At 40.9% G+C, this 144,179-nt stretch overlaps 3 protein-coding genes across 7 annotated transcripts; 2 read left to right on the forward strand and 1 right to left on the reverse strand.

Annotated features, from left to right (window-relative positions):
• Nucleotides 1-16,010: 16,010 nt before the first annotated feature.
• On the forward strand, nucleotides 16,011-34,598 carry ADRA1B (adrenoceptor alpha 1B). Its single transcript, XM_009989716.2, has 2 exons — nucleotides 16,011-16,983; nucleotides 34,042-34,598. The coding sequence occupies exons 1-2, from the start codon at nucleotides 16,011-16,013 to the stop codon at nucleotides 34,596-34,598; spliced, it is 1,530 nt and encodes a 509-aa protein (XP_009988018.2).
• A 14,858-nt stretch (nucleotides 34,599-49,456) lies between these two features.
• On the forward strand, nucleotides 49,457-82,970 carry TTC1 (tetratricopeptide repeat domain 1). 4 transcript variants are annotated; one of them, XM_086621514.1, is made up of 8 exons: nucleotides 49,457-49,483; nucleotides 50,046-50,378; nucleotides 61,391-61,451; nucleotides 63,290-63,402; nucleotides 65,391-65,427; nucleotides 67,186-67,334; nucleotides 74,239-74,293; nucleotides 82,261-82,970. In XM_086621514.1, exons 2-8 carry the CDS (start codon nucleotides 50,055-50,057, stop codon nucleotides 82,392-82,394), a joined length of 873 nt encoding a protein of 290 aa, XP_086477640.1. In that variant the 5' UTR covers nucleotides 49,457-49,483; nucleotides 50,046-50,054; the 3' UTR covers nucleotides 82,395-82,970. The 4 variants fall into 4 exon arrangements, with proteins under 4 accessions (XP_086477640.1, XP_086477643.1, XP_086477641.1 ...); XM_086621517.1 differs by having other exon boundaries at nucleotides 49,462-49,483; nucleotides 50,049-50,378; XM_086621515.1 differs by lacking the exon at nucleotides 49,457-49,483 and adding an exon at nucleotides 49,768-49,889.
• A 27,926-nt stretch (nucleotides 82,971-110,896) lies between these two features.
• On the reverse strand, nucleotides 110,897-126,224 carry PWWP2A (PWWP domain containing 2A). Of its 2 annotated transcripts, XM_086621451.1 has the most exons (3): nucleotides 125,802-126,224; nucleotides 125,539-125,708; nucleotides 110,897-112,695 (listed from the first exon to the last, which is right to left on the reverse strand). In XM_086621451.1, the coding sequence occupies exons 1-3, from the start codon at nucleotides 126,222-126,224 to the stop codon at nucleotides 111,018-111,020; spliced, it is 2,271 nt and encodes a 756-aa protein (XP_086477577.1). In that variant the 3' UTR covers nucleotides 110,897-111,017. The 2 variants fall into 2 exon arrangements, with proteins under 2 accessions (XP_086477577.1, XP_086477576.1); XM_086621450.1 differs by having other exon boundaries at nucleotides 125,539-126,224.
• Nucleotides 126,225-144,179: the final 17,955 nt, after the last annotated feature.

Genomic DNA, 144,179 nt, shown 5'->3' on the forward strand with positions numbered 1-144,179 from the left:
ACTGCAGGAAGGGTGTCTGGGCCATCATTTAATCGTGATGAAAGATCACACTGGAGATATTAGAAGCACAGTTGTTAGACTTTCAGCAACAGCAAAACACATTAACTGTTCATCTGAATTTTCCCACCAGGGGAGTGAGGATTACTGTCAAACACCATCCAGCAAGGGGAGTTTCTAAGCCTCTCACCCAGCAGGCTTCACCCATTACAGTCTTCTTCCTCCCATTGCTTCCCCTCAATGCCCTCCACAGCTTTGCCTCACTTGTAGGCAGCAGCTCCTTCTCAGAATGCAGCAGACACACCAGGACAATCCTGGCAACATTATGGCAAACCTATCTGTGCGCTAGCAGTGACCTCCACTCCAGCACTTGTTATAATCACAGATCAGCAGCCTCCCCCATCTCTGGAAGCCCTTAACAGCTCCCTTCCAATACACACCTTCCCATATTCCTGGGGACATCTAGCTATTAACCAGGCTCTATCATTTCTTCAGTCTAAAAGCAAAAAAAAGTCCTAGTTTTCACCCTACTCCAGCTCCAGCTAAATGCTGAGCTACCCCTTATGCACTTGCCACTGCCACATTTATCCAGTCCTTCTGCAAGCATGCCAGAGAGTGTATCTACTAGCCAGGTACCCAGCTGAAAGCATTCAAAGAACAGTGCCAGCCAGGAACAGGCAGGCAAAAGGAGAAAACTGATGGAAGGAAAATCTCTTGACAACCATGGGAAAGAAGTGAAATATGAGAGCCATATGGGTGAGCAGTTGGATGCCTCACTGTGAGACAGGTAGAAGAGGAATTTGAATGCTGGCTTACCCATAATTCAGACGAATAACTTTGTCACAGAGTTATCTCATGATGGGCCTTTATCCCTCTGATACTGATGAGAACTTCTACCCTGCCACATAACAGTAAGTGAAACTTCAGCAGAATCTCCCTGTTCCTATGGAAAGTTTGGCTTACAAAGAATTTAAAAGAATGTGTAAAGATTTCAAAGAATTTGTGATGAAAACCTGTTTCACTGGAAAATTCTGATCAGCATTTCTAAAATGTCTGCTTACCAGAGACACAGTTTAAGTTTCAGACAGAGGGAAACCTCTTATGGCACAATCCAGCAATAAACAGTGAAAAAAATAGCCATTATCCCCTACTTGGGAGTTACCTTCATTTCTTCTAGTAGCAGTTTGCATTCATCATGCAGCTGCTGCACGCAAGAGTTGCAGTTTGAGACGCATCATATATTCGGCAGCACTGAGATCACAGTGACGTGCAAAGCAAGGCAAGAGAATCACCCCTCATCCGTTCCAAAAATACTCCTGTTTCAGCCAGCAAGAACACGCGCTGCAGCCGACTCACCCACCACCAAAAAGACCCAAGTTACAATTCTAATCGCTCCATTTTCCCAAGACTGAAGGACGTCACAGAGACAGGTACATCACTAAAGTTCTCAGTTGCTCATTTGTTTTTAAACATGGATGTTGTTTCTCTCTCAGTCACACGACAGACGAAGCAGGCACTCACCGTTAGTATGCGTAAAAGGCTACAGAGGCTCTGTGAAAAATTCACTCTAGCAGAAGAGACACAGGAATCATGACTGTAAGTATAAACAGAAGAAAATCACACCTGTATTAAAGTGGGTCTGAATATATATATACATGTGTGTATGTACGTATATATATGCATGTGGGAAGGGGGAAAGCTTGGGTGTTCACAGAACTGTATTTTCCTCCCAGCTAGGAATAGTATCTCTTTGATATATTGCTTTTCAGCTAACCAAAGGTATTTTACTTAAAAGATGGGCATCGCCATTTTCTTGTGAATGTTAGAGAAACTGAGGCACTGTGACAGTGCATGACTTGTCTAAATTCACTCAGCAACCCATTAGAAGAGCTCAGGCTGCAATTACCATCTCCTCATTCTCAGGCCACTGCCTGACCTAGTAGCAACATTGCTTCTCCACACCGGACTGGAGAAGCAGAGCGCATCAGAGAATCCGTCTGATGAGCAGAGATCGCAGCCTACAGGCTGAGAAACGGTGGTGTGACACGTGTGATAACGTACTGCTGTGAACCTGCCTTTCTGTTACGCGCACACAGGCAAGTCATTCACATGAAATCACACGGGTCTTTGTTTTCATTCAATAACATGCGTGACAGGAACCCTTCTCTCCTCCATCACCTCTCGAGAAGTCCAGGATCTATTCTCGGGCTTCAGTTACTTTATGATCACAGTCAATGTTATCATAAGATCAACAGGGACAGGTATGTTACACTGAGGCAGTCTGATTTTGTCCTTGCAATTGTAAACAGTTTTTTGTCCCTGAATATATTTTAATACATTTATGGTAACATCACACTCTGAGGTGGTAGGACTGAAGACAGACAGACACAAAAATAGAGGCAGGCCATAGTATTATTCCGAATATTCTCCAGATTTGTAGCTGTTTCTATTCTATGCTACCACACTGCTTAGACTGAGAAAAAGGCAACAAGTGAAATGCAATCTTTTCTCCAACATATATTCCAAAAAGTCTTACAGGGCTCCACCATCTTAGCTCTTTTGCAGTTTTACTACCATGACGTGCTCATTTAATTTGTGATGGAAATAGCATGTTCAAGTTATCATTATTCGTTACTTTAGCTTCTTCTACAGTTTCATTTGTCCTCCTGAAACTCTCTGTTGAGTTTGCTTAGGCTATAAATAAAGATCTCTTGGGATCCTGGATCTTGCCTTCTGAACAAAAATTTGAGTGACTCATTCTCATACATATTTTCTTCCATTATCTTCATCATGGGCAAACGTTCACGCTCATTCCAAAAGGTCAGAAGGAAAGAAGTTGTGATTAGCTTCCTGTCAGAAGTAGGTCAGAATGCTCTTTCCTTAGATGTCCTTAAACAAAGGTGAGTTATTTTTTAACCAGAGACTGTTGAAGTAGTTTCTGGTTACGACTACATCTCGTTAAGCCACAGAGATGTTGGGTGATTCCTACCCAAAAAAGGAAAGTTGCTAATCAGAAGAGTGGTGCCAGACTGACTGACAAGTCTAATGACTTCATCTGGCATCACTAACTTGTAAGCTAGTCGACGTCTTATTGAATTGTTTTTTCTAATGGATATGAACAGTGCTGGAGTCGAGAATGTCATTCTTAATTACAACAAATATTAACCTGAGTAACAGACTTGGAATGGACAAAGTCTGTAGAAGCACTGCCTGGTGGGGACAAAAATTATCCAAACGACCCTCATATATCAGCTCATCAACAGACTGTTTCTAAAGGATAATTTCCTATTTGTTTGAAACATGTATTTCGTATAATTAAAAGACTTAGAGACCAGAATCATCGGCAATATGTCGAAACACGATCTCTGAGGATGCTATCAAGTGTCTAGTCCTTTTTCATACATTGCAATGAACCGCACCCATTGGTGCATTCGGCTTTTCCAGAAGACTCCCATTGTATGTCCCTCCACACACTTCTGACAGACTCATGCAGACAGTTTCACTCACAGAGCTCTCAGGTATTTCTCTGATCTTTCCCCAGATGCAGTTACTTATAGTCCTCCTCTGTCATTTTGTTCTTTACACCAAACCCTTGCAAGATAATGAGATGTTCTCCAGGACAGGTGGTTATGGCTAGCTGTGGATCATGCATTGCCCGATGCTGGTGGGGGACAGCTTGTAGAATGATCTTGCGAAAACTCTCTGAAAGTGAAACTATTCCTGATGGGTCAAAACTGCTGCCTTTAGCTCACTTCTACTTCTGACTCACAATGACTTCTGACACTTTCAAGAATATCTCTTGCAATGAGCATGTAAAAAATGCAAATTCCATCAAAATCCTACTTATTACCTCAGTTAAGCAATAGCTTGAATCCAAGAGTAGATATTCATGCGGTTATAGGCCTTTTCAGGAAAAGGCCCTTATCTTGTATGCCTGGTGTTACAGCTACACTGTTGATGTAAGAAAATGACAAATCGATAACTGTGTTTACCTTTAATAAATTATTGATAGCTCTGTGAGGAACCTAAAGTAGAGTGCTACTGAACTACACAATCTCTGCTCTACACAGCTGCCAGTAAACCTCCAGGTTATAGTTAAGGTGCTGGTTACAGACTACAAAGATCTTAATAGCTTGAATTCCATCAGCTTTCCTTCCCTGTCCTGCTGTACAATCTGCATTTAACACCAGAATGCTTCAGGCAACTGTCCCATCACTGAAGTGATGAGACTTCAGAGGGTCTGCTGCTCACAGGAGCCAGCCCACCTGCCTGGAGCATTAGACAGAGTTGGCAATTGGAGCATTGCTCCTGCTTCTTGGTAATGATCAGATCATTCTTCTCCTATTGGAGAGTATTTCTTGGTGCTGCCTGGTTTTAGTTGCTGATGCTGAAAAGGATGATAGAGCATAAACTCCATGTAATGACGAATGCTTCCGACGAATGCTTCCGACTCCAAATTATGTGTAACAAACCTGGGCACTGCACTGGTAGGCACAACATACCTATGCAATCCACAATAAACATCTAGACTGCTTAGGCATCTGTCAAAGTAGTTAAATAATCAAAGTGAGACCTGCAAAGGTGGTTTGTGGATTTTCTTCTTTCCCTCCTTTGCAATACGGAGGGATCAGGTGATTTCCCTGGCTTGAACCCATTTATGCAACGATTCTAGAACCATCTGCACTCTCCTGATTTGCACTGCCACAGGACATGTGTGGATAAGCAGCAGCCAGATTTTGCATGTCCCTCTGTTCGACCACAGGAATATGAAAGCAGTAGAGATTATTTTAGTTCTACAAAATAAAGCCGTTCTCATTGTTCTCTCACTACCATCAGCTATTAGACAGTATGCAATGCAGTTCACTTTTATACCTAATGCACACTTAATTAGAATCAAATAGAACCAGGTCTTTCCCAGTTGCTTTAATAATAGGTATAATTATTCCAAATTTTGACAATGAAAAGACAAGAAACAGATGCTTCCTTTCACCTAATTTTTCTCTGAAGAAATGAAGAGTGGTTATAGATTTTTATGGCTTCACAAAGGAATAACATACGGAAAAAAGTAGCGAATTCATGAGCATTTAATATTAATTCAAAGAAGAGTTCATTGTTCAGAAAATACAAGCCGAACTAACTCTTTTCTTTGAAGTTCTCACGGTCCCACTTGTAATAAGTGTTCTAGCTACTGAGTGCTCCACTGCCACTGATGCACTGGGTAACACTGAAAAATTCATTTATTTCTCCTCTTACCCTCATCTCTAAAAGATGGAGCAGCATGTTTACTCTGCGTGGTGTGAAATCACTAGTGCATATTTTAAAGTATTATGAGATGTTCATATGCCTTCAAAATACTTCTGCGAAGGAAGAGAATCTGTAACACTTAAATACCTGTCTCACAAGCTGAGTCTTACTAAAGTACTATGGAAGAGGCAACGTCTTCAGTCACTACTTAAACAGTCTCTAATCGTCCTTGTAAGAAAAGACACAAAAGAGACAATTTCTCTCAGCAAGTTCCTGACTACAGAATGGTGCAAAATTTTCTTCCTCCTGCTTAGATTAACAGACTATTAGGAGTGGCACATTTGAAGATAAGAAAAAAGTCACTGTTCCAGTTATTTTCGCTACGTTTGCTAAAAAGTTCTCCTTTTTATTCCTTCCTTGTATAGTAAAGAGGTCCTCTTTGTCCTTTACTTCTTTATTATCTCAATTTTTTCAACGCTGGTCCAAAGAAGTTTTCAATGCATTTGCAATCCTTCTCCAAGCAATTCTTCCATTTAACATTATAGCTTTTATTGCAACGAGTTCATCAAAGTAAAGACTGGATAATTATTGCGATACGGAGGAAAAACAGAAGTTTCCAGGTTCTCTAGGATCTTTAGCTGGAGTGGGGAACCAATAAGGAAGGAAGCTTAAACTTGCTTCCTTTTCTCAGACATGCCCATATTTTAACAAAACTAGATCAAAAATACTTCAAGAATTAAAAAATGGCTTGGTTCCAATAAAGATATCCCAGAATACATCTAAATACTGATTTATGAAAAGGAACGGACCAAATTACATGATAAATTGACATCAGTTTCTTTGAATGAAGATCTAGGGTTCATATTTTAAGGTCTGTGTTACTGCACTCATAAAACTCGGTCATCGACTCTCCCAGGCATTTTCATCAAGGCAAAACATCAGAATGGGTTGGTGTTTCACCACAGCAAGATGAATTTCAGTGTTTATCAGCAGTGAGTCCCCATCCATTCACTGGCAATATGATATTTATGCTGCAAATTCTGAATGTCATAAAGATGTAATGAAGTACTGTGCACACCGTAATCAAAACTTAATGAAATGGACAGAGATGAATAATAAATTATTTTCTTTAAAAAAGGAAATATTGGTCTTTCACAAAAATGTCCCAACCTGCAGAATTCAAGTTTAGATTTCAAATGCCCCAGTGCTTTGGGACTCAAATTACTATGACCTGCTAGAGGCAGAATAATCCTTCTGGATATTTAAAAACAAAGGGAGGGCTATCATCAGGCTCAGAAGTAATCCTGGCTCTCGTGCACAGATCGGGGGAAGTTTTTGGAAGTTTCTAAGGGCCAATAAACTATTCTGGTGCTTAAAGATGAAGGTCAAAAATATCAAGACAGCACAATTCCCACTCAGTGCCACTACAGTGTTGAGCCAGCCTAGGTATCTTTGCAAAATCTCTTTCCCTGCCACATCTCTGTTCTGTTGAAAACATTACTCTAGGCTCAGCACCTGATTGTTAGAATGAAGAAACGTTTCAGAAGGCGGCACAGAAACGAGACTAATTACTTATGACATAATCTGCCAGTATGAGAAGCTTCTATCTAGCCTGAATTGACCTTCAAGTTTAGTTTTTGTGGCATGGAGATTTATAACAGTGCGGTCATTTTAGCTAGTTTACCAGTGATTGTTTCCTTAGCCACATAAATGTCTAATTTACTTCAAATCTTGCACAGCTCTTGGCACAACGTTATTTTATGACAGTCAATAACATGAGTTATGTGATGTGTTCAAAAAGTGGGTTTTTTTTAATTACGGTCCTTTTCATGTCACGTTAAATATTGTAAATGCAGACTAGTTTATTTAATGTAGATAAATACATCCAGCAATGTGCCTTTTTAAAAAAAGACTGTGCAATCTGTATTAATTTTAATTTTTATGATCTAGAACAGACTATAATACGGAGATAAAAACCTCAATTTCATTCCATTGGAATTCTATTCTAAAAGAGTCAGGTCATGAGATAGCTTAAACGCATAGGAAAGGAAAGGATTCTTTCAAGACAGCCTGGTATCCCCCTCCTGCCTCACCACTACAATTCAGCTGCTTTTGCTAGGAAGCCCAGGCCAGCATCCAGCAAGCCCTCTTGTTCACCTGTAAGACTTAATGAGAGGTGAAGGTGCTCAGAGCCTTACAGAACAGTTCAAATAAAACGCGGCAACTTTCTAAATAAATCATGATGGCATTTAACATGGTGACTTCTGGGCAGGCATGGACAGACTTGTATCGCTCCACTCATACTTGATCTTGACCAGGCTTTGGCCATATCTGGCCAGGAAGCCACATCGCCGTCTCCCAGAGGTCAGTGTCCAGGCTAAAAAGCCTTTCCGGGAGAAGCAGTGGCCCAGTTCGGCTATCACGGCTGTTCCACTGCTGGGCTGAGCAGGCAGTCAGCCCATGCAAAACACAGGCATTGAAACTCAACTGGTTCCCATAAATGTCCCCTTACTGGATTAAAATTCTGAAAGATTGCACATGTCAAAGACTTCATAAAGGTTTAGGACTCGTCTCCAGCTGGGATCAGGAAGAAATCCTCTTTCCTCAGTGCAGTTTAGCACAGCATTGTAAAGGATTTACACTTTCTTTGGGCAGCTTCTGTCCAAGTTATCATTGCAGATGGGATACAGGCCAACCATGACCAACTAGCACACTTTTGCCACAGTTCTATGTTATTACACTGACCAAAGACAAAATCATTCTTTTTATAATAACTTTCTCATAGAATACTTATTCTGTGTTCTGCTGTGTTTTGTTTAAAGTGTGAGTGCTTCAAACAGCCCAAGCTTTTCAGTCACTTGCATGCCAAGTGATGTCTGTCATGAGCTGGCTACTGACCCTGCCAGGGTTTCCTTCAGGCACCTGTGTCAGGCCAAACTTTGTGGCATGTAATGTTTAGAATGCCAGAGCTTAGATTCATTCTTAGCTTACAAATCGACAGGTTTATGAAAGAATCTAAGCACACTTTAAAAGGTCACAGCTAGGATTGGGGGAAAATCTGACTATTAATGAAGGATGAAAGACAAGAAGAGAAGGAAATAAAATAGGACTTCTGATCAGCCAAAGCATTAATATTATCAGAAATTCATTACAGGGAGCACTGTGTACCCTCAACTGCCAATTAGCCAGTATTTGCCATGGCAAGTTCACAGCCTTAAGCAAAGTTATTTAATTTATGCACCCAAAGTTTGATCCCTGTGAAAATGGCTCCTGAAGACTATGTTAAGTCACTTTCATCTCCCATTGCCCAGTCTAGAATTCTCAGACTATCTCAGTGGTTTGAGAAGGCAAATAATCTCCTAACTAACTGAGTCTCATGGAATTAGAGATTCTTGAATCTAATACACATTTTCCTTTCATCCCTTTTAATTTCAAGGCATAGTTAATAAATACTATGTTTTTTCTACAAGGCACGCATATTTCAAGCAACAGTTGAGACAGCACAAGAAAACCCTTAGAAAATTTCCCTTTCTCCTACTGCATTTATGGCTTTAATTATGTTGTTCTGGTTAGCCGCACTGCAGGGTAACAGCAAATAAGGGACCAAGTTTCTAGACAGAGAAGAGGAAACCAGTCAAGATGGCATATTGTACATCCAGAGCAGCAGCACACACAGTGCAGAGGCAGTTCTATCGCATCAGCTCACCGAGCACAGGGTTTTTTTGCAAGAACCTTTCCACTGATGTTCTGTGACAGATTTTCACTGTTTTGCATTCGCACAAAACTGAGTGCAACACTATAATCCTGCATGCGTCAAACACACTTCATGGCTTTTTCTTATTTTTAGTAAAGATATTGCATGCTTTATATGAGTAACTTAGTAAGATTTATTTTTTTACTGCATTATGGTTTTCAGAATATCTTGTCAGCTAATATTATCTTTCAATAGCTATGTGATCTCCACATAGTTTGCAATCAGCTCCAAGCCAGTGTGACTTCCTGGAAAAAGTCAAAGGAGACTCAATAAAATGAAGTTTTCTTCCACCACAAGAATTTCTTTTTATGCTCCCAGAAATGTGCTATTGTTCAATGCCAGTAGGTGGAAACGCTTAAGAAGAGACCTACAATTTATAAAAGAATAACATGAGTGACTGTTCCTGCAGAGATATTTTGATTTTTTTTTTTAAATACAGAATGTTACAGGATAGCACCATGTGTTTTGTTTCACTTATAGTCTCTGTGCAGCCACAAGCAGAAAATAAGTTGTCTGCATGAGTTGATAAGAGGGTCATAAATAATAAGAAAATTACATCTTGTATGCCAGCCTGCCAGCAAACCAAGAAGAAAATTCAGGATTCACAAGTTCTTACTTTCTTCCTCATCCTCTGGCGATATTTTTCTGATATTTATCTAACTCTGTGATAGTTACTTCTCCGGCAGTTTTAGTCCTCTCCTGAGAAGATGTCACTAATATTACCTTGCAGAAGAAAGAAGTGCTGAGGGTTTGGTATTTTTTTTGAAGATCAGCAACTCGATGATCAAGTTCAAGCAGCCTGAAGGAGCCTGTTTATAGCTGTTCATTGGTGCTACTGGCTAAGCAATGCTTTGGTTTTGTAGCAGGAGAGTGTGCAGGCTAGAGTTGCTAATGGAACCTCAGGAAGATGATGAGAAACCATCTTCTGAGTAACAGTGCTGTGCCCTCTCCTTTCTCCTAACTCCAGGGAGCAGAGGGCAGGTGGCAAAAGAGACCACGTGATCAAAACATGGAGGTAGATACATGGAAAAAATGCATAGTTTAGATAAAGCATAGAGAAAAGACAGAGAGACGCAAATGTAGCACCTTTTTACTCTTGTTTTCTCTTGTTTTGTGGAGGATGAAACAGCTTGCAGTCATCTGTGCTTCCTGGATGCTCTGGTGATACCATGTTGTGATACGCAGAGAAAGAAAAAGAGATGCTGGAGCCTGCTGAGATTAGCAGGTCCTACCCCTGCCTTTGCTCTCTGTGGGTCTGATCAGTGCAGGGTTTGGTTGCGAACTGCGTACTTTGTGAAAGACAGGTAAGAGTCTCAGAGCAGAAGACACAAAACAGTTATCTGTCCACCTAAAGCTCCTCCCTTCAGTGCACTTGCAGAACGATGGTAATGCAAGCCATTCGACAGGACAGCACCCGAGAGCAACCTGGACACCACGCTGGCCCCACAGTTTCTGCTAAAGTGAAGTTTGCCTTAAAAGAGCAGCATCCACCAGAACTGTCCCAGAGACCTGTAACACCTAGGTCTGTCTTTAGAGAGGATGTAATGCGCAGTACTATGAATTCCATGTTGGCATGTCTTTTTTTTTTTTCCAATTGCTCAGTGACATTTTTGAAAGACTGACAGCATTAAGTGAGTCCATCAGCTTCCCAAGAATTCTTAAGCTGAAAACTACACACACAGACGTGCATTCCTTCCTCCAGCTGCTGCAGAGAGAGAGGTTGTGTGATTTTCTCTCTCTTTAAGGCAGGGACATACCTTTTCCAGACTTCCAAATACTGATATTTTATCAGGCCTAACTACATAGACCATTACCCTCTGCCCAAAAAAGTTCAACTGACATCATCCCCATGAAGTCTGTTTCTGAGGTGGGGCATATATCAGTAACTGGTAATTTTTGGGGGTCTTCAGCACAGCTCTAGTAGAAATGAACAGCTAAAGGAGTGTGAGAAAAAACATGTTTTAGTGTGGGAAACGGGCCCACAAAACCTATATCTGGAAGAGGATTTAAGAGCCAGTGACATTAAAAGCACAGTATTTAAGTTAATTTCCTACATTTTACTTAGAAAATGCTCTTTAAATTCTATTTACATAAAAACAACAAGCATTGAATCACAGCAGAAAAAAAGATTATTCCAAATTGCAAATGTTTGCAATCTTCTTTTGGCAAGTTCAAGCTAACAACTTTAGCTTTTAATAGAATCCTATGATACATTTTTCTTACTCTGAAAATAAATCCATGAGTTTTTAAATATCATTACCAGACAACTGAAAATTAGCATTTTAAATGCATTTTTTCTCTACTCATTATGGAGATTGACCCTTTCCTGAGGTTCAGGGTGTCTGTACACACATTCAAAGGAAACTAGCTTCTGCTTAGTCATGAAATGTAAGGAAACTATAATCCTGTGTATTTCCAATGTCCGTGGAAACTGAAAGAAGACTTCAGGAAGAACACTTGTACCAAAAGAGCAGTAACATTTTGCACCATCTGTAATTAATAAAACAAGCAATACAACAAGTGTAGTTAGGGAACCAACACTGAAGTTCCTAACACAGACAGACAAGAGTTTCAACTTTTTAGCAATATATTTTTAATGACTGACACTATCTACAAAGAAACCACATTATGAAGAAAACAGTCTAGTGTCAAACAATCAGAGTCTTACACTTTCTCTGAGCTGCAGATACATTTTATGCATCACATGAGTCTACATACCGACTCAAAATAGAAAAAACCTTCCCCGAGCCCACTTCTGGGGAATGTTTTAGTATCAGAGACAGTGGCAGAGAAGTGAGATATTTCTACAGCTGCATCCAATGCCCTCCTCATTGCTTATTGCTTTTCATACATCATTGATGGGAGGAAGGCTTTCTGGTTTGTGCTGGTATGACAAGAACACCAGTATCAAATATGATAGCATGTTCACAATACTGTTCAAGTCAGTGAATGAGCTAAACTATTTCTGACACTATAACCTTGTTTTTCTTCAGTCATATCTATTTATTCATTTCTTTGAGTTATCAGGGTTTCTAATTAAATCAAAGAATTTAGAGGAATTATATAAAACTGTATGTAGATGTACTCATTTAAATTCTGTATCAGCTCATACCCTGTGCCAATTAGAAGCAGGCTGTATTGTTATTCACCTGTGATGCAAAAGTGCTTCTGCTGTGTTTCTGAAACCATATCCAAATGCCATATCAAAATTATTTTTAACATCACTTTTAGTGTAAAAGAATAAAATAAACACAGCTCTTTTCAAAACTGAGCCATGACAACAGGACTCCTTTTGCATCATTCATCTGATACAACAAAATACATCTTAAAAGTTCATCATATTTCAAATTTTGAATATGAAGATGTTCTCCATGTTGCCTCAGATGTATGCTCTGTATCCAGTCTTTGCTGTGTCAGCCAGCTCTCAGCAAAAGCACATTGAACTGCTAAAGGGCATCCTGTCTTGCTGTACTTCATTATCAAAATAATATAGAATCATAGAATCATAGAATGGTTAGGGCTGGAAGAGACCTTCAAAGGTCATCTAGTCCAACCCCCCTGCAACAAACAGGGATATCTCCAACTAGATCAGGTTGCTCAGGGCCTCGTCCAGCCTGGCCTTGAATGTCTCCAGGGATGGAGCATCCACCACCTCTCTGGGCAACCTGTTCCAGTGTTCTACAACTCTCATGGTAAAAAATTTTTTCCTAATATCCAACCTGAATCTACCTCCCTCTATTTTAAAACCATTACCCCTTGTCCTATCACAACAGGCCCTCCTGAACAGCCTCTCCCTATCTTTCTTGTAGGCCCCCTTGAGGTACTGGAAGACCGCTATCAGGTCACCCCGGAGCCTCCTCTTCTCCAGGCTGAACAGCCCCAACTCTTTCAGCATGTCCTCATAGGAAAGGTGCTCCAGTGTCCAGGCTACTAAATTTACTTTTTCATTGAAACCCCTGATTCATCTGAATGAAAGTAGCTCTGCAGTGACTATGATCTGCGTTTCTCTGATCAGATGTTTTTGATTGCACTAGCTTGAAGTGCTACCTTGAACTTGGCAGAAAAAGTAGCCTATTTTTCATGGTACCTGTTCTATCATTCATCCAAAAGTAGGTAAACAGTTAACGTTCATGTCTGGGTTTCAATATACTCTGCTTTATTATAGCACCTGCCACTGAAGATCTCAAAGCAATTTGTGAACATTAATCAGCTGAGCCCCATGACGATCCAGCCAGCATGTTATTACACAGACTGATAAACAGAGATGTGAAAACGCATCACGTTTCTCAGAAGGGCCGTAAGAGATGAGCAGTAGCTTTGTCTTCCTCTTTGTCCTCTAGAAAAGGACTTTTCTGGCTGTTGTTTCACCTAGAGGGGCACAGAGAGCCACACTAGCCAGGGAAGCAGACTGGTCCCAGTATTCCTGCCAGCAAAAGATACTGAACAAGAAACGTGTTTTAGTCCAGCCACTACCAGTTAGAATCCTTATTCCCTTTCCTTCTGCCTTTTGCTGTCACTGCTGTTGGCACAGCAAGCCGGAACCAGCAGACTCCTGGAAGTGGCTGTTGAAAGGCTATTGAAAGATCTGGTTCCTCAGGGCTACAAAATCTTAATGTGGTGTTGGGAGGAGTTGCAGGGCACTCTCTTATTCTTTGCAGGCTGGACATGTCCCACATGTTGCCAGCTAAACACCTGAAGTAGACCAGTTTACTCTCTCACTGATCATTTCTTTTCCAATCTCTTCACCTTTTGCAATGATCATATTTTCTTACATGACAGAGGCTGAAACATCGTTATGTCTGAACCTAATGATGTAATCAAACTAGCTTTAATCAATTTAGCTCAGGGACCAAGAGTGGGAAGATGCAGGCTTCACTGTAGGCTATGTAATCCCACCAGGACACCCAGGTAAGCAGCTACTCCTGCTGCCCTCTGCGCTACCAGAACTCCACTGAGAGTGGTCCTGAGTCAGATGCCCTGGCTGCGCACAGCTGTAATCACACCTCCCAACAGCTGTGCCTGCACCTTCACAACAGGAGATCTGCTCTAACATGAGGAATTCACAGTTTAAACAGACAAGGCAGAGAAACAAAATCAGAAATCACAAACAAAACTGAGCGTGGATACGTGGAGTCCAGCAAGAGTGGTAAGTGTGAGGGATGTATGTCCAAAATCAAAGACTGCTAACTGCTTTTATTAGCAATGAAAACTCTGCCTTGGATAGAGCAGAGGCAGAAAAGCTGAGGTTAAGCTCATAAATTGAGTGTTTGTTCCTCTTCCCTTCAGTGACTCCATGACATGTTATCATGTAATTCTTGTAAATGTTCCAAAGAAAAGTTTTTGAACGATAGTGCTTTGCTATAGTCCCTGCTGTTGGGAAGGGCTATACAAACATCTGCCATACTCTCCTCAAATAAAATTCAACCAGAGCTTTTGTTTACATGGTTTGTCCTTAAAACCAGCACTCAGCTGCAACTTTCAGCCATAGCTGCCTTATTAAAAATGAACCTTTTATTTTAAACACAGTACATTTTGTAACAGGAAAATCAATATACAGTAACCCAGAGTACTGCGGACAACAGCTGTAGGACATAATCGGATGACAGAAAGTTGAAAATAGTATTTTGGCAGTTATAAGTTCAGCTAATCTTTCACTTTTTGTTTTTAATGGCAACAAGCTATAAAGATCTGAGATTTCTCCCCACCTGGCCACCCAAAGCTACACAAAACAAAGAAACCAAGAAACTGCTGTTTTCAACATTAAAGGCTATTATCTAAAAAATAAAACAGTTGTTACCTATTTTACCTTCGTAGGATACTGTAGATCTTCCCAGAGCTACATTGAGTTAATAACTCCGTGATCTCACAGCTCTTAGCAAAGATACAGGAATATGCTTGAGCATAAAGAGTACTTTAAGCATAAAGACTACTAAACACTTTCCCTGCCTTCGCTTAGGCTGTGGGTAAGGGCGCTCAGCTCTGCTCAAGGCTGCGATTCACAACGCACCTTTGCTTAGAAAAGTTTTCTGAGTCAAAAAGAGGAGATGAAGCCACAGATGTGCCTGGTACACAGGAGGACAGAACAAAGACAAAGATCTTAATAGAGATTTTGATAATCTGGGGTTTTTTTTGTTGTTATTAACAGAAAGTTTACAAATAGAAACTAACTTCTCCATATCTGGTTTTATGCCATCATTAAATACTGAATCTATGAATAAACTAGGGATTTTTGGAACCTACCTATTTGTCCTTAGAAGGTGGGAGATGATTAGTTCTCTAAAACGACATGTAATTCACTTTGATTACAAAACAAATACATTTCCCTGGGGACCAAAAGGCAAAGGGCACTAGATCATTTTGTACCGAATTGCTTTTTTCACCACATCCCACCAAGCGTATTTTTCTCCGATAACGAAACTAGGTTTTCTAAAGGTTTCTGATGCTGATTTATGTGGCAAATGCTTTAATTAAGACTGATCTGTTCCATCGGTTCCGCTTCCAGACGTTGACACGGGAGCTCTCACTGGGACTGCATTGCCCTCTAGCGCTGTGACGGGGCCGCCCGCCGTGATGTCACCAGCCGGTTGGCGCGGAGCTGCCGGGACGCTGACAGCCCTTCTCGGAGCCGCGGTGGCAGCAGCTCCACGGGGCACCCTTCCAACGGAGCCACGGGCGCAGGGAGAGCTGTGAACCTGTCTTCTCTTTCAGGGGCGTCATGAGCGAAACAGCCACTTTGGAGCTACAGCCAGGACTTCTGCCTGCTCATTTCTGTTTAACGAGTTCTTAGGAGAAATTAAGCAAGTTGGAACAGCCTGTTATTTCTGACAGGCTTCGGAGGGCTCCACGCTGCACGAGCTTTATGTGCTCACGGCTGACAGCTTGCTGGGGACATGAGTTCTCCACGCAAAACCGGCCGGGGCTTTGCAGCAACTTCTTGGGTAGAGAGTTAATGTCCAGCTGAACTCAAACGATCTACGTGTTGTGCAAGGGATCCAACCATAACTTGCTATGGAGGATGATTTTTAAGATGAATACCTACCTTGGTGATAAATCCAATTTATCAATCCCTGGATACTTGAAAGCGTCTGCACTAAATAATGGCAATCTTTCTGCAAACAACTCCAACGAGACAGCAAGCAATGTGGATTCATCTGCCTTGGATATCAGCAGGGCGATAACTGTGGGGCTTATCCTAGGTGCCTTTATACTCTTTGCTATTATAGGTAACATCTTGGTCATTCTCTCTGTTGCTTGTAATAGACATTTAAGAATCCCTACAAACTACTTCATAATTAACCTGGCAATAGCAGACTTGTTGCTCAGTTTTACTGTCCTTCCATTCTCTGCTACACTGGAAATCCTTGGCTACTGGGTGTTGGGGAGGATATTTTGTGATATCTGGGCAGCAGTTGATGTGCTGTGCTGTACAGCTTCTATCTTAAGTCTATGTGCAATTTCTATAGATAGATATATAGGGGTACGCTATTCCCTCCAGTATCCAACTTTGGTAACAAGAAGAAGGGCAATTTTAGCTCTCCTAGGTGTTTGGGTCCTTTCCATGGTGATTTCTATTGGGCCTCTTCTGGGCTGGAAAGAGCCAGCACCCAAGGACGATAAAGAGTGTCGTATCACTGAAGAACCATTCTATGCCTTGTTTTCTTCCTTGGGCTCATTTTACATTCCTTTAATTGTCATCCTCGTGATGTACTGTCGGGTCTACATAGTGGCAAAGAGGACTACTAAAAACCTGGAAGCTGGAGTTATGAAAGAAATGTCCAACTCCAAGGAGCTGACTTTACGGATTCATCATAGGAACATTCATGAGGACACATTAAACAGCACCAAATCCAAGGGTCACAATCCCAGGAACTCCTTGGCTTTCAAACTTTTTAAATTCTCTAGAGAAAAGAAGGCAGCCAAGACATTGGGAATTGTGGTCGGCATGTTTATCTTGTGCTGGCTACCTTTCTTCATTGTTCTGCCACTAGGTAAGTCCATAAGGGATTGCAAGGGGAGGGGGAGGAAGAGGGTTAGTGGTTTTTACTACAAAAATATCGTAGAAAAAAATCAGATGAATGATAAGTAGGTATCATTTTGAGAACTGCAGTGAACAGATGAAAGAAAGGGAAGTGAAAGTAACTTACTTGTGATGTTGGCTTTTTCAAAGAGTCATGCTGAAACACTGTAAAATGTGCAGCCCGCAAAAGTCTGCTCATCTGGTCGTCCTTCTCAGTAACAGGGCAGATGTCAAATCAGAGGACAATATATTCAGAGTTTACATATTAAATCTCCCTTTATGGTCTTTGTTTGAATTGAATTAGGTTTCAGAAACATTTTTATAGGATGCTTTAAGAAAAATTCTAGATAAGAACACAGAAACAGTTTCAGCACTGAAATGTTCTTGTTTTAGTTTACTGTTAGATGTTCGGATTATGTGATAGATCTTCTGGCATTATTAGATGTCTTAAATGGAAATGAACCGGATCTAATGATGAGGTGCAAAACTCCCCTGAGCTTTGGGAAGCTGGAAAAGTCCTACTTCTCGGTTCAAACGTCACTGATCAAATCCCAAAAGCAAACACATGAAGCCCACTGATTCTCACAGAAAGGTTCTCCTTGGTTTCAGTAGGTCTTAGTCCAGACATTTCAGGAGATTGCCATGTGAGCTTTTGGCAGCCACTTTGTTCACTTTCAGCTTTAAAATATTATTAAAGCATTTGATGTAGCCTGAACACATTGCTCTGTGTTCCCAAGTCTTCGTGAAATTTGCTTGTATTGTCTTTAATACTAGCACTACCTCTGAAGTAGAATATCTCAAGACATGTAATCACTAAGCTCTCAAAAATATCTGTCTAAAATTCATTTCTCTGAGACACAGACAATCTGGCAGCCTAAATATGGAAAGAAGTGGAAAAAGAAAAGGGAGAAAAAGCCTTATTAATGTTCTGTATTCGTGTTTACTTAGTTACCCTACCAAAACATTTCTAATTGAGTGGTAAGCGAATATTTTTAGAGACTGTTGAAGAGAACTAAACTGAGTTCAGCAACCCGGTCCTGGTGAAGTGTTATAAAATTGTAATTTCAGGAAACGTGTAATATCATTTAGACTAGAATCCTTACTGCAAGACAGCTACTTAAGCTATTGCAAGGCAACTTTATAATCTCTAGTTTATTGTATCATAAACTTAAAAATCTTTATGATTCGAGATGTGCGTAAGGCTGATGTTAAGGATGTGAAAAATTCCAAACAGAAGGAAAAGTGTGAACAAAGATCTCTTTGGTTACTGAAGTTTAAATCCTTGTGCTGGCTCTTAAAGAAAGTTTATAACATGGAGCAAGTTTCCAACTATTGCTAAAACACATATCTGTGGAAAGAAATATATTTTCCCCATATGGTACCAGAAGTAGTACTATATATGTAGCTAGTAGGTCATGATCCTCTGATAAAGTAGATTCTCTCCTTGATTTTGAATTATTGAAGGAATTTTAGAGAAAACAAAAGCAAATGTGAATGCAGAGTGTATCCTTAGCTAGCAGAAGCCAGTATAGCTACTGACACGTCAATGAACGCAGGTGCAGATGAGTCCATTAAAAACATTTTTGTCACAGGGCAGAAGCAATGTGAGAAGCAATTAAGCTTCTTGAAAGAGTGTCAGTTTTCCCTTTGAGAAGTTACTTCAAAACTCCTGGTCTTTCCTGGGAGGTTAATGAGTCGTTGTTCAAGACACCTGAGTGGAGAATTTACTGCTTGTCACAATACGATTTTCTCTCTCATATAAATTGTGTCCAACGCATCAGTGAGGTGACAGGCTGAAAGCCTCCACCACAGCACACCGTGTTGCTGGCAGAGGTGCTGGGTGAGCTGAAGGGCTAAACCCAACGCTGTGGGTTCTGACCCAACACAGACTGCGTGCCTGTAACCCCCAACTCGCTCATTTCAGCACTGTGAGCATTTAGTGTCCCACAGGTTCGAAAACAGTTGCCATTGTGTCAGTCAGAAGAGTGAAAAAATCAGCATCTTGGCATTGCAATATAGACTGCTGTCTCCTGTCTAGAAATCCTTTCAGGGCCCAACTCTTAACTGACAGCCTTTAAGAAAGTGTGAAAAAAAGGTATAGATCGTATCTAATATAGTATCCAAATGCATTTAAATAGCAGGTACTTTCTCTTTGTTTGCTGACTAGGAATAGGGCTGATTTTGTTCCTTGTCCCTGATGTCTTTTTTTCATTCATTCAGCACACTCCAGAACCTTGTACTTTTCATCTCTGTGTATCGGTGCAAAATTAATTAATGATGTTAGGCATGACTAAAGTCGTGCTCACTAAAACACGTGGGGAAAAGACCATTCCCTGACATGCATAATGGAACTATTCTTAACTGGAGAGGAGGGTAGGACAGTGGAGAAAGACTTCTGAAGGAGCTTGCTATGTGCTGCATTCTTCACAACAAAATTCTTTTGCTTTGTGTCTTGAAGTCAAAAAATTAAATCAAATCCTATGAAGAACCCTTACAAAAAGCACACAATGGTATGAAATCCATTTCCGTTACAGGTAAACTATACGATCCAAAAGGTACTGATGATTCACAAAACTCTCCATAGGTGCCCTGGGCTGCTTGAATCACAACTCACTCGCTCATCAGCACAGGACTGCAAACTACAATACCTTTTCTGCTACTAAGCCCAGACTAGATACTTACTTCCACTACACTGAAAGTTCAGGCTTCTTCCCTGGCTTGTATTTTTCACATCTTATATTTGCACCATTAAGCCAAATCGTACCCTCACATCCACACCTTCACCGTCTTTATTTTGCTCCCTGTTGCACTTAGCAATGCCGTGACTCTGCAGAATGGCATTAGCAGAGCAGCTCTGGATTTCTGCGGATCCCACCACAAAACGTTTGACAAGTTGGTAAATGTTATTTACGTAACACCTCAAAACCATGTCTTAACAAATCTGCTTATATGTAGAGGAGTTCCTTCATGTTAACAGTGTTCTCAGCTCTTCTACTAGTTTCCCAGGCAAAATTATAATTATTCCACTCTGGCATTTCAATATACTCCACAGCCACCCATTTTGATATCTCAGACAAAGCATTATTGGATCAGGTGGCAGATATATACTGAGAACTGATGCGGTGCTGAAAGCAGGGATATTGCTTGAATAAATATTCCACAACAAAGGAAAAGCAATAACATTAACAATTACAGAGTGTTTTTTCAAGCAAGACTGAAAGGCTCTGCAGGGAAAGCTCTCTGACAGAGCTCTGTGTGCAGCTACAGAGAGGAATTGGAGCACTGACACCATGAGATGCTGAGTATCGTGAAATGATCAGCACAAAGAATGACCCACAATCTCCTTTTGTTGGTCTGAACCAGGCTGCCTTTAGTTTTAAGTTCCTGATGATGCAGCAAAACTGGTACCAAAGAGAATCATGTAGGAAATTTGGTTTTATTCCAGTAGCTACCAGATACTTTCCAGACAGCAATAGAGCCATAGAATATCTTTGTTGGGGACACTCATAAACACTCCATGGCTTTGTTAACAGTTGTCTTGCCACTCGAAATTATTTGTGGTAGAGCATAAAAAATAAAATGAAGACATATGTGGTTTTGAGACAACTTCTTGTGCCGCAAATTCAGTGACTCGGCTTCGAAGAGTAAATGTCTTGCTGCTTTAAAATAAAAGTTTCTTTTCTCCCTCTTTGTACAAATCCTTTCTTAGGCACCAGGGCTATATTAAATATGCATTGCTGACAAATGCTGAGTAAAACAGATTATTTTTATCTAGAGACTACATCCCTGCAGAAATAAGGTAACACTCATTAAAACTCCCTCCTTTAAGTAAAGGAATATCCAATTTTATGCCAATATCTTTATTTTAAAAATGAATCCAAAATGAAAGATCACATGTTTTCCCTGGCTACTAGGTGAAAGTTTAGTCTCATGAGATATCAGACTGAGCTTGCCAGTCTTCTGCCAGACTCAGACCTCACACACCACACACGTGCACACTTAGTGCAAAGGGAAAACACCACCTCCACTGCTTTAACCAACGCATATTAACATCCTCAGCCTATCGCTTAGCTGCAGTGGAGATAAGCAGAACATTATCCACTTACCAGTTCAGAGCTCCCAAAAAACCTGTGATCTTATCTACTAAAGTCAGAAACAAAATTCTTGTCAACTTAACTGGAAGTGGGATGAGGTCCCAAGAGCCTCATAATGAAGACACAACTGTTTTGACTATTCTTATATACTAAGCTTTTGAAACCTCTCAATAAAACAATAAAAAAGAACATAAAAATATTCTGCATGCTACAGGTCAGCCAATATAAAATGATTCTTAAAATAAAATGTTATTCAAGCACAGTATGTAGATTTATGTTACATCAGGCCAACCTCTGCATCTCTGCACCAAGAATACCAAATTAGGCCACTCAGTTTCCCATGGGAAACACTTCAAGCATTAGGTCTAGTGCTGTCAAAGCTACTGGGCTCTGCCTTCTGCAAGGTTTAGGCCTGGTTTGCCTTTCGTCTCATTTTGTCTTGCTGCCTCTTCCTCTCTCTGACTAGCTGAGCTCTCTAGATTTGATGCCCTCAAGTTAATAGTTATACAGAATTTGGACAAATTAATTATATATGTGGCAATCTTACTCTCTGCCCACTTGCAGGTCGATCTTTGGTACAATGTTCAATCACACAAGTGATAGCAGGAACCTGATCCTCCTATTTTCTAGCCAATTCCCGCAAAACTAAACACCATAAGGGCATTTCTTGACCAGTACAGCATGTTTTGTTGCACGTGGAGGACTAGATTATTTCAAGATGACTCATTTTACTACTAAAATAGCCTCCCTTAAGCCCTGGTTTAAGTCTTTTGGTTTGCAAAGTATGCCAATTACACCTCCTTACGGACTTTAGAACAAAGTTGTTTACTATCAAAGCAGATGAAATTGCACAAATTCTGGGGTACTTCCTTTTGATTTGCAGGTCAGAGGAGCAAAGGGAAATCTGAAAGTGTACAGTCTAACAAAAATGGATACGCAAAGCAATACAGAAAATATACAAAGAAAACAACTCATGTTGACTATTCAACATCAGGGCTGGCAGCAACTCCTATCTCAGGTGGTCAGAAAGCTCCGAGGGAAAAAAAAAATCTGGACTGAGCCACTGGGCAGCAATAGGAAATGTCAAAACTATTGAAATCAAAGACAGGAGAGAAGTGATAATTTTGGTGGAAACACTGCTTTCAGCATCCAGCAGGGCAGTGGATGCAGAGTCCTTATTACAAAGGCATTTGCAAACACATGTGCTGCCATCGCTTGGATTGTTAGTCAGGATAAAAGCCCTGCGTAAAGTTATACACGTGCACATGGTCCTAAAACATTGAGGCCATACCTCAGGAGCTCAGCTGCATGTTCTTTCATGTACCTGTCTCTGAAATACAGGCATGAACAGAAAGAGATGAGTTTTTTAGTATCTTCACTAAAGTCTTCCTCCATAGCCCACTGCAACATTCTGAGCTATGTGGATGGGCTTTCTAGTGATACCTAGAAACTGCAAAGCAATAACGGTCAGTCTGTAAGTAACAACAGAGCAGAGACATAATGGAAGTTCGCACAATAGCTTTGTAGCTGTGTTATTCCATTCCGTGCTCTAGTCCTGTTATTTACCAACAACGTCCAAGGCAGATTGCCTCAGTTATAAGTCAGAACTAAGAAGGAGAGAAAAAGACATCAAAGCATGCCCAGTAACTGAAGATATTTAAGTATAAATGAAATGTCAGCAGACTTAGATTAGCTTTTCTAGACTCCCTTAATCAGTGAATCCTTTGCAAAACAAGCATAGATTTGGCCTATATTCTTTCTAGTTAGCAAGCTGCAAAAGTCTGCAATGCTTTTGGACAAAATAATAATAACAGGAAAGCTGGAGAGGGAGCTTTTACAAGGGTGTGTAGTGATAGGACAAGGCGCAATGGATTTAAACTGGAAGAGGGGAGATTTAGATTGGATATAAGGAAGAAATTTTTCACTCAGAGGGTGGTGAGGCACTGGAACAGGTTGCCCAGAGAAGTTGTAGGTGCCCCATCCCTGGAAGTGTTCAAGGCCAGGTTGGATGAGGCTTTGGACAACCTGGTGTAGTGGAGGGTTTCCCTGCCTATGGCAGGGGAGTTGGAATTAGATGATCTTTGAGGTCCCTTCCAACCCAAACCATTCTATGATTCTATGATCCTATGATTCTATGTTTCTGTCCCTACCTACTGTCAGTTTTAGAGTACCAGACAAGATTCTTAATAAAATTGACTTTATCATTTGTGAGTGCAACACGATCTAAACACAAGTGAATTCTCTCCATGGTGTAAGCTACCACAGTTATTCCAGACGGAGAGGTGGCAGACTGGCATATACCAGGATACATAGGGTTTGCATCAAAAACATAAGTGCTTGTTGGAATTTCCATATCTTGTATCTCCATATTTTGGTATTCAAGATAAGCTCGTAATTTCTGCTAATGTGACAACTATGGATGAGGCATGAAAAACCTTAATCCTGTTGGGTTTTTTTAATGTTCTTTTTTAAACTGCAGCTTTTCTCTTTCTTTTTCTTTCTGAGCTAGGCAAATAAAGCTCTTATTTGTCTTTTCTATTGCTCTTCTAAATACCAACTTGCAAATGGTCTGTTGTATAAAAATAATTTTCAACTCCCGATGCTTTCTGCATCAACACCACCTTTTGCATGACACTGTAAGAAGGACAGTCATGGGCTGCAGACCAGAGCAGGATCTCTGGAAATGATAGATTATCTCTTAACTTCTGCCTGCCAGAGACAATCTCATCATGTCAGGACTGCCAATTTTAGTAGCTTGGTAGTTAAATACACGGGCATTGTCTCTTTAAAAAAGCAAATAGAGCTACTCTGCTTTGCAGTTGCTTGTAATATAGGCAGGTGTAGGGACTCCAGTTTTTAGTAAAAAGATCTGATTCTTATCTGTACTACAACTTTCATCAGCAAAGCTTCAAGGAAGGTAAAGTCTTTGTTTTATTTTGGCCGTTCTAGATAATGCTCTATTCTCAGAGCCTTTAAAAGGCTCTAAAATTCGAGCCGCTGAGAATGAAGTTCATGCAGGAATCATAGATGTGATGTGTTCATCTGAAATACAAGGCACCCCTTAGCAGAGATAGATAGTGTGGGTGATAAGAAATTGTGAATTTTAATTAGGATAAGAAAATAGAAGCAATAACCTTTCCCAGCCAATGAGACAGCAAGGAAGATGTTTTCCTTAGGCTTTGCTCTTACTTGTGAACACATCCATAGGAGGAGGCGATCTTTACAGTCAGACTCTACATTTGTGTATGTCTGTCTGCTACTTTCATTTGCCTGCTTAACAACTTGTCTACACAGGATCACACCTTAGATTGGTAGGAGTTACTGAGTTTAGTTAATACCAATAATGTATTAGTTTGCAGACATTTATTTCCTTGCTTGAACGGGATGGAGGGATGAGTATAAACCACTTTTACCCTGTCAGAACAGTTAAGAGAGATTTCTCTGTGTGTCTTCCTTAACTCAACCGGAAAAAAGGGAAATAAAAGACTTGAGGGCTGAGGACTGCTTGAATGGGACCTTCATCACCCCTCACAAGTCTTTGCTCGCTGTAGGGCCAGAAGTCTCCAGCAAAGAGAATCTCACAACTACTATATGCAGTCAGTTCTAGGACATAAACTCTTCACAACTGGGACACTTTTCTTAATATCTGGCCTAGATCCTTGGGCATATATGTAACGTACCTACGAACACAATGAGGAATGAGAACTGCTGCATTTGCAACAGCATCGTATTTCCATTTCTATTTCTCCCACGTCATCTTCTGCAATACAATTGTCTAGTCAGATATTGTACCTTTTTTGATACTTCTCCTTCCTTAACAGCAAAGTGCTCTCCCCCAACACACACACACAACTTACCCACAAACACGGGAGTGTGGCTCTGCAACCTTTTTGGTGACTGCAGGGTTAGTGTGATTCCCACAGTGTCCTCCAGCCTGGCAGCCTGGGCACCGCTGCGATATGCAGCCCAAGGCATCCCACAGAGACATCAACATGCTCGAAAACCACAAGTAAATGCTCGCCATCACTACTTTTTTGCAGTAGTTATAATTTAAGCATCTTTCATTTTCTTACTGAATTTTATTCTGTTGATTTTGGATGCTCTTCCTATTTCTCAAGATCTTTTTTCACTGCTATCCTAACCCCCTTCTCCAGAAGGCCTGCAATCCCTCTAGGCTTGATCAACTCTTAATTTTATAACCATACTTTCTATTTCATCCTCTACTGTTTGTAAACTGTGGGGTTTTTTTCTTATATTAAATAAGTCCAAGGGAATGTAAACAAACACTGAATGCTGGAAGGAAAGAAATCAGGAGCTTTAGAAATCCAATTAGCTTTAAAACCTTGGCATGCTGACTTGGCTAAGTATGTGGTAAAAAGGACCGCAGAAAGCTTAAATAAAAGACGAACACATCCTTTCCACGTTCTCTAAACTCATAACAACTCTGGTCAGAGGCAGCTTACTGCTTTACAGGGAGAATTTTACTAGCTATGCACATGTAGCATTTGAGCTTTCCCTGTTCGTTAAGAACAAGCTGAAACTCAGCCATTAGCAGCGACCAGCAGTTACAACTGCAGCAGGAATCACAGCGCAAACTTGCAGGGGAGAAGCGGAGTTTCCCAGACAGCATCCCATCAGCGGAGGTTCCCACCAGCAGCCATCTACTGCCCAGCACTGGGAAAGTCTCTTGCTGATCACATTACAGATTTGAACAATTCACTTTTCATAGGAAGGCTGAGTTCCATCATAAGACAAATTTATTACAAAACAATACTCACGTTTGCAACAGTTGTCTTCTTGAGAACAGATCGAGAGACAGGGTTTGATGTTGTCAAAGTTTCCTGGGTTTATTGTTTCAGAATTCATTTGTTATCATTTTGTATTTTGCAATGCTTTTCATCACTACAGTGATTTTTAAAACATTGGGATTTTCTCTTATGTGGAATGTTAAAAAGTTCAGATTTAATTCCAGTCGGGATATGTTTGCCTTCCAAGGTTAGCCTATCTATTTAAATTTGAGCAGACTCTATAGCAAAACTTCCAAATAATTATTACTAATTGTCTATTTCTATTTTATGGTATTCAAACAAGAAGGTGGTTTTCTCTCCAGAATACCCCCACTCAGCGTTTCAAGTTTTGAAACACTTCATTTTCTACTTCTTATGAATAAAGACAAGTAGTTTCAAATTTTATGGCTTTTCTTTAATCTTAAGACACCGACAAAAACCTGTGCAGCAAAGCTCTCCTTCTACCCCGTTATTGTTTCACGACATATTTTATTCTAGCTAGTTTGCCATTACTTGAATGTCAATAGACACAGAACGAAGAACTTAAACGACTCCAGACCATTTGTTTCAATAAAAACAAATGTTGTAATTGTTACAGTAAACAGGAACATACATTCACCCTAAGTTGGGTCTCATCTAAGCAAAACTGGATTTAGAAGATGTTTTGTAACAGGCAGAAAACAGCACTTGATAACCCAAAACTCATCCATAGAGATTTTTCTCCCTAAATCCAGGAAATTCACAGTATGTCTGCCCAGCTATTATCTAATCTTAAGTATTAAATACTTGATTCTGAACAAAACTGATGATTCTATGAGTAATTTAGATACTTAACTGATATCAAATACACAACTTATTAAAAATGGATGTTTAATGAATAGAACGTCAATTATCACAACATAAAATTATTAGAAAAGAGATTAGGAGTTGGAGTTAAAAACAATGTAAGATATAAGGAGAGTAGAAATAAATATTTAAAAATTAAGAGGAAGAAAGGAAATAAGTAACTGGAAAGTGAACATGCCTGGACAAAAAAAGAAAAAGCAGGGATATTGAAAAGAAGGCAGATAGTAAAGGAGAATGTTAATTCTAGATTAAAATATCATTAGTAGTTTAAGATTTTCCTCCCACTGGTACAAATAATAAATATATGGCATTCTTGAGAATGCACACACAGAGAATTCCCTTTCCCATGAAGACGACTCACACAAACATTGACAAAGGATGGAAAACCGTTCAAATGCCCCTGTCAGATCCAAGCTGCAGCATACGGGGCTGGGTAACATGAACAGAGCCAGCAGACAGAGCAAAGTGGTTACGCCCTTTTACTCACCACTCGTTAGTACTCATTAGTTAGACACACTTCTGTGCCTGCAGTACTGCAGCCATCCAGGGGAGGATAACAACAAACTGGAGAAGTTCAGTGGAGGCAACTGAAATGATCATAAGGCTGAAGCACATTATGTGAGGAGAGGGTGAAGGAATGGGGCTTCTTCAGCCCGGAGAAGAGAAGGCTTCAGAGGACCTGATGCAGTGTTGACCCTGCTTGGAGCAGGAGGCTGGACAAAAGGCCCCGTAACATCTCTTCCCACTGTAATAATTCTGTAATTCTATTAATTTCTTGGCTTTCAGTCCCAGTACGTGTAAACATAGAAATATTCCTTGCATGAAGGATGAAGGGAGGAACTACAACAACACAATGGAACCTAGTGCTATTTCACAAATTACTGTCATCACAAACAACTGTTGGTCACTTACATAGAGCTGTTTATTCCCTCTCTCTGGCAGGAAGCAGCACACCAAGCCATGTGGCACCGCTCTACCGAAGGCAATTTCAAAAGTTCTAGCTCATAAACCTTATCTTACATGTTATTTTTCAGATTTAAACTCCAGTGAATCGCTATAGTATCTAATCATCTTGCATATGCACACAGCTGGAGCAGCAAGTTTTCTCCCTTCTCCTGGAAGTAGTTTGGGGGGTTTTGTCTGGTCAGTTGGTTGCAGTGGCAAGTCTAATTTTGATGCTAAAGTTCTTTCTTCCGTAAAGTGGAAGTGGAAACTCAAACATGTCCTGCGAATTACACTTTTGTCAAGAAGCTCGCCAACTATTACATTAAGGATCCTTAAATAGAAGGTCTTAACTTTCCCATCCTCCTTTCTCTACAAATACTGCGGTCAGTTGTGAGACGTAGCAAAGGAGCAGATATTTAGATGGAAGAAAAACAACAGAGCAGGAAAAAATGTGACAGAGTTGTGTGAGTGTGTGTATGTGTCTGTTTCTCCTCTGCAGCGGGCTACATCAAAAACCCCTTCAGTGAAGAGTTTTCCTTAATTAAGGGTATTGGGATTAAGCCCGTCCAGATTATCCTGCTGCTCACCTGCTATTTTAAGGAATCTTCTGAAGTCCACTGAAGTCCTTATGAGCCTTTACAAAGGCTTTCAAAGACTCCCACTGACTCCAGTGGACTCTGAATTTTAATGTCTCAGTCATGTTCTGGCCACATACTCAGCAGAATATGTGAAGACAATTACTATGGCAAATTGTTTCCCACAGTGTTCCCCAATTTCATTATTACTTTCTGTGTAATAAAACGTTCATTATAAAGAATCAGTTAGACCTTAAATGAAATTAGTTTTTACTTAATAAAATATTTCTCAACTACTTTTTATGATATTTGCTGTTGCTCAATGTATTTCCAAACTGAACAGCTCTATCAAGTCTGATGAGCATGGTCAAAAACCAATCAAAACTGATCAAGTTGATGGACTTTCTGAAATATTTCCTGTTCTCCATCTGTGTTGGACACAGGCTTTGCAAAAATTTTATTGGTGTCAAAGGTACAATCAGAGGTAAGATTGTAATACCATGTTTAATAAATCACAGGGTTTAGAGCAGAAAAATAAAAGAGAAAACAAAATATACACTCCCTTAGAGTGGAGCTCTTAAACATGAAGCATCAGGAGAGTGATCAGTTTGAGTAGGGAAGTCACTCTGGCTACCCCCATCCCAAATAAATCACCGAGGAGATAATTGTATGCAAAATTTTCCAGCCATTTTGAAAAGCAACCTAAATCAGTACAGAGAAATATTTGTTCTGTTTATCAGACTGCGATGGGAACGTAGCTGGAGATTAGGGGAGGAAATATTAGTCTGATGTTTAGAGAGTGTGTCTAGTAGGCATAGCTTTATCATTTTCTCAAGGTACCAAAATAGCTCGCATTTGTTTGCTCCTGACAGGTTAATTATGAGGTAAAGCATGTGTGCTGCTAAATAAAAGGTATTGTTGTTAATTCCAAGAACAAGGTAGGGAAAAGGGTAATGTTAAAAATATACAAGCTAATCAAAATATTTTTCACATCTTTATATGGTGAAAGGCAGTGGAGCTTTGCATAATAGTTACCAAATTAAACTTTATTTAGAAGTACATGGCATGTATCGCAACATTCATCTAACCCACCTTCTGGATAATAAATAACAGCTTTTCTTCTCTCTCTGTGGAAAACTCAGGCTGAGATTCCACCCAGTGAAGAGAGACTGAACACAAAAACTCAGAAACTTTCCAAAGCCCTCAAGAGAATAAGTGCCCAAAAAAGTATCTGTCTTGGACATTCCATTTTTCTAACAGTTAATCCTCAACCTAAATAATGGATATATTTACCAAGGAGATCTAAGACTACAGTGTCAGTGAGATTCCAGTACTGCAAATGTAAAACTCTGCTGAGCTGCCAAAACTTAAGCCATAAAGTCTTCCTGATGAACACAGTTGTGTTTTGCAGAGTTAATCAGAGAAAGTAAGACTAGAAAGGATCTGAAGAGGTCATTCAGGGCATCCCCAACCCAAAGGTTGGATCAGCTACACGTAAATCAGTAGATGTGTGTCTGCTGTATTTTTAAGAGCCTCCAGGGTTGGATTTTTACACTCCTCTTAGGCAGTGCGTTCCAGAATTCTCCTGTCTTGAAAGACAGAAAGTATTTCCCAGTCCACAATCTCAGTTTGTCTTGCCACAATTCAAATCACTGTGGACATGGAAATATTTGCCACTGTGGACATAGAAAACAACTTTATTTCCTTCTTCTTTGCAGGTAACTTTTATGTTTTTAAAGACGAATTGTCATATCTCTCCTCAGTCCTCTTTCCTTCACCATGATGAAGACTGTAATACAAAACTACACTTCAGAGCATCTGTAGCTTTTGGTGGTGGAGAGTCCCTTCATTAGCCATAGATCTCTTCATAGGCGGAGTTTTTCTATGATCATGTAGTCATCGCATACAGCTTCTGCAGGGCCAGCGATGTATCTGATCCCATGCATCAACCAGATTCTGCTACTCTCAGAAAATATTCTTGAATTCTGCTTTTTGTTGGGTAGCAGGACTCACCAAACACTCTACCTGAATGTGCCTCACTACCCACTGTGAATTCTAGTGGTTAGGAGAGTCATGCCAGGTCTCTTGGTTCTCTTCCTGGCAAAACAAAAACTTTCCTACTGGCGAAAATTATATAGCACATGACCTTCAGCTGATTGCTTTTACTTTCCCCCAGCTCAGAATGCTCACTGGTAAAACCAGGAGGATGGCACGAAGTCAGGATGGCTGACAGATGAAAAGTGCTATCTGAGAGCAAATGAGTTGTGCTCCCATATAAGAACTTATTCTCACTGGGACTGCAGTGACCTCTCTTATTGCTAGGACCTTCTTGGAATAATTGTCTACCACCTGATTTTTGAAAAAAATAGAAAGTAATAGCACATTATACCATAGATAAAATTAATAGACTAAATCCATCCCCCTTGAGAGCAGTTGTGCATATATATATATATAACGAAGGGCAGAGGAGTTAAGAAGAATTCTATCCAGTTTTAATGTATCAGTCCGAAGTAAGAGCAATTAACATATCAGTCTATAAACCAATGGCTTATTTATCAAATTAATATTCCTTGTTTGAAAAAGCGTACTTCCTGACCTTCTTGTGAAAACTTAGTCTACTTGTTTGTGTATAATTTAAGAGTCAAGAAACACTTGCGTTGTTCTGTTTGCAGAATCAGGAAAAAGTGGAGAATGAAGTAGTGCTTAATGATAAATGTTTTCTTAACTCTTTAAGACTTATTCTTGAATGTCTCAGTTTCAAAACTTTTCCACTACTGTAATTAAATGCTGATCTTTATGTTTAATCACAACACTACATAGCTTTCCAACCTGACCTATTTCCAGGTTTTTTGAGAATGACCCAGTTAGGGTCATGACAGCTTTAAACGACTGATGAGGGCTCAGTGATTTTTCTAGAATTAGGCCTGAACACAAGGTGCCTCTGCCAGTCAGGGCTGCCATGAGGAAATTTCCTGTTCTTTTGTGTTGCTGCCCTTTAACATACAAGAGCTTTGAAAAAGCCGACTGCAGCTACTGAAAATGGCCTACTGTCATTTTTTTCAAATGGCATTTGAAAAATAGATTATCATGGAAGATAGGCATAAGCTACTTAACTTTTTTTCTTAAGGAACACGTATTTCTTGAAGCAGTTTACAAAGATTTGCCATTTTTCAGCACTCGGCTTTTTACCTTTCTCCCTACTTGGTCTCTTAGTCTTCACTGTATGTAGTTACATTTGGTTCACGTGCGATACAGATTATACAAGCACAACTCATTTATCTGGTCTCAGTTTTCTTCTCTATAGCTCAGCTCATTTTATTTGTCCTTAAGGAATTTCACAAAATTTGTCAGTAAACTTTCTTAACTATTTTTTTTTAATTGAGAGCTATAGCGTAGCATTTACTCTGTCTGTATGTAACCTGTCTAAAAATACTTAAATCTGGTAGAGGAACGTCCTGTAGATTTTCAGTTGTTACAGTACGAGAGAAAGGCAAACCAACTGATCTGGAAAAACTCACTACTGCTCATTCAACGTTCACATATAAGAAAAAATGGAAGCTATTAAGCCACTTCACAAGGTTTGCTGGGCTTTAAGAGCTAAAAATAATTCATATTTTAAAGGAGTTCAGAAAATAATTTAAGAAATTTATCAGTATGAACTCCAAAAACATCCTTGTTGTACATAATCACATTTTGTACTTGTTTTGTAAAGTCACAAAGCTTCTCTTTTCCCTAAACTGAAGGGAAAATATTCGCAGTAATTATTTACAAAATGAATCTTGAAAAGGTTTGCAACTGTGCATGTGGGAGGTTTTGGAGTATTTATAAAATAACCTTCCTCCTCTTGGCTACAGTTATAAATTTAGATTGACTTTTCCTAAAGCTTTATAAGAATTTGACACCCATTTAACAGCTTATTCCATAGAATCACATGAATTGACACTGAATCTTTCGTCAAAGAGTATGTAGCACTCACAAGACACAGTTTAAGTGTTTGCATTGATTTGATTTATCTGTTGGAAATTCATCAAATACAATTTGTAGTTTCTCTGATGTTAGACATGTTGTACTCTACTTTCTGCAGTATCAGTCAGGACAGATGCAGGCTCTCCATCAGATGGATAGAAGGGCATTTGTCAAGCCCTGCAAATCATTAGCAGCAACAAAGCAATAAGGGACATGGGTTCCACATTCAAGAGTCTTGCACATAGAGAAAAAGTGAGTAAAGTGCAGAAGTCACGAAGAAATTCTGTGAACCTTGTAATTTAAAACCTCCATTTTAACCTTAAAGGCTAGTATGTTGCTTAGCTCCGAGACAACAGGTAGAGCTAGTGCTTGCTGGCACCATCCCAAAACACTGCCTGGGAAAAAATGTATTATTTCGGATTCGTAGAATCTGTCCTGACTCCTGTTGCCCAAGTGAGGGGAAGGAAGAGTCTCTCCAGAGAGCCGATGCCTTCTGAGCCAGCTGAGGGACCAGCTGCCACACTGAGGAGGGCAGCGGATGTGTGAGGAATGCCACATGCTTACCTCCCTTTGGCTTTCCTGTGAGCTAAGGAGACTCAGACCCCTACAGTCAGCAGCGGGCCAGCACTGTCACCAGGATAAACAGCAGTATCTGCTGTGGCACGTGACAGCTATTTATCCAAGACACTAGGAAGTGCTTTTGCATACTTTTGAGGTCCAAGTCACGGCCTCTACATTGCGATGAGATGGGAAATATGCCTGGAATCATACTCCTCCCCACTAAGGCATCCTGACAGTCACAACTGACTCAGCTGCTTTCACAGCCCAGGGAATTTGAAACCACTCTGGTGTAAAAGGTCACTCTTCTCAGAAATGTGACATTCGGGCTTGAGTGTCACCTGCCATTTGAAAAACTCTTCAAATCTAACTCCAGTTCTTAAAATGACAATTCTCTCCTGAATCCCTGCTCTTTGATTACTTTAGCCAGACACAAAGGTGTTTTCCCAGCTGGATAACTGTTGAATACCTGTTTTGCTCAAAAAATGTCATACATCCTTTTATAAAGCCCCATTTGCCAAATTTAGCTGATCAATTGCATGTTTTTAATACTAAAAGTACATGAAATGGATTTCCAAGTATGAGTTTTTCATTTGGGCAGCCTCTTTAGGGAAATTATTTGGTTGTGAAGAGAAGAGGAAGTATTCATAAAATAACCTTTTGTTTGGATTACACCATTTTATGAATGCCTGGGATATGGGAAGTACCGCAATTAACTTCAGTTTTCAAGAGGTTTGCACTATGATAATAATTTATATAAAATGGGGTGGCGTTTAGGATCTGCCAGAGAACGTATTAGAAATTATCAGGTATGTCTGAACACACTCCTTCTGGGAAGCCTGGGAACAGTTAGATCTTTTTCTTCAAAAATGACACTTGAAAGCTCTTTGAAGATGGCATAAACTTATTCCACATGTGCATTGTGCAACAGCTTGGACCATGGAGGTTTGACCTTTCATTGAGATCAATAGATGTTAGTGCAACATGTGTGTCCATGTAAACACAAGGACTGCTTTTTAATTTTTAATTCTACATTAATTATGTGCTCCTTTAGCTTTCAGATGGTGGAAAGCATTTCCTTATTAGTTTTAAAAATAACAAAAATAACATTTTATTACCAAAAGACCAAAAATGAAAGCAACATGCAGTAAGGGTTTTTAATAAATAGTTTCGAACAGTGATCTGATGGGACATTTATCCTTCCTAAAGGCAGACAAACCAATTACCTCAAATATTGTCTCTGCTTGTTTCTTCGCAGGATCTCTGTTTTCGGCTCTGAAGCCCCCTGAAACGATCTTCAAGGTGATTTTTTGGCTTGGCTACTTTAACAGCTGCTTGAATCCAATCATCTACCCTTGCTCAAGCAAAGAGTTCAAGAGGGCTTTTATACAGATCCTAAAATGCCAGTGCCACCGTCGAAAGCAGTCAGGGTGGTGGGCCTACAGCTACAGAAACTGGAATCGGTGCTCCTTTGAACACCCTAGGAAGGACTCTCTGGAAGACAGTGGGAGTTTCCTAAGCGGCAGTCAGAGGACATTATCTTCAGCATCTCCCAGCCCCGGCTACCTGAGCAAAATCACCCACCCACATATGGAGATGTGCACATTCCAGGAATGGAAAAACTCCAGCTCGTTCCTGAGCCCCTTACAGGATCGAAGCCAACAAAAGGACCCATGCCAGTTCTTTACTTTCAATCTCTTAACAGAGCACAATGGACACATTCCTGCTGGCAGCCAAGCTTTCAGCAACAGGGACCATGAGGCCATCTGCGACACACTGAACGGCAAAACTGATGCTGGAATGAACAGATTCTAAACAGTCTGTTCTCTTTGTACACTAACCTGCTTGACGTTTTGCCCAGGTGAAGAAACAGACCTTTGCACAGTTTCTCAGCATAGCACTAGAAGGAAGCCAGCAAGGAACAGGCAGATTTATGTCACAAGAGTGGCAAGGTGTAGGGGTTAACCATATTCCCAGTCAATTTCCAGAGATGCTACTGAAGTAAGACGAGAACGCAGGGAAGGTGCCGCATAAACCCAGGGAAGTACACATGCAATTATTTGGGAAGTACACATGCAATTATTTGGCTGTCGTGGAAGTGCTGTGCAACTGCCAAACACATATGTATATAGAGAGAATGTACAAATATGGGGGTGGGCACGGGAAATGCGTATGAATGCATGTGCACATGTGTGCCAGCCGCACGCACGGACGCCTGGGAGTGGAAGAGGGCAATGCTGTGCTGTCTGTACCTCTCCAGGGTACTGGCTGCTGCCGATTTTGCCTGTAAATTCGTATTGTTGTTGTACTTCACTGTACATTAGCACTTTAGAAGAGGAAAACAATGTCAAGGATTAAAGTAATTTCGCAACAATTTAAACACTTGCACCTATTACTGTCGGACTGGAATTCAGCCAAGTTCCCTTATCATGATTTTCACTTCAAAATAAAACACTCATAGCGGTTAAGTTTGCCACTGTAACTCCTGGGACGCTCTTGAATCTCTCTGTGGTTGCTTCCCTTCCATGATTCCCTTATCACCAACACATGTAACTCCTCTAGCCTTCGCTATGTTCTTTTTTCAAAGTTTGAAAACACCAACAATGATGAGAGCTCACAATCTACATTTCAGCACATTAGTAAGTGTCCTGTAAACATACACACTACCAGAGGATCTGATTTCTAAAAGCAACACTCGTAAATCACTCCAAATGCCTCATAAACAGTGTCGTGCACACAGCACAAAAGAGCACTGACCGCTGGAGTGCCCCAAACCCTGCCTTAGGGCAAATGCTCTGAGCCTCTGGCCCGTTCAGCACGCTTCGAAAACAGTAGTGCACATTTAGAGGCTTCTACTTTGCACTCAGACAGGAAGAGAAAAAGCCAAAACAATGGAGTAGTGTAAGTTTTGCTGTCATTAATATTTTTCAGGTCAATAATACAGTAATAGAATTTCTGACAATATCTTCTAGAACATTTCAGGTCATGTCTGGAAGTTATTTTCATCTCCTGCGATTAAGTGTGAATCATGAAACTAATGACTGATTTTTTTACACGAAGCGGTACAAACCATGAAAATTGGTATTTACTCCTTCCTCCAACAGAGACTTTCCTTATTAGGAATTTTAGTGACTTTTTTTAAAACTTGAACAGAGAATGAACCACAAACAGATGTACTAAAACCACTTAGGGACGATTTAACAATGCTAGGTCCCAAGGGAGAGCCATTTCCTTTTGTTTCCTTGAATGCGTATTCTCTCATTAAGTTGACAGGGATGGATGTGGCTTGCGGTCGGATGAAATATCCCCCAGCTCAGTGAGCAACAATAGAAAAGTCATGTTCCAAGGTCTTCCCATGGTCATATGTTACAGTAAGAACCATATAAGTATATTTTGAGCTTTATCCTGATTGAAGTTATGGCCAATCTCCTAATTTATAATTCCATCTTGATTGTGGGGAAGGCCATAATTTCCTCTTGAAAGAACAATGCTTATAAAATTTAAAAGTATTATAAAACAGGTAAACAAACCCTTGTTGCTCATATATTGAGGTGGCCATAAAGAACATTCTATCAAGCTGTTATATTCTAGTATGAAGCCATCCTCTTTGGGCCTTTAAATGGCAGAGAACTATATTTCTAACCTGTTGTTGCAATTTTTGGAGGGAACTTACAACAGCCTGTCAAACACTTTGGGGTATTGTAAAGCTTCTTCAAAATTACTATTCATTGGAAAGAAATTTGTTTCATCTAACCAGCTAACAGCACACTTCAGCTAAATTTCAAGTCACTCATGACTTGTATAGTATGAAGCAAATCCAAGTAATGTTACCCATATTTGAGAACTTCTAAGTGATATGCAAACTTTCAGAATAAATAGCATTCCATTACTCTAAAGCCTTTAACTATGGAGCTCTCAGAGACAGATCATTCTTCTAATTAGTTTCTAGTCCCAACAAAGGCTGTGTGATCTCTGATTATCATTTAAGCTCCTTAAACAATGACATAATTCTCTAATTACCTATGAAATCAGATAGGCTTTTCTCCCATACTGAAGCGACATATGAGTGCTTATCGTCTTTGTACATTTTTACACGTTCTATTACAAAAACTGCAAGGAAAGTTCCCTTGCTGCTTTTTTTAAAAACTATAAAAAGAATTTCAGTCATTTTAGTACTGAAAAAACAGCTTTCTCTAAGCACTGTAACTGATTAGGAGGAGATAGGCATTAACATCATGTCAGTCCATGCCATTTAGAATATCCAGTGCCTTTAACCTTATGAACCGTACGCCAAAATCCTGAGAGCCAAAAACCCCAGTAAGACATGTCCCATAGACTTAAAGGGTGGAGAAGAGAAGGCATTCCACAGGCAGACAGTAATAGTTTTCCCCAAGAATTACACTGCTCTTCTGTAAGTTGGAGCTGGGAAGGCTGCTGGACTCTGCAGGGACAGCAACACAGACTCACCCACCCCTGCTAGCTTGTTTTCTCACAGCCAGCCCCCAGCACTGCTGCTCTTCCCGTGTCCTGCCTGACGTGAGAGGCACATTTAAGCTGCGTGCAAAACGTGTGGCTCAAGAACCACAGGGTTTCTACCTTGTAGAGCTTCCCTTCCTCAAGCCCAAGTCCTGCAAGTATGTGAAGGGCAAACTCCCTGGGGACATCACTGTGTTACACTGCCTTGCCAAGAAAACAGGAAACTAAGAGAAGCTCTGCTGCAGGATTCCTGATACTAGGGAAAACAAGGGGAAAAAAGCTTATTCACCATGTTGAAGTTGGAAAACAAGAAGTTGGAAATAATCACAGACATTTGTATCAGGCCCATTTTTCCTAGCATATTCATTAGGTCCCATCCTAAGGGATCATCTCATACAACCCCTAGCATCAGACAGAAGAAGGAATAAGAAATTGTAGGATCCAGCACAGCAATCAGGGATAATAGAAAGAAGCGAGAACAAGTTTAGGCAATACCTGATCCATACTTCGGATAAATACCATTTTAACAAACTGTGTCTCATTCTTAATCACTACTCAATTAAATTTTAAGACTGGAAAGCCTACAACTCTTAACTGTAACAAATATAAGATGGATGGATTCCTAATATTTCTCCAAAATACATTTCTCTTCTCCAAGCTGTTTTCTAGGTCATGTTCATACCTTGCCATGCCAGGCTCTCCACAGCCTTGTATGATATTACACAACTTTACAAAACCAAATAGATGACTGCTCTTCTTCTAAGCTTTTTATTTTTCATCTCACGGTTCTCATTTGTGTAGGGTCACATGCAGCCTGTTCTCATACTAAGCAACACTGTACTAGCGGGGACCCATCCATGTAAATATGCTAAACTATGTAAGACTTCAAAATCGCCATGTCACATCTTATAAGCTGCCAACACATCTCGAGCCACAGCTTCAAGGAAGGTACAGGCAACAAAACTGATTGTAAAAATGGAAAAAAATACACGGATCTGAAGGAGGAACCACAAAGATTACAGAGGAGAAAGTCCGGTATGCCACCTTAAAATATGAAACCCTTGCAAGGCCACCCGACTTCTTTAGAACAAATCTATTCTAAATGTCTTTATTTTTACCACTGGAGTCTTCTATGACCTCCACCAGGCAAAGCCAGCCCAAATGAGGCCACACAAATCACCATCTTCCCTTTGTTAGTTCTTCATTTCTTGCAATGTTTTCCTTTAAAGGAAAACCTATTTGGGTCAGGGCATCATCATCAAACCTTGTGGGACAAGTCCATATTAGCCCATTTTTGTAGTACAGCCAAAATTAATTTGACAAGCAGAACATCCACAACCTAATGAAATGGCAATCAGCACACAATGGTGGTCTATCAGATGCAACTATACTCCATCATGCATATTTTTCATGCGTATTACCAGACCTTCTGATGAACCCATTTTGTGGGCAATAGATTTGCCTCCGAAGAGGAGCTGCTGCTATTTAGCGCAGAAGGTGTTCGTAAACCACTGTGAATTTCTCCAGGTTAAGTTGCTGTGTGGAGCTTAATCATTAACAAGAGGCTTGTACACAGCCAGTCAGTCAAGAGGCACAGCTGGAATGGCTCACAGAGCATTGTTACAGCCCAGCTGCACACAAATTAAACCCATTAGGCTTCAATGTACTCAGCTATCACAAAAGTGCTTCTTATTTTTGAGAAGAGTTATGGTAAAATCGATCCAACTGAATGAGACTGAAACTCTAGTGCATCCTACATTCTTTGCTCTTTGGAAATGCAGTTTTCTGTTATCCTTCCAAATGTGACAGGGAGAGAAGAGGGGACATTAATATTATAAAGTGCAATTCTAGTCTGGAAAATGTAAAAATAGCAACTTTCTATTCAACAGATGTTCTCTCTGCTCTCAGTTTCTGTGCTTGACTTTCACCTGATACAAATGAGCATAAAATCCCACATCACAGGACAGGATAACTTGCAGCAGCTAAGGTATGAAAGCACTGGTACGCTAACAACTGCTTATTCCTCTTAGTGGCCGCAAACTAACTGGCTCATTCCCGTGAGAATAAACCAGATTCTTTTTTGATATGCTCAACAACAGGTATGCTTACCTTTTATCCAAACCACGCTGGCAATGCTATGGCTCACACACTTCATGGGGCAGAACATGGTATCGTGGGCATGATGCATCAGACAAAGAAACACCACTTTCATCCTGAAGTAGTCAAAAGGAAATACTTCAGAATATGAAGACACATCATGGTAGTTTAAGTCACTTTTACAGAACCAAAAACTATTTCCACTCATTGAGACTTTTTTGGGATGGGAAGGGGTACTAGTTACCTTCGTCCTGAAAGGTTTCCCCCAGCAAAAGATGTCATGATTCCCGAGATCAGTTAAAACACCTGAAACGGTAACCTAGTGGTGAGGGCACTAGCCTAGGAAAATTCCAGTCTCTGCCTTAATGACTCTTTTCATGTTTCACCTCCAGGCTCCATAACGTGCACAGACAGTGCAAGGAGCAGAGAACCGTACTGCTCCCTTTCAGACGGCTGTGCACAGCCCTGTGGCAGGACATTCCCTCCCTCTTGCACAATGCATCTTGAGGTCCCAGCTCCACAGTGGAATGGCTTCTACAGGAAACATCCCCCAAAACTTTTCCCTAGGGTTTAAGGCAGTCCCTAGAGTGAAGAGAAAATTGAACCCACAAGTCCCTCTTACAGAATGACTGCTATGCCAATTGCCATTCTGTAACTGTTGAGCCTCCTCTGACAGTTTTTTTAAAGAGAGTGAGCTTTACACTTTCCTCCAAAGAGCAGTTGAAAGTGCTTACTCTCAGCAGATACATCTAGACTGTGGATCCCAAGTGTTTGGAGATACCTTCCTGCAGCATACAGCAAGGCTCTTGGACAAAGCAGAGACACCTTCTGTCCTCCCAGCAATGTCCTAGTACATGCCAACAGGCAGCTTTCAGCTTAGGATCTCTCAGGTAGTCTGTATTTGATCCCATTGCCAAACACCTAACTCTCTCCACACATTGCACACGATCCATAGACAACAGCACACTGTTGTCTTTTGTTATCATCCTAGACAACCTTTATTTATGCAGGCGTATTTTTTCTTTTATCAAATATTTTTCCATATACTTGTTTTACAAGAGTTTAATACTTTCTAGCAGACCTATGTATAGCATTCAGCAAATCGTTAACTACGAAAAAAACAAACTCCAAAGGCTCACAGAAGAAAGAGAAAGAGCTATTTTACATATAAGTGGCTCATTGGAGCCATCTGCTCAGCTGACATCACAAGCAGACAGAAATTATATATCTTCTTAAGCTCTCTCTATCCATTACCTACTATTTTAGGTTTATATATTTATAGATGCAAACAAGTCTAAACTCCCTTATTATTCTCTTGGGATGTGTAATTATTGTTTGTCTGTGAAATGGGAGAGGAATTTATCTCTGAACACATAGTAATCAAAGCATCATAAACCATGCTTTCTGTGGAAAAGTCTACAGAATTTTTTTACTCCATTCTCCTGCTTGTGTAGAGAGATTTGTGGCAGCCAGCTGAGAACAAGCACAACCTTTGAAAGGCATCAACAAAGTTCATATATATTGGACAGTGTGTAACATTTTCTGAGAAAGAGAGGATGAAATCCAGATAGAAAAATAGATACGGTTTAGCCTATTCATAGAAAATTCTGGATTGAGGAACAGAGACCTTATTCCAACATATTATGCAAAGCTGCTTTCACTTTTAATTGTAGATGACTATAAGGACATATATAAAAGTCTGCAAGGAACATATTGCTCAACTTGCATAAATCTTTACCCTGGTATTGTAAAGAAATGAAGCTCACATAGTTATTTCGTCTGTCCATCCATCAACTTCTTTTCTCATCCTCTTCTTAGGAGCCTTTGAACCTCTTCATTGATTTCTACCAAAATGAACAAGAAATTAAATTAAGAAAGGTAATCAATTCTGTATTACGAAAATCTGTGGCTGCATAGAGGGAAGGGACCCATATTAGTGCCTCATGTCACGAGAAGACCTTTGTAAGTCTGCCCCTTGACCAATTTCAAAGCCTGTTGGCTACTAAGCTTGTACATGCTGACCAGCTAGTCAGCATACACATAGCCCAGAAGCAGCTAAGCCACGTGCTCCCATTTGCCCAATAAGACAGGAAAATGTGGAACAGGGCATGTGGGAGGACAACAGGGAAGACAAACGAGAGTGCTGAAAATACCAAGTGAAAGGGAGAAGTGTTAAGAGATAAAGGTTGCAAATCCATAAATTGGCCTTTATTCATCCTACCGTTCACAGGACAACTTGTTATACCATGTTTACCTGATCAGTTTATAGCTAAAATGAGGAGATAAGCAAAGTCTCCCTGTAGAGAAAAGTAATGCTATTATGTTAATTTATGTCACTACAACATGGACAGATGCACCTGCACTCCTCTGCTCTCTTGTAAAAGTTAGGTTCAATTTACAGTCAGTTGTAATCTCTAGTTTACCTTTTCCCTAGAATATCCATAATTTTAGGAATACCACATTCCAATTTGAGTACACAGTTCTAATAAGACTAATCTGAAACAATTTTTTCTGCTTTTGTCATTCACAATGATACGCCCATTGCTGATTTTAATCAAGCACTGGCTTTCTGTTCAAGTTGCATTTTGTATTTATTCCTGGAACCAGTGAACTCCACGGAGATTACAAACGTGTCTCAGTTACTTCACTTCTCCATTAGCATCGTTGAGGGCATAAGTCTGCAACCAGTGTAAGATGCAGCATGCCCCAAACGAAGTCGCTGGGAGGGCAGGCAATCCCACCAGACAAAGCAGTGACTTCACTATGCCAAATCCTGCTTTAGACACTCTAATGATGAGAATTGGCACAGTTTTGAGCTCAAATGAGACAAATCCATTTACGTGGCTGAACAATGACCATCTTACCTCGACTAAACATGCAAACAGTGACAAAGGCAAAGAATAGTCTTAATTAACAGGTTGGACTTCTATTTTATACCCTGTGAACTTGTGTCAAACTGATGAAAACAATGGAAGGCTTGAAAAAATACTGGGATGGGGTCATTCAGATAAGTGGAAGGTGACAGGGAAAAGAAATCTGGTGTTGTTACTGGAAATTTCTTACGTCAAAATATATTAGCTTGACCAACGAAGAACATGCTCCCTATCTAGCAATTCTCATAATTTTAATAGGACTCCAGCCAAGACATGGAGAAAAACAGAATGGATGTTCAAAATTAATATGAATCCTTCACAGTTTCTTTAATAAGTCAACCTAAAAAGCAGATGCAGTAAAACTTTAATTTACAGCTGTGATTAAAATGCCTTTAATTGCCTATTTCACAACTTCCTTTAAAATGTTCTTTGGGAAGCACAATCGTTTCATTCCACTGAGACTTGTGTGCAAATGTTTAATTCTAGCAAAGAACCTGAACTTTACATGGCCTCTGGAAAATGGTAATTATTTTTTCTTTGCTTGATTTGTTGAGCTTTCCTTTCTTCCCTGTGAAGATAAAAAAAGCTGCCCCAAAAAGTAAATTTAGCATAGGCTCTGGAGCCTGAGGTAATTATAGAACGGTTCATCCCTCTTCTTCTAGTTCGCTTAGAGTCCAGTCCTGCACTGCTTTAAGGCAGAGGAGCTTCAGACCCGATTGCAGTTAAGAACTGGATCAGTTTTACCAGGAAAGGAATGCGGATCTGGCTTAGAAAATCCAACATCGCCATCTATTGGTTTTCTATTCCAGGTGATATTCGCAAATATTCTAATCCAGCTAAGTGTTCTCTGGATTTTACACACTCCAAATTCAGCCTCTTTAACAGTAAATCAGGAAGACATTTTCTTAAGGAAGCAGCAGAACTTAGACATCCTATCTTCAATATCAATTAAGTCTCTTCCAGAAGTGATGAGTTCCCAAAGCTCAGTTTGTTTTGTCAAAATGTTTCTTTTTTATATTAAAATCCAGGAGGTAAAGCTGATTGGCAAGTTTACAGAAAAAGAAGTCAACTAACTAAATTCTGCAGATGTCTTTAAAAATTCTTTCTTTAAACTTTAAGTACATAAAGTGTGATTTGGTTTCCATAGAAATTCATGTATCGTGAAGATGTATTCTTTTTTTATTTTTAAAAAGAGACAGTGCTGTTCAGGCAACTTATGAAAAAAGAAAAGCTGTGAAAAGCACTGCTGCCTTTGACTGAAAGCTTCCAGATGTAACATGCATTCTTTTAGTAGAAACTCTTTCATTCAGTCTTCATTTCTAAAATAATTCACCTCTCATGTAAAACATCAGTTTACTATAATAATTAAAAAAAAAATGAGAGAAGCTATTTTCCGGAACGGTGAGTTTTAGCAGTAGAAATTGTACTCAGCTACAGCACACACCAGTGGGCCCCTCTGCACCCTCACAGGAAGTGCAGTAATTCGTCTGTGTCTTCGCAGTGCTGGCACTGTACCAGTATGGCATCCACTGTGGCCTGAAGCACCTTCACATCCTTGTTAACAAACTCTCCTGGTATGCCTGCTCATTGACATTATTCCTGCCTCAAGCAGCACAAGCCTGATTTTTTCTCAAGGAATGCACATTTTTAAAGCACATCAGGAGTTACCTGCAGCAGACATTATAAGCTTGGTGTAAATTAGCCACCTTCACCCAACAACAAAGGCTCCTGCTTCCATGACTGAGTCCAGCCTTGGGATCCTAGTGCACCACTTAACCGAGAGGAGCTGCACCCAGGTGGGGGGCAGAGTAAGCAGAGAAAAGATCCTTTGAATATGCAGAATCCATAACCCAAATTTGCTCTAGTCCTGCTGTGCTCCTCCCGCACAGCTTGGGCATTCTGTGAAAAACAAGAAGCACGCATGTACATTGCTCAGGTCGTGGGCCTCACCTTGGTTCTACCTTCTGAATCTTCTGCTGCAAATATCAATATTTAAGAATGTCCAAAGACTGCCACATTCAAATGCGTATCCTCGTAGTCTCCGGCTGTTTGAATCCAGGGTTTTGGTTCTGTCCACTGGCAAAATTTCAACCATCTTTCGGGCTCAGATTTGAAATACCTTAACACTTTAATATTGTATGAAACCAGAAGAGTATGTGGGACTAAACAAGTTTAGGATCATCATGACATGAGAAAATCCACACATTCCTGAGATGCATAAACATGGAATGTTCATCAGGAGAGCTCAGAACTGGAATAACTCACAGGAAAAATTTAGAAAAACAATGCAACTTTCTGGAATGAAACATTAGAAAATCCTTGTCCACAAAGACAAATTAAATATGTGGGTATCACAAGTCTGCATGGTGGGAGTGCAAGCCCTAACAGGCAGAAAGCTGCTTTTATTTATCACAAGACCCAGAATGTTTTATGGATGATTTTTTCAAAATGCAGGTATATGTGTTTTGCGTATGCTCAGCTTTCTTGCTTTTTCATCTAAATCAAGCAAATGAGCAAACACATGAAATTCAGCAGTAAAGAGTCACCCAATGTGTCCCTGAAATCACTGTAATTATGCAAACAGATTAGATGCCTAATTGTGTGCAGAGCCATCTTGGAAATGTGACCGTAAATACTGGAGCTACAATCTCCCAGTGAGGGATTTAGCCGTCAGGTGTTGTTCTCAGGAGCTTGTTCAGCGTAAAATCGGCTGGTCTGTAACATTTAAACTAATGTATGTCCATTGCCACATTTTATGAATATTTTACCCTTGGAAATATGATAAATTCTCATTGTCTTCTTTCTTCTTAGAAGGTGTTTTAGTGAACTCAAGGATATTAGGCTATGAATTCCCATAACTTTATGAAAAGAGCAGTCATTTCACCAACTGCTGATTCGGCATTGCTGCAAAATAGGGAGTAACTATTAAGAATTTTTAAAATATGTTTTTGACAATCTGAACAAAACACTCTACACTTCTCAGGTGCCCTCGTCTTCTATAACAGTATTAATAGTTATAAAAGGTAGGCAAAATCTAAGTTTATCCTGAAAGTAGTAAGAAAGAGTATTTGTACAGAATCTAGTAGAAAACTTTCATGTCAGAAACAAAAGAATATGAATCTTCTTTCACACTGGTCCCCTCTCTATTTCTCTCAGCATTACTGAGAAACCTAGAGTCAACAACATTCTTCACTTCCTCCAGCTTTTCTTTTGGCACACAACATTGTACTTGAGTCCATTGTTCATGCCAGATACCATCATCATCATCATGCGGTGGGTTTCGGAATAAACAGGAAAAAATTTGGAAATTCTTGCTGGAGGAAAATATTAAGACATAGACTCTTTCTCTGACTTAACCTCTTCAACTTATGCATGGCTAAGTAAAAGTGTTGAGGGTATCCGAGGCAGTCAGTGGCCCTGGATTCCGCTGCATGCTCACATGAACGCGTGCCACATCCAAACAGGGAGTAAATCTCAGGAATACAAGCCAAGGATTCCATCGCTGAACTCCTATCCAAACATATCTTCTTTTTCAGGATAATATGTTCTTAATTTTTTCAACAGGTGTTCACTTAAACAAACATCAATGCTCTGAAAAATCCCTTAGCACCAAGGAGATGAAACAAACGGTACGCAGTTTTCATTTTCTGTATATAGATAATCTCAGCTATTCACACAGCTCCACTTAGGGCGACGAACCAGAGGTTCTAAAAGACTGACTGAAGTAGTAACGTGTTCTGTGTTTGAACAAGTAAGATTTAGTGCTAAAAACCACAACCCTACAACTGCCCTACAACCTCCACGGTGTTTCTTACTAAAATGTGTATGTTTGAAAAAACTGTAAGACAACATGTTCTTGTGTTTTCCAAACATAAAGTTACTTACGAACACGACACTCCTGTATGGAAAGTTACACTGCAAAGAAGAAAAAGTGAGACACAGAGACAGTAAGTGAGATTTGGGAATCTCAAAGACAGAAGTCACGCATTGACTACCTCGATAGCTAACAAGGGGTTAGAAAGTCTCTGCCCCTTCATTTGCCAGCTGGAGGATTGGTCCTCTGATGGTGGGCAGAGAGCCTTCGGTTCTCCTGGGGGGTTTCTACTCCCTTTCTATACCAGTGAAGCTTTTGGGATTTTACTTCATAGTGGCATCGAGGAGCAGTTCCACAGGAGAGAGATTCAGAGATGTTCACTGAGCTGCAGCTTGCTCAGGGCTAACCCCAGAGGGACCCAACAATCCTGAACAGCAGTCATGATGCTCAAAGATCATTCTGCTAAAAAGGACTCCTGGGGACATCCCCATCTTTATTAAAGGAGGACAATGGGAAAGCTTGCCCTTCTTGCTATATCTAGGGTAAAAATTCATAAAGACGTATCACCCCTAAACAACAGCAGGGAACTGGGGCTCTGGGGAGCTGCGTCTTTTCCTCTGTGTTGTGTTCGGAAAAACAAAATGCTGAAGAGGTTCAAGTTCTAAAGTTCAGGGAGCCCCAAAGTGTCTCCAGATCAGAGTAGATCCAGGTAGAAAAATTTATATGGTAAAATTTGCTAATTTTTATCACCAAGTCAGTAAGATGGTATGTTTCATCAAAGTTGAGGAACTCTATCTACAAATGTGATAATAAGGAAAAAATGTCAGTTATTTTGGAATAGTAACCCCATGGGATAGGAGCCAAAGGTGGCAGACAGATTTTGGATGGTGTGCAACGGAGCTGGCCAGTAGAACTGGGAACCTTGGCATTCCCAAAAAGCAAATGTTCCTAGTTCTGGCTCCCACTAATTTCAGAGCTGTGCAGAAGCTAGAAACTCTTGCCTCACATGGAGTCAAGGTAGTATCTTGCCACTGATCAGCAGCAGCTCCAAACTTCTAAGCAGGTCCAATTCCCATGGAGTTTTTGCTAGCAGACAAACTCTCTTTTGGAAACGTTAAAATAAAGGCTAGCACACCACCCTGGTTGGGTTGCTGACCCTTGATGTCCAGTATTATTCTTACCAGTTCAAATCCTTCTGGGGATGAAACACCATAACTTATTCAAACTCCTGTGCTCTTTGCACAGCCAGAGGAGATTTAAACAGCATTTCAGCAAATTCAGAACTGCCTAAGATTTTGTACCACAGCTGTAATTTTCTTCCCCCTTTTCAAATGACATGATGCTTAACAGGACAGTGTGAAGGTTCAGAAATATTTTCTTTAAGTCAGAACCAATTACACAGTGGTAGCAGAACAGCAGAAAGGCACATTTTTGTGGGCTAAATCATCGCAGCTGGGACATTGCAGAATGCTGAATCTACTTTTTTATCCAGAGAGAGAGGGGGAAAAATCAGCCATAGAGCTCCTGTTTGCTTTCATTGTAACTAACCATGCTCTTGCCAACTTACTGCAAGTGTTCCAATCTCTTTGTTAATACTCACATCCATCACTGGCACCAACAGACTCAGTCATCAGAAATGTTCGTTTAGAAGCAGTGATCAAACAAATTAAGACCAAAAATAAATCTGGCATCCTAATCTTCAATTTCTACCCCAACTTTGAAACGCTAAACATCCCACAGGCCCTTCAGGCTTGAATCAAAGCCTGGTGATGCCAGTTAGAAGTTCAGAAGTCAGGACGCATCTTCTAAAGATGCATCTCCTCCTCAGCACCCCCATTTGGGACAGATACACTTCAGCGGACTAATGGAGTTCTGCCAGATTTAATACTTTCTTGGTATTTTAACCACGGTGGCTGGTAACTCCAAAAAGATCTGATATGGCTTTAATGGTCAGCATATTTCCCCACAGTGTGAGGGCAAAGAAGACAGAGAATCACCCTCTCAATGAAAGATTGATTACCTTCTGTTTTTAAGAACCCATGTTCTCTGAGGATAATCCTTAACCATGTCCTACTGATTAGAGCAGATTCTACCTAACCAGAATCTGGAACAGCCTATTTAGTGCAGGGGCTTTTTGGTTGTTGTTGTTTTTTGATACTGGGTTTTTTTTTTTCTTAAATTAGTGCTTTTAAGAACTTCTTTAGAGGAACATTTTAAATTTTATCTTTCATCAGAACTTGCTTACTGAAAAGCTGTTCAGAGCAAGGAAAACCTCATAAGCATATGCTTTAACTGCCTCATGGCTTGGCAGAGTGATTTTCAATAGGAAGGCATTGCTTCACATGCCTTTGACTTCGAAACTTGCGAAAATTCAGTTTTGTCTCAAAATTTGGGGATTAACGTTTGCAGGGTACACAAGGAATGCATGCAAAACAAGATGAAAGGGAGCTTTATTCCAGTGCTTGATTACACAGAACTCAGTTTTCACATGTCACTGGAACAGAAAAAACAAACCTGAAGTCTGCACTGGAAACAACCGGTTCACGGTACCTTAGAGGGGATACAGCTACCACGTGCCTGCTGAAGTCACCCACGAGACAAAGGAACCGGCAGGCTAAAGCGGTGCAGGCAACAGAACCTGAGCCAACATCACCAACCTGCTGCTGTAGATACATGCGATCCTTCATTTTGTCCATCTACCAAGACTTTCCTCTTAGTATCTTTTTTTTCCTCTTAGTATTTTTTTTTTTTTTCATCTGATCACGTTTCCACCCTGATGCATCTTTTCAAGACGGGTAGTACTTCCCAAGCCCACACCTCTCCCACTCTCCCCCCGCACCACCCCTAGCTGTGCCCTGCGCTTCATTTACCACACGCACCCCATCCCTCCACCGCTTCCCGGTGAGCCTGAGCCGCGCCTTTCCCGCGGATGAAGGCAGCTGGAGAAGGGCTCTACCATCCCAGGGATTTCCCCGAGCTTTCACTGCGCGCGATCCCTTGAGCAGCTTCCTCGCGTCCCCGGAGCTCCGAGCACGCAGCCCGACAGGGGCGCGCCCCAAGTCTACCACAGGGGCACTTTCAGGGCACAATGTCTGACCTGGCAGTGAGCGCTCCCAGGTGCGCCAAAGGGCTGTGCCAGCGGCCCGCCCTAATAAAAACCGTGCGCCTGACAGGGCTCTCCTCAGAGCGCACAGCCCTCCGCTCCGCTCCTCAGCTCCGCCCGCCGCCTGAGGAGAGCCCGCGCGCCACCGACGCGAGACGCCCCAGCCGCGTGGCTGACCGGCGCCCGCGCGCCTCGCGCCTCCGCGAGACTGCAAATCCCGACAGCGCGCGCGCGCGCGCAGCCACCTCCCCCGCCCTGGCCGGCGCCGGCAGGAAGCGACTCGCGGGGCGGAAGGGGCGGAGCGGGCGGCGCGCGGCGGCCGGAAGGGAAGGCGCAGGTCTCTGCCTGGGGCCGGGAGGGCGGCCCGGGGTGGGCCCGGCCTGGCCGGGGGGAGGCGGCGGCGGCGTCATGGGGGGCGCTGGCCGCAGCTCAGCCCCTTACCTCAGGGGGCGGCGCAGGGCTGAGATGACAGAGCCGGGAGCGGCTGCCTGCAGCCCGGCTCCGGGGGGCCGTGACGGGCTGGCGGGCAGCGCGGTGCGGCGGGGCCGGGGGCGGCGGCGGCGGCGGGGGCTCGCTGCGCGCGGGCCGCGGTGGGCACGTGCGTGTGACTGCAGTCCCGCTGCGGAGGGAAGGCCGTGGCAGTGCTCGGCCCGGCCGGTCCCGGGACCGGAGCTTGGGGATTCGCTGCTCTGTGGGAACCGCGCTGCCCCCGGGTCGCTGTACAGCGCGTGGAAGAAGCGTGTGTAAGTTGCTCCCTCCCCGGGGGGATAATAGTTTCCCTCAGGTGACGTCAGGAGTATTTTTAAGTACTTCAGAGATTAATTTGCTGACGACACATTTATATTAGGCTTATCGAGGGTTATTTCTTTCTTATTTCTAAAAACCTTAACTCCTCCAAGAAGTTCGACATGGAAGAGTTTAAAGATGCAAGTCCACCTGAAGAATTACTTGATCACTTAAAGCTTTCCGATCAGAAGTCTCCAGAGACTGGCCCCAGAGATGCACAGAATCCCAAAAACATTGAAAGTGGATACACACCATCTTCAGCCAAAGATCCCACAACAGCAGATGAGTGTTTCCATGACTGTCATGACTCCTTTGAGGCAAAAGAACCTATGTTGGATGATGAAGGGAATTTACAGAATGATGAGAGTAGCTCAAGGAAGCAGACAGAACTAGATGAAGAGTACTTACTAGAGCTAGAAAAAGATATGCCAGAGGAAGAAAAACAGGTAAAGCGAAGTACTAGTGTTGAATATAAAGAGATGTTTTCAGTGTCATGTTTCTGAATGGTCTGTGGCTGGCATGAAAATGGACCTTTAAAACTCTTATGTGTCTAATTTTACTGTTCTTAATATCTTCTTTTAGGTAACAAATATTTTTGTTAGCTTTCCTTGCTGTTCTTAGTCGTCACATTCCGTTGCAGATTTTCATCTGCTTTCACCACTGAGTAAAGTTACTGCGGCTCAGATTATAAGAAACAAAAATCTCCCTGTTTCATGTTATATAGCTTGTGTGCATTCTTTTCACCTGATCAGCTACAAGGTGCTTTTCCAAAACTCAGCAGGTTTCAGGATAATTTTTGTATCTGAAAGACTAGTATATGTAATACAATTAATTGGGATTAAAACTGAAAGTATCCTTATAGATAATTCGAGCTTTAAACAAACAAAACATATTAAATATGTGGGTTTGTTTACTTTCAGTGCAGTTACATTGGACAAAATGTTTTGGTAACAACTGGATAATGTGGGAAGTAACGAAATAGGTCTTGGGGGAAGTCCAGCAGCCTCTGTAATCACATTTACTCCCTTGTAAGTCTGTGTGAATGGGGTTTTTGACCCTCAGTCAGTGGTGTTACTCAAGAACAGTTAGTTTTCAGGGTTCTAAGACATTATGGTCCTCAGGTAGTTGGAAAAAAAAAGAACTTCTTGTATTTGTAACTTTTTTGAGAAAACTTGTTAAATCGCTTTCAGGATTAGACTCAGTTCACTTTAGTAGTGCAGTGAATTTCTGCTGGTAATTATCTTCTTGTGGAAAATAGTGGAAGGCTTTTTACTGATTTATGGATTAGTTTTTTTCTGATTTTTTTCAACTTTAGTTTGCAAGTGGTGGGGGATTAAAGATGCTAACCTAAAATCTATGTCCCAACATACAACTCTTTTTAAAATTCTTTTTTTGAGCACTCTGTTTTTGACAGGTTGTATAGTTTGACCTCTTGAGCAGATCATTTTTCAAAGAGCTGATCCAGACTCTTAATCTGATTGTATTACCCAAACGAGCAGCTACTTGTACTGAAAATTGAAATAATGACAAAAAATACTATAGTATTATTTGGCAGTTGGGAAGAAGATGGAATTCTGGCATGTTGTAACTTATGTGAAGGGAAGACTTCAGCAAACTTTATTTTATAGTCCTGTAGGCATGAATTCGATTTTATTTTAATAAAGGAAGTAGAGACCTTACTGGAAGGTTAGCTGCACAGTTTGGATCACAGGTAACACTGAGTAACTGATTATGATGAAGGAAGGAGAGAGTGGAGTAAGAAATGGCAACTGACAAGAGAAGGTAGGCAGCATCTTAGGAAAGCATTACTTCCTAGGGGGAATCAGTGTGTTGTGTAGCTGTATAGTTTTTGTTCTGGAAACTCCCAAATCACCAAGAGCAATAGAAGAAGTTACTACTGTAATGGACAAGTACTACTAAAATGAGGCATTTGATGAAAAAGAAAAAATGGTCATATCAAATTTTTTTTTTCAAAGTGCTTAAAATATTATGAATGTGTCAGTGAATTATAGGGGCTTATTGCTCTTTTGTACAGGCAGGCTGATCATCTCTAATTCATCTGCCTTGGTAAAGCTGGACCACACTTACCTTAACTGTTGGCTAACCCTGTCTGTGTTCTATAAGTAAATAAATGCTGGCTGTACGTCCCCCAGAAGAGTTGGAAAGAGGGATGGGCTTGGCAGTAACTTGACTATGCCATGATCTTACTGTCAGCTCCTGTAAACAGAGAATGAGGGGCAGAAATATGCAGAGCTAAGATGGCAAAAGCAATGAAACACCTAAATCATTTGTTACAAACGAGTATACAGAAATTTAATCAAGTTGTAGCTCAAATAGTTTCCCTGCTGGTAGGGTGGGATTTCTGACCAAAATACATCAGTGAAAACAAAAAGGTAGTTTTTCATCTGTAGTACAGATCGTTATGGCAATGTAGAAGTATCCTGAGGTAGAAAAGCAGTATGGGATTAGTGGGGAAGGGGAACGTGGAATATAATCTCCTTGAAGTAGGAATGGACTAAATGTAACTCTTGTCTGCTGCTTCACCTTGTGGAAATCACTTTGTATCTCTCTCTCTCTGTTCCTAAATTTTGACATCTGTAAAACGGGTATAATGATGCTTGCCAGTTGTAATACTTTGAGATGTAATAAGGAATAACAGGGCGGGGGAAGAATCTCAAGAGGTTATCTGATGTGTTCCTTGCCCCAAAAGGGCCTCTGGAGAGGTCATCTAGTGCAACTTCCTGCTCAAAGTTAGATAAAATAGCCACCTTTTCCTAAGGCTGAACAAACCCAGTTCTAGGCTGTCTGCTTAGGTCACGATCTCCAGTGTCCTGACCATCTTGAGGGTCCTCTGCTGGACTCCCTTTGCAAAGTCAGTGTCTGTTTTGGGGTTCTTTTGCATGAAGGGGGCACCAAAACTGGGCACTCTCTAAAGACATTCTCTCAGGTGCTGAAGAGAGGACAATAATGACTCTCCTCGACCTACTCACTACATGGAAAAACCATTATCATGTTGCCCTTGTGTCTTTTCCAGTTTAGACTAAACAGTCCTTTTTTTCTACTTGTATTTATTGCTTGTACGACAAGGAACACTGTCATCATGAGTCAGGATGAGGCTTCTGCAGCAGCAGAAGGCAGCTTGAGAGTTTCACAGGCAAAATGTTAATAGCTGGGGGAAAATCGTGTCATAGAATTAAACTCTAGAAAGACCAGCAGGCCTGGAAATTAGATGTCTTAGTTTTCGTGCTGCTCTTGTTTCTGTTGTATTGTTAGGTAGTCGTTTAATTTTGCACATCAATTTTTGCCTCCTGTAAAATGAGCAGAAGAATCATAAATACTTGGATTTAGCTTTGTGTAACTATTGAAAGGTGCTGTGGGAGTACAAAATAACTGTTTAAAGCTGGAACGATTTCCTTAGAGAAAGTCTTGAGACAGCTGCAATTCTCATCTTTCTGAAGGTTTATTTCCAGTGGTATTAAGCATTTGTGCCTTTCAGCTTGATTTATAATTATACCTAATGAGGTATGTATCGTACCTCATAGTCCTTGGAATTTATGGCTACAAATTTTATTTTGTTTTTATTTTTAAAAGTGAAATGCTGTATATATTTTGACTGTGAAAATAATCTGTTAAATGATGCAGCTTTTAAGAAAAAATACTGCAGTTATGGTCTGAAAACAGCTGCTGTACATCCATTTATTCAGAGTTTTTCGAATATTTTAAGCCTCCTTCCAGTTACTCAAAAGATCATTCTTAAGAAGGGCAAAATTATTTTTTTTTATTATTTTCTTTTGCAGCTGAAGAAAATGAGGCAGAAATATTCAGAACTTGTTTATTGGACTGTTTGGGTTGTGACCAGACTGAGCAGCAGCGCTGTTTGCTGCTCAGGCAGCCCTTGATGGGTCATTGTCAGCCCCCTGCTGCCTCCTGCGTTGTGCCAGCACACCTCTCTGTGCCAATGTGCGGTGAACCAGTTATGGGAGTGATTCAGAGGAAAAATAATGCCGTATTTTTGGATCAAGGGCAATGCTGGTAAAAGTAGACATCATATGGCAGTCCCTTGATGGTATACAAGGGTAGATGGATTTTCTTCAGGCTACTTGCCTAAATAAACTCCTATGAACTGTGGTTGCAGCACCAACCATTAACTCTGTACTCAAGTCATAAGGAGAGGTGGATGTTAGCCGTGCTCGAATCACATTTATGGAGCTACACCTTGATAGTATTTTTTTTTAGACTAAGCCCATTATTATGTTTTAGCAGCTTTTAATAAATCAGTTCTTTTGAGCAATGTTCTCCAATAACCAAGCTGTAGAAAAAAAAAAAAGTCTAATTTATTCCAGAGATGCAAAGACAAATTCTAGTCCTTGTTCTGTGTATTTGTGCGTATCCTATGTGCAAGCTTTCATGGTAGCAGCTCTGAGTAGAAATTCTCACCCATGCAGAAGCTGCTGCAGAGATCAAAGTGAAGGAGCAAGTGTTTGTGTATTTTCTCTCAATTATATTTCAAGAGCCCTGTGCAGTGAGACTTATAATTTTAAGCAACAGAAATTACTTCCAGGGAAACAGTACCAATACCATAAGAAGTCTCCTCTGCACAAATAAGCAAAGTAAGAACTCAGAGATGAAGACACAAACCTGCAAGAAGTATTCTTAAAACCAGATGTAGCATAGAGGCTGATAACTTGCCTGGACTTGCAACTCTGAGTTTTTTAAGAATTAAGCAGCCTGAAACAAAATTCACTTTTATAAGATTGTGGTGGTGTTTTTGTTTCAGAAGCATGCTGATTGCTGCCTCAGCAGAGGCACTGGGCAGTAAATTGCTTTTGATGTGTTACAAACAGATTTTTCTGGCTAGTTGTCATTGACAGTGATGGCTTTGACGTTGGTCTAGTCTGCAGAATTAATCAGAAGACACCCAGCAGCTGTTAGGTGGTAATTGTTTCAGTCTGACCCAGTCTTCTTCTGGAGGGACACCCGTTAATTATGAGTTTATCCAGCAGCAAGATTCTGAATCCCTCATGCTCTTCCATCGTGACAGATGTTGTCTTGTTCTTTGGGCCTTGTCTGGCGAAGACTTAAGCACCTGGCCTAGTAAGCTCTTATTTTGGATATAGAACACTCCTTTCTAGCTGCTGTAAGATCCTGGAACAAATATCTAATATTTCTCAAAAGCTGTTCCCTTCTTTGGGCTGTGGCACGTATATTAGAGCTACACCTGGCTGTAATCATGCTCAACTTCCATGTGAACACTAGGAAATGTGTCAGCAAGACAAGGAACACAGCTCTAGTAGGGGAGATTTTTGATTAGTGTCTTGTTAGCAACTCTGTAAGAATTAAGTGGAACTGATCTTTTAGTTTCTTTCATTTACACCTGAGATTTTTTGAGTTCTGGGCTAAATAGTAAAGCTTCCTCCTTTCCTACCCGCACCCCCCCCCCCCCCCCATTTTCTCCAGAAGTTCTAGGATGTGTTAGAGAACATTGTCTTAAGAAGTTTCCTTTAAACTGCTCCCCTCCTCACCCTTTCTTCCTCATGCTTCAGGTTGATCCCATTGTTCTTCCATAAATTATAACTTCTGTATGGCATTTGTTTTTCCAGGGGTTGAAGAACTAATCTGGGATTTCTTCTGAGATGGCTTCTCAGGTGTAGTCATTCATTTCAGCATTTGGTGTTTTCCTAGTTCTACCTGTCTAATATAGTATAGTAACCTTGACTCTGTCAAAGTTGCTGTTTTCTCTATAGTATTTACAAAATAAAAGCTAAGGTACAAAATGAAAGATGGGATACAGCGAAGTGAGTGATATTTTGGAGCAGTTCTCAGATGTTGATCCCTTGGAGATGGTCTCACAACTCTTTCTAGGAAGAATTATGTGGTTGGACAAAAAAAATTAGATTATTAATACATGAGACAATCCAACTAACTGTGTAGCAGTAAAACTTATTACATAAATTGCTGACAAATTGCAATAAGGAATATATCTTTTGTTAATAGTTCTCATCAGCATTCAAAATTATTTTGTATAGCAATAAAACTTGCAAGACAGTTGGATTTTGAAAGCATCACAGTGCCATCTTGTGAAACACAGTAAAAGGTGATCCCCTTGTTCAAATGACCTACTTGAATAACCTGAATCCTGTATACAGTACAGCACCAGTACTAAATATGCAATTGCTTTGGTCAAATTGAAGAAGAAGATGGATTGCCAGACTAAAACTGCCTTGTCTTATCAGGGGAGTTATCAAAACATCCAGTTATATTTTCTGAGTTAATCAAAGCTTGGAGAATTATGTTTGAGAAGTATATCTGTATCTGCTAGAGTAATTAATTCCAAGTGCTGGTGAGAAGAACCTGGATAAAATCTGAAGTTAGAGTCTCCCTGTGTGATTTATAGTTCTTTAAGTTACATTTTTAAGCAAACATGAAAGTCTCTTGCGGGATGGCAATTTAATAGAAAGAGTGAGAAAATATACTGTCATCTTTCTTTCAGTGCTGCTCTCTGATTTTAGTCTGATATTCATTTTTGCATTTCTCTGGAAGATCTGATACTGTCAAATTGAGACCTTTTCGACTCGCGGTGATGGATTAAGTGGTCAGCGCAGCTTTTCTGCCTGAGGCTGTTGCCTCTGGAACTCTGCAACAGGAACGACTGAATGGCGTGTATTGTCACTCAGGAATAGTCACGGTTAGTCTGGCATGTTAACTTAAACTGACTGTGAAGGGTGGATGTGACCTATTGTGTCTGGAAGTGCTGCTTACAATTTCAGGAAAAGATAGTGATTTGGCAGTCGGAAGACTAATGCGTCTTTACCATGGAGTTAAAAGGAGCAGGGTGGCCCAGAGTCTTGCCATGCGAGGAGCAGAGGGCAGATTTGGCACAGTTTTCAAGTGACAACTCTAGCGAGATTTGCAAAAGGATTTTTTGAGTGACTACCACCTTAAATTGAAATTCAGGTCCTTGAATGCATGATACAGCAATAGCTTCACAAAACTGCAGGGGGAAGCAGATGGCTACTCATGGATGGTTTAGAAATAGAGTTGGTGTTTGAAGCTGAAGAAATATATTCCTTATCTGTGTAAGATTCCTTGCTTCCGTGCGCCCTTTGGACTCCAGTAATTTTAAATTGACTGCTGCTTGGTGACCTTACAAAAGGGTGTATGCGATGCAGATGTGCATTGTCACACTGTATAAATAGCCTTGCCGTGAAGAGAGAGTGCACGTTTGCTGCTCTTGACAAAACTGGAGCCAAGAACGGTTCCCTAGCAAAGTTAAATTGATCGATCAAATAAAAGGCATAGGAACAGCCAGGGAAGCATAGTTGGAAGCGTTACAAACTGAGGGTGTTCGTCCTTCAGCTCTCACCAGCTATATTTAAGGATTTCACTGCCAGCACTTTTACTATATTGGTTACTTCCAAACCCAACAGTGAAAATGTCGTTGCTTTCTTCTCCGCTAGTGGAATAATACTTTAATGCTTTTATTTTTAACCCTGAGTGTTTTGGCAAAGTAGCTGAGGTCCAGGGGCTGTATTTGATGGTCTTTCTTTTGAATTGCTGTACTTCATTGTCAGAAGGCCAAGCTGTCTTTTCTTGCTACTTCAGATCAGGCCTTAATCTCTAGTAACTCACATTTGCCAGGCAGGTTAATGTTAAGATCCTAATTTCTTCAGAATATGGATGGTTGTAATTCGGTATCCAAATCTGTAAGCATTTCTAATCAGATCCTGTAAGAATCATACTACTAGTTAAATGTAGTTATTTCTTCTGGACTTCAAAGAATAATTTTTTTAATTTTTACATCAAAAACTAATGCCTGGCACTTGGAATTTGTCATCTATGTGTTAATAAAATTTGCAAAAAACCCAAACCTTAAGATTTTGCTGGCTATGAGTAGCAGAAAATCATAATGGAGTGTAAGTTGGAGAAGTTGTGCCTGACCCCAATGTTGCGTATGAGCAGCCTCATGGTATGTAGTGGGTCAGAATATCTTTTCCTTAGGCAGTGCATCCTAGGAGTTGTCTGACCTACTTCCCTTGCTGAGGAAAGGGTAGCCTGCCCTGCAGCTACTTAAATCTTTTTTTGAAAAATGAGCGGGTGGGGACACTGAAATGACATTGTGCAAAATTTGTCCCAAGGACAAGTCACTTGCAATTTTTTCACTCTAGGCTGATGTGATCACTGTAAACTGATGACCAGTCAATTTGCAATTGTCCATCAAAGCTGGAAGTTTAGCATACTGAGTGAAAAGGTTATTTCTTCTAACAGCATTTTAGTTTTTGATTGTTTTGCTTTTTTTTTTACCCTGAATTTGAATAGAAGACAGATTCTAACAACATCCATTGGAGCAGACCTTTCAGGTTAAATGTAAATTCATCCAAATTAGTTCACTTTCCACTGCTTTTGTGTTAGGATTTTCTGTTAAAGAAATGTATATGGGGGAATAAATAACATATTTATTTCACAAATACATAACGTGCTTTAGAGAGTGGTGTGTTTAAGATGTGATGTGCTAATAGTATGCTTTTACATTTTGTGGAAACGCCAGAGGAATTTGCTTTTAGGGATAGCCTGCTACTGTGTTTTGCTTATAGGTCAGACTTCAAATGCAAGTCCAGAATGATGCATGAGGTACCCTGTAGACATGACCTTTTTGAAAAACACTGTGAGAACTTGTACAGTTTGGGACTTACGAGACAGCCTGAAACCTGTAATACAGGGATGTCTTGAAAGTGTGGATAAAGGTCTAACAGAAATACTGGTTTTGAACCAGGACTGTATTGCTGCTTTCCAGGGAGCTGAGTAAGCTGCAAAACCATATACGGTGTTCTTAACCCTGCTGCTGGCTTCTGAAACATGCTTAGACCACACCATTTCTGGTCAAACAGTCAGAAGTGACTGCAAGACTGTCAATGACATTTGTATGTCTGTAGCAGTTTTGTGACTAATAGTCCTTTGTCCTTCAAGTTTGTGCAGTTTTTTTCGCAGGCAAGAGGACGTACCAAAGAACAGTCTTCTGGAGGAGGAGAGTTGTGTGAATCATCAGCTTCCCAGTGTGACTTCCCAGTCCCTAAACTCTTCAGTTGCTCAGAACTTTCATCTGCCCATGTTTCCCCAGTGAACATAGCCATACAGCCACCTCGGTCTTTCTTCTGTGCTGTTGAGCCTCTAGGTCATGATCTTCTTGGCGACCTGAGAAGGCATTCCACAATTGAAGAACTCTTTTTTTTGTTGTTGTTGTTGTTCCTTTTGTTCTTTTTAAATATAAAGCTTATTCTCCTGTAGCCTTCTTGCTGCAAATCACATTTTATATTAGTATTTAATACTTAACTGAGGTAAACACAAATATTTTGTAATAATTTTAATAAAATGTAACAAAATAATGATAATACAGGTAAAGCCTTTCATCCAGTATTCCTTAGTATTAGGGTTTCAGTATCAGGAGTGCTGTGACCATGCTGTAGTTCTCATTTTTATACAAAAAAAAAATATCTTTTATTACTGTAGAGTTGTAACTCTACCTTACACAACAGTGAATCTGTTAATGGCACTTAAAGGCCAGTCCTAAATAGGTCATGAGCAATGAAGTCAGTAGGGCTAGTGTTTCAAGCGTTTCTTTTCTAGAGTGAAGGTTGTCTGGGTAGATCTTTCATGTTTTCCAGTAGGATCATCATTTCCAAACCTGTTCTGTGCTGCAGTCTGGCTGCTTTGTTCACTGGTATGAAAATTACTTCTGTTGTGCTTTCACTCTGTATGCATTCAAGACATTTGAATAACTTCTTTCTGCAGAGGGCCGGCTGCGCGTGTGGCAGTGACCTCGCTGGAGCTGTTCGGTGTGCCACTTAACGAAGTTTGGGGACAGCTATCAAATGCAGTTGTGTACTCCCTGTGCTGAACAGCAGAATCCTGCAGATACACAAAGAATTTGTGCTTTTACTGCAGCTTGTGCCTTAAGTGCTTAAATTTGTTGGTATGCTTGTATTTAGAAGGCACCAACCGACTCATGTACTTGGATGCAAGTGACATTGTGGAAGGACTTGGGTAGGTTTATCAGTCCACCCCGGAGGAAAGCCAATTTCTAAATAGTGGTGCATGTTTTTTCTGACCTGTGTTTTGTTTTTTTTAAATGTGAGGAGCAATTAGTGTTAGAAAACATATTTAATAGATGATAGGAAAAAAATTTAGTGATCTAGGTGTGTATCGAAAGGGTCAGATGATATTTTGCTGTGTAATTTTGTGTGTCACAACTGAAAGCCATTCCCCTGAGCCTAGTTTTCAGAGCACTGTGATCTGTTATTACTAAGATGGTGACAATGGTCGGGCAAATTACTTTCCAAAACCAATAAAAGCAAGAGGACAGAACCTCTGATTTTGTATTGTTTGTCAGCTACTTGGCATAGCTGTGAGATGGTGCAGCGCTCCACAAAGAGTACTATATTTAGCTGTTTCCAAGGAGATGTTCTGTGCGATATTGATAATTGCATTAATCCTTGATTTACACAATCTGCAGGAAAGGAAACTGCTCCTTTTCCTAGTGTTGGCTTTTTAATTGCTCAATGATTTGTAATTTATAGACACCTTGATTTAAGTCCTTTGTGTATGCATGTGGGTTGGGGGCAAAATGAGTGGTCAAACGATCATTTTTCTTCCATAGAAATGGTTGATGAACATGAGCACAGCTTCTTGATGTTACTGTCTTTCTTACACTGCCTTGGTTTTACTTATTCGAGGTATATCTGCATGTGAAAGACTTCCATTGTAAATAGGTTGAAGAGATGGCTTGGTGACATCCCGTTTTCTGTGTCAAAGGCTAAGAGCATTCACATCAACATCACTTGTGCCAAGAGAACTGTTAAGATATTCATGGTTGAAAACACAATTCTGCTCAGGGTGTGCAATTTTCACTGTGTAACAGAACAATCTTCCTGTCTCTGAGTCTGATGGTTCAGTTACACTCTGCATCAGAAATCTTTCAGGTCAGTATTATCCATGGACCTGTTTCTAATGCAGTCAGCTCAACATGCTTTCTACATCTCAAGTTACCATGAATTTCTGAGGTGGAATTATTTCAAGCAAAACTTTTGAGACTTTGCATCTAAAATATATTCTACATAGTGAACTTGCACTGATTGAATTAATTTGAGTTGGAAAGGGGAAGCAAACAGCCAGCTAAAAAGCTGACATATTAGTTTAAACCATGCAATTCACTGTGAATGCTCTGTCTGCAGACTGTTGTCCGTGAACTGGGGCTTTTTAATTGCCTTGTTGTTACACGCCAGTGTTTCATTGATATATGAAGTATATCATGCCACAGTGACTACAAGCAAGCGATCTTGGTACTAGTTAAAATTCTTCAGGTTATATTTTATTCTGATTTCCATTCATACTTTATTTGGAACTGCAGCTGACCTACTTGTTCATTTCAATTAAATACTTTGAGACATTGTCTTTCCTTTTGTAGAAAAGAAGAAAGGAGAGCACAACGCTGAAGGAGAAAGGAAATGAGCAGTTCAAGAAAGGAGGTGGGTTGATAATCGTTCTAACACCATGTGGATATTAGAGAATCTTAAATTAATGTTTAGCCATCATGATGCTGTTGCAGAAAACCCACAGGAAGATCTCACGCCTATCCTTGTTCAGAGTTCTCATCTATATCATTTTTCATCCATCTCTAGAGAACAGAATGAGATAGCAGACCTCCTTAAGAGTTAAGTTTAAATCACAAAGACATGGATTACTTCGGCAGGATTCTCATGAAAGCCAAGTGTTTAAATCCAAGAGCATGATATAGAATTGAGTGCCTTCCAAACACCAGGGTTTCTTTTACTAATCAAAAAGGCTTCCCCTGGGCTCTGGGTTTTGCTAATGCATGTGCTTAGAACTGACGCAGAACTCAGTGGCTCAGTAGCCCTCTCATACCTTTGTGCATTTGCCTGTTTCTTTTTGTCCACTGACTCTATCTATTGTACATTTTATTTATGTGTGTGTATATATACAGGCATCTATATATACACATATGTACATCTCTAAGTACTTACATGTACATCTATATCCATATATGTGTACATAGTGATGTGCACACATGTATATGTCTGTGTATAGAGATATGTACGTGTACACACACATATATTTTTTTTAAAAACCTAAACATATGTAAATTTCTAGTTTATGCCAGAATAGGACATGTTCTGAACATGATTAATATATAACAGGGTTGAGGTCAGTCATAAATAACTGTACCGATGCTTTTAATTAAAAAAATGTAAAGGGTGATTTTGACAGCTACCTTTCATTTAATGTTCTGGTGACTTGAGGATTCACAAAGAAGCCAGGAAATGCAGATTTGTACCTCAGTCAGCAGGGACATAAACAAGTAACTTCCTCTTCCCAGAAGTATACCCTGATAACCAGACAGTGGCCTTCCTGTCAGAGGTCTGTTATTGTGTGCTAAGAAAACAAGATTCCTGGGGAATGATTTGCCAATTTAGGCAACCATCAGAACAGGCAGAAGAGAACTGCTTGGACCGTGAAAGCAGCAACCCTGCAACATTGGCTGAATCATCTTGTCAAGTCTCATCCATAGCCTCCTCTTCACAAATTTTTTGGCAGATCTTTTCAGTGTGCCTGTACCTGCCAAAGTACCTAACTTAGCAGAAATACACAACCTTTTAAGCACCTGGATGGTCACCAGCTAGTGTGCAGAGAATTGCTCTGTTTGGAGGACAGTGCACTTGTCAGCTGGCAGGGCGTTGTTCAGAGTCAGTATAGGGTCTTTTTCACACTTGGCTCTCCTTGTATTAGAAAATGAGTATCTTGATAATCCCATGTGGTTTAAAACTGGTCCTTGCTTTAGACCAGACCTGATGACGGATGACCTTCAGGTTTTAACGGGTCTGCGATGGCTGACCTTTAAGTTAGTTATCAAAGATGATGTGGCAAATTAAATACTTCCATAGCTGCTTTGAACAGGTACCAGTGCAGTGAAGTGTTTCAGCACCTGCTTCCTTTCAGATCAAGGATATGCTTCATCTAAAGAGATTCTACCTCTAAGGCTGATACTCAAATAGAATGAACCCATCTCAGGGATGAGAATTACATGCACATCATGCTGCACTTGTTACATTAAGCTCAGGACTATATTTCTGCTTTTACAAGGGTGCTGATTTTAAAATAATTGTCATTGATCTATGTGCTACTTAGTAATGTACTTTGTCTGAGAGCAACTACTGATTCTGGTGTAATATTGCATCGTACATTGAGAAATGTTTCCAAAGAAGTCTTGGCCGTCTGGTTCACTGACTGTACTGGCATTTGAAATAAATGGTCTGTTTTGGTTTTTTTTTTGCTCTTATATCTGCAGACTATGGAGAGGCAGAAGACTCTTATACGAAGGCTCTGCAGATTTGTCCAGCCTGCTTCCAAAAAGATAGAGCTGTTTTATTTTCAAACAGAGCTGCTGCAAAAATGAAACAGGTGAATAGTCTTTTTGTTTTATGAAACACCAGGTATTGATTATATGACAAATGCAATAATGAAGTCATTAGGGGTGCATAAAGGAGGGCAAAAGAGCAAAGCTGTTTGCAGGTTTTGCTGCTTACTCAGTCTGTCCTGCTCCCAGTAGAAATACTGGTACGCTTGGTTTTAGTGAAGATGAATATAATCTTGAAAGTTGCAATTGAAACAGCTGTTCGAAGTTGCTCTGCTGCATTATTTTTAAAACACTGCTTTTTCTTTAATTCTCTCTATTTTAATGAAATTCAAAGTTCATGTGGAACAGATGTCTTTAAGCATGTTTAGTGTATGCAAACCATGAATTAGACTGTTTAGAATTGTAGCTACTTAGTGTTTTTTCGAGAAGCCTGGCGTGTCATGTTCTTGTCTTCGCTTAATTGACTCAAATGCTTTGAGGCATAAGCAGGTCTTCCTAACTGTGGCTTTCTTCATGCAGTTAGTCTGCTTCCTTCACAGTTGCTATGTAGTAGGACAGACCTATATAGTGGGGCATAATCTGGATAGAATGGCTGCAACTTTCTTCGTATGTTTTCTCTTCTTTGACCAGGGACAGGTGGCCAGATGTTACCAGAATCAGCAATACGCTCACGTAGCATGGAAGGCGTAGAACACAATCTATCTGAACAGAAACGTTCACCTCTTTGGGGAGAGGAGATACTAAGAATTCAGGATAAATTACTCCCTATTTTTCCCTTCATTTTTAAGATTAAATTATTATAGAAAAATAGCACAGTAACTCCTATCAGTTCACCTTCCTGCAAAGGGAACTGTCTTGCAGTTTTCCTCCAGTATTGAGACAGATGCAGCTGTGTTTAGAAATGCACCTTGCATCATGTTTAGGCATAAATAAATAAATTCTTACTCAGCATAGAGTATCCTTGTTCAGCTAGAATTATCTAACTTGTTCTTGGGTTACTGAATTGTTTCAGCAGACAAGGGGGAAATGGAATAAAGTCTGTAATAGCAGATGCTGGAACCTTTCAAATAGGAGAACTGTAAACTGGAAAACCTCATAATCCAGATGTTAACTATTCATGTCACTCCAGAACTAATCCAACTGTCCCCAAAGGGAGCCCAAGATGATAAAAGAACTGTGCACAAACTGGTGTATCTCACCAGTATAGATCAGTGGAACCTGACAGCCCAATCATTACTCTGAAAATAGATTCATGTTTTTAATAACTTCCCCATTAAGTTAGTTCTTCCATACCTGCTGCACCCATTTGCTTTGCACTACAGTAATAGCTTGTGAGACATTCTTCTCTGAGGCAGCTTTTGTTTTATGGAGAAGAAAATAGTTCCTTGAGTGTAGAAAGATTACTCCTGCTTCACTCAACAATACAAGCACAGAACAGCCTGATTTTTATTCTTTTTTAAGCCCTCTTAGTTTGGATGAAAATATGGTCTCTGTCTCAGCTCTTTGCTTTTTTTCTTGTTTCGGTATAAGCAGATTGCCTGGCTCTCATCTTCTAACTATGGTTGTCTAAAATCTTGTCCCTACCAATTCTGGAAGTCTCATGCCTTGTCCCTTGTAGAGAAAACTGTGAGTGCTTAAGGCAGTATCTGCTTTCCAAATGTCGTAGCTTGTGCAGACAAGAACCTATCTGGAACTCTTGGGAACCGTCTATTCCAACCCCTGAATTAACTGACAAAGGTGGAGAAGCTGTGGCTGGGTGTAAGCTGAGGCCTGCAGGTGTGACTCAGCCTTTTGACTGCAGCTGCTGCCGCTGTTCAGCGCAGACCTGCAGGGTGAACACGGCAGCCTTTGCAGAGAGGAACCTCATCACTGCTGAAGAGTTCTTACGTCAGAAGCAGCGGTGTGAGAAGCCTTGATTACATGAACCTCCCAGTTCCTTGCAATATCAGACAAACCTTTCTGCTTGCAATTGTGAATCATCTGTTTCCCAAGAAATGTGACTTAAATATAGCAAAACTATTTTGTGTTCTAGGACAAGACGGAAGCTGCCCTAAGTGACTGCAGCAAAGGTATGACTTTTTTTTTTTCTATGTGCTGCTCTTCTGCCAGATCTTTCATGCATAAATTATGCCATTTAGTGCCTTAGTACAGAGCTGTAATTTTGGGCTTAAGAGTCTTTAAAGAATTTAAAGAAAAGCGGTGATGAAAGACACCTGAATGTAGAATTATTTATATTATTTATTTTGTAAAATGTCTATCAAACTTTTCCTGTCTGTAATAATTTACTTTCTATTATCTTGTGCCAATAAGGCTGCTGTTGGTACTTCTTTTTAATAGGAAAGCCATTTCATTAGGGAAGCTGTTTCCTTACAGCTACTATTTTAAACCCACTTCCACCTGCCATTCCCCCCCAGATCTTGATTTAATCCCAATTTCCAAAGAACCGTGAGGCCTTATAGAATTAAAAGCATTATCAAGTCCCTTTTATGCAAGGCTTTTGCTTTGTCACAAGGGCTTATGCTTTCCTGTTCTTGTCCTGCATAGTTTTCTCTCTGCAGCTTCTAGTGAAATCATTTCAGCTATGCATTGCTTTATTGCTTCCACCCACTCAACCATGCTCGAATATTTGTTAAACACCCCATGACAGCTGGGGAAAAAAGTCCAAATTACCAATCAGAAAACTAATCCAATGGCTGCGTGCCAGTACTGCTTGTACAGTAAATATGAGTTTGTACATGCTAAAAGTATTCTCAAAGGTAACAAATTCTAGCTGGCCTCTGTCACTTTAGGGGTTTGCCTTGCTTTGGTGGTGGTGCATTTTAAAAAACACTTCTGCTAATTTTGTAGTTGCTGAAAGGGAATCGGTCTGCTTTGCAGCAGCGAGACTTAAACCTACCATTGCTTGACTCTCCCCGGGGACTTGGCTTGCAAACTGCAGTGTAACACTTGGAGCACAGCAGAGCAATTCACACTAACCTGCGACTTGCTGACTGTAGCATTGTCTTTGTCCTTCCAGAGGAAATAATATAGAATATTTAGCTAGATAATCCTAGATTTAATTTTCCCAAGAACCATTTTAATGGGTTAGTAATTATAAAATGGGCAGTCTTTCAAAATCCCTCTTTCTATGATGAAAAATGGATGAAGAAATTATTGAGAAATTACCATTTGCAGGTTACTGTTACATTTAGCATTCAGTCTTAACTGCATCTGTAAACATGGTCATGGCTGCCAAGGGAATAAGGAGAAGAAAAGCTTAAATTCAGTCAGTATGCCCCTCTGCTATCTTGTAGAGCTAATATAACCGTTTATGGACTCCCAATCCAGTTTTAACTGTTTGAGATTAAATTCAGAACACCACCAGTAGTTCTCCTGAAGTTTGTCTGAACTTGACCTGAGATAAGCAGGGAAATGCTTATTTTTCCTGCTATGTGTATCTTTAGGTATATTTAATTTCAGCTGTAATCTAATAATATACACTTAATAAATATACAAAAGCTGAAAAAGATCTTGCAGGTCCTTAAAATTTCTAAGCATCACTTAGAATCTCTGCATGTATAGTATTGCAAAATTAAATGTTTATGCATTATAAATCACTTCTATCTCTGATAGATTGCAGACATTAAATGAAATATGATCATTTGCATTAGACTTTCGCAGGCAGATGTACGCCTTTCTGAATTACGACTTAGCTTTTAAACTGTGACTCTGCTTGATTCTAAGCTTAGTTATAAAGATAACTATTAAGAATTTAATACACACTTAATTCATTTGAAGGGTATAGAAATGTTTCAAGTAAAATACTGTGCTCTGGTTTTGTTTTCTAGCAGTGGAATTAGATCCTAACTATATTAGAGCTTTGCTGAGGAGAGCAGAACTGTATGAAAAAACAGAAAAGCTAGATGAAGCTCTGGAAGATTATAAGACAGTCCTAGAAAAAGACCCATCAGTTCATCAAGCCAGAGAAGCTTGCATGGTAAGCCTTTTTAGTATACTTTGGCATAACTTTAAACCAAGGTCTTTTCTTTCCTATTCTAAATATTCAATGCTGTTTACACAAGCAGCTTCATATGCAATGGTGATAACTTTTTTCCAAGTCTGAAAATGTATTGTTGTTCTCATGTGGTTTTACATAAGGAAGGTTACATGAATTGCCACAACTTTCATGACAAGTCTCAGGTCCATAAAGCATATTCCTCTGTTTACCTTTGTAAAAGGAGTGAAAGTAAACATGTGTTGTGAGCTAGAAACATCTAATTACATGTTTAGCTGTTGAATAGCATGTGTACACATGCACTTCTAGTTTTCTGATTGAGGCTGTTAATTGTATTTATGCACATGCTAGAAACGGTTGACCACTGCTGCATTTTAGTAGCCACCATTTCAATACAGATCTGCAATTTGGAGATCAGAAAACAAGAACCCTATAATACAGTTCTTGCTAGCTGATTAATTAGTGGCAGTCTGGTTTTCTTTCAGTAGAATTATTTTTCTAATTGGTAAATTTGCAGTTGAATGCCTTTATGGCATAATTATAAAATAATACTTTTTTTTAATATATAAATTATAAAATAATACTTTTTTATAATTATAAATAATACTTTTTTGATTACTTGAATATGTAACTTTGAGAATGGCAAAGAGGATTCTATCAGTCTGTATCTATGTTATCTACTTTAAAATATTGATATTTTTGTTTCTTGATTTAGTTGTTTTCTGTTCTTTTTCTTTGCTATGCCTTGTGTGTGTATTGGCCACTTTTGAGTTATTTTACTAATAGTGACGGAAGTCTGCTATTAATCTTCAAAAACTTTGCCTTTTCAAAAAAATAATTCTGCAGCTTAGTACTGTGTCCTAATGTCCACTTTCACAACTTTCAATCAAATTACAAATACTTCAGGATTAAACATTTCTTGCAGAATCTTTGCCATATCTCTGTAAGTGTAAGGAAATGCTTTAAAAGCCTCCTTGGCCTTTAGGATATGTCAGCTTGGATGACAGAGGTAAACCCTTAGCGCTTCCTGAAACCCCAGTCTAACATGTAAATAATCCCTGCTCAATGGGGATTTAAAGTCACTGCCACATCCTGCTGATTTGATGCTTGAAGTAACTCTTTGTATAAAATACCAGCAGGAAGTGATTTTTCTAGTGATATTTAGTATGTTAATGCTCAGCGTGAAAAATAGCTGTGGATTTGAGAAGTTCAGAGGGTCTTTTCAGAAGGGAGCAAAAGGGGAAATTTATTTTGTGCAGAAAGCTCCTTTTACAGTATCATGGTTTACACCCAGCTGGCAACTAAGCACCAGGAAGCTGCTCACTCACTCCTCCCCTCTTGTGGGATGGGGAGGAGAAAACATAACAAAAGGCTTGTGGATCGAGACAAGGACTGGGACGGATCACTCACCAATCATGGTCACAGCTGAACTTTGCTCCTGATTTCTCTACCTCCTTCTCACAGCAGCACAAGGGGACAGGGATGGGAATTGTGGTCAGTTCATCACACGTTGTTTCTGCCGCTCCTTCCTCTCAGGGGGAGGACTCCTCACACTTTTCACCTCCTCCAGCGTGGGGCCCTTCCCACAGGAGACAGTTCTGCATGAACTTCTCCAACATGAGTCCTTCCCACAGGCTGCAATCCTTCACAAACTGCTCTAGCGCAGGCTTTCCCACGGAGTCATGGCCTTCCTCGAGCATAGCCGCTTGCTGCAGCGTAGGGCCCTCCCTGGGCTGCGGGTGGATCTCTGCTCCATCGTGGACCTCCACGGGCTGCAGGGGCACAGCTTGCCTCACCATGGCCTTCACCACAGGCTGCAGGGGAATCTCTGCTCTGGCACCTGGAGCACCTCCTCCTGCTCCTTCTTCACTGGCCTTGGGCATTCTCTCACATCTCTCCCCTCCCCACCGCTGCACCGGCTGACGAACCCTGGCAGCCCCAGCGGCTGGTCCAGGTGCAGGGAGTTTCGGAGCACTCCCCGAGACTCCATTTAGGGGGAACGAAGGCCCTCGGCCGACACTGCTGGGCTGTGGGGAATCACTCCTTGGCCCGGGGGCGCGTGGGGGCCTGTGCTGCCCCCCAGCCGCGCTGCTGTGGCTGCCGTCTGGCCGCCAGGCGAGGGGCAGGGCCAGCGCAGACAGCCGCCCGTGCAGGAGGCCAGGGCATGGCCTGCGCCTCCCCCTCCTCTCTGCTGCAGGTCCCCACAGCAGGTGGGTTTTTTTCCCCTTCTTAAATGTGTTGTCACAGCGGTGCTACCACCATGGCTGATGGGTTCAGCCTTGGCCAGAGATGGGTCCAGCTTGGAGCTGGGGAAGCTTCTGGCAGCTTCTCACAGGAGCCACCCCTGTAGCCCCACACCCACCACCAAAACCCCACTGCACAAACCCAATGCATACAGGCTGCTTGCTGCTCTTATTTTTGAAAAGTGACTATGAAGGCTGTGTTGAAAGGACAAATGTAGTAGAGATGTACTACATAAACAAAAAAAATATTCCTTCACCCGCAGAATTATCTCTAAAACCACTTTGAATATGTGGATGCAGAAATATTTTTGAAAGGCAAAAGTGTAATTGTTTTAACTCTGTATTTGGGAAAATAAATCCTTAGTAGTGCTCCCCCCCACCTTTCCCCTGCTATGGTGTTGTAAGTGGCAGATTAGAAACTGCTTTTATAGCATAATAGACAGGAAGCCTTGCCTGAAATTACTTCCTTGGGGACTGGATCAGTTGCACTGATGGCAGAAAAATATTCTGCTTAACTGCGTAACTCCCGTTAGCGGTAAGGGTATGGTTTCACAAAACAGCTAAACTGAGCTACTGCCTACCTGCTGCTTACAAAGCTGCCCAGTTGCTTTCCTTGTGCTAGTGCTGATACTAGCTCATGTCTGACCCTAGGGGGTGGCTGGTTCTGTAGATGAGTCTGGCAGATAACTAACTGCTAAAGGGAAAAACAGCAACAAATAAGGGAAAAAAAAAACCAAACAAACCCAGCAATCAGAAAGCCCCAAAGTAAATACTTTTACATTGCCTTGGCTTTTTGCAGTCAGACGAGTCCTACTGCAAATGTTAGTGAGAAAGAAAAGTGGTGAAGGCAGTGCAGGAAATGGGGCCATCCCTTTTGGCAGCACCTACTGACAAGGTCAGTTTACTGTGAAACAACCCCCTGATGCTTGTTGCGTGCATCTGGTTGAGAGCAGGAGAGCACTTTATCACCTAGCTCTTGGCAATGGCTGGATAAACGACAAGCTTGTCAAACATCATTACTGCATGGATAGCGAATGTGATGGGTCCATCACAGTCTAGAAAAGAGTATTTGTGTTGGCCTTGTTTATAGTCTTCTAGCTGAGGCTATGGCTTATTTGATCAAGGAATTCAGCCAGAGTCTGCTGATGTTTCTGAAGGAGAGAGTGGGAGTTAGTTTCTGTAGCTTGTAGTCTTTTAGCATTAGACCAGCTCCAGAGTAAGGCTTGTTGTAACTTAGCCAGTTACTTGGTAAATAGTGTTGGTGGATAAGGAGTGTGTTTTAGCAGCTTATTGTACAAAGAACAACTGTGAAGATCAGACATTGTTATGAACCACCATTCAGGACTCCACAGGTTAAGACCTGGGAACATCATCAGTGGCTGGTACAAAAGGTGAGGAGTTCAAAATATGTATATTTTGGCTGATTGGAACCCCCTGAAGGTATAGATACTGCCCTTTATACCTCTTGCAAAACCATGAATTTCTTTTGGTGAGTATGCCTCTAATAATCTCACAAAAGAGCCCATGCTCAGTAACCAGTGGAGATTTGGGCTAGAAGAGAATCATAAACAGTATTGCTGTTCTTTCTGGCCATCTTTCAGGCATGTTTTAGAACGATCAGTCATTTATTCTTGATTTTTGTAGCTGGGAAGTACAGCGGTTGACTGTTACATACACCTTCTGCTCCTTGACCTCATTTTACTAGCCAGAGGCTTTAAGCTCACATGTGGTGCAGAACACTTGGTACAAAACACCCTCTATTTACACTGCAGTGGGATTTAGAATGTTCTGCCCTGAGTTGGTCCTGTTCCTTGTCAAGTTTCAGGGTAGAAGCAATCTTTTGAGACTGGAGCTTAAAACTCCCCTCTTGAAAAATTGTTAAGGAAATACCAACAGCTAGTTTTACACTTCTTAAAATAGTCATAATAAATATCTAAATTTCATAATAAAAAAACCCCAACAATTCCAGCTGTAATGTTGACTCCACCTACGTGGTTAACACATCTAATATGTAGGAGACTGAGCAGCTTTTGTTTATTGTAGGTAAAGCACATTGCTCTTTGCAGAAATCTCGCAGCATTTTTTCCCCCTCACTGGTAATGAAAATGATGCATCAAGAGAATCTGCAAAGTAGCTTCCTTCACTGCTAAAGCAAATCTTTCTCCTTCCTGTATATAGAAAATATTTCACATACTGCTTTAGGCAATGATCTTTAATGTCATGATCTTGTTTAATGACAGTTTAAAAATATTAAATACACAGTAGTTCTTCGCTTTGATTCCTGATTTAGTAGCTGCTCTGAAATTTCAGTACTGTTTATATTTGAGGAGTACAGAGCTAGTGTTTTGATTAGAATCCCAGTGTCATACACTTTAGTTACTTTTGACATCTTCAGTGCCAAATTAAACAGTTTGAAATTATAATGTTTTGTGGTCAAATAATCCCTATTGATGCTTTCCCAGAATGTGTTTGTTTATATGGCCTCAATCTTTAGGTTTTGTTTTTAGCAGGTGCGTAACAGTGTTGTGTGAATTTTAGCTTCAACAGTTTTCGAGGGATTGGCAGGCCAGATAAACTTATTTACCAAAAGAAGCTGTACTTTGAGATAAGTATCATAGACACCAGATAAATAGCTGTCCTTATGAACACCTTTCTGTAGGTAACTAACTTTGCAAATACATTTCTAGAGTGAGAAATGCTGAGTCTTTGGAATAGTAGTATTCAAACAGACAAAACATGGAGTATGTGTTTCAGATCAAGGATTTGTCTTCATTTTCTGCCAAAGCCTAATGTCCAAATGTGAGAGACGCACGCTATATATGCCAGACTCGTCTGAGATAGCAAATCTCACAGCCACAATGCAAACCGAATTTAGAGCCTGGGGATATCCACACGTTTTGATGCAGGCAGCTTGGGTCCAGATCTGCACCCAACTTAATAAGCCCCTCTGGGTCAGCAGGAGTCAGATGAGGTCTGACTGGGCTAATTAGATCTGGCTCACTGGTGGGGATGCTGGGCCTGGGCTGGTTTTAAGCTTAGGCATCCATGTGTATCTGCATTCTATTCCTTAGTACTAGTTTTTCTGTTTTTTTTTCTGGGGTATACCACCTCTCTTCCCCATCACTGTAGAAAACAAGCCGTACTGGCTTGTGTTCACCAGTGTCCTGCATTGCAGTGGAGAGGAATGGCCAGGCAGCCTTGCCAATGGGCCATTTCTCATTGTGCTGCGGCAATGATATCAGGATGACAAACCTATCCATGATGACTAGAGCTGTAAGTGACAGGAAGGAACAAGATTAGGAAATGAATTCTTTAGCTATGTTGAGAAGCCAATTATCACAAGGGAAGTGTATCAGGAGTGAATTCCACACCTGTTACTATAGTCTGTAACTGTAATTAATTTACTTATAGCACCATTACAGCAGATTTGTCTTATTTGCCATGACCTCAACAAGAAGAGACAGCATAGTTATGCATGTAATTATCTGGCAGTTCAACTATGCAATGTTGAACTGCCAGAATTATGCAGTAATAAGCATAGTATAAAAGCTTGAAATAGCACTTCTGAAAAATATGAAAAAAAATGTATAAAAACTATCATTCATAATATATTTTGGTTTAATATTGTATTTAACTGATGTATAGAAAATGCAAAATTTAAATGATATGATGGTAAATTTGGTTAAAATTAATATAAAGTTCTAATTAAAAAGGATCATTGCAGTCCAATAGCAAAACACCAGTACTGTGTTAGGATGGAAGATGAATCACAGCTGTTCTGGGCATAAATGGGAATCTCACATCGCTAGGAATGCACAGACCATGCAGTTACATAATGCTCATTAGAAACATGTGGCAAGTTTGTTTGTGATGGTGCAACAGATTTTAACACTGGTGCCAGTTCTGAGAAAAGAAAAAGCATGTTTGGGAACTGTTACATGGATGAGTGTGTTGCTCAGGATGAACTGCTGGAATTCCCTCCCCCTGACGAGCTGCTAAATCAAGACCCTCATTTATAATGCCCCCTCCTCCTTAAGAGCTATGTGATATACTGCGTGTTAAGATGCTGCTTGTTATGAACTTCAGGACATAGTCTAGACAGTTAATTCAGTGATCTTCTGATAAAATATTTGTATCTGGAAGATCTTCATGTTTCCACAGTGCGGATTTCCCTGAAGTGTGATGCCACTGAGAACTGACTTTAGGAATGTGTTCCTCAGTACACCTGTGTTTGTGTTCAGAAGACAAATGCTGTGCTTGCTTAGTTCCTCTGGCTTCTCTTACCAATTCAATGCATGCAGCAGAGGAAATAGGGCTAAAATATACTTTAATTGTAAGTCTTTGAAATTCCATAAGCTTTTCAGTTAAAATTCTAAGCCAACAGATCAGACCTGGTTTTCAGCAGTAAAAATGTATCTCTATATGAAACCTGCACTTACATGTTACGACTTACTGTTTATGTGAACTGATGGCATAGGATGAATTACAGGTTTCCAAAATAAGATGAAAGTATGGTTTGACATAAGGATTCCTTGTAAGCCATAAACAGTGTATCCTGGGTATGTGTATGAAAATTCCATTAGCTTAACCTACAGTAGTACTGAAAGCATGGGTCTGATTCCAATTTTTATCTCTCTCTACAGCGATTACCGAGACAAATTGAAGAGCGGAATGAAAAATTAAAGAAAGAAATGTTAGGTAAGTAGCGGGTGCATATAACTTGCATAACAATCCTCATAGTCTTCTAGAAAAATAAAAATGCATGAGTGAATCTCCTGTATAAAATTGAAAGAAGGTAAATCTTGAAATACTTGTTCTGTGTTAAACAAAACTCCTGATTTTTTCATAGTTCTCTGTTGCTTGGTTTCACCTACAGTAAGTTCTAGCCAAATAATTCTCCCATACAGAAAAGGCTGTTAGTTAGATCTAAAGAAAGAATACTCAAGACCTTATAAAACACTTTAATATTGATGCGTGTAAAAGCAGGGAAAATGGTTTGAAACAGACCAACTGCTCTGCCCTTTCTCTCTGCAAGTAAACGTTCAAAGGAAACATTCCCATGAAAGGGATAAAACAGGGTTTTCACTAAACCTTCATGTAAAAGAAGTCAACCAGTTGCAGTAACTGAGCACGTTTGATCTTGTGTCTGAAGAAACAAATTTGGTTCTTTTTGTAGCACTTCCAACGTATAGACCTCCAAGTCTTCATATTTATCTTGATTTCTATAGTATTTCAGTATTTCTGTTTGTTTGGAGGTGGAATTAGACCTACCTAGTGTTACAAACAGGCACTGGACCTTGCTAGGAGGGGAACTGGTTTTCCTAACTGTGTAGCTCATTGTCTCTTGACTGTTTACAATTCTATACCAAAGGACACTATTGACTCTACTTGTTTGTAGAAAAGAGAATTTAATTAATATAACTCATTTGAATGTCTGTGCTCCCATCATCGTGTTATATGCTATTGCTTGCATAATATCTTAACTGGATTGATGCATTTCAAAAGAATAACTACTTAAATTTAAGATTCTCCAAGCAAGACTGGTTTTCATGTGTAACATTACATACAAAGCAGTTCCTTGCACGACTCAGTGTTATGGTTAAACCTAACAGTATTGGGGCAACCTCGTGCCCAAAAAAAGACTGCTGTCAACATTGTCTACTGTCTCCTAGTTAACAGGATTTGTTAATTCTTACAGGTTCAGACCACTACATAAGTGCTTTTTTAAATGAGTTTTTATTTTTATATAATCTTTTCATTTGTACTGTTGAGAAAAAGAGCAAGGACAAATGACAATATAAGATAAAGAGAAACAAGCTATACCTACCCTGTTTCAGAAAGAGCTTTCAGTAGTTATCTGTTCACTCATTCTAGGTGTGACAAGCAGGAGATGAGATGCTATTTGAAGATGAGTAGGCTTTGAGGGTTTGGGATGGGAAGGGGAAGACAATGTTTTGCTGTTCTGCAGAGAATCAGGTTAAGTAAACTCAGTCTGTCTTGCATACTGTAACACAAATTCTTAAAAGATTTGGGAAGAAGAGCCTGTTTCAAGGGCTTATGCTGAAGCTGCTACTTTATTTTTTTTGTTTGTTTCTGTGCAAGGAGTCTGATTTGCTCTTGCTTTGTACTTGTTTTGACCTAGTAAAGTTGCAGTGAGGCTTTCTAGAGCTTTACATCATCAGATTCTGTTTCCACCAGTGTACTTAGCCTTCTTTATTTATGGCTTGTTCTAAGTGTGATAGTGCTATAAATAAATGACAGATGCAGAAAATCTCCAGAAGTATCATGCCCAGTTGTAGGACACGGGATGGATTTTAACACAAAATAGTGTGAAAACGATTCCTGATCTTTTCTGAACTCTCCCTTTGTACCATTGTTACCAATGTCTAAAAGGCCTCACTAATCCCATGGGACTACACTGAAACAGTCAATCCAGCTTTATAAACTGTCATTACACACCTAGTTCTATACCACTAATTTTTGCCTCGATTTCAGACTAGATGTGATCTTTTTAAAAAGTGTTAATGCAATGGCAGTTAGGATTTCGGAACTGAACTGGTCTTTTTGTATATTGGGATTCTCGAGAAAGGAATCCCTTCTCAATGACGTTACATACGTACAAGGAGATACACTGATATTTGCTGGTGAAAAGCCAGGAAAATTAGACTAAGAGTTGGGATAGTACAGCATATAACCCTGTGTTCCTCCACAACTTTTGCATGTGACAGGATTCATGTAAATTGTCACACGTTAAAACTACATGGCGTCAGTCGGGCAGGTGATCCTCTGTTCTTAGCACTGCTTGTGGTCACTAGTGTAACACAAATAGAGGATTTTTTTCTCTACTGCATTCTTTCAATAGAACACTTGAAATTAAGTTAGGAATATGGGCAGTAACCGAACTAATTTTTTTAAATGTTACAAAATTCCCTGCATCTTTTTGGTAAGAGAAATAGCAGTGACGTCATAGACCTAACAATGGAGGTTTGGAAAGGAAATACTTTGCAAGGTTTACAAAATACTGCTGGTCTGTCCAAGGTCAAGGAAGAACCCTGACAATTGAAGAAGGGGGGTTAGATGGGAGTTCTGGAAGGAGTGAAAGATGACAAACTTGATACAGTGTGGCAGTTAAGAGATTTCTTTGGATTGTTTTTCTTGTACAATGTATTTGTTTTAAGCTATTTCAACTTTGCTTTTCCAAGAACTTTGTTAATGCTATTTACCAATGGAGTACTGTGTCAGAATAGAGAACTGCTTGTGGTAATCTGTTAGGAGATTATCTGACTGCTGGTTAAACGGTGCCAGATGTGCAAGGATTCATTCTTGCTTTCTCACAGGGGAGTCAGCTCAGGTGTCTGGGTTGTACCCCAGATTTTTTGGTTCTAGGAGAGCAAGTCAGATGCATCCTAGTAGTTCCAGGCTAGGCCTGGGCCAGGAGCACTGCCACTACACTTAAATGAATCACCAACAAAATCTTTAGAAAAAATGTCACAGTTCATGCTTTGGCTCCTTTGAAGTTAGGATATTGAACTGAATTCTTAATTTAGTGAATAAATCAGCCAGTAATGTTGGTTTTCTAGGCTTTTATTCTTTCAACTAAAACTAAGTCCTGGTCTACCCAGCTAACTAACACTGTCATGAAAACTGGAGCTGTGTACAAACAAACCAAAATAAATGGAGTGCATCTTCCTCTTTCCCCAAGCATGTTTCCTGTTTTCCAGGGTTACAGCTCATTACCACGTAGTTTGTCAGGAGCTGAAACCACTTCTTAAGTGATTGAGTGTAAATAAATCAGAGTACACATTCTTCGCTGGATTTTTCTTCCAGACTACCTAACTATGAATTCTTGTGTGCAAGTGGTAGTGCATGTGATTGAAGTTGATGTCACTAGAAAAAAGCATGTTTTGTTGCCAAACCAAGTCCATTTCTGCTATGTGTTCTGCAAGGGTCTAACTTTTCCAAAGCTTGCATTTGTATTTCGATTATTTTCCTATTTTCCATTCAGCCTTTGCACGTTAATGCTGCCACTTGTCCCTGAAGTTTGCTCAGTAGGAACTAACCTCTGAGTCACATTAAGGAAGGCTTAACTTATAGCACACTTCGAAAGCAGCTTTTACATCCATGAGGCTCTTTCCCTTTATACTTCCGTAACATGAGCGTCCTCTGCCTTAGTAATCGCCCAGGAGGTGAACATCTACTGACCATTTTCTGTGGGGTTTTTTATTTCTCTTCTGACTTTAAAGCCAAAGAGTTCCAGCTGTTGTGCAACAAGCTAACCTTGTTTAGAGAAACTGTAACTGTTGAGATAACTAGGACCAGCTCCTTGGGGGAGAGGGTGTGAGAAGAGGGGAAGTTTGGAGTAGTTTTAGCAAGGTTTGGCAGTGGGGGGGCTGTGACAGCAATACAGTTTTCTGCATGGCTACAGGGGAGCCAAGTATATTGGATATAAAAAAAAATGTGTAACCCACAGATACACACAGAGTTCACCAAATCTGATTAAAAACTATTGGGACTTCAGCTTCAGTTATAAATGAGTGCATTCCAGAAAACAGTGTGTACTTGATTATCAATGTGATTAATGGGAAGGCCTATCAGAGCACATCACCTGGGCCTTTCTGCCAATAAGAAATTTTTCCAGCTGCTTGAGATCAGCAAAGATATTTATTAGGCTTAGTCCCTAAAGAATTACTTTGGTTTCTTTGTGTGGGTTTTTTGAGGTGGTTTTTTGTTTGTTTGTTTTTTATTCTGAAGGGTATGTTCTATTTGCAACTGATCTGCTAAACTCCAATACTGTATATAGGGAGGTCACTTTAAATAGTTCAAACCCGAGTTAATATACAGTTACTTTTAGATCAGTCCTCACCATTTAGGGAAGGGAAAAGGATTTGTCTTATCTTTTAATTGCTTAAGAAATGTTGGTAATACAGAAAGTTATACAAAGATGAGACCTCATCAGGAAGCTTTTCTCAAAAAAAATTCTTAACACAAACAATATCTAGCTTTTCAACTTCCAGACACTACATTAACACTAGCAACTATACTAGAATTACTTCCAGAAAGACTGAATAGCAATTAATTTTGGCCGTTACATCTTAATGTAGATTGTGAGAAATCTTTTTGTGCATCTGCCTTTTGCAGCAGGATGTTAAATTGCAGTTTAGGTGAGTGATGAATCACAGACTTCTGAGCCCTAACTTGATTTTTACCAGTCAGTTTTCTTGTTAACCTCTGAATGTTCATGCTGGATTTCCAGGTGAAAAGTAGACATAGGCTCTCTAAAATATAAAGCACAAGATCTGTGAAAATACATTCTGGGAGAGGAGAATGTGACCCTGCTCGGGGACAAGTGAGTGTTTGATTGCTGAGAACTCTTTGCAGCTGAGTCACAGCTCCACATGCCTTTTCCTTCCTTCAAGCACAGTCTCTGTTTTAAGAGAGCTTTTCTTTGGGGGGAGGGGGAGGTTGGACTTAACTACAGATCTTAATTTAGGGATGAAAGGAGAGTGGGGGAGGAGGAAGTAGTGCTTTCCTACAATGATGGGTTTATGTGCGCCAAGACAGCAGGAACAGTGCTTTGGGCTTGAGTTCCCGGAAAAGGCAAGGCTTTCTTCTGCTTCGCTGCTTCGTTAACAATTTATTAAACGTGGCTGCACCAAAAGGCATTGCTGTATGTGGATTTAAGTGACAGAACAGGAAGGTGACCTATGACTGTATTGTTTTAAATACAGTGACATGAAGAGCAAAGTATTAAATACATCATATGGCCTTCAGCATCTCCCAAGGAGGTGGCCTGGTACAAGCAAGAATACCAAGGCAGTTGTGTCGTGTTTATTGGCTCTAGTACGACCGGAAGAGAGCCATCGTACTAACTCCGATTAGAAAGGACCTTTCACGGTTTCCTGAAACAGGCAAACTCCTCTGCCTGCTCCTGAGCCAGCTGCAGTGCCTGTGTAACTTGTGAACTGTTTACAACTGACCAGCAATGCCAGACTATGACAGGATTCTTCCACCAGTAGACAAAGACACTTCTCACCCCAAACCTGAGGCTAAGCAATGACCAAATGTTTGTCTACAAGTACAATAGCAACTATTCATCCCAGTCATACAGATGCTGTGAACAACTTTATAGTTTTATAACCGAAATGCTTTTAAGATGCAGTATAAAATTATGAACTTAATAGTTAACTTAGCTTAAACAGGGTGTAACTTAAAAAGAGCAACCACCACCAGTACAAAGAAGCTAATCCTAGCTGAGCCACTCTCTGGAATTACTTTGGCCAGATCACTCAACCACCTCATGTGTTAAACCACACAGAGAAAAAAATCAAATTGAAGAAAAAATTCTATCTTTACCAACTAGCTGCTTTGGTAGGCTAAGGTGGTCTTTTTTTTCCTGTGTAAGCCTATGAATTTCCATGAACAATATTGCTTTAAAATAATTACAAAAATGTCTGAAAGATACCCAGTTGTGAACCAGCAATTTGATGCAAGATCTTAAGTACTGTGGCATGTGTAGGAGTACCATAGTAATGCTGTTAGGTTCTTTATGCAGGACTGAGTTGTTCCTTAGAATAAATGTTTACATTTTTCCACAGGTATTGTTTATTTTTATATTTTCTGTAAATGTGTTCAAAAAAGCTCCCCTGCCCCAATTAAATCTTGGAAATGTGATTTTGAAAAAAATAGCATATTTTGGTTTATGGTGATGGTGTTTAACCTGTCTTGAAGCGTTGCCAGATTGTAAGAGATGAGGGGCATACTTCCATGGGATAAGTTCAGGATTGGATACAATTTCTGTTTTGAGCAGGGCCACAGGCCTGCAGTGTCATGCAAAGCAAATCTCTTGCTCTGTTTGTATTCCATTTGTGCAACATAAATACTGCTTGTCTCTTTCTGTAAAGAACTTGCACAGGGCTTTGCTGCTGATGTTTCTGTTTATCACTGCTGTGAAGCCACTGCCTCAACATGGCTCAGCAGCAAAGCCTGAACTAAGTTCTGGCTGGTGAGGAAGCTTACTTCACATCAGTGCTGATGATTGCCCTGCTGGGCAGAAACAGCGTTTCAGACTTTTCCCAAAAGAACTTGGGAAAAGCAAAGAAACTAAATGATAAGTGTTGGTATGATTTTGTGGGTAGATTCTACTCTGTTAGTTTAGGAATAGAAATCCAAGTGAAGATAACTGGAATAACAGAGATGTGTCTGGTGACATAAGATGGCTTGTTGAAAGCGCACACATGCAAGGAGGAATAGGTGTGGCATTTGCCCGTTTCAGTTACATGACTGTCCCTGCTTCAGTTGCTCAGCTGGAATTCCTGCGTGCCAGCTATTGTCGCTTTTTCCCCACCGTGTGCACGCACAAAACTCCCAGCAAAACACAATCCATTGCCCTGAAGAATCTAGTAAAGGTAGAAGGCTTTTTTAGAGGTGGTGTGTAGCCTGTGGATGCAAACCTAAGGTAGGCTTCAACTTGTCCAAACTTCTGTCTGTTCTTTGGGAAATTAAGTCTACAATTCTGCATTGAAGCCAGGCAGAAAATAATGTTTTTCTTCAAAAACTGAAACTTTTTCCTCCTTTGTCTTGTCATGCCAGGGGTTCAGTTAGCTTGTGTTTAGCCAACATTGAAGTTCTTACCTCTGCTTCTTGTTTAATTTTATGCATTTTATCTATCTCATCATAGATAGGATTTTTTTTTTTTAAAAGGATGTCCTTTTGTTGCCCTTCCCCTTTTCTAGATGGTAGCAAGATACATGCTTTCTGACTCTAGAAGATGAATGATTGATAGAAGCCTTTAGATTTTGTTAACTGTCATATCCTATGTATATTTAACAATGCTTGTTAAATAATAGTTGCTATTAGAGCTCTAGCTCTTAGCAGTGATAAGTTGGTCCTGGAGAACTGTAGTTTTGCAAGTGAGTTAATGATGTCACGTCACATGACATCATGCTGAGGTTTTTTGCAGGCAAAATGGCTGTAAAGTTGTATGCTTCAGACAGAACTGCTTAGTTTGCAGGTGCAAACACAGTTGCAAGGATTAGTTTGTTTGATTTTTCTGTATATTATACAGATTTAGAAAGAGATTCTTAATAATTACAAATGAGCAGTTTGAACTTTAGTGTTCATTGTGTCTTTCAGTAGCCTAGGAGACTGGGCAGCAAAAATATTCTCGGTTGTTTATAGAGCTGTGGCTGCATCAAAAATTACCAGAACTGAAACCTTTGTGTTAGCTGCCAAAATTCAATTTTCTATCAGCATTATATCCAAATGTAAGTAGAGGGGAGGCCAGTGCTTTGCTGTGAGCTGTTAAACTCTCGTGTCTCAGGAGCTTGTAACTGAGGAAATAAATAAGGTGCTTCTGGATAGCTATAACCACATAGCCATGACTCTCTGCGGCCACTGGCTCTTCATCAGGGCTGCCTGACAAACTGTTCAGAACCAGCGTGGTGATCTGTTTTCAGCCTCAAAGTTGACAGTAGCTACATCACAATCGGGATTTTTCTAAATTCATGTTTAGAGCCTAAATATTCAACAAACTGCAGAGATTTCTACAGCATTTACCTTAAATCAGTAGATAAATTCGTAGAGCTGGACTGTGTAGTTGGGCATAATTCAATGGGAGTTTTCCCTCTGCTTAATACTTAACGTGTTATCTCTCCTTTTCATTGTAGGCAAACTGAAGGATCTTGGGAATTTGGTTCTCCGCCCCTTCGGCCTGTCAACAGAAAATTTCCAGATAAAACAGGATTCATCAACTGGTTCATACTCCATCAATTTTGTTCAAAATCCAAACAACAATAGATAACATGAATTCAATCTAGTTCTACTGGCTTTCAGGCTTCCTGACCGTGTGCTTGTGCGTACCAGTAAAAGGATTCAGCAAACATTCTTCACACTCCCCAAGTGAAGATAAGAGCCAAGCGCATATTCATTTCCCTGCTTGTGAAATTACTTACAGTGTGGATGTAAAGCAAGTCATTTCACTTATCTTAGTGATAACTGTCCAGTGTGTGATTTTTTTTTAAATTTTTTTTTTTCTTCCCTTGCAGTGTTTGTCTTACCCAACAGTCAGGTTCATTATTTTGGCCCATTCAATGCTGCCAACAAAATTCTAGCAAGCAATTCAGTTGAATCAAAGTGCTCACGCACCTGTAGCCAAGAACAAAGCCTAATGGTGTCTTGGGGAATTAATGAATCTAGCAGAAGCACTTCTCCACACTCAGCAGGTGGATATGACTGACAGCATGCATGGAAGTAAGCCAACTTCTTCTGTGGAATAGTTTTTCTTTGTAATAAAGGCTTGGTATTTCTGTTGGTTTGGTTTGTGAAGTTCTTGCCTTATTCGAGTCCTTCCCATGATGGTATTGTTAAAAGCACTTATAGCCACCCACAAATAACATAACTCGCAAGACATTAATTTGAAGCATTTGATTTTTTTGTCTTGCTTATAGCTGTATCAGTAAATGAACCTCAGGCCACCCTTACTCCACAGTTTGTTTACTTTTCATTAATTTTTCTGAAGGCAACAAGGAAACTTCATGCCTGTGTATATATATTTTTATATGTGTACATATATATATACAGACACACCCACCCCCCATAATGGCAAACAAATAGGTGATATTAAAGTTGATTGCAAAAGATCTTCATGCTGTACTAGACCTTGAAGATTGAAGTATTTAGATAGATAGGTGCTGTTGAAGTAGTTCATTCAGATTTTGGAAAAGGGGTGTCTTATGTAATTACTACTTACTGGTTTTTATGTTAATGCTGAAATGTTCACATTGGAGGCAGATTTTGCCGTTGTCTCCATGCAGATTTCAATACATGATTTAAATAATTCATGGTAGCTGTCTGTTGGCTATTGGTTGTCATCATGAATGTATTTCAGGAAGTCTCTGTGTGTGTACTTAAGGACTGAAATTATGGACTTAAGTTCTAGTCCTTATACTAATATGCCTGAAAGGAATAGTCTCTCAAGCTAAGGTGTTCTTGGTGCTTTATTTTCATTTTTTTGGCTCTACAGCTGGGAGGTTCTAGGGTGTGTGATTGTTCTTTAACTCTGTCCTGCTGCATTTTTAGTTAGCTTACAAACAGGTAACCACAAAGGCAATCTCAATCTGCAATCAGTGTTATTAAGTCTGTGGGAATTAAAATGCCATTGTCAAAAGAAGAGAGAAGCCCTAATTCACAGTGAGGCCTGTGCAGCCTTTAACATCTTTTGCACAATTAAAAGACTACTTAAGTAAATAATAGCAAACAGCCTCTATGAAACTGTAACCATGCCATGCTTTACTGGAGTAAAGTTTCTTATGTGCAAGGCTGAATTTCCTTTTCAGTTTCTGTCCTAATAAAGTTTGGGCAAAGAGGTGGGTGTGTGGATGGGAGGTTTTAAAGAAAGATTTTACTCCTTGGAGCAGCCACAGTGCTGCAGTGGTGGGAGCAGGATTTACCAGGCAGAGGCTGGGTGTGTCAGACTCCGGTATCCAGGCATGGGCCTGCACTTATGGGTACAAGGGAACATGCTGGGAGAAGAGTGTGCTCACACCCAAGAGGCTGTGCAGGTCCAGATGGGCTGATGAGCTGTAAAACCACTCTGCTTTCTGAACTGAGCTCTTCAGAGTCAGGGAAGGCTTACTGGGTGGGGCAGGGTGTCAGGACTGGTATAAAAGTTAATAATCCTTCCTGAAACCCGGAACGCTATGGAGCGAAGGTGTCCAAGCTGCTTCAGAGGAGCCCTGGGCAGAGCCAGTGCTGGGCTGAAGCTGGTAAGCTCGGCTCGTGCCCAAACTGAGGCACTCGGGTATGTCTGAATCATGCTTCCCTGGGGCTCCTGGTTGAGCACGGGATGGGCAGAGATGTCTGTTCCTGCTGTTGCAGGCCCCGTGCTGCCTGGAAGAGGAAAAAGCGGCTGGCCCTGGAAGCAGTACGATCTGCCTGCACCTGCATCCAGGCAGTCCGCTGACTCTGGAGTTACAGTAGGTAACTGGGCTGAAGGGTGGGGACAGGGCTTCGTCCAGGCTTTTGTCTCGTTCACCAGCGTTGGCACCCGTCCTGCATCGCTGCATGCGGAGCGCGTTGGGTCTGTGCCCTGGGTTTCACTCACCTGCAACCTGTATGGGCACCCTCAGAACATACATAAATGGAACCACTTTGAACCAACTATGGATACTTTAAATTTTATAGATACATCTTTGTTGTGACCAATTAATTGCTATCTTTACACACACTGTGTTTATTGTTTACCAGTGTATGGCTGTTGTGCAAAGTTACAAGCAGTGGATTTTAGCAACCTGCTACTTCTCTTACAAACGAGTTCAGTGACAAATTTTCTTCTTTCCATTCTGTTCCTGCTTCACAAAAAGGGCCAGAGGGCTGGAAATATACCTTCTTGGGTGGAGGCTGGTTAACTTATTCTGGAAAAGAAAAGCACAACAAAACATTTGAAGTTATCTACCTGCAGTGCAAGCACAAAATCAAATAAGCGTGCAACTTGCCTGATAGGTGCCTGATGTGTACCTGTAGTTTAAAAACGAAGGAAAGAACAAATGAAGCTGAAGGATTGCAGCTGATGTGCTGTGTTTGTAATGTAATGGCACTGTGTGAAACGGGCAGGTTAGTGCCACTGGAAATCGGGCACACCATTACTGAGGACTCAAATCTATAGGTCATACCTACTCGAAGTGCCATTCTCCAGCTAAACCAGGAACCGCTGAAATGTGTATCTGCCATTACAGCAAGATCTTGCCTAGGTAAAATTCCAATTAATTGCCCGAAACAAGTCCTTTTGCATTGTCCAAATCCTGAACAATTGCATTTATTTTACTTTTTAAGGGATTTTTTTTTTTAATGTCTAAATAGTCATCACAGCTGCTGCCAGAAGGGTAATTGGTACTTCCTCCTGGTGTAATTGGCCACAGTTCCACCACAGTGCCAGGGTGTTCTGAGTCAGATGTGTTGGGCTTACAACCTCTAATAGGAAAAAAATGTTTTATGAAACATAATCTTTTAAATAGAAGTGCTCTTAAACCAACAAGTTCCTCACTAATTTGTTCCAGTAGTTACTCACCCCTATTGTAACAAGCATGTGCCTTTTTTCCACTTCGGGTTGTCTCTCCTCAGCTCCCAGCCTTTGTTCCTTCGTGCTCTGCCTGCAAAATGAAAAACCTTTTAGTACCTGGCCATTTCTCCCTCAACATCTTTGCACAGTAATGAAGGAGCCTGTTGGTCTTCTCCATAAGCTGAAAAGACAGGGCTGCTTTAGGTCTCTCCCTACAAAGAACTTTCTCCAAGATTTCCAGAATGTTTGTGTCTCAGACCTTCCTTTTTTTGACATCAGAACTGACACTGAGGTTTATCTCCCTTTGACTCTATACAGCAGGCAGGACATTCTTCTTCCCTGTTTATACCCTCAAAGACTGTCTTAACCCTTTTGGCGACAGATGTGCTAAGTTTTAGACCTCCCCTCAGCCTTTTCTGGGATAGCTGAGATAGAGACTCCCCTTTCCTGCAGCTGTGAACAACGTTTTCTTCCTTGTGTTAAGGCAGCTAAACGCTAAATTAAGTCACGCGTTCGGCAGGCCTGGCTTACGGAGCAATATGTGTTGTTCTGTGTGTTTTCCCCACCGCGTTGTTGCTTACCAGCTTTTTCAGGAGTGATGCTAGATTTGCTTCTCAGTCACTGATGGAAGTGTCAGATGGTACAAGGTCTAGCAGCGATTCGAGCAGAATCTCACAGGAAACATCCCCTTTCAAAGGACAGTGGCAAACTTTGGGGTCTGTCAGGGAGACAATCTTACTGCACATGTACATCGTTTCGTTTATGTTATAGACAGTTATCCATAAGTATTGCCTGTACTGCAGAGTGCCATGCCAAGTGGTGCATCCTCATGATTAGATTTACTAAGCCTGGTTGAATGACAAGGTCTATTTCTGATGGATTTTAACTGCATGTGTGCCTTTAATTCTTCATTAATGGATTTCTTATCCTGCTTTCAGATTCCTATCCCTGATCTCCGATTAACCAGCCTATACGTACCTGGGTTGGCATCTTTGCCCTCTGCTGCTCCACCGACCTGTCTCTCTATCCAGCACACGCTAAAGGCAAAGTGGGTGAGCAGTTGGGTGTTTTAGGTGAAATACCTGGGCTGCTTCTCAGTCCTGTTAGCTCTGCCTGGGTGCTAACAGAAATACCTCACCCCACCTGCTTTAAATGGAGAAATACCCAACCCCAGCACTTTTAAGGTCTGCAACAGGCCGCCCCCACATTCCGAGCACTGCTTTTGTTACAAGAGAAATTTTAATCTCTTAGGATCATCCTTATCTTTGTTAGTCATGCCTTTTTTAAGCTTTCCTTACCAAGATTGTATTCTCTTACATCAAGTTTATAGCAACGACCCATTTTGTCTTCCCATATGCATTGGTTTTACGTTTTAATTGCTGCCTTGGTATCACTGTTGAACCTCCTGGCCGTATAGCCACAGATTACATAATTTTGTAGCTTTTAAAAGATTTTACATTTCTTTTGCCTAGCATCTTAGAAATTTACATTTTTCTTTTTCATTTTCTTATTTCTAGTCAAGTTTACCCAATTTTTCCTTCTAGTTTTAGGGTTTTTTTAAAGCAGGGGTAGAAATGGAAAAAATTTATGCATTTGTAAGTGGGTAGATGTGCATAGATCTGTGAGTAAATCCAGACTCTGTTGATCTGTAACCACCTACTTCCAGGACACTGATTTTTGTCTCTAGACATTATAATATGGCTCAAAGTAACATATCCAGGATCTCATATGAGAAAGCCCTTTGAGAAGTAATTTTGGGAAACAGAATGCTCAGTATATCTCCAGCAGTTTATCTTTTCATTACAAGGGCACTTGAAAAGCAGCTCATCTGTTTTCTGGTGGGCCCACTAGTCCTGTTTCCTGAGCTCATTGATATGTGCTCGGTAGCCGTTTTAGTCACAGTATTTAAAATTGCTGCTGATTCTTCCTCTACTTACTCTACCCTTCCTGAATAGGTAATATCCAGTAATTGCCAGTACAGTCATTTAAGTCATTCCCCTACATTACCATATTCTAAGGCTTATATCATTATTTTTTCCTTATTTGTGAGGCTGTGCAAATGTTCTTACTGTACAGGAACATTAGGAGTAAGAATGAGGAACTAGAAAGCTCTATGTGCTCTCTGATAGTTCAGTAGGAGTTATTTACAACACTAAATTTCAGGTTATATCACTTTTGTTACCTCTACCTCTTCTTCTTCATGCGTGATGGGAGCAGGATACCCAAGAGAGCCATCTTCACCCTCCGCTTCTCTGCCGCCACTTAAGCCGGCTCCACCTCCTGAATCAAACCTGGACACAGAGAAAGTTCAGAGTGGGTGTCTGCTTTAGCACAAAACCTCATTTACTAAAAACGCAGCAGGTGAGCTGCCCCAGCAGGGCTTGCACGCAGGACTCAGCCCACTCAAGATGACCTTCCCCAGATGGAACTCTCCATGCCATAAACCCACAACGTGCAGTGAAGTACAGCAATTTCCAGTGTCCGTCTTTATTTACTCAAGGGATTGGAAGAATCCCTGAGGTTTTATAAATAACTTTACAGGGTCTCTGTAGAGTCCTGTACTCAGTAATTCAATCTGTTCTCCTTGCCGTGGTTATCCCTGGCAGCAGACCCTTGCTGGGTCTCTATAACCCACCCAGCTGCAGCTCGCAGTTCTGCCCTTGCAGCACCGTGCTCGGCGGTGGCCAACCAGCAGGGCTTCTGAAATGGGTGTTCCACAAAGCTCTAAGGTGTGTACAAGGGGTTCCTGAGAAAGCAAACACTCGCTTATCCCCTGGGAAAGTCTTGTCCCACTGCCTCCTCAGCAAAGCACAGACTTCCACCCAGCTACAGAGGAGGGCTCCACGAACCTTGTCAAAATCTTTGTTTTATTTGACAGCACTCTGCTGCAGTGGGAGGTGGAACGCCCTGAGAAGGTCTCTCCCCGAAATACTCACCCTGCCACATCTTGCCATGTACTCTCACGGGCAAACCCGACAGAGCATCACGACCAAGTTGGCAGAGAACAAACCAGGGTTATTTCTGTTACCACGCAGTGGATACCCTTTTGCTTTTGGCTCTTTCTGCCCTTGGCCGCGTGCAAGGCCCCGTCGTCCCCTCTTCCTACCACCACCCTGCTCCTTCCCGCCTGGTCTTGCCTTTCGGTGTCTCGATGAGGAGATGTGCTGGACTTGTCCCTCTGCCCCTGTGCTGCTGCCCACCTCTGCACACTCTGCTCTCGCCTCCCCTCGACCCCCGGCATTACCCCACAAACTCGGGTGGGCTCCCTCAGCTGTGGCTGCCGTCCTGCCGGGGCCGTGCTGGCTGCACACCCTACTGCTCCACTGCCACCAGTCCCGGGCAGCAGGTGCTGGCCCACCTCTCGCTTCTCCTCCTTCCCCCAGGGCCCCTCTAGGACCTGTGCCTCCACTAGCAAACAAACCCAGCTCCACCAAACAACAAACTACCCCTTTAGCCCACTTGTGACCGTCAGACCACAGCCACTGCACGCAGTGGCAGCCCAGCTGCACCGTGTCCGGCACAGCTGCCTGACATTAACTGGCATCACCGGAGTGCCCAGCTCTGAGGCAGGTGCTATAAAACACAGACAGCCCAGCCTGTTGCAAATCAGGAGTAACTGCCAAAACAAAGTCCACCAGTTTCTCCTAGGAAAAGAGTAAAATCAGGTCCGCAAGATAAGTTCATCTTGCACAGCACACTCGAAGGGCATAAAACTGGTACCTTGACCCACACAGGCTCTGCCAAACCCCCGGGAGCGCAGTGCTTCTGGGAAAGGCTGCTTGGGCAAAAGCAGGTTTTTCCAGCTAATTCTGGATTCTGACTGCAAGAGTCCCAAGGCTTGGCCTTCAAAGGAGCTGAACACCTGTAGTTCCCTCAACCACAAAGCTTTGGGGGATTTAGCATCGCTTAAAAGAAAAAAGAAGCTCTCCATTCACATCGTAAGATCTGGCTCCCAAAACACCAGCCCTGAGTGAGGCAGCAGGAGGCAACAAATACTCTGGAGTTCAGAAGAGGCCATGGGACTGACGTAGGCCGTGCCCATGACTTACCGTGAGCCCAGCACTGCCGATCCCCCCCCACCCAGCTGGTAAGCAGGGATCTGAAACCTCTCTCAGCTCATCACGTTGGGATACTTAGGACTTGATAAAGCACCAAGCTTTGAAGCAGAATCCTTCCTTCCTTGATTAGCCCATTTCAGCACAAAACTTCCCTGAGATCTGCCTACCTCTGATTAGCACAGACATAGCTGGAGAGAAAGGAGAAGCTGTTGGTCATCAGTTCCTGGGCTTTAATTAGCTGTGTTGTTCCCAAGGGATTATTGCAACAGCCAAGCTCTGCTGCCGGCTGCTGCAGCCAAGAACCAATTATATCCAAGTGCCGCCTCTTTTTAACAGTAGGTAAAGATGTGTAGGGGCGCATTTAATGTGCAGCGTTAATATGTTGCTCATTCACAAGCTTTCCCTGTTTGGAAGAATCCCAGCATTTTCTTGTTCAGCAACTTTTTTTTTTTTTGAACCTGTGCAGCCTCCTGCTCAAAAGGATGTAATTGCTGGGGAGTATCTTTTATCAGCAGAGGCTCTGGTTAGCACGTTTGTCTGCCGAGGCACCGTAAATCGTCAGGCCCTCGGCTGCTGTGGCATTAAGCCAGAGTCATTACAGTCTACCCTGACAAAGCAAAGTCCTTTATAGATTAAGGCTCCTAAACCAACTGAAAACTAAAATAAACCACATTTTTTCGATTGTGCGTGTTCAGTGGTAATCCCCCCAGTTGGAAACCTCATCATCTGCAGCTGCGACTCCAGCCTGGAATCCCCGGACCTGCACGTTTCTCATCCGCCGGCTCTCGAGAAGACGGTTTACAAAGCCAGTATTCCTTAACGGGATGTGGCAGAAATAGGTTTGCCTTTCCTTGCCCAACTGAGACTGATACTCCGGTCCTGGCTCCCAGTCCTGCCTGTTCCACATCGCCAGCTCTCTGCAGCGACTGGGTGGGTGCTGGTCTCTGGGTGCACGGATCCCCCGTGGCTGCCGACCGAGAACCTGACCCTGCACCAGCCCCAGTAAACACAACTCAGCGCCCAGGCGTTAGTCGTGCCCGTTCATCTGGGATAAACACACATTGTTGGGCAGGTTTTTGCTGTTCGTTTCTCACTCTGGCATGTGAAATGCTGCCCATCCCTGGCACAGCCCCAGCACGGTGGTGCGGGAGGTGCTCCCGACAACACCCTCCCTGCAGACTGTCACGCTGGTGAAGTGGGATGTCAGGAAGAGGAGGGAAATGGTATTAGCTAGTCTAGGCAGTAGCTTCTGGAATAGCTTCCTAAATGTATTCCTGGAGCGGTGCTGGCAAGTGCCAAGCGATAAAACGGGTCCCTGGAGAGGCCGCGGGGCTGTGGGCTCTGCTTGCCTAATTGCATTTGAGCACAGCTTCTCACAAGTGCATCTTCCTCTGTCTCGGTGAAGTCAGACATGTTTCCATTAGCTCGTTTGGCTGTGGTGCTCCATCATGGGGCACTTTTCTACCCGAGGAAGGAAAAATTGCAGTATTTGGAAACTTTGGGAAAGGGGGAGGCTGGAAGCTGACAGATTTACTGCCTATGGCTACAGCTCCTGCCTGCCCTTGAAGCGACAATTCTCTCTGTGTCCTAATGTACTTTTGTGTCCCTGCTCCAAGCTCAAATACAGCTGAGGCCACGGAACTTGCAGCCAGCAGCAAGTTTACTAAGCCAAAATGCAACCGACAGCTTCTGATATGATTTTTCAGTATTAAGGAGAAGGTGTCCAAAGCACGGCTACCCCAGCCCCTGTTCTCACAGCTCATTTGCAATGCTGTCCTTTTAAAGGCAAACAGAGCAAACTGAGTGAATCATGAAAGGATTATCCATATCCATCTGAACAGCATTTGTTTTTCTGGGATCTTATATTCAGCACGGTCCAGTATTCATCCTTTTACACTTGAGGCCTCAGCCCCTTCTTCTGGTAGCTCAGAGCGCCTCAATGTTTGAATGAGCCCTCCAGCAGGAACAGCCTCAGTTTAATATTTAATGACCAAGACAACCACAGTTGGAAATTCCAGGCCCTAAGCTCTTAAGACGTGGAGCTCTTAGATGAAAATCTGGGTTTCAAAACTAGAACTACTCCTCCTGGGCTTTGAATATTTACCCCAAATTCAGAACATCCCAAAAACATCCACAGGGGTGTCCAGCCTGCCCAGGCAGAGTGCCCGTGACTTGTGCTCCAAACCTTCAGCAAGGGAGTGAAAACAAAGATGACAGAAACACTCAAGGGAAAAGCAGGAGCAGAACCATAACAGCAGGCTACAAAATGCGAATAAAAACCAGCTGCCAGCACTGTATGAACCAGCAAACGATGTGAACCTTTTCCTCCTGCCACCCAGCACGTGCTGAAGCTCACCACGCACTGCTTCCACTCGCCCTCCCTGCAGGAATAGAGAGAATGACAAATCCACCCACACTGACTTGAGCAAGGACAAGTGAGCGAGAGAAAAAAAATGACTGAGCGGCAGTTGAGAGCGAGGCCGTATGCACATGGGTTGTTCCTGCCCCAGCAGTCGCTCAGTGCCTGCTGGTACCGCTGCGCCGCGCCGCTGACGGTCTCTTTGCATGAGGGTTGGCGTTTGGCCGTTTGAACATCCCTTCGCCTTTGGCTGAGCGGAGGGATGAGCTGCTTTTCAAAACGGCTCAGGTTTTGAAACCGTTGTCTGCTCCTCGCAACACACAACCACACCTCACGCCAGAGAATCGTTCCAGCCTGGTGGCACTCCCAGCTTTCCAGAAAGTGCAAAAGCACGAGAAGGACCTGGCCGTGCAAATCTCAGCAGCCCAGGGAGCACAAAGGTAACGTGAGAGTATCCCTTGTGTGATTTCCCTAACCACAGAGGAGGCTCCAGGCAGGTGGCTGCTGCCACCCTCACGCTGTGCCCCTCACCACGTAATGCTGAAGAACAATGCGTATGTGACAGCGTCTGAATTTACCACATCATCTCCCTTTACTCATCTGCCCGATTTCCTTAAGAAATCTGCCCATTGGCCTCACCCTAAAAGCAATCTCATTTCTCTGCAGCGATCCCTCGTGTTTTAGCTGGCAAGCCATCACAAAACCCTCCTGCGCCAGGAGCTGCAGCGAGCAGCTGCTCCGTGCACTTTTGCCCTCATTAAGTATCACCCTTTTGATGCTTCAGGGCAGCAGTAAACACTATTACTGAGCGGCATTGTGTAGGACTGGCTTCATCGCTGAAGGTTGGGTTACTTTTATACTTTTGTCACCGAACTACTGGAGTGAAGATTAATCAATGGAGTAATTGCAGAACTCTGAAATCTGTCTGGCTAACCTCTCTTGTGGGCTTCACAGTCACGCAGCAAATCCAGCAGACTCCCACAGCGAGACGCTACCAACACAATGTCACAAAGGAAAAGCCATTAGTGAGCAATTAGATTTCAGCAGGATTTCCCCTCTCCACCACAGCCTAATGAGGATAACCAATTCAAGAGGAACTGCTGCAAGGATGAATGAATAATGAGAGAAAGAGGATGGGAGTTACTATAATCTGGACAGAATAAGAAACAACCTTGAGAAGGAAAAGGAAAACACATATGCTGGAGCTCTGCTCTGAGCAACAGACAGATGTGGACGTTCACTCACAGTTACAGGCGGCACCAACTGGTTTCCAAAGCATCGCAGAGGCCCAGGGCCGAGCCAACAGTCACTACAGACAGTGCACAGGCAGATGATCACTTCACTCCAGAAGTTAATTCAATTTTTGGGATAGACTTCTGACTATCAACAACAGGTCACCACAACAAAACACCTTACAGCAGGGTTATTACATCTGTATCACCCACTAGATCCCGGCATACTGTGCGCCATAAAAAAATTAATGCTTCCTTGAAATAAGAACTTCCTAGAAATCAAGTTTACCCGAGCAGCTTATCTTTTGTTTAACCTAGGAGCTCCACTAAAATTAGGATATCTTTTCTTTACAGTAATGAAAATTCAAGGGGAAAAAAATCTCTATAAATGCTACCTTCAGTTTAATGGGAGAGTGCAACTCTACAGGTTCTGCCACTTGAAGCAGCATTTGCCAACGTGGCCCTCCTTTGGCCGCGGTGCTGGAGATGGAGAGCTCCGGCACAGGAGTCAGCCCTTACAGCACGACTTGCTCCCCCTCCTATAGGGCACCGTGGCAAGATAACGCAACTCAGTGCAAGGCGCTTCTTCCCTAAATGGAGAAATTCCCAATTACACTTACCTGCAACGGACAGACTTGTCTGAAACTGTACGATTCACAAGGAAAAACCAGCCAGAGCAAAGCTCAGCGGGCAGCGGGCGGGATTGGAAGGCGCAGCACTCTGGCCGTGTGGCAGCTGCTTTGCGCCCCGCTGCTGCGGCGACAGCGCGGCCTCGGCTGCTCGCAGGGAGACGCGCTCTGCCCAGCGTCTGCTGGGCAGCCCCGAGCTCTGCAGCTCGCGGGGCACTCACCGGCTGCGCTGGAATCGCATCTGTGAGGGGCAGCAACCTCTTCCCATGACATCCACCTTCCTCCTTTAACTGGGACTTGGCGCGTCTCAGTCGCAGCCATGGAACAGAGCCATCAGGGCTTCTTTGTGTCTGTCTCTACAACATACATGTAAGCTTTTCTTGTTGATTACACAAGATAAAGAAAAGTTTTTTCCTATTGCTTGTAGGAAGCATCCAGAAGGTTGAGCATGACTTGGTGTCTCTTAGCCACTGTGGTGAAAGGTAAGGTTGGATAGAGACTCGTCCAGGTGATAGACTTCCAGCAGTGGACTAGTAACCTCAGTTTAATCTTTTGTTTAATTAAGAAAAAAAAAAGAAATGAATATAAATCAAAGGCTTTTGGGTGAAGGACTGATAACATAAGGAAGTTACGACATCAAAACATTATTCAACATTATTTCCCTTTAAAAGAGCACTGAAAAAAATCAAGGCTTTATTTGAATAAATGTTACACAACATTCTTTATCATTTACTTCTCAGCAAACCTTAAAGGGTGAATCATATTTTCCTCATTCAAGTCTACAAAATGAAAGAGGCATAGTGACCATTCAATATACAGACAAGAAGGTAGCACGGAGCAAAGCTTAAATATTAAGCAACTAAAGCAAAAAAGTGAAAAGCAATACATTACTGTAATTCTCTATCATTAGAATATCCCTGACAATTTCATTTCAAAATGAAAATCTGGTTTCAAACAAAATGGCTGCCATACTTCGGTGAAAACAAATGCAAATACAGTTAGCTACCTTGTCTATTTTTATGCTATTTGCCTATATATACCCATATTCTCCAATGCAGAGACCTGCATCTCTCTTAAGTGTATTTTTTCTATCTCAGCTGCAGTGCACAAGTGCTCATGACGGTGAGGAAATAAGAGCACTGGTTAAGAGTCAGATGTCACACAGGCAGGCACTACTGGCTTCTACTTGCATCAATCAGTTTTCAATCCAATGTGCAATAACCCTGCTATTACAGTCCTGGGCCTTTTTCCTGAGCAGAAACTGTTTTGTGCCATGTTGTTTGGTGGCTTCATTTTTGTTTAGTTTTGGTTTTTTTTTTGTGTGTGTGTGTGTGTATGGATAAAAATGCAATTTATTAGGCCAAGACTCTCATTCATTGTCAATACAACTGGGGTTTGGTCTCCGGAGGTGAAAGGCTAGCACATACACGACATCAAATCCCTTCCCCTTTCCTCCAATTGGATGTCTTAATTTTTAAATCTCAGGCCGTGAACAGGACCAGACTGCTGATCCTCTTCAACTGCCGAGAAAGAAAAGCACTGTAGAAGTAATGCTAATCTCAAATAAAAAAAAAAAAATTGTAGTTTATTATGAAAAATGGTACAATTTGAGCTTACTGTAAAGCATTATACAGCCATTTTTTAAGAAGTAGGCAGTAAGTATTCAATTTCTGGCTTTATAAATAAGGAATTTACCTCTGAAAAATAGAAACTGAACCAACACGAAGCATGAACTGCGTCACTACGTGTGCATGGCTGACATGCCTACCCTGGATTTGGATGCCTGTCCCAGCCTCTCACTTCCTCCCTCTCCAATCGTTTAACAAGTACAAACCTGGTGCCAATATCAAAGCCAAATGACAGACTTGTCCTAACTTCAAATTCGATGTGATTAATTCAGGCTCCGTACACGAAGGCTGAGAAACTGCCTTTGTGCTGATACAGATGCCTCTCACAAAGGTATCTCTGGTTTTAAATGATCTGGACAAAGACACTCTATTTTCTCCAATCCAATCAAGATATTAGCAAGGAGGAAAAGAGTTTACAACAAGTCTTTTCACCTCTATAGAAACAAAAATTTTACTTTTAGTAATTATGTGCACATTTTCATTTCTTCAAAACAAATATTTTTTCCCATGTTATATAATAAATCCCCTCCTAAGAACTTTGTAAGAAATGATATTGCTGAGAAAGTGTGCACACAATGTCAAATAATCAGTGACAAATAAATTAGTATTTAATAACTCTGTATTTCAGCAGCGTGCCCAGCATTCACAAGCTCCGCTGAAATAAGTCTTACCAAACACCTTTGGGGGACGGGAATAAAATGGATAAAACCCACTGGGTTTCTTTTTTTGATTTACAGCTATTCAAAGAAATCAATGCAACTCAGATGAACAACCATCAGAAACACTAATAAAACCTTTGCTCTACTAGTTACCTATCTGAAAAATATTTATGTCAAAAGGAAAAATTAACCCATGATTTGAAATAGAAATGCCCTTCCATTTAATCACTCTCCATTCAAGGTTCCCATCTTGTTATACTATTACAAGCAAAATGCTGCTCTCTGCGTTGTAGCCCTCCTCAATGTTACTCCACAATCCTCAATTCCCTAAGTGTTACAATAGCATAAATAAAACGCAACCATATTCACACAGAAGGAGCGTTCCCATAACACAGAGATACATGGAGTTTGTGGTCACTGTCCTTTCCATCACCTCTATGGGAAATATTGGTCTCATATAGCAGGACTGTTCATATTTTACAAAACAATTGGTTTTGGACATGCTTTTGATCACAGATCACAGCTCTGCTAACACCTGCACTAAATACTAACTAAGCCTCATAGAATGGAAAATTGCAATGCTAAAGTTAAGAATTAAAATAAAAGTTCAAAAGTTACAGTCAACTTCCCAGGCAATTGGCTCCACCACGGGCACCTATCAAAACATACAAACGTGACTGTCACATTACAAAAAAACCCAGTTATTTGCAGTGATTCTTCATACTAGTAATTCAAGTGGTTCCTTGCATGTAAGTGTCATATAGTCTTTTAATAATTTCATGCGTCATTTATTGCAAAAAAAGTTTTATAAAATATTTCCTAACATCTTTTTAAATTTTAAAGAAAATGTACATTAGGTACAGGTGCCCTAACAGGGTGCAGGGGAAACTTTAACATATTTACCCCCTTTCCCCTCCAAAAAATGTTTACTACTTGGTGAAGATTTCAGAGGAAAAATAGGACAATTCAGTCTCAGATTTCTTTCAGTCCTGATGAGCTGGTGCTCTTCGTGGCAGTGTAGTGAGGTTCCATAAAAACAGCAGTTGACTAGTGTCTCTGAGCTGAAAAGGGGAGAGAAAGGGAAAATGGTTAAATGTCTTCCATTATATGTTGCAAAAGTAGGTAAGCAAAATCTGAGGTGGCCAGAAAAGTTACCAGTTCACCTGTTTTGTGCATTGTGTGCAGAAGACAAAAATAAAATTTACATTATCACAAGACATACACAAGTGAACAAACTCCTCAGTTGACTGGAGTTTTAAGAGAAGCTACCGTACCAGTCTATGTTATATCTCACCCCATTTCAGCATCCAGAGAGATTTTCAATTTTTGAAGACATTTAAAGGTAGCTAATCAAGGAGGGAGATTAATACCCAAAGTCTGTACAATGATGTGCAGTTCACAACACAAAGGTAAATCTGACACCATAATGCCATCCCAAACACAAGACCTAAGTGTGCATGGGAGCACTGAAGTATAAAGCTGCTCATGGTTTTTTGTTTCTGTTATTGCTTATGTTTTCCCATCTGCTCCACAGAACTGGAATAAAATGATAATAAAGCAGATAGAAGCAGTCCAAGTAACAACTACTGCGAGAGACCACCACCAGTGAGTAACCATTTAGGGTAGTGCAGAATCAGCACAGCCTGCACTGACCTGCCGCTGTGTAGCACAGGGAAAACGTTGTTCTGGAATAACCTAAGTTGGAGGAGACCTCCGGAGAACAGAACATCTGCTCCAATCCCTTTGCTCAAAAAACACACAGGAGAACAAAAAAGGTTCCAACAGGACCAGGCCAGTCTTGTTGACTCCTTCTACCATTCTGTCGAGCTTCTGACTGCCAGGATTATTTGAGAGATACGTATACATTTTCCAGTACTGACAACAGCACTGTGAATAACATAACAAAATTTAAAAAAAGAGACTCTTAATATGGTCAGGAAAACTCCAAAATTCTTCCGAAACAGACAACTCTTCTGAATAATACTGAAAAGAAACATTATAAAAATGAGAAATAGAAGAGAGGAGTTTGTGAAAACGGTCCTACCACAAAAGGAGGCAGGGAAGACAAAAGGGATAACTACGGAGTTTCTCAGTTGCTCAGTCGCTCACTGTGCCACAAAAGGAAAACATAAAACACAGAAAAATAGTTCATTTCATGTTCTATGCAATGCAGTAGAATTAAAGTGGGAATGAAATTTTGGGAAAGTTTAAACAGAAGAAATGAGGACTAATTATGAAATTTAACAGACCCAGGCAAAGTGCATCTGGGCTGCTATATGCTGACAGGAGACAAGCAGGCATTCGTTCCAATACCCAATAGGTCCTCATTTGGGTATGATATTCAGAATTTATAAATAATCAAACCTATTTTAGCAATCATCTGCTCTAAGATGCATGAGATAAACCTGCAGACCCTCTAAAAAGAGAAGGGTGCTAGACAAAGCTCCACTGTATTCAATAGTACTTACTGTTGGTGCAGGGAACTAAACACCACAGTATTCCAGGCTGCAAAACAACCAATATTGGGTATTAAAGCGTACAACTGATAAGAAATGCTCCCAAATAAGATTAATATTAAATTAGCATCACGTATCCATGAAGTCTTGCAAAGAGAAGCTTTTATAGTATGTCAGAGAACCAAACTCTTCTCAGAAATATCAAAAATCCCATAAAAAGTTGGATGACCGTACAGCCAGTATGTCCTGAACATCTCCACTTCCAAATCCAAGCCCCAGTGACATTATTCCTAGCCAGCAAACTTCTGTGATCCACAAAGGAATAAGCGAGACAAGAGCTTGGTTCCGTTCCCTGAGCAGGCACACAACTGCAGGGAGGCCTAAGGGAACCGCCGGCTGACTTGAACGCCGTGTCCCTCAGCCTGACGGCAGCCGGTTTTACTTTCCACACCCACCCACCACCTCGGCAGCCGACGCAGTTGCAGTGATTTCAGAACCAATGCTCAGCAAAGCCTGTTCGTTACAAACCTGGCACTCGTGTTCCTGCCCAAGTCGGGTCCCACAGTTCTCTCTTACTCCTCCGTTCTGAACGTGGGGAGATGCCAGAACACCCGTAGCGAGCACCAGGAGCTTCGCTTCTCCCTCTGACGTTTACACGCCGTGGCTAGGGACTCCAGAAACGTTACTAGTCTTATCCCCTATTACAGCCCACTCTTCTGTTTTACCAGCAGCAAATCTCGGTTTATAAAAACTGAAACCAACACATATCAAATATCTAATCCAGACCTAATGCAACAACATAGTACTGGATCAAACTTTTTGATATTAATAAAGTAAAAATATGACATCTTCATGTAAATCAAGCTCCCTTTACAGCAACTTTATGTGCTCCTCACCGCTCTATTTCCTCTCTGTGTCAAAAAAAGACACAGAAGACACGCATATATCCATAACAGATCTAATTAATAAATACATATTTGGGCTGGAATTCCCAATAATGTTAAGTATCTGCTTGGCTTTAAATTTCCTTATGGACTTTGGCATGCACTGAAAGCCAAGCATGGTTGTTAAGTGTTACTCCCTCAGATCAGGACTTTGCAAAGGAAAAAAAAAAAATTAAAAAAAAAAAAAAGAACAAATTAAAACTTCATTTTCCTAGAAGCGGCTCCCTAACTCTGGTCCATATGTCATCTACAAGTTTCTCACTGAGATCTTCCTGCTCCCGTTTATCAATTCTTTTCCTTGTTTCAGCTACTAAACTTCTTTAGAAAGACTAAAATGTTACTAAATTCTCTCCTGATTTTCCTTTTCCACATCAGCAAAGGCAGGAAGCTGTGCCTACAATCACAGGCAGCAGATGAACTGCCCACAAGGTAGATCCTACTGAGATGTGATCCACATAGCAAAAATGTTTGAGGATTGCTGGTTTAGGAGACAAACATACTGATTTTTAAATGTGGGGGTTTTTTTACCTTTATTTTTAATAAGTTATCAAGTTATTTAGTCAAATCATGTAATGCAAAGTCCGAGGAGCAAGCCTAAAGAGAAACTTAGGGTGGATCTTTTCAATAAAATACGTATCAAGCCTGACATCAGGTTAGGCCAGGGAGAACAGCTATATCTGCACTGCTCAAATAGAAGAGGGAAATAAAATCACAGGTAGCTCATTACCCCACTGAAAAATCAGATACCAACTTTTTTGAGCTTAAACCGGACTTTACGAGCAGAGTTAAAGGGAAATCACGCACAATGTGGCAAATGAGCAGCAGAACAAAGTATCTACCAGTACAAACACCCAACTGCCCACTGGAGAGCTGGGTGCTCCAAGCCAGAGCGATACTACGCAGTTTTGCTGGACAAAGTAACTACCTCGAGTAAGTGGAAACTGAGCCAATGGATTCTAATTCCTAGTGACCACAACCCTTCTGTATTTTAGAGTAAAAAAAGCAAACTTAGGGCACTATCTAGTCAATATTGATCGCGTTTTACATCCATTGTGCAAGGCAGCCTGTGCTAAACCAGACTTTTTCATATACTGCGAAACTCTTGGAAGCGTGACGGCGAGGCAGGCAGCTTGCCATTGCAGCAACACAACCGGTAGCCAAATCCAGCTCATCTCCCTGCCACATCTTAGATTTGTCTTGCTTTCAAAAGTGCAAAACCCACCAGCTATTCCCTCCCTTCACAGGACATTACCCAGATGAGACAGCAGTTTCCGCTCCATGTAAAATCCTTAAAGATGAGATCTAGTGCCTTCTTTCGGCTTTGTATCTTCACACAAAACTGGGTGTGTACATTGTGTTTGCCATGGTCAAACTACCAAGAATTCCTTTATCATAGAAATTAAATTTGCTTAAAAGAGAAGCAGATGATTCACGGTTGCAGAGTATATTGAAGTTTCTTTGTATTTTGCTTCTCATTCTTTATTACAAGTACTATAAAAACTGTTCCCATTTGGTCACTCACACAGTCCTTAAACTGAAATTCAAAGCCTTCTTGCCAGTGGCATTATAATCATTGTTGAAGTGACTAGAGGATGGAAGAAACCTGAGACAACAGGAGCTGAAAGGGCAAATGGACCAGTTGTTCTCACAGATGTTATGATTTAGAGGCAACAATCCAGGGTAAAAAGTAGACTAAAAAAGACAGGATTATTAATTTCAAGAGAGTTTTACTAACTATTGGAGAATCTCGCTATTCCAGTACATACTAACCATACACTTGTTACCTGCACGTTTAGCAAAATTAATGAACATGAAATATTTTGTATGGGGACCTTTGTATTGCCACAGTGAAGTTGACTTCAGAGTGTGTGCTGCACCTGGATTTAGCTCAGACCAGTGAGGAGTAACCTTGGGCTGGATTGCTACAAGGCATGAAAACTGATTAGGGGATGTTTGATCTGTTCAGTTAAAATACAATTGGTTTTATTTGGGTCAATAGCAGTGTTTTGTATAGAAAAGGTTTAAGGCAGGAGTATACAAGATCAGTCTCCTCAGATATAGTGACTTGAAAATAAAGCCACACACGTGCAGTCACGTCTCTTATTCTCCCTGTATTGTGGAGGAACACTTCTTTCCCTGCGGATTTCCCTGGTGCGAGCCGTGCGGAGCAGGGACTGGCGACCCAGAGAACAAAAGGTACAAAGAGCGGAGTTGCCACAAAGGGTGAAGTGTCCCCGGGTGCTCACAGACAGCACTTCCACACTTGCAAGCCGCCTGCATCGCCTCAATACTGGCGTCATTGAATTCCCGACCTTGGCGAGCGCAGCAAGCTGCCTGCTTCATCACTCATTCAGCGAGTCCATTCGCTTCAGCCCTGGAATCCACGACGTGGCTCGCCTCATCCTGAGGGGACGGCTCTCCAGGGCTGTACAGCGTGCTCACAGCAGTCTGGGCTCTGTTTTGAAGCAGCTTCATCCAACTGCTGGAGACCACGCAGTCACCACAAAAACTGCCACCAGTGCCAAACGTAAGCACGCGTGCCGGGACGAGCGCTGACGCGGCCCGTGGCCTTTCACCACCGGTGGCGTGAACGTCTGCCCCGCGCAGCTGCATTGCACACAGCCGCCTTCCTGGCCGTCATCACTGCAACGTGGGTGCTGATTTTTTTAATGCGAAAATTTCCACTGTCCTGTGCATTCGCTAAAGTCCAAAGAGAAGCAGCACTGCCTTTGGAAGTATCTGGTTTTCTCTTCAAAGGAAAAGCAGAAAGACAACAGGCAGCCGTCAAAAGGAAGAAAAGCCAACCCAGAAGGACAAGGAAAGTGAAAACAGCAGTATCTATCTCCCATCACATACTGTGAAGGAGAAGACACGTGGCCCTTAAAGTATAGTGCCAAGCTTAAAAATAGTTACAGTAACTTATATGCAGCTTCTTTAGGAGACTCATACTTTGTCTGTATGCAAAACTATGTACCAGCAGAAAGAGCACGGTACTTTACTGCTGCAGATTCGAACTTCAACTAGGTAGGAAGAGTTAAAATAGGCTTCTCTTCCAGACAATGAATTACTAAAAACGAGCAGAACAGTTGCCTTCCTCTACAGCCCAAGAAAATCTTCAACAACAGGGCCTCAACTACAAGAAAAACAAAGAGCAGTGACACCCATTTTTCAGTTTACATGCCTAATTCTCTGAAATATATAACACAGTATCCAGAATTCCTAAAACCCAGCCAAAACTGGCTTTTTATATAAACGTATCAGAAGAGATTAGGTCCCCAAATCCCTCAACACTTGAGAAATCTCAGGGAACGGTTTATTTTCCTAAAACAATCACTATGGCTAATGTGATATTCTGACCAAACAATACCCACTGCTCAAGACCCTCAGTTATGATTTTTAACAGCAACTTGTATAGAGAAATAAAAAAAGTATCTTTTATGTTTGTTTTGGTTTTCTTTCCCCTAGCAGAAATAGAGAAAAACAGTGTTGTTTTTTTCTTTTCAGAGGGGCAAAGGTAGAGGAGGACCTATTTTTAGTACTAAACCTTCTCTCTCTTGTTTTTCTTGAAGGACTTGGGAATTGGGAGTGATTTGGGAGCTTTCACAAACACATTCCCGGAGTCTTTCATGACATCAAACTTAAACAAGCATCTTGAAACCAGTAAGAGTAATCTGATAATAGTTTCCTTCTCCTATTGCTCAGACTTCAAGCACTTGTTATTATAATCCCTAGCAAACACATTTATTTGTATTTTTGTGTGTCAGAGCCAAAATCTCTGCCTACTAAACACTACAGATGGCCAAAAGAACACAACTTTGTTGTCAGTCACCTTCCAATTAAGGTTCCACACACGTCACCAACAGGAGAGCAAAAACCAGGCCATTCCTAGTATTAGCAAACATACAGAAATGTTCCTTACCACATTCATCTGTGTTCCTGTAGGAAGCACTAATTGATTTTAGGGCTGATTTTAGTGGTGATGTCTCAGAAAAGTTGACACGATGTGTCCCTTACTAAATCAATATTGAGATGACTTCAGTTTTAGGTGAGTAATGAACTAGATTACATGAAACAGTCTACAATTATTTATTAGATGCCATTCATACCTGTGTGTCAACTGAAGCATTTAATCATGTCATACAGAGCAGCTTGAGGTTCTAACCCTAACTAAACTTCTTTGAAAAATCCAGTTTGTAAAGATTTAAGTTCCTTTGCACCAGAGCTGCTAATTACCAAAACTTGCACCACATGCTTTAAAATTTTGAACTACTGCAGAAGTACAATTAAACATCAGTGTTTCCTAACGCCAAACAAAAATCCTAAATGTTACTAAATAAAAAATGTTAAATTAGCATTTAAGCAAACATTTCCTTGGAATTTTATCTGCTTACTTTACTGCCAAATCAAGTACTCTCTTCCCCTTTATGCACCTGTTAAAAGCAGGCAAGGACAATCCTGTCACCAGAATTACGCTGCATTTGTTACACAATCTTTTAGGGATGGTAACAAGGAAGTGAGAACACAGCTTGCTTGCCAAACCACAGATTCACAGCACATGGCTGGCACTTATAAGAATATTTCTTGTTCGTATCGCATATTGACATCAAAACCATTAGTAAACAAATACAAAAACTGACCTAGATCTATTAAAAAAAAAAACACACAACAAAAAACTAATTTAAAGTTGAGATATTACACATATGTCATCCGAACATGACTTTGCACAGAAGATGCGTAGAAGAGGCCCCTCGGCAGGATATGCAGTGCGGTTTTACCACAAGTGGAAGCTAAGACTCTATTGTTAGAAGGTCGTATTTCCATTATACCAAGTGTGATTCCTGCATGACTGAGAACAGGACACAGGAGGCAGAATCCTTCATTAGATGCATATTTCTGCAAAAGATTGTTTTTCCAAAATCAGAACTATCAATAATAAAATTACAGAAAACAGAGCCATGACAGGGTCAGGGTAGGTCATCTATTCTATCCCATACCCAAACACAGAATGGATTTAACCCATTCCTGACAGAGATCAGCCTAATCTCTTGTTTTTAAAAACCTATAATTATGAAAATTATGCAACTCTCCAAAAAACATCCATGGTTTCACTATAGCAACTGGAATAAATATTCTAGTGCCTAACCTTAACTCCCTGTCTTATAATTTTAAACATTATTTCTTGTCCTAGTTGCAACTAAACAGGAGTGCATTTCCCCTTTGCCTCTGTACCTGTCCTGTGGGTATTTGCAGAACTCCAACATCCTCAGTTCCACGCACCCTTTCTTCCTTCTCTGAACTGAGGAATAAAATCATTAGTACAGAAACTGCATTACAGTTGTTCAAAATAGCATGGTCCTGATTTTGAAAATCACTTCTCAAACCTGTAGCCCAAATAAATCCCGCAGATCCATTTGTCTTCACACACTGAGCGAGCAAAGCCCAAATGTAGACTCGCCACAGGGGATCCTGAGTTGTTCCCTGCGCCAACTTGCACCGGCAGCCTGCGGCAATGTTGCCCCCTTGGACCACGGGTAGGCAGGGAGAGAAGAACAAAGACTATGTCTCCATCAGCACAAGCACAGGAAGTCGCAGTTTCCAGCCCTGTGCATACAGAAGCTATCTGGGAAGGTTATGCAGGCACACAAGACCATCTCTTACTCCCATTTGTCTCCCTATTGGATGTGTGAGGTGGCTCAGGTCTTCCAAGGCATTAAAGCCCTGGTCTTATCAGTGACATTCATTTTCACGCTGCTGGAGAAAACAACGGAGCCATGGATCTGAGTTCCTTTCAGCAATTGGTACCTGGCACTAAGCTTGCCCCAGGGAGAGTTATCCCCAACTGCCCAGTCTGGTAGCAACAACAAAACTGTGCAGGGAAAGAGCATGATGGCAATCCAGTCACCAAGTCTCTGTCTCCACAGCCATGCTGGGGAACTGCTGTTTTGCCTTGTGTTCGCAGAAGGGCATTTGTGTCCTTTAATTTAAGGACAGTTTAATTTAAGAAAAAGAATTCATAAATTAATCTAAACTACATTCTGAATTGGTATACACATCCCAGGTATTACAGAAGAAAGACTGAAACGTACGAGCAAATCCTAGGAAACTGTAAGCTGCTATTACGATGTAACAACTAAAAAAAACAATAATCAGAGATACTTCTGACTTAGGGAAGAATCACTGCCATTTTGTAAGCTCTGTAAAACTACCATACACAGTTTTTGCCACCGATAAAGGAGAAAGATGAGTTAAAACTAGAAGAGGTGCTAAGAAATGCCAGCAAGATGAGCAGGGAATAGGAAAGCCATCTTACAAGGGATCTCGTTCTGTCTAGTTAAATGGCCACACTCTGTGAATACACTAACAGAATGATACCACAGGAGGAAACGATTTAAACTAAAATACAAAGTTGTCACAAAGAACAGTAGTTGAGGTATTTTAAATCTTGAATAGGAACTTGCCATTGTGATTGTTAAGGACGTGTCAAAACAGAGGTTCTTCCCATCACAGATTAAGAATAACTTGAAGCTGAATATTTGAATCCACATCTCACAAGCTTGGATCTAATGGATCTTTAGATGGCTTGACAGCTACTACAAAAGTTGTCAATGCTACAGGCCTCCACCCGTCCTGAAGTTAAACATGGATGATCTCTATCACTACAGCCATGTCAGAAGCAGCTTTAAGTTAGTTACTTATGCAAAACATCTGCTGTTATTGACACTTTATTTATAGAGATAACTCTACTATATTATTACAAGCATAGCCTGTCTATCCATATCCCCAAAAGGTTTGCTACTAACAGTTGGTGGTGGGACAACGACATACATTTCACCAAAATTATTCTACAAGCTCTCTAAAATAGAAGAGCACTACTCCCTTCTACTGAACTTGCAGAATAATGTATTGTTCTCGACCAACCAACTCTCAGTTCTCCTTCCAGTATCACATCTAGATCAATACACCAAGTTCCTTCAGGTTCCCTATGACCCTTCTATTTATACCCTTAAAAAGCAAACTGAAAATAACAGTGGAAAGACAAAGCACCTCAGCCCTTAACCGCTATAAACTCTGTACTGTAAGATCACTTCCAAGTTTGTTTTTAAATAGTATACCTACACAGATACCAAATGGCTTGTGACACAAAACACTGCCATCTTACTGTCCTTTTCACCATGAGCTCACTCTACTCCCAGTTCAGTCCTTATCTACGGGTTAGTGAAGTGATCCCACTGCACTGACGGAATTTGCTTATTCTTGTAGGCATTTATTAAAACACAGTTATAAAGAGGGAGACGAACTGAAACAGCCTTTCACTGATTGTCAGCCTCCTCCCTTTCCAGAGTTCTTCAGCCAAAAAGGCAGTTCTGTTTTTTCACTGTACTTTGCAGATCATGCATGAGGACAGATAATGTTACTGAGGACAAGCTACTAAGATTTATTTTCCAAAATTCATGTTCCTATTCTACTCTGACAACTTTAGCTTATAGAAGACATGAATGGAAATCAGTTTCAGGACTTGAGAAAGTTAAATAGAAACAACCCTAAGGCTAGCAATGCAAAACACATCTCTTACCACTTCCTCACTTTCACTAATGTGCTATTTATTAAAGCAAATCACATTTAGAAATTATGTTGTATTATATTTTTATATATATATTATATTGTATTCTACAATATGCTAAAAAAAGTAAGTTTTCTCAGTCTTGCACAGTTGACCTAAATTACCCCCACTAAACCCCTCTTAGTGAGGCAGCTGCTAGTTACATAGGTTTCAAACTAAAGACAGCACTGTCTAAAAGAAAATACCATATAATCAGAGATGATTATCTCATTTAAGTGTTGACATAAAATTACAACTCTGATTAGAAAAATAACAAATATTTGTTCAATTTCCTGTAGAACTCCACTTCAGAAACATACAAGCGTTTCACATTTGCTTCAAGCTTCACTCACGAAGCGATCACATCTTCAACCACTCCTGTTAAACGACATCTTTATGAGTTTTGGAATAACTATTCTCACTCAAAATGCGCTAAATGAAGCTAAAGATCTTCAAAGGAAAAGTAGGCTTGTACTAAAACTCATCACCACCTGTCACATTTCCCCCCCTGAACTGAAAGACCGTACACATTCAGCAACCACACTGAAGAATTTCAATACAAAAAGACATCATTTGCAATTTATTATATTAAGCTGATAGAAAACTAACAGTCACTCTTCCAACTGATGTTTGTCTCCTCGAGACACAGGCTGCTTGCAACAGCTGCACAGCTTAATTACACAGATGCACCATCCTGGCACCGTACAGGCGTGCTCCTGTCACCAGTTATTTGACAAGTCATTTAAACTGCCGAGCTAATCCAGAGACAGTAGATGTGCACCAACCTGCACGAACAGGAGTCCACACTCGAACTGTGGGCATTGCTGGGAGCAGATAGGCACACAAAAAGCGTGGGGGTTTTTTTCAGTTTAAAGCTAAAACAGCACTCAGCTTGCTTAGTCTACGTTTTCCAAGCTAATCTACATGCAGCATCCCTACTGCCATAACCAAGGCTGCTGACTGGAACCAGACTTTACACTAAGCCCAACATTTTCTCCACTGTAAACTGTGTTATATTCAGTGTTAGCTACTTCACAGTGAAAGGAAAGCATGGATGAGTATGAATAGGATATTCTCAACTTCACACAACATGGTAGTTTAAAAAAAAAAAGTCTATTTGTTTTGAGACCTGTTAAGTCTGAAGTGATAATGCACATTCACTATAAAACCTAGGACAGAATTCTTAAAAGACTGATCAGCTACAAATCAAAACTAAGAATCTTTAAATGCCTTTCATAAACCGTTCTTCTGAACATAAAACCATCTAAACAAACCCCTCCCACGCTTGTTGCTCTCTCAACTTACCAGTGAACACCTGAGCAAACTTTGACTATGTAGGCTTTAGTACTATTCTAACTTTATATAAATTAAGAGGTAAAAGTACAAAGCTTCCAGGCCTTTTAAAGAAAAATTAACAATGTAAATACTGACCTCACTACTACTTGGCTCAGAACAACTAACTTACAACCAGTTCACTTGAGCTTCTAAACCTCAAGGAACTAGTGTAGACATCTAAATCACACCGTATGGGTCCCTGACTTCAAAAAGCAGCCTGCTTTAATAACAAATTACAGCCCGTTTACTTGAATAGAGTAACTGTTTCTGTTTGCAGGAAAGAACACATAGAAGTGAAATAGGATTTTTTTTTCTTTTTTTTTTTTTTTTTTTCACATTATGAAATTTATTGTGTGTTTATCATGTTCAAAAAGCATTGACCAGTGGGGTTTTTTGGTAACTGTGAGAATGCCAAGGTAAAACTGGCATATTTGGAAGCTTAATCAGCACCTAACAGATCACCATAAATTTGAGGAAAATTGGAACAGCCATGTATTTAACACTTTAGACTTCAAATAGTTCTGTGGGCACAGCAGAATAATTTAAAAAGGTAAAAGAAACTGAATGCTTTGGAAAGACCAGACATTATCACAAACATATGAAATTTAATCTTAAGTTTAAAAGATTTTAAGGGTTTGATGATCAAATCCTTACCCCCATTTTCGTATCTGTTTAAAATCTAATTTCAGTCTAAGCTTAAATTTTTACATCTGTCATGATTGCCTACATAGGCAATTATGGAAAAAACAAGATGAAAACTGCTTTGGGATGAACGCTGAGAGATTCTTCACAAGGCATTGTAAGGCTGAAACAGGAGTGGGCTGGAAAACAGACAGTAATTCACATGGTCAGATAAGGACCAAAACTAGAAGAAAAAAAAAAGTAAAGTCAGTTGCATGAAAATGCCCCAAGACTGAGCAAAAGACATGCAAGAAAAGCTGAAGTTAACAGTGGAGAGTGGGTCTGATTAGCTTTTCATAGAGGGAGGAAACTGAAAACATTTCCCCACTGTACAAGTGACATTATCCACAGTCTTTATTCAAATATATGGAACAAAATCTAAGTACGGGAGAAATTTGATAAACTTTACAGAAAGCCCTCTACAGAGCTAGTTTTGAAACAAAAGGGACAGATAATTGCTTAATCTCAAAATTAAGACTGACATATACCAATAGTACTTTACATCAAGTGTTTTGGTTTTTTTTAAAGAATGTGTGAAAAAGGACAATTTACTTTTTAAAAGGGTGTCCTCTAAATACAGCATACATGTAAGGTACTATAGCATCCTGGATTTTTTTCAAAGCTTTTTGAGAAACACACACAAATAATTCAGATTTAGTCCATTTATTTACAGTTTGTTTTTTTACATTTCAGAGCATTACACAATTACATATTTTCTGACCTGCAAACAGATACCTTAAACGGAAATATTAAAAAAAATGAAGGTAGATACATCCAAAATGCAACAATTACACATCTGACAATTCACAAAGTGTAATTTACTAGGACGTATCCTAAGAATTTAGGAACAACCAGTCAGGAGAAAATCTGACCAATTTCAGCAATCAATTATTTACACATTCAAAACAAAGCCTCTCTTAATCTAAACCTCCAGGCAAACGGCCTGAAAGATTTCTTCAGGAAGAAAGACCAGAAGTTATGGTTCACACCTATGCAGCATTAACAGCCCTTGATCCCAAATGCTGAGCAACTTCTCAGCTTTGTCTTGGAGCTACAGGCATTCCTCTCAGCTTCTCAGACCCTGAAGTGTTACATTTGTGCCCCCATGTGCATAGAAAGGCTGAGTGTTTAAGTGGTCACTACGATAAAACCCCATTTAACCTGGTCTTTAAGTTACACAAATTATTCTTCCTTAAAAATTTCGGCAAGTCTCCTAATGCCATTTAAACCGGCCTAGGTGGATCGGGGCATGCCTCCTCAAGATGTTCAAGCACGCTTTGAGCCAGTTTGCACTGGCCAGACTAAACGCATTAGAGACTACTGAAAATAATCTTTAAAGACCATTTAGACAAGGCTTACATTTCTACACTTCCCTGATGGGCCACCTAAAAAAAAAAGTCACAGCTACTACTTTCATCCCTTGTGTTAACCCTTTGTCACACAGCAACTAGTTATATACTGGGTAGAAACTACTAAAAATTCCCTGCAAATAAGCTGCCTTTCAGCTGAGGCTATGGCTCCTATGCATTGGGTGTTTGAGGAGGTTTTTTTCTCTAAAAAAAAATTCTCACTTGAAAAATACTGAAGTTCTCACTTTAGGCTAATTTTGATTGCATGTTCAATTTGTTTAACTGTCAAGAAACCGCTACAAATGGAACAACTTTAGTATAAAAAGAGCAGTCAACTGAGTGCAACTTCTGACTTGGCAAGTCCTTCACGGCAGTTCTCTAACTAGGCTATGAATTTTGTGGAGCCTCCAGATTTCTTGCCTACCTTACTTTCCATGTTCACGTTTCAAACTGTGTCAGCAGGGCCCGAACTTCGGGAGTGAGCTGCTTGGCAGCCTTGGCTGCCTCTGTGACGGCCTTGCGGTAAAGACCCTTTCTCTTCTTATTAAAGCGCAACTGGAAGCTTTCTAAAAAGGGGGATAGCTGTGCAAGAGCAAGAAAAGACGTTGTTGTGGAGCCAAACCATGAGATACGAGCCTCCTGTCGCACTAAAAGGCCATTATCTTTCCGGCTCACAGTTATGGTAAGAATACGGGCTGGCCACCAAGGGAAGCCATAAATCTTGGCCCAAACAATGTCCCCTACACATACGGTCCTGCCATCTGGTGTGACACATTTAGAGACGTTTTTGGAAAAGACTTCCGTTTTCAAGGAATTACTGAGCTTTTTCTCTTCCTTTGAAGAAGAGGAGGAGGAAGGTGCATGCATGCTGCCTGGAGGAAAATCAAAGCTTTCAGTAGAGCTACACTCAGAGTTGGTAGATTTCAAATCATCTGTGCTATCACTGCTACAAACTGATGCACTGGAAGAGTCAGATTTCTTTTGATTAAGGGTCATGTAAACCGTTATATTGCTTTTGCTGCCTCTCTTGCCCAATGTCTGGTGTTCATCCTGATCAACAGTTACATGCACTTCACTTGTGTCCTGAACCTCACTGCTGGCCTCTTCAGGGCCTTTTGAGGGGCTCTGATTTTCTGAAGGGGCCTCACCTGCTGAGCGGGTGGAGGAGCAGCGAGACTGGGGCTTAGTTGCCATCTTGCCACTCCGTATTTTCTCAAGTCCTGTCTTGAGAGAAGAGTCATTTTCTTCATTCCGATACCTTTGTGGCTTTAAACGCAATCGGGGTGGGAGGGAACCTGAGCTGGTGTTCTGAAGACGTCGCGTGAAGTGGACCTTTGAATGTGCATTTTTGGAAGAGGAGGTTGCACTCTGCTTCTTTTGTGCCTTTTCTTTGGCCATTTTCAAGACTTCCCGAGCTTTTGCATGATCCATGTTTTTGCTCTGGAGAACTTTTTTTGTATTTAACTGCGCTTTTGAAGTATTTGCTTGTGCAGAAACTTTAACCACTCTGCTTCTACCGTGGGCAATATTTGAAACCTTGACCACAGCATTCCTTTTCTGGCTTTCGTTTTGGCTTTTTCCATCCACTTTATGGTCAGTCTTAAGTTTTTTATTCACAGTAGTCACACTCTCATTTCTTCGTTTTTTATTATCCTCATATTTTGAAGAGTCACTTGCATTGCCACCTTTTTTTATTTCCTTTTTTTCTGCAACAACATTGTTTTTGCACTTGTCACATAACACCTGCCGGGGTCGTAATTTGATAGCATTCATGATAGAAGTGGGTTCCTCCCTGTACATTTTACGCTTGGGCCGCTTAATTTTCCGGGGTGGAGGCTGAGGTATTGACTGGTTATACGTGTCCCTGATAAACAAAGGAGGAGGGTATGGCGCTCCCTCATGAAAGAGAGGAGGTGGTTTAGAAGTCCATAGGCTTTTAGCTATGCTAGGTTCTGATGGCTGCGTGAGAGAAGAGTCATCAGGGACTGCAGCATTAGATTCACACTTCACCTGTGCCTCATCTTGGAATGGTTTACTTTGGAGCTGCATGGCTTCGGGTTTATCCTTGTATTCCCTTTTAGGAAATATGGTCACAGGGATTCCATGGGGTCCAAACCTTAAAGAGGAGAAAAAAAAAAGAATTAAACTTTTTGAGGGATCTTTTGCTGCATTTATTAAAAAGCATTTGAAAACCTGTCCACGTTATGTAGTCACTATCTGAAAGACACAAGTCCCAGGAAAATTAAAGCTTCATATCTAGCCCTATGGCAAGCTTTGAAAAAGCAAGACACCAAAACCAAGTCAGCACAGAACATGAAATACACAACTTCACTTATTATCCGTTTCACTTGCATCAAGATACCTTCAAAACGTAACAAAAAATATCACCTGGAGATAGCAGTAAAAGAACTAACTTTGTAATTTTAGAAAATACTTATAAACATCCAAACTACACACTCATCCCATCAACTCCAAATCTATCCAAGATTAATTTCCATACTAAGTCAACTTACGTGAAGAAGTCATCTTCATTAACTTTTACAAAATTATTTTATTTTTAGCATAGCACAAAAGGCCAAATATGTTTCAGATTTAATTGAGGCAAACACAGACTACAAACACACTGAACAGAGTGCCATCATTACTCTTCCACAAGAGATTAGCACTTGATCATCTGAAGCATTACAGTCCAAAACTTGCTAGCCTATTAGTTTGAGTTTCTTTCAGCAAAACTACCCTTACTTCAACACAGTACAAACCATTCCTCTCTGGTTTGTGAGCAAACAACATTTTAATCCTTTGCCTACTTTTCTCCAGACAGCTCTAGATCTCTGCTGCCCCATTTAACACACAAAGAACTTCTCAACACCCTGATCAGCTCCAAGAGAATAGAATGAAAAATTCCAGTATGACTAGGGCAGTAAATCAACTTTCCCACAGTAACAGAAGTAGCATGTTGCCTAACAGGTAACCACGGCTTTCTGCGGAGGGTTGTGCTGGGGGAAACATTTTATCAGTTCCAGGGCATGAAGCTTGCCTTCTCCAGAGAGGAAATTGAATGATAAACATTCATTTTACAACAATGTATCTCTGAATCCCCAGAACAGAGCAGAAGGGATTATAAAAGCTGTTCAACCTTCCTTCTGTTGCACTCCCTAACCTACCAGCTGAGGCACCACCCCTACGCAGAGCTGCACTAGGCTGTTTGCTGCTCTTGAGCTCTGCCTGACTCCCCCCTCCCCCCCACTAGCATTTGGCTTGTGTTCGACAGTATTTTAATAGTTTGACCTTAAAAACATAATAGACAAGGTTGCAATTCAAAAGTCAAGTCATCCATTTTGAATCACTGAACAAACCCCATTACGTTTTTCTCACCCCATACCCCATCTGACAGGAGAATGAAGAAGTTACCCAAGATTTGTCCTCCGGTAAACGCGAGTTCATGTTGCACTGCAGCTGCTCCACTGCAACACCCTCTTAACTGACTGCACTGAGGTTTATTTACAATCTACAGCTGCCTCTCAACTGAAGATACATGCTGAATACCCATCTATTTTCCATTCACACTTCTGCAAGAAACATGCAGTCTATACAAGTGCCTACATGTTGGCTTTATTTCTTTAAAATTGATTCTGAAAAAACGTCACACATGTTAGAAGATTCTTTACACTGTCACCAACGAAAGCCGTCACTTGTTTGTCCTTTTGCTTATCTGTTAAGCCTCTTTTTACACTTAAAAGTTGCAACTGAAGCAAACAACCCATCCAAGATTAAATTATCCATCCAGTTTGCACTTTATTATAAAGGAGAACAGAAACAGCAGATCAACCTGAGCAAGGGGCAACCAATTGTCATCATAAAAAAGAAGGGAAGTTGAACACACGTCAATTTCCAGTTTAATACCAACATGGGCACTGTTGTTACCCTACACTGCTACATTCTTACCTTTGAACTCTGGAGACAAAGGCAGGAGCCCAGGTGGGCAGCTAGAGGGTTCTGTCAGCCATGGGCTGACAAGTGTTCTTTACCACAAAATATCCTACCACTCCACAAAAGTTCGTTTCTGAGGTTTGGGCCCACTCCAGCTGAACGCCACATGTCCCTCCAGAAACGAGCAGCGTAACGAAACTCAGTTTACTGCACCAGTGAAGGCCGCACTGAATTATAAACACTTAGCGGCTGATACAGGCATTTCTCCAGCCTAAAGTCTGGCAGTAACCCACAAGGGACTCACTCATAACTAAGTTTTAAGTTCCCTAAAGTCCCAGAAGTCCACCAAGTGTAAAGAAGTTGCTTTTCCACAAACACTTTTCCTTCCACTAAGGATTATGAGTAAGTTATTCAGTTCCAATTAGAGCTTTAAAAGAAACTATCAGCTGATAAAAAATTAAATTAGCAATATTTCTAGTGTTACTTGCATCAAGGACTTCAGCTTCTTTAAGAGCAGTATGATCCAGATTCTGTCTTTCACCATCTGATAAAGATGACAAGATTTGGGAAAAAAATGAGAACAATAACTCCTAGACAAGAGAAGATCTCTGCTGCACAAGTTTCAATCCCAAACACCACAATATAGAACTAGACAGGACTATGATACGGGTAAATGGGCAAAGCCCATGCAGAACATCACTTACAGCTCTTGTCACTCTCTCAGGAACTGCATTTCCTCATCCCTCACAAGACATTTCCATAGTCCATTGCACAAGCCTTTCTTCTAGCATACATTTACGCTGACTCCATTTATGCTAACTTCATGTTAGTAAATTAAGCATTATTAGCAGCGACCAGGCAAGAAGCAGATGAAGAGGACTGCAAGGAGGTTCTCCAGAAGGATTCCATTTCAGTACTTAAGCTCTCTTTCCCTAGATTTTCATTCTACTGTCCCACAAGCAAAGTCAGCACGATTAGCGCTGCAAACGAATAAAAGAGTCTAGTGAAAAGCTCAGCATACAACCGATACCATGAAGGCATCAAAAATTAACGTTGCACCTTAGACTATTTTGTCCTTCAAGCTTCTGCATAACGCACAAGCCAAACAGCTGAAGAACAGGAAAGCCAAGTGGATTTTTTATCGAAGATGCAAATCTGCTGTAGGAAGACACAAAACCAATCCAGACTGAATCTCTGAAGCTGAAGTCTCTCACAAAAGGTATTGTTTTAACAAATGAACTAGAATCTCCTGCCTCTGTCTACCTAAAAATTAATTAATAGTAGAATTAAAAAACATACATGGATATCATATAGTACCAGTTACACAAGAGCAAATGAAAACACTACTCCTGTAAACGATGTGTCAACACATAAAGACATGACTAGTCAAGACAGTCCACCTGAAGCAAAAGATAAATTTGGTAAGCCCAGAGACTGAATATTACTTCCAACCACTGAATGTATGGTGTCTTCTCTTTGGCCTCATCCAATAGCAGGTTGCATTCATAAACATTCAATTTTTAGATGATCTTTGTTTCCTCCTTGGTGAATGAAGTTCTCCAGCTATGCAACTTGGAAGAACGATATGAAAATTAAGAGGAGTACAACGGCATAAAAACTTAGCAATGAAACTGTAAATGATACAGGAGAGAACAAAGAACAACGTAAGAAGAAAGTGAACGTAAAACAGAATAGTACATTTTTTCTTAAGAGAAGAAGCAGAATGAAGATGTGATCTTTAAAACTATTCAAGACAAGGCATGACACAGCACCTAATTAGCTCAACAGTGAACCCAAGTACTTATTGCATATACTAGAATTTCAGGTCTTATTTTCACACATTTAGTCAATGAACCTTTTCTCATACAATCACAATAATCATTTTTGTTACACCAACTACACATTTGAGATAGCTAGGAGTGCCACATGTATGTAGGTCAGACATAAAAGTTGCAAGAGCTAGCATTTGGGTCATCTACGACAGAGATGAAGATGGACTAAAAGGCTACCATGTTAAAAACAAGGGTTAGAAAATCCACACAACATAACTCAGTTGTATGTGACACGATATTTGTTGATCGGCACATCAGTCAACAACTGGGCAGTAGAAGATCACTTCTTAAACAGCCATTTCAGTTATGCTACACCAGTGAGACTACCTATGTATTTCATTTGTCACATGCTGCATGTTTAAGTACTATAAGGAATTGCCCTGTCTTTATTCTAACAACAAACTACATCTTTTTAATATATGGATCCTGAGTATCACCTGTCCCTACTATAGTATTACTTTCCTCCAGAAAAGGCTTTTCTTGGAAAGACGTACTTCAACTACTGTTTGCTTAAAAAACCCACACAAAGCATTTGCGCGTAAGTTCCAGCTGTTCATTGTACGGCCCACTATTGCATAACATATGTAGTTCTACCTCAGACTGTCACTTGAAAGGACAGAAGGATTTGTTGATGAGGGATCTAAAATTGAACTGTCAAGAAAACCAAGAAATAGGTATTTTTACACCTATTTATATTTAAGGCAGTTCTGGAAAGCAGCGCATTGCTGTTTCATGCCTATTCAAAACTAGAATGAGTTTTCCATGTTGCCAGCTTCCTCTCCTGTAAAGGTGACCTGGCAATTTTTCCTTTGAAAAGGCACCTCTATAAGAGAGCAGTTGAGACTCATCGTAAGAAACTTATCTCCAAGAAGTCTGACAAGTAACTAGAGCAATCATTAGGATCTAATCGTATTTCTGCTATACATATACATTAAAGACATATATAGCCACAGGCACATCAGGAACTATATTTAAATAAGAGGGTAGACAATAGACAAGATCAAATAACGGGGTAGATGAGAGCAATTCTGGCAGTCCAGTGATCTTTACGCTGAGAATAGCTTCCAATTGACTAGGGTACGCAGAGACAGAAATTCAGTAAAAATAGGTTTTAATTCCACAGTTTGCCAACTGCAAGTTAATGAACAGGTAGCTATGGCATCTTTTGTAGTTATGTAAATGCTAGTTTGGGTATCAAATCCAGAAGTCTGTCACTTACAGCCACATAGATTTGTCTTACAGATACGTAAGCTTAAGTACTTCAAGTAAAGTAAAACCGCTTTTTTCAAATCTAACTTCTATAGCAGAATTACCTCAATGAATACATATTACTGTTCAATTTGCATGAGAAACAGCACAGTTAAAGAGTATTTTTTAAGCAACAAATTCCATCTATATTCATAACTGTATGTACACAAACATCTAAACAATATATCCTGGGGCAAAGTGGTTTTACATTACTACGCAAAGTCTTAGACTCCCAGCTTTAGCCTCCAATGTCTAACTTTTACTTCTCTACCAAAAGAAACAAAAGTGAAAAAGCATATTGTTCTGCCAAGAGCCAGAGGAAAGAACCCACTGAATCGGTTCAGAAGTATTTCACATTTGTCTGCAAACACACTGAATCCATGTCAAGCCAGCACAGTAACTTCCAGTGTTGTGATGAGAGTTAAATCGAGTCTGTTGTAAACGATTATGATCAAGACTCATCTTCACCACTAAGTCAGACTACAGAAACCTCCGATTACCTTTTTACGCGTTGCTCTTGGTGCTTGTCTTGTCTTTTGCGAAAGACTAAGGATGATATTAAGTACAACTAAAGCAATTTTTATTGCATGGATAAAAGTTCAAAGACTCTGAACACCAAGAGTATAACAACATGCCGAAATAATGTACAGCGAAGTATATATATTTCAAGCATGTATCTAAACTGAAGGTTTAAATTACAATAATCAATGTAATGTACAATTAGATCATAGCTATTTGAACACAAAGTATTCCAGAACTCCTCAAAATAACTTGTATTCAAAAAAAAGATTATGCAATAACCTATTTTAACACATTGCTTTAAGCAGCAGGCGCCTTACTAAAGAAAGCATACACAGAAGCCAAACCATCAACTCAACAGTTTACTCACCTCCTGAGCAATGTAACACTAGGATAAAACAGAGTAGAAAATGAGTGACTCTCTGGAAATAACACATCAAGAACAGATGTTGTCTCACCATCACTAACTCTCAGTATCAGTAAACATTCGGTTAAAGACAATGATAGTTCAAATTAAGTAACATGACAATTCACAGCTAAGCAAACTAGTAGGAAGCTTACATACTCAGAGACTTGCACTAACCAATGTTAAGATCAGAGTTTTTCAAGCAGGTACACTTGCTTGAAAGCCAAGCTCTTGTTTCTGGAACACCTTCAAGGCATAGGAAAGACAAGAGCATGATGTGTTTAGAACTGAGTTTGAAAGAGTATCTCAAGCAAGCTGGTTAGAAGTATTGAAGGCACCAGCTGACTTTCATCATTCCTAACCACTGTCACCTGGGTCTCCTACTGCAATCACTATCCAAGTGGAAACCAATTAATGATACCAAACAATACACAAATGTACCAAAGGCTGTATTAGCTCACAGTACATCTTTTCATGAAGTTATAAGTCCTTCGAAAGACTTCAACTTCCACGAAACCAAACCACAGAAGTCCACATGGTCAGGATGTTCATGCAGACTTTGAAGAATTATCCACTGTAGAGACAGAAGAATCTCTAAGTTGATAAGCCTGAAGAGTACGCAGGTGGTCCACTAATCACTGCTTTCCTCTCTGAGAAGTGGGAAGGTATCCCTCACCTTTTCATTGGAAAGGATTTACAAGTGAATTCACAGAATTTCCTTCAGTTTTCTGTAACTTGGAGTTCTATGAAGGACATAAAAGTAAATTTTAAAAGAGAGAATGCTTTAAGCTAGGCTTCTCACTAACCACCACGATTATACTGACATGCTTATAAAGCTGAAGGTCTGTTTAAACTGAAATTATCTTTTAATTTTTATGTCTATTGGCATTATTAGTTTCAAGTGTCAGTTGCATTTTAAAGAAGATGCTTTGCTGATATATTTGGAAGTGTTACACAATTGCAGACTTTATGATTAGGATAAAATACCTTGAATATACACTTCAAGATCATCCACATACCAGTCAAACCCAAGACATACAGAAGAGAACGATACCATATACTAATGGATAAACTAAGCCAATTCAGTGTCAAGATGGACAAGAATAATCAGACCCAAAACAGTGTAAAGGAAAAAAAAATTAAAGCATACTGAAATTTTCAACTCCATCCTCTGTTTCTCAACACCTCAAGCAAAGTCAACCTACTCTTAGAAAGCAACAGCAACTCATGCCGTTGGAATACAGAAAAGTACACCATAAGAAGAAAGGACAGTTCAATCATCATCTGTTGCACCACAGTCCAACAAAGAACAGTTGTAGACTACAGCTACTTTAGGAAAGTAGCATCCACGGATGCCCTATTTACCAGCAAAATTAGGGCTTACTGGTTTGAGAAGGGGAAAGTCACACTCCCTGTACTGGCTTAAAAATCAGCAGCAGATTGGTGAGCATTTTCAATATAAGCAGCAGTTACAACATGCTTTATACCTATACTAGCAAAATCCTAAAAGCTAGTTCAGTTTTTTACCCATTTTCACTTTTCAAGTGGAAATGAGTAAGCCTTTCAAAAAGCATCTGATAAGTGAAAACAAACAGTCAATAAAGTTTTGGATTTAGACAGAGACACAGGAGAAACTGTCTTCATACAGAGAAGTTGAAACATTACAAAATCATAGAAAAATTTAGGTTGAAAGCAATATCACAAAGTCTTCTAATAGAATCCTGTCCTCTGAGTGAGGCTAAATTTAACACTATACCATCCAGTGTAACTTCTGTCCTTCATGAGCAAGGTATACGCAATTTACTCTTAACCACACACATTCCCATCACACCTGTGCTTCCCGTGTTCTGAAGAGAAAAGCAAGTATCAAAGTGTTATGGCTGTTCCTTAAACGATAGAATTTCTATGATTCACTAAGCTCCTTTACATATCTGAGAAACAACAAAAGAGAACAGGTGATGAATTGTAGGAACACCTCGCAAACTGAGCACAAGTTTAAAAAAAACCAAACAAAACACAACCCTGAGTAACAGATGTTTCTTTACTGTTGAGAACATATATCATAGAACATCAGTACTTCTATAGAACTTAAACTTCCCCCAGACCAGGACAACCAAATGTTGTCCCTATTTATTAAATGAAGTTATCAGTAAAAGATAAGAGCAAGGAGAAACGTGCTACATTTTTTCAAGTAAGACTTCTGCTGTTTCCTCCTTGCATCACCAGATCTTGAATTTCTCAATTTGGGAATACCTTCCCCTCACCCCGTCCACCTTTCCTGGAGTACATGGTTACAACACACTAGATTCACTCTGCAGAGTTTATACCAACAAAATGTGATCATATATAGATCACAAGTTTCAAGAAGTGCTAAATATGAAAGATTTTTTTAAAAATCAGAGGTGCTGCAGATTAAGACAACACAAACTATGGAATGGATGCAACAGCTCATTATTTATCCTTATTCTTTTGGAATAGAAGATTCAATGAGTAAATTGGGAAAAGCGTAGGATTCAAGAGTCGCTAAGAAAGAATGCTGTAGCTGAAAGCTGCTACTGGAATTGTAAGAATTAGAAGCTGTCTATAAAAGCCTATTTTCTCCATATGGGTCATGCGTACCTTGCTGCAGGAAGTCTTGCCTGATCTTCCACAACCAAACCCCAATTATGATATAATTTCACACACTTGTCTACTAGTAATAAACTGGGCATCTTTTAGATATCTAAGGCTTTCATGTCACAAAAAACATGGGTGGATGATCTACTTAGCGATATGGTTTAATGGGGATTAGGGACAGTTGGACTCGATCTCTAAGGTCTTTTCCAACCTAGAAATCTATGAAATCTATGAAAACTTTTTGCTCTCCCTTTCCCCCTTAAGAACTATTATGATCACACACAAAGCAGAAGGGAAATAGCTTAGAGAAAAAGACAATAGGAAGACATGTGTCCATCACATTCGAAGGATTAGTAGCAAAACTTCAGTCAAATGATAAAGCAATAGAAAATCCAAGTCCTGACTGGACTTTCTGGTCCTGGTGTCCCTGCCCATGGCAGGGGGTTGGAACTAGATGATCTCTGAGGTTCCTTCCAACCCAAACCATTCTGTGATTCTATGGATGTTGGCAAAACAACAGAATATAAATTTAATGTCCTTCCTCCCCTTAATCTTTGGGAAGGGGGGAAAAAAACATTGCAGAAATAATTATCCTCTCTCCGGAAGAGCAAACTAAACCCAGGACCTTTTAAGAGTTACAAATGCTACGCTCATCAGGCATTTCCCTACTGTCTACTTCCTCCAGGTGCAGCACAAGCTCCACACTCCCTCGGAGCCAGCAGGTGGCATTAACATCTCGCAGACCCTGAGCAAACACAGCATGAGGCTGGATACAAGCCCTGTTTAAGCCCCATACCCAACCAGTAGTCTTCAATGACAATTTGTACAATGGCATGGAAAACTAACTACAGTCGTGCATGAAGCATTCCACTATCCACTTTAACAAAATAAGACAGAATTGCCTTCCCCTGCCTGCCTGATGGTTGGCTGCAGTTCCCATCTCTCCTATCAGCACAACTCCATCAGGTACACACTGAGGAACTCACATCAGAACCTTATCCTAGTGTGCAATGAGGCACTTAAAAGGTAATGGCAACAGTAGTAATAAAGTTTAACAGTAGGATCACATTTTTAATTTGTGCAGTAAGCCTTCAGAGTAACAAAAGTGGGGATACGTTCCTCTTTAAACGATGATTTACTGCAAAAGAAATTGATTTGGGACTCTGTAGATGTAGGTTCACAACTTCCGCTGATTTTCAAAACTTCCTGTGCTGTTGCTGACAGGTACGTGAGACTGCCACTAGCACAGGCAGAGAAAATACTTCCTTACCTCAAATAAATGGAGGAATAAAGTCCACTGAACACCAAGGTGCTTGTGCTCTTGTGTTATAAACTCCTAAATGGACATCCTACTTACAGTGGGCAGGAGAGGAAGAGGAAATCAGACCTTTAATACAAACACCACTGACTTCATATAAAAGTCCACAAGAATAAAATGCAAAGTCACTGCATCTTTTCAACAATGAAAACAGAATCAGGAAAAAAAGAAAAAAGCTACAAAAAAAGACCCTTTAAACCCAGAAATATATGGGGACATTTTTGCTTTTCTTTCACCTTGAAGTTCAAGTAACTCAGATTTGAGAAGGTTAAAAAATCCAGTGGACAGGTTTTTAAAACAGTCATTAAAACTTACTCTTCTTAGTACTGTACAGAAGTAGCACCTTCTGGAGGGGAAAGCAGAAATTAAGATCCAAAAAGGATTAGGAACTATTTTCTTCTGAGTATATGATGGAAACTGCATTAGCATGTGCAGTGAACACATCAGCCATTTTTTGAAGTTATTGAACAAGTAAATTCTAATACACAACTTCAATTCTATTTAATTAGAACTGGCAGTCTTAAGATATTGATTCTCTTTGCATTAGGAAAGTTTGTAAGATTATTCCGATGCACCTGAATGAGTTAGTGGACAGAGACTTCAGTAGCCACCCATCTTCCATACTAGAAACACCAGTGGTTTTATGTAAATTCTGCATGCCAGAATTTAGGTGGTTTCATTCAACTCTACCCTTTCTTTTTCTCCCAGTCCAGTGGAAAAACTTGTAATAAGAATTCCAGGGCCTGCCACAGATACAGAAGGAAGTTCATGAAAAATGTTAATGCCCTACAAGTCCACATGCTGCTACGCAAAACTAAAACAAACAGATATAAAGAAAAGCTGATACCTAAACAGTACTAACATTCAGTCACTTACCACTGAAGTCAGTCTAGAATAAAATTTAAACCTTGGCCATTCATGTAACACTTGTTTTCTGATGATGCTTCAATTTCTTACAGGTAGAAAGTTTTTGGACTATTTCTAGAGTTCATTTACTACTGCATTTCCTTTGAGACATTTGAACAGAGACTCCTATTCATCTACAATTATTTACTTGTCACCAGACTTCATGTCTAGGAACTCAATTCTTCTGATTCAAGAGCTTGGCTTTTAGAATTTAAATTTCACCTTCTGGATTCCCATGCAACAAGCGCTTCCCAAGGAAGTCTAAGATCATATGAATGAAGGAGTAAGTCGTTCCACTGCATAAGAGAACCTGGGAGGAACAGCACAAACCTTCACGTCTCACTTTTCCACTGTTCTTACTCTGAAGACTTGCCCCAGGGCCTGTACTTACAACCAGGGACATTGAGATGCGTGATTCCACTGAAGCCACAATGAAACAGAAGCAGACACTTTGTCTGCTACAGATGACCTTTGCTGCAAAGGGCTGCAGCAGATCTGTTGCACAACAGAAGGATCTTCAGTGCACAAGAAAACCTCAGGAACACGAAAGGATACTTATGGTCAGTGTCTGCTTAGTAAGATCTCTTCCAGGAGTAAGGGAGAAGCTGTTATTTTACTTCTTCATACGTATAGACCACTAGAAACACAGAAGCACGTGCTTTGTCACCCTGCTAACCAGAGCAACAATGTAATTTTGCTGGTATAACCCCCAGACCTACAGAAGAACCGCTGTTAACGAGCATTAAGTTGTAATGCCTCCTGGCCTGCTTTGAGACATTTAATATTTCATACTAGGAGTGAGTACAGTTTGCAGATCACATTTTAGCTCTTGTCTTCAAAAGGCAAATTGATAAATTAGCATTTCAAACCACAACAACCGACAAATTTAAAACTTACATCCATGACATTATCCAGAACAGGCCTTCTGTTTCAAAAACCAAACAACAAGCTAGGCCCAGGACAAAAGTGCTGGTCCCCAATACCTTTTCTTAAGAAAACATTGAGAGTATTGATACTATAGCAAGTTATTAAACAGGTACTAGTAATGTAAACCAGAGTGACAGAAGACATATGACCACACACGGAGCTTAAATTTGGAGGGAAAATTGTTGCATTTTTGGCATACCAGTTATTTTAAATAATAACGCTGGTCAAATTTCGCTTTTCTCTCATATACTTGCATAGTCCTTACGTGTTCAGAACACAAATGCTAAGATGAAGAGGTATTTTCACCTGTAAATGGTAGTTTCACATCACACTGATGACTTTGGGCCTCCCAAGAACCCCTTGCTACAGGAAGGCAATGAAAAAAAGCAAATCCCAAACCTCAGTGCCTGATAAAGCTTTACATTATTTTGTGATATGTAACAGTTTCCTCCCCAAAAAAAGTGTATTTAAGAACCATTAAACTTCACCCCATTCATCGCATACAAGGAGCAATCAGCACTAATAACTGCACTTCAGGACTGTAATACGCTGGCGTGAAAACGATTATTCTGAAAACCAGTATGTGCTGAAACATAAGACTACCCAGGCAATGCAAGGCACAAGCCCCCAGGAAAAAGAGACCTCTGGGTCTGCACTCTTGTACGGAGACTAGAATAAACGCCACCATCTGTAGCTCAGGTCCTTCTTCCCCAGCAGACAGGGATGCTGCTGGAGGCCCGACGTGAATCCCAAGCGAGTCAAAAGGACGTGTCCACGTGCTCGCCCCTCTCCCGGCTGCCCCGTTTTCCCATTCCCACTCGGGACTACTTTCGTTAAGGGCAGCGCTAGAACAACGGGCGGGCTGGACGGCCGCCGCTCGCACCCCGGGAAGGGCCCGCGCCCCGTCCGTGCGCTGAGGCTGGGGCGGCCGCGGAGCGCAGGGCTCGGCCCCGGCCCCACGAGGGAGGGCGGCCCTGCCCTGCCGCCCCCCTCCCTCCGCGCCCGGACGGAAGGGTCGAGCAGGAGGATGCCCCTAAGCTGCTGCCTCCGCTCCCCCAGGAAGACGCGAGGGCAGGAACCGCTTGCCCCTAGGCGGAGCAGGGCCCCGGCCTCCTGGGAAGGGCGAGGCGAAGGGGCGGCGGCCCAGGCGAGCCCACCAGGGCCCGGGGCCCCCCCCGAGGGCAGGCGGCTCCAGGCGAGCTAGCTGCACCCGTCGCTGGGCGGGGAACGTGGGACGGCTCCCCCATGACATCTCACCTTTTCGAGAGGTCCATGAGGACCCCAGAAAAGAGCTTCTCTCCCAGCCGGAACGAGACCACCAGGGCGTCCTCGATGATGTGATCCAGGGTGACCCGCACCTCAGAGCCAGGCAGCAGCGGAGCCTCCGCGTCCCCTCCGGCCGCAGCCACGGGCACCGGGGACTTGGGCTCGGCAGCGCCGGTATCAGCAGCATCCGGCTCCTCCTCCTCCGGCCGGGACGGCTCCTCCCCGGGCCCCGGCTCCGCGGAGCCCCCAGTAGCCGGCGGGCAGGGCTGCGGCTGCTCCTCGGGAAGTTCAGGGTGCCCAGCAGGCGGCGGGCAGGGCTGCGGCTGCTCCTCGGACTCGGGGCTGGGCGCTCCCCGGTGCTCGGCCTGGGGCGAGCCCACCTCCGCGGTGGAGGGCGGCAGCTTCTCCGTCCTCTCAGCTTCCGGCTCCCGAGTCCCTGCCGGGCTGCGGGCGAGCTGCACAGGCGGCGGCTCCTCGGCCTCGCCGGGAGCAACCTTCCCTTCGTCGGCCTCCTCTCCATCAGGCACTACCGACTCCACGGCCTCGGTGACGGCAGGAAGAGGGTCTGCGCCAGCCTCACTGCCCGGGATAGGCTCCATCTCAGGTTCAGCTTCGCCGGCCCCTCCGTCGCCCGGCACCGCTGCAGTCGCTGCCGCCTCCGCAGCCATGGCCGCCATTTTCTCTGCTGCTTCACCGCCGCCTCCCTCCAGCAGCGGGATCGATAACCACGGCCTTCCCCGCCCGCCTGGGCGGGAGAGCCCGCCCCCTAAGCTCGCGTCCGGCAGCCTATTGGTGGGCGCGGTGCAATTTTCTACTTCTACTGGAGAGCAGAGTAGTCCGTCAAGGCCAGCGGGAACTTCTCGTTGGTTAGCAGGGACTTCATTCAATGAAGAGCCGGGAAGAGGAAGAAGGGGCGTGGCTTAGTGCTTGGTGGCCGTTACAGATTAGAGGGGTTGGGCCTCTAAGGCCGTTCCGCCATCTCATTGGTGGAAGGAGGAGCGGCTCCCGCGAGAGGCTGGTAATTGGCGGGGGCGGACGTCCGTCACGGGGGCGCGAGGCAGGAGCCGCGCGGCGGCCGGCATGCACGCGGCAGCGGGGCGGGAGAGGGTGTGAGGGAAGATGGCGAGGGCGGGACGGCGGGTCGCGGCGGGGTGGGTTCGCCCCGGAGCGGCGCCTCGCGGCGGAGAGGCCGTCTCTGTCTCCCGGGGGGTGCTGCCGGTCCCCGTGCTGTAGGGGCGAGCGGGGCCCTTAGCACGGGGAGGGGGGAGTGAAAAACGGTGGTGGGCGGCCGGGCCGCTGGGGAGAGGGAAAGCCGAGGAAGACAAGACAGAGCGCTGGAGTCTGTTGTGTGAAGTCAATCGAACTCCTTGAAAGATTAAGTGACATAGATTAGGTGCATCAGATAAAAGTGAAAGGCGGTAGGGGAAAGGGGAGAAGGAGGAGCGTTTTCCCTCAAGGTGTTCTGAATCAGTGATTTGTCTTCCGGTGGGATCGAAGGTTGATACTGTGGGCGTTTTTCCCCCCAGGTAGGAAATCTTGTATTTCCTAAACAAAAAATAATGATAAAGGAAAAGTTTTGGTCTGTTATATGTATGATTTTGCATTTTGAGAAGCAGAGTCCTTTGCAGAAAGGAGGGATTTGTTAGAAGGGAGGATGGATGAATAAGAAAAGTAGGAGCAACTGGAAACAGACAAAAGTGTTCTTAAAGCATGAATGGTTTTATTCTTCCTGGTGCTGTTATGAGAAATTTTTTGTTCAGCAACAAATGAAGTTTTCTGAAAAGTAACAAGTCAAATCTGTAGGATTATCTTTAAAATAAAGTATCCCTTTTCTTTCATGTTAGTGACTTTTATTGGCAGACTTCAAAGTTGCTTCCAACCAAATGCTTAAAATAGAAACAGAGCTACACCTCAGGTTGTCAGGTAAAATACTTATAAAAACGGGCATGAAGAACTACTGAAATTTTTGCAAGAGGTATGAGAAAAAGATCAGATTTAAGGCCTGGTACTAAACCTTTTTTCTCCTCATTGTTAAGAAAAGTGAGTTATATGTAGTTAAAGGACTACAGTAATGCAAGGAATTTTCTTTACTAATAATGAATGAGGACATGGAATAGTCTTCTGTAACAGCGAAAAAGCTATGTATAACTGTATGCAAGTAAAATATGATCTTGCAAGATACTAGCTATGGAATTTTAGTAAGTAATAAAGGCGTGAGTAACCTCTTCTGTTGTCCCAATCATAGTGGTTTGACTTACGAAACAGACAAAGACTCTTCCTTTTGTATCTGATAGTGATTTACTTTCCATGGTGAACATAATGTTTGCGTTATTGGTGGGGTAAAGTGCATAATGAACATATGGGAAAATCAGGAAGAACAGCTAGACGGTTTCTGGAGACAAATGCATTAGAAATGTAGTTAAATGAATTTGCCAAAGATAAAACTACTTATTAAGTTTTTGTACGTTTTACCTCCATATCTGCTAAATGAATGGTTTGGTAGTGTGGATGGGTAGAATAGAATGTGTTTATTGGAAGAAGGAGTAATAGATACTGAATTACAATTTTTTTTTTTCTAGCCATGCTTGCAGCTTTGTCAGTCTGTTTCACAGAGAAACAGCAGATGGATTCAGTGTATGATCTGTGGCTTAAAAGAAATCAGATTTGGTAAGCTTTCCCAAAACTACCTACCATTAATATTACTTGCTAAATCATTTTGAAACAATTTTGTTTGACCATGTTTGTAAAAGATCTGTATTCCATATCCTGAGGCCATAATGCTTTGAAAGATGGCAACTGTCTAGGAGCCCCTGAGGCTGAATGTTCTTTGCCAGAATACTAGAGAATAAGGAGAAGATTTGTGTTGCTACTGAGTTACCTTAATTCCAAAGCTATCCCTCTGCAAGGATTTCAGTTTTAATTAAAATGCGAGATTTCAGGCTTTTCTGTATGTTCTGCCAAGGGGAATGCAATAGTGGCTCTGGAAGGTTCACAGTTGTTGTGAATGATTCCTGAAGAGTTCTCATATTGAAGAAGCCTGGTATAAAAGAAATGGCCATAGGAGTGGAAGGACTCTGCTGTTCTTTCCTGTCATTACTTTTGTTCTGTGTGATTGTGGCAACCTATGACATGTAGAAAATGAGGATTTATTTCCCAGAAACTTTTTACTTTATTCAGATGAGTCCTAGGGCCGATTAAAGAAACATATTAGTGAAGGTGGCTCATGTGTAACACCAGAACTGTTTTTACGTTGCTCTCCTACGCAAAGAATTTCACTGTGCTTGTAGTTGCTCCAACTGTATTTCAACAGTAGACCAAACCATACTGTGCCTGCACAGGACTGCTCTGTGAGTTAAAGGTATGATTGTGTGTTTGAATGCTGTTTTCCTTATTACTGTCTTATACTAGTAGTAATCCATTTGTTCATCCTGAGAATAATATTGTGAGGAAAAGGCATCACATTAGCTAGAAGGGCCGGCAGGGTACAGTGGTAGGTATGGTCATACATTCTGTTCTATTGGTTTTTTATTTATTTTTAATTTTTTTACTCGAGAGATGTAGTACTGTATTTCAAAAGCTTACAAACACTTGCACTCAGATAGAAGTTTTGCAAAAGCGAAGTTGCCAGACAGCTTTCATGCAAGGGACACCAGAACTGTCATGGTCCTTGCTATAAACCAGCATGCCTTGTGTAGATACTTTGTGCGGTTGGTGGTTTTAATTGTGCTAGCCAGTCAGTTTACTTAGCCACAATTCAGTTCTCTCGTGCTTCTGTGCCATGGCCTAGAAGGATGGCAGTAAATTCTGAGCCCGCAAGAAATTATCAACTGATACAAAGAGACTACTCAGCCCTTGAGCTGATGGGACATAGAGATCCAATAGCTCAGCCCAGCAGGCTCTTTGTTATGTTAAGCTCAGATTTATGCAGAGGATGGATTTCCTCTTGCAGAACTTCAGCGAGGTTAGTGCTTACTGAAATCCACCTTCCTTTTCAGCAGGTGTTGCTTAGGGCAGACAGTTACCATTAAAATGCTAACTGTCATCTTCTACACCTACTTTCCAGGGGGTAACATTGCTGGGGGTTCACCCCAGCAATCGTTATGCTAAGCATAGGAAACAAACCTGGGTGTATGGCTTGTTAACACTGAATTGTTTCATTGCAATAACAGAGGAGATTATATGCTTGACCTGAGCAGTTTCAACTACTAGGGGGTCTTAAACCCGAATGTAAACAGCTCTTCTGCGGGTCATTTGCATGTTGGAAGGTGCTATATGTGCTTTTAAAAAGTGAATAAGGACATTTATATGCCACTCTAATAGCCAATGGAAATATGATACCATAGGTAACCCTTAAATGAAAGTATACTAAGAGTAGGCATGTAGATGCAGGGTGAAACTTGTGAATTTAACAGAAAAGTGCTTGCTATATGTATTTTTTTTTTTAATTTCAAATTCCTTTGATCACCATTTAATTCCTGTTTATTTTAAATCTAGCCTGTAATGTCTTTAGGATAGGGTTTGTCTTTCTCTGGCTGGTTTGCATAGTGATTGGCATAGTTGGGGCCTTATTTCTATATTGGAGCCTTTAGAAACTGCCAAAATAAAATGAATGAAGTTAATTAAACAAATAGCTCTAATAAATTTTCTGTAGATTAAAAATGAGTCTCCATGTGTTCAGCAAGTGACAGAAAGGACAGAAATAGAAAGACGAAACTATGAATTTGAGAGAGGAACTGATACAATTGGAGGGAATAAAATGATTTATTTGGAGGCAGGAAAAATGTAAAGCTCTCCGAAGGTGTCAGCTGCATATTTGCCGGCTGGGTAGCTGAAGAAGTTGTAGTAAGTTTGGGTTGAGCAAGTGGGCGGATGTGATGTGGCTGCATGATGCCTGTAAGCAGTAGATATGTTGTACCTGTTGTTTCTTTGCGTGTAAACTGGGATGCGATAGGGATCAGGTCTGGCAGACTTGACTGTTTAAAGGCCTGCGCTGCCCAGTATTAGTGATACTGGTTTTGTCTGTCATGACCAAAATGTATTCTTGCACTGACCTTAACTACAAATAGAAAATCTGGACATCTGTGAACAGTCACAGCACGTAGATGTGTTTCAAATAATAGAATCATAGAATGGTTTGAGTTGGAAGGTACCTCAAAGATCATCTAGTTCCAACCCCCCTGCCATGGGCAGGGAAACCCTCTGCTACACCAAGTTGCCCAAAGCCTTATCCAGCCTGGCCTTGAACACTTCCAAAGTGCATTGCGTTAGGGCATGTATAGTTTAAGATGATGTATAGTGGTAACATGGTTCTCTGGGCATCAAGTTCTGTAAAAGTGCACTACTGTGACAGAGCCAACGCAAAAAGCAAGATTGTAACGGAGCTATGTGCATTAACGAGGTGTGATCAGGGTTGCAGTGAAGCCAAAGTGCCTCATGGCAGCATGTCTTCTAGTGCTCAGCTTCCTTGAAACTAATTTAGCTACCTGTAACAGTGAAACTGTGACAGCAGTTTCCAGAATAGGCTGCACCCTGGTAATTGCCTAGTAGCTGGAATTTGTGGTGTTATTGGTATCCAAGCTAGCTGGATGTACTTCAGTTCGCTCTGCCTGTTCACGCTGCAACTGATCTGTCTTAGTGAAAACTCCAAACGAGTGTGTGGATTTACAGGGAGTGTTTATGGTGTCTTGGTAGGGTAGTAGATATTTTTCCTAATACCTAGGCTGGATCATAAGAATTTTAGATTAGAGGTTGACAATTTGAAATTCTAGCAACCTTGCTGAGACTTTGTGACTCCACACATTAAAGGGATTGTGGTTTCTATACATCCACTAGCTCAAGTCTTCGCTCGCTTTTCAGCAACAGCACTGAGAAACAGTGTACTACAGGAAACGTTGTACTTTTCCCCCTGCATCAATCTGAGTCGCAGTGGCAATAGCTTCCTGTGACTGCTGCAGGGACAACGATTTCCTGTGACCCGGAGGAAGGTCTGAGGGTCTCACAAAAACCTCCACATGTCAGGGTTTAGGGACCACAGTTTTATGCCATGTTAATAAATCCATTTTAACGTTAGTCGGTGTTCGCAAGGCATGATCTGCTATTGTTGTGAAATTTTCAAGGCTTTCCTATTCAAAAAGAAAAATTGTAACCAATGAAAGCCAGTGTATGTAAGCAATGCAGAGGAATATAAGCAAACAAACAGAAAGTAAAGATTGGGTTTTGATTGTATGCTGCAGACTTACTGCTTCTATAACAAGTTAGGAAAGTAGTGCTCTTAAAACAATTGTTAATTACATTTAAGCTGTTTTGAAACTTCCTTATTGATTTATTACAGAAAATTGGTATGAGAAGAAAAAAATAAGTCATTTGTGTAATGTTTGGTAACTGATTTTTGTACCCATAAGAATGTAGAGCTCATTTTGTTAGGTTTAGGAATGATGATTAAAGGATTTGTAAAATGTCACTGCATGCACACATGCCCCAGAAGTCTACCCTGCAATTTGAAAAGTTAATTACATGCTAAATTTCTGGTGAACAAGAGATGAAGTCAACAATTGGGGCTTCACCTAATGTCCATATGGAGAACCGATTTAAATCAATTACCATAGTTGGGATTGCTTAAAAAAAAAAAAAAATTACAACTATAAGTGAGGCCTTGGGGCAATGCACTGGCGTTAGTTCCCTACTTACATGTCTCACACTTATTTTATCATTTTAAAGAAAATGTGAGTCTGAAACGGGTTCCTGTCTTATCTTGCAATCCGACTCATTTCTGCTGTCCTCAGAAATTTGTGCATCTGTAGGTCCTGGTAGTATCCACATTGTATCTCCACGTATTTTTCCATTCAGATAAAATAAAACAACTTTGAAGATGTGAAATTGCTGATACTATTATTGTTTCATATTGTGGCATCTAAAGCCTCGTCTCTAGTTTTGCATACATACATTTTAACTGTCTTTTTAATAAAAGATCTTTCATTATTTTAGTATAAATAAATACATTCAACATGCACTAAAAAGTAGGCCTATAGCGTCTCTCAAACCATGGGCATGGTTATTAAATGATTAACTTACTGGTTATGGCAATTCTTAGCAGATGAAGTGCCAGTCATTTTCCCACACATGTACACTAGTCCTCTTCCACAGTGACTTATTATCAGTATTAAAAGTTGTGGGTGTGGAAAGAATTCATTCGTTTATATGAAATGGTTTTGTAGTGCCCAGCTAGATCAATCAATTTTATCAAGTCTTGGAGACTTAGTGAACCCGAATTAGTCTCAGATGTGGCCAAGACCTCAAAGAGCAGGGTGTCCTTTTCAAAAGTATTGTCAGGACAATTCAGCCTTTGTGGTGCTGTGGGCCAGAGACTTGTCAGTGTACGTGCAAGAGGCTGTTGGGCCAGGACACCGCTCCGTCGGCACATGAGCTGCCTTGTGTCCAAGTCAGGTTTGAAATACTCCATTCCTGCTGGTGCTACAAAACCTCATGATGGGCTGGCAGCCCATCTGACTGCCTCTTCACCAAGCATGGCAGGTGGGGGAGTACCTCTTCCATTTTCCTGCTCTGAGAGACCAGGTGGCTTCAGTCTGGAAGATGCTAATTGGTTAACGTGGGCCTAAATGACTAAGGAAGTTCATGTCAATAATGGTTTGGATATAGAGGCAGGTATTGACATGACCTAATTTAATGGCCAGTTTAGAAGCTCTCTTGATAGAGAAAGGAATTGCTCTCAGGAGAGTGGTTCCGAAAGGGATGCTAGGCCAGCTCTGAAGTGATCTCAGAAGACTGTCTGTCCTTTCGACTGTGTAGGTACTCCAGTTTCATGGTTTAAATGTTGAAATTGTGATTATCACCTGTACTGCCATTTTCTCAAGAGGTAAAGAAGGTTCTACGAATGTTAACAAGTATTTGAGCAGTGTAAGTGAATGCTCAGTTGGGGCATCTAGCTTCATTTTGTCTTAATTTTGAGTGCTAAGGCTAAGTATTTTTGAAAGCATAAAGGCCTTAGGCTCTTTGAATAATTTTGTAACTAAAACAATATTTATGTTTTCAGCGTTTACATAAAAGATAATGCAATTTCTGACTCTATTCAGGAATGAAATTGCTTATATATACATTCTTTAAACAGACTTGAGTATTACTTGTAGAAGTGTTCTTCCTCAACAATTTTTGATTAATTTTCCTGTTGAAAAAGACCGTTTTGCGTTTTCCGTGTTTTGCAAAGAGCAGAACTTTATCTAATGTATTGTCTTTGCATGACTCTGTTGGTGCCAAGGGCAGCACACCTGGGGACTGTGTTACTGAATTTAAGGTCTGGGAAAACTGAAAACTGGTTAATTTTTTTTTCTTTCTTTCTGCCTTTTTGAAGATCTCCCTGTCTATGATTTGTAGTGAACACAATAGCATATATTGTTAGCCAAGTTTTAAATGATGTTTTAGCCAGTCTCATGGTGCTTTAGTAAATACAAGGTTGTATAAAAAAAACTAATGTAAAGGAAACTGTTTGCTTCAAGTAGTCTAAACAGTGTTGTTCTTTCCTGGGGGAATGCAAGTCTTCATGTATTTGGATATGGTCTGTTATTATATTATTATGTGACATAACTGTAATGTACACATTTTAATTTTTCTGACTTGTCATGAGTGTTTGCAGATGCTCCTTTCTACCATATCGGACTGCTGCTTTTGTACCTTGATCACATGTCCATTCACAATTGCTGATTTTTGCAAGTAGAAACTTATAGTTCAGTTTCAAGATGGTGAATTTGTAGGAAAGTCATGTGTGATGTCAAAGTGTCTAAATGCTTCTAATCAAGCTCCTTAGGTTTGATAGGGGATGGAGAAGCAGCTCTGTCTTGCCAGACATTTAGTTGTGTCTTATGTAGACATTTAGTTGTGAAATTCTGCTGTACTTCTTCAGATTCCATTATCTTTAGATATAACTTACTACTCTAAACCACATAGCTGTCAGAATCCGTAGGGTTGCTGAAAGCTTAATTTAGCAATGAGGTGGTTTAGTTTTCTCTCCCATGTTAATTTAAGAATTTACACTGTCAGTCTTCTAAATATCTCCCCTGTGCTTGTTAGATTCCAGCTCCTTTCCTCCTTAATGATCTGTGATACCATGTCCTTTGACATTCTACCAGTAATTAGTTAATAGGTACCTGTTCTATATTCTCTAAATCTTTACCCCTTCAATTGTAGATTGAAAACTTCTGAGTATATTTTTTTTCATTCCTTGTTTATATGTTTTCTAGTGAAGTTTACAGTGCGTTATGTCAGTTACTCGTTGAAATATGGTTCTGACATGGCAAGCATGACTGGGCCTTACCTGGATTTAAGTGGGAGATCCCTACAGAATACTCAAGTGGTTTACTAATTGAGTCAGTAAGTCTTGCCCTGAATCAGTGCTAAATCCGCATCCTACGCTGAGAAATAGCTCGTGTAGCAGAGGAGTTTGCTCACAGAACGATTCCTTTTGTGGATACTCTGGTCTGACTGAATAAGGCATTTCAAAGTGAGGCTTTGCCATGCAACTTGGAATCTTCATAGTGCATCTTTTCATTGTGACTGTCCTTTGCAGATACCCTTGTTGCTGTGCCACAATCTTTTCAAGCTGCCCTAGCACCAGTAGAAATGCCCTTGATGCTTATTGGTGCCACAGGTGTCAGTGTGGAGAGCCCTGCAGTTCTAATTGCTGACTGAGTTAATTCTTTTTCTTTGCATAGCAGAAGAAACAATTCTAGGATTTGTTGTAAAGCCCAGTCATTGCTAATACCAGCATATTATGTAGCCTTGGCTTGAGGTTTCGTCCTTCGAATGGCTCTCTTTGAACCTGAAGATCTGCTCTAGGACTAAACTCTTGTCTCGCTGTATTTTTTAAGTAATTGCTCAAGAGTGAAAAAGATCATTCCTTGAAGGAAGCTGTTCCAGAATAGGAATTGGGAAGTAGCCCTGGGGGTGTTCTTGGAGGTACTATCTTTGACTTGAAATGTAACACAAGCTCCTGATTTCCAGTCAAGAATGTCTAATTTCAAGAATTCTGGATGTTATGTATGGACACTTAGGTATTCTTTTGGGGACACTTAGGTATTCTTTTGGATGAAAGGGGCTATTTGTAACTAAGATTGCATAAGAATTTACATTCTAAGCTTTAGTTCTCTCCCATTACTTTGGTGTCTTATGGGAGAGATTTCTAGATTTCTGTCTGAAAATTAAGGGAATAAATGGACATGAAAGAATGGTTAATTTCTCAAAAGCCAAACTGTCTGTAGCTCTAAGTCTCAATCATTCCTGTTGGCAAAATAAAATTGTAATGCGATTAAATGATCACTAGTTATATTTCAAGAATGAAGTATGTTTTATGAATATTTTGTATGTAAGTGAATTTCAGAATATCTTCTTGGAAATGGAGAAATTTAGATGGCTTAAAGGTACAAAAAATGAGTGATATGGTACTGAAAAATGCAATGGGTACTTAAAGGCTATCTAAACAAATACATATTAAGGGACAAAAGATGTTTGTGCAAACTTACTTTTGGCATTGCCTGACTCCTCTGTTCTTAGCCGTGCAACTGCTGTCTTGTTTGTGTTTTTTTTTGTTTTTAAATTAAGGTATAAATACTATTATTTTATCTATGAATACATTATCTTGATTCATTAATTTATTTTCAGTCTCCTTTAATTATTTGAGAATGGTGTTTGTGAGAAAGCTCTTTGGAATATTTGTGGCAAATAACACAGTAAGTATTAGTGAAATATGTGGTGTATTTACTATGAATTAAAAATGTTAAAACTGTGAAAGATGGGTATTTTAAGTCTTATATAAAGAAAACAGCAAGAAAATACAGTATTTCGTGGAAATTTCCAAGGAAACCAAATCTTTCAAATTCCTTTTAGCTTGTCAATAGCTTTCTAACAGTTTGAAAAAAAAAACGTTTATACTACTTACGGATGGTCATATGTGTTTTGGGAGAAGAAATTGAATGAAATTGTCAGGGTACCTGGAAAAAGCAATAATCAAATAACAGTTGGCATTCGGCTGAAACATTAGGCTTAATAATCACAAGCACTAAATCTTATTATTTAACAGACGACTCTGCACATTATTATATTACTCTTGTTTTAAAGTATCTGACATCATATCTGTTGTTTAGGATTCTTTGCTGCGTATGTTGCTTTAATATTAGTTGTTTGCAGAGTGTCAATTAGATGTTAAATAATTCTTTTTCTTGTTACTGAAGAAGTCTGTGCTGCTGCAGGTAAAGAAATGTACAGAAGGTTCACTGTTCTTCTGAAATCCGAAGTGGAGTACATCTATAGTCAAATTTGTGTTTGATGAGATAATAAAGGGGCAAAAAAAGGTTTAAAAAGTGTCCTATTTGGATAGGGTAGCCAGAACTGTTACTTACAAGTTGGATTATGTTTGGTTTTGTGAGAAAATAGGCCATCAGTCAATTACTTACTGTTGCATACATGTCAAGTGGAGAGGGAAATTATTCTGTATGGAAGTGGAAAGGAAGTGTTTTCAGAAGGATGTAACGGTCACTTTGTTTTTCTTTCTTAACTGATGTAAGACTGAGTAGTGAAGAGGTGGTTTTGGTCTTTTTTTTGTCTTATGACTGAACTAAGGTGGGGCAAAAACCCGCCTTGATAAGCAAGTAGAAAAGAACACGGGGAATTTTACTTGCCCCTTTTGATTTCTGTTTCTTTCTTTTACTAAGCCCATTACTACCTATTTCATCTGGGACTTGTAAACTTACTTGTAAATTGTATGAGCATGTAATTAAGTAATGGCTTAACACGTTTCCCAGAGTAAATAACCCAAGTTGCCGTAGTAGCCTGTATCAGTCCACTCTAAGGGTGAGGCAGAACGCTGACTTTAAACAGTTTCTCTTCTACAAGAGAAAGTCCTTCTAGGAGTCCTCACAAGGGGGTGTGTTGAATCCTGTGGGGGCTGTTGTTACTCATTTCGTAACAGAGAAGGACTCAGATCCGACATCTCGTGCCGTGGTTAGCTGACCAGTTGCAGTCTGTTAAGCTGCTGGAAATTGTGTGTGTTTGATTGCAACCGTTTTTAAATGTTCTTGTTTGGAAGGGACCAAATCGCACTAAGTGAAAGTACTGTTGAAAAGTTTCTCAGGAAACCTGAGATTCCTAAACCTTTCCCTGAAATTATTTTTGATGTCGAAAACATGCGTTGCTATGTATAGCATTATGTATTAGTGTAAAATACATAAACATTTAGCTTTAAATTACATGCAATGTGTTTGAGTGAAACAGGATATGTTTTCCTTTAAGACAAGTGTTTTCTGTTGTTATATGAAAAAGCAAATTAATAAATTCTCTAATTATTTCCCCTTCATAAATGTCAGTGCATTGAGTACACAGCAGAGAAGAAACATCTTGATATCCCTCTGTTAAACCACTGATACCAAAATACAAAATAGGTTTTTGTGATTTTGTAATGGATGAACACCTCCTTCCTTCAGAGCAGGAATTAAACCCATCTACTAGAATGTCTTTATAGGCATTTAGGGCCTTTGAAAACAGACTTTAAATCAGTTGGTGAAAATCCTCAGTGTCCAAAGCAAACGGTAATTTTGAAAATTTAGAACTGTGTTTCCTCCACAGTCGCATGGCAAATCATTGACACTGGTGTAAACACCCTCAGATTCCTGTAACTGCTGGAGGCAGCTGCTCAGCAGGCCTAAGTAAGAGCAGCTCTCTTGGATTGATGACTTCAGTTCATGTCTGCTGAGCGTCAAAGACCTAGCTCATCTCTGACAATTAAATGGGATCCTTTTATTTCTGCATTCGTACCTCTTCCTCATTAATAGCTCTAGGCTTTTGTTCTGTCTTGTTCCTGTTGTCATAAATATTTCTCTAGTCATCTATGAATAATATACAGGAAAATTATTGAACAAGATAGTCTTTTCCTAAATGAAAATAATTTGACCAAGGTCTCTCGAATATATTTAGCTCTTTTGCTTAATTCTCGAGCTGTTTATTCACACTATCCCTTTTATACAATTCTTTTTAATTTTTAGTGCTATTAGTAATTATTTTTCCTCCTTTAAATGTTTTGTTGAGCTGACACTTAAATTGCTTGTTACAATCACTGGCTCTTAAAGTGCTTTACAGAACACTAACTTACATAGTCCACATTCTTTAAAAGAGAGAGTGAAAGAAAGGAGGAAGAGTAGGATGATTGTCTTGAATTAATACTTGATTCAATCTGTCACACAGACTTGCCCACTGGCCCTCAGGTAAGAGCTAACACCAAAGCAAAATGATCAGTGGGTAACTGCAGCACTGCTACTGCAGGAAAGTTTTACATGGGAGTATGCATGTCATGATGGATCTGAAATCAGCCTAGAACTGTTTATCAGGTACCAAGATCATGAACATTGCATGGTTACAGAAAGCGAGTTGAAGGTCACCATCTACTTCCTTTAAGATAACTGTCTGCATCTGAGACAGTACCTCTTTTTCAGGACACAGAGCCCATCAGTAGGTGACTGTTGGCAAAGTATGTCTATATAGACATGCTGAGATGGTGTGATGTGAGCTTAGTCTATGACGCTATGTTAATTAAGGGCCTTGCAGGGGAACAGCTCTCTTCCTGCAGAGGCAGCTGTATGTTAACACGTCTAAAAGGTTGTGGATTGACATTGGCTTATACCCAACTCAGCTGCTTGCTCATTCCCCACCAGTGCTGTGAGAGAGAGTTGGAAGTGTAAAAGTGAGAAAACTTGTGGGTTGAGATAAAGACAGTTTAATAGGTAAAGGAAAAGCTGCACACACAAACAAAGCAAAGCAAGGAATTCAGTCACTCCTTCCCATGGGCAGTCAGGTGTTCAGCCATCTCCAGGAAAGCAGGGCTCCATCACACGTAACGATGACTTAGGAAGACAAAACACTATCACTCCAAATGTCCCCCACTTCCTTCTTCTTCCCCCCAGCTTTATATACCGAGCGTGATGTCCTGTGGTCTGGAATATCCCTTTGGTCAGTTGGAGTCAGCTGTCCCAGCTGTGTCTCCTCCCAACTTCTTGTGCACTCCCAGCCTGCTCACTGGTGGTGTGGGGTGAGAACATCAAGAAAAGGCCTTGATGTTGTGTCAGCACTGCTCAGCAGTAACGAAAACATCCCTGTGCTATCAACACTGTTTCCAGCACAAATCCAAAACAGCCCCATACTAGCTCCTGTGAAGAAAATTAACTCTACCCCAGCCAAAACCAGCACAATCCTCCAGCCCATATTACAACTGTAATGTTCCTATCCTGATCCCTGCCTGCCTCCATGTGAAAATATCCATCTCCAATTAATGTCTATGTTGTTCAAGAATTAGTTGGTTTGGCTTAGGTTGTGGGTTGAAACGCGTATGCTACTGACATGCCTGTAATGCATTGGTGACAGTATCACTGGAGCTAGGAGAAACTGGGAGGCCTCGATTCAAGTGTAGGTAAGCTAGCTTGGCAACTAATTCAGAATTTATCATGGAAATCTTTTGAGCAAATTACAAAAGTCTCTTTTGCCTTAAATAATATGTCAAAGTAACTCTTTTGTTCTTTGGTTGTGGAAACACAATGGTGTTTCTGAGGTTGTTCTGCATCTGTAGACAAGCTCTGTTGACCCCAAGATCAAGAGAATTTACAGCTGTTGTGATGTAGCTTCTCCTTACCTGTGGTCCCTGGAGATAAATCTCATGTCAAATAGGAATAACAGGAATGGTAAAATACTGACCTTAGTTGCTTACAGAAATGAGAATCCTGCATAGTCTGTTCTCGTTTAGTTTTTGTGCTGACAGAGCTTAAGATGATGGGACAATAGAGGAAATAGAATTGACTAGTAACCATTTGGAACCATTGTACTTCTGGAGCTGAAGCAAGCAGCTGCCAACACATCTCTGACACTGTGTCCTTCTCTTTGTCACTTACTTGTGGCCTCAGCTTTGCTGGCTGTGAAATTGGACAATAACTTTTCATTCACAGAAGTGTAATGTGGCTTAATTATAGTGAATGTTTAAAAACAACTTGAGGATGAAACATGTCATGTAAGTGCTAAATGTTATCCTTGACAAAGACACAGTTACCAGACAATTAGTCTTTCAGATGCATCTAATTATTCCATAAATTACAAATTAATTTCTCTCCTTAAATTAAGAGTTATTGACACATTCAGCTTTTTTGCTAATTGGTTTACATGACCATTTGCGTGTATTTCAGTAAAATGGCTGGTGAAGGCAAACGTGCTTTCCAGCTAGAGGTGTCCTTATCTGCTAGAATTATCTATGGATTGGCTACAAATCAGAGCTAAATACTGCAGTGAGGTCAACAAAATAGAACAAATTTGTGTTGGCATTTTCTAGGTAGATTTCAAAAATATGCTTATAATTAGCAGCCCCTCTTGAAGTCACATTGACTTCACAGTTTACCTGAATAGGAGCAAGTAGCTTTTGTCTCGCATCCTTGTCTTATTGTCCACATGCCATTCATAACTGATATGTTTTGTAATTGAATCTTCAGTCTACTATCTATCCAATGTTTTGAAAGTCATAAAATGTAGACATTATGGAGCCCAGGATTCCATACTAACTTGGTTCTTGTGGCCTCTCTTGTGATACAGTTCTGAAAAATTCAAAGGGGAGGAGTGTGGCATAAATGACAAGGTATCCAAGTTTTTCAAGTCTTTCTCCCTCACTTAAAAAGGCCAAACAAAAGTATGGATAACTGTAGCATACTGCTTAGCCATGCCATCCAGTTAAGCTCTCAGTTAAAACACACACACAAACAAACAGAACAAACCAAAACAAACCCCCAAAAAACTACCACCACCACCAAACACCAACCAAAAAAGCCCAGCTGGTATTGAGGTCTGCGGTTCTTTTGGAGGGGGGGCAGGAAAGGCCACTCGGAGCTGTAACCTTCCCATACCACATAATCACATCAATATAAAGATATTCAGGGCAATATTCGTTTCTGATATAATTCCAGTAACTTTTAAATCCGGTTACACTGCTGAATTTGAATTTGTCCCTCATGGTGTCTGCAAGCCACACACAAAAGCACTAACAACAGTTGGAGAGGTCATGGCCCATTTGTGGATGCTAATGTCTCTCTGCCTGATGTGCACGTTTCATCTCTTTATCAGATGCTCTGTTCTCCTACTAAAATTAGAATAAAAACTTGCAGTTAGCAATTTTCAATGATGGGCTTTTTTTTTTTTCCTGGAAATTTTTTGGTAATGTTTTGCTAGAGGATTGGTTCTCATTGTGTTGGTTTTGTTGTTTTTTTTTTTTTGTCTATCTGTTTCTCTTTTCTTTCTGTCTTTCCACCGAGTTCCCTTTTATCCATCCTCTCACTTCCTCAGGCCTCATTTGACGTGCTTGGTTTACCAAGACAAGAAATGCTATCCTCACAGACGAGTATTTTCAGCTCTTCTGATCTTGAAAATGTACCTCAGACTGTATGTGTCCCTGTCTACTCTATGTATTTTTGCATTCTTGATAAAAATAAAGAATGGTCCCTAGTGTTTAATAAAAATGACACATTTATCATTAGTTTTAAAATATCAGGAGTTGAGAGGAAATATATAAACTACAGAGATTGCTCTCAGTCAGCGTTTTGAGAGTTGTTGTGTTCTTATCTCCTGCTTTCTTTGGAAGATAGTACAAATTCCTAGCTATTCAAATTAAGGTTCTTCTCCCCCTTTCACCTCCTCCCCCAAAATGAGGACTAGTTGAGGACATTGTTGCCATCTTGTCAGTAGCCTGGGGATATGTGTATGGCATTCAGCAACTGGAGCTGAGTGCTGTCATCCCACCTCATCTTTAACAGTGAAGTTAATCTTGCAAAATCTCTTCTTTTCTCTGCTATGTGCTGAACAGCTTTTCATTTGGATCCAGAAATGTGTGGTACTTGAACTTTTCAGGTGGGAAATGCCTTTCTTCACCTAATAAAGGATTGCTGTGCTAGAACGCTGTGTTGTCATATGCCTTAATTCCATCAGCAATTTTGTATTTGTGGCACCGTCTGACCAGGCTTGGTTAGCCTCAAGTTGTAGAGACCTTTGTGCGCTAAAACTCTGTGAACATTAAGTATGCGAGGGAGAAAATGCTGCCCTGCTTTCAGGACACAAGCGTTCTGCTGCGCATTGACAGCAGAATATGCTTGTCATGCAGTGGCTTTTGGGGCTGCCTGAAATAAGAGCACTTAAAAAACACAGCCTGGCTGCAAGACTGCAGGTTTCAGTCATTAACACAGTGAAATGACAAGGTGAACGTTAGGTCCTGATTACTAAGATACCTGCTTTTCTGACCACTCTAATTCTTGCTAGATCTTAAGTCATTTTGCTCTTTTCAAGATCTGTAAGAGAAAACATATTTATTCTTGTCCATGTCTCATGTTCTGTTTTCTTGTGGATTTTAAGTTGTAGAACCTGTTGTGCTAAGCGTATTTCAAAACAAGGAAGAGCCTATCACCTGTATTTTAGGCATGTCTGATAACGCGTGTTTTCTTACCTAATCAAATTCCAGGTAGGATCAATTTATGGAGTATTCAGGCTCCACCTGTCTTCCTGTTAGAGCTCATCACCGATACCCTGAAAGATCCTTGGCAATTCATTTCCTTTGATGAAGTTAGGTCACATTTTAATTGTTCTTACCAGGTTATCTTGTAACTCTTAACTCTGAGAAAACACTATTTGCAATTGGTTTGCACATCAGGATAAAGAATCCTTCAAGCTAAGAGCTTGCTCTGTTGTCTTTCAGGAGTGTGCTTGATTGTCAATGGTTGGGAAATTGTGTTCCCCTCATTCAGAGACTCCCTTTAACTCAAGCCTTATAGCCATAGAAAAAACATTCCATCATCCCCAAAACAAAATAGGCTGTGGTTCTGATACTGTAATCAATAAACCACTGGGGTTCATTATGTCAGGATAAGTGCTTGGCAGTTGATCCACAAAACCATGTCAGAGATGATTAACGTAAGAGACTTTATCTTGTCAATGATAAGGATGCATGGTGATCTGTGGACAAATTTGCAAGATGGTAAATGTTGCTTGTCCAAAAGTTTTGGGAAATGTGGAGTTGGAGTGATGTAGTCAAAATGGAAACTCTAAGAATTTGTTTTCCTTGGTCCTGTCACAGACAAGTCCATAAAATTACAAATGCCAAGATACAATAGTATCTCTGTCACTGTCATTCAGCCTGTGTTTAGCCATGACTTCTGCATATCTATCTATTGGCAACTGTAAAGGCAGAAAATGAGTGTAATTAGAACTAATCTTGATATTTTGCAAAACATTGTTTGTTCTTTTTAACTGCGCTCTGTAAGATAAGAGCGGCTGGATCTTGTGTATGAGCTCCTGCATTTGTTGTTTGTCATAATTATTGTCTGTGTTCTACTTGACAGCTGAAGTCAATGGAAGTTTTGCCAAAGCATAATGTGCAGAACTGTTTATATTCAGAGAGGGTTGTTCTGTTAGCAGCAATCCGTGAAGAGTTTGGACAGGCGATTTTGGGACATTGAGCAGAGTTTCAGAGCATTTCAATGACATTTGAACTCGATGAAATTTAAACTGCTGTCGCATTATAGGGGTGGGCATTACAAAGACCTGAGCAGGAAGGCTGTGTT

This window comes from Tauraco erythrolophus, chromosome 16, assembly GCF_009769465.1.
Source record: "Tauraco erythrolophus isolate bTauEry1 chromosome 16, bTauEry1.pri, whole genome shotgun sequence".
Taxonomy (NCBI): domain Eukaryota; kingdom Metazoa; phylum Chordata; class Aves; order Musophagiformes; family Musophagidae; genus Tauraco; species Tauraco erythrolophus.

Coding starts and splice junctions, on each gene's coding strand:
- PWWP2A (XM_086621450.1), bottom strand. CDS start 126,224: ATGGCGGCCATGGCTGCGGAGGCGGCAGCGACTGCAGCGGTGCCGGGC. Junction 112,696..125,538: donor CTCATGGACCTCTCGAAAAG/GTGAGATGTCAT, acceptor CTCCTCTTTAAG/GTTTGGACCCCATGGAATCC.
- ADRA1B (XM_009989716.2), top strand. CDS start 16,011: ATGATTTTTAAGATGAATACCTACCTTGGTGATAAATCCAATTTATCA. Junction 16,984..34,041: donor CTTCATTGTTCTGCCACTAG/GTAAGTCCATAA, acceptor GTTTCTTCGCAG/GATCTCTGTTTTCGGCTCTG.
- TTC1 (XM_086621514.1), top strand. CDS start 50,055: ATGGAAGAGTTTAAAGATGCAAGTCCACCTGAAGAATTACTTGATCAC. Junction 61,452..63,289: donor TGAGCAGTTCAAGAAAGGAG/GTGGGTTGATAA, acceptor TTATATCTGCAG/ACTATGGAGAGGCAGAAGAC. Junction 63,403..65,390: donor CTGCTGCAAAAATGAAACAG/GTGAATAGTCTT, acceptor TTTGTGTTCTAG/GACAAGACGGAAGCTGCCCT.